Source organism: Pogoniulus pusillus, chromosome 20 (assembly GCF_015220805.1).
Source record: "Pogoniulus pusillus isolate bPogPus1 chromosome 20, bPogPus1.pri, whole genome shotgun sequence".
Taxonomy (NCBI): Eukaryota; Metazoa; Chordata; class Aves; order Piciformes; family Lybiidae; genus Pogoniulus; species Pogoniulus pusillus.
Genome location: NC_087283.1, coordinates 14,807,714 through 14,951,892, shown reverse-complemented (window position 1 = coordinate 14,951,892; position 144,179 = coordinate 14,807,714). Strand labels below are relative to the sequence as shown.

At 38.1% G+C, this 144,179-nt stretch overlaps 2 long non-coding RNA genes across 4 annotated transcripts; both read right to left on the bottom strand.

The window, feature by feature from the left end:
- Positions 1-23,911: 23,911 nt before the first annotated feature.
- Positions 23,912-29,652, bottom strand: LOC135184502 (uncharacterized). Its single transcript, XR_010306059.1, has 2 exons — positions 29,557-29,652; positions 23,912-24,230 (listed from the first exon to the last, which is right to left on the bottom strand). It is a non-coding gene; the product is annotated as an uncharacterized LOC135184502 (long non-coding RNA).
- Positions 29,653-32,916: 3,264 nt separating this feature from the next.
- Positions 32,917-142,545, bottom strand: LOC135184503 (uncharacterized). Of its 3 annotated transcripts, none has more exons than XR_010306062.1 (5): positions 142,279-142,545; positions 84,894-84,959; positions 51,533-51,602; positions 39,587-39,752; positions 32,917-33,192 (listed from the first exon to the last, which is right to left on the bottom strand). It is a non-coding gene; the product is annotated as an uncharacterized LOC135184503 (long non-coding RNA). The 3 variants fall into 3 exon arrangements; XR_010306061.1 differs by lacking the exon at positions 51,533-51,602 and adding an exon at positions 44,086-44,246; XR_010306060.1 differs by lacking the exon at positions 51,533-51,602.
- Positions 142,546-144,179: the final 1,634 nt, after the last annotated feature.

The window sequence follows — 144,179 nt, the reverse complement described above, 5'->3', positions numbered from 1 at the left end:
TTTGCTTGGCTATCCCTCTTCACACACACTACGTTCAAAGTTTTTGTGGTAGTTTGATTACAGCATTTTTATAAGATTGTCTTTACTGAGGCAGAGGTTTCCAGTCATGTTAGCTGGAAATGTTAGAGTAAATATTCCCAGGATGTGTGCTTGCCTGTTTCCAAAATACTTGCCGCCATCATCTTTCTTTATTACTCAGCTGAACTGTTACATTTGATCGTGGGCATGCTAGAGCCTTTTGAACAAAATATTGCTAGATTGCCTTAAGATTGGACAAACATCTAGAATTTCTAATCTTTCCCAGGTTGCTTTACGTATTCATGAGAAAAAATTATTTTTGTTTCTCTTAGTGTCTTTTACATGAGTTATTTGTGCTCTGACCTTAATTGCCTGGGAGATGTAGAAAATACAACTTTTCAAAGTAAATGAATCATTGTTACAGCCTTTTAAGTTTCTCTCAGATATAGCTGTTCCATCTAATTCACCAAAGACACTGCTTTGGCAAGCAAAAAATGTATTTGTTTTCTGTTGCACTTCATTATTTGGCTTCCGGGAAACAGACCATTAAGGAGATGGTTGTTTGTGATGGTGGTAGCAGTTTCTGCAATCTGAATAAAGCATCTTACTGTGATTTTAAGGTATTGGACATAAATTATAGTATGGACAATTTTTCTGTTACATGTTAAACAGCTTTACACCTTTGCTTCACAAAGGGACCGTGACAGTTTAAAGCTCGTATCATAATCATCTATTCTTACTAACGTGACTTGCAATTACTTTTTGGATTTAACGTGATTATTGTGCTCATTCTTCTCTGTAATCTCACTAATTGTTCTCATTGGACTGACAGTTGCAGCTCCTTGTCTTTCTAGATTTGCTACACAAGAGAACTGTACAAATGCTTAGAGTTTGAAAAGCCCTGCTGAAATGTCCTGCTAGGCATGTGCACATTTTACAAAGGTTTCATAACACTTGTTGATTTTCTGTGAACATGGAGCAGTCCTCAGGAAGTGTGTAGAGAAGATGAAGTTAGAATCGTAGAATGGTCTCAGTTGGAAGGGGCCTTCAAGGGTCATTTAGTCCAACCCCCTCTGCAGTAAGCAGGGGCATCCTCAACTAGATCAGGCTGCCTAGAGCCCTGTAGAGCCTCAGGTGGCAGAATAACCTCTCTGCCACACTTCACGCAGACCGGAATGCAATTGATCTTCTGGGCTGCAAGCGTACACTGCCTGCTTGTGTCTACCTTGTTGGCCATCAGCAGCCCCAAGTCCTTTTCTGCAGGGCCGCTATCACCTCATCCCCCAGCCTGTATTGATAGTGAGCATTGTTCTGGCCCAGGTGCAGAAGCCTGCACTTGCTCGTGTTGAACCTCATGAGGTTCACCTGGGCCCACCTCTCCAGCTTGTCCAGGTCCCTCTGCATGACATCCCATCCCTCTAAATAACAGTTAGTTATTTCTTGTCGTTAAAACCACAGATCTACTAAAAAAATAATCTTTTCCCTTCTGTTAAATAATATTATAGTAATAAAATGTTCATAGGTAAGTTCTTTCTGGGTCATTAGTGGTATAACTGTGCATATATGTGCCTGTTTCAGAAAACAGTTCCATCCATAATATTGAATTCTACCTGGCAGTTTTATTTGAACTTAATTTCTTTTTCTTCTAATGCTGTTACCCTGAGAGTTATGAGACAGGCATCAGCTGACAACACCAGGGGAAGGATAGGTATTGGCAGTGGCATAAAAGGAGGAGAGGAAAAAGAATAGCTATTGTAACATTTATCAGTGTTCTATTAATAGTTGTTCAGACTCAACACTGGAATAAAATAGACATTCATACTGCAGTTTCTTTCAAAGGTTGAAGCTATTCGTCTGCATGGTTACAAGACAAAAGTCCCAAACTTCCATACGTTATGGTGTTGTATTGTAATGTTGTAAGAAGAAATACCTTAAAATCCCATAGCCCTCGGTGTAAATAATCCTCCCCATTCCCCTTGGAGAGAATGCAGAAATGGAAAGTCATCCTTCCTAGAGTGCTTTTTAAAATCGTGTCTTTACATGTTAAAGCAAAACCTGTCTGTAGCGAAATACTTCAAGCAGGTAATAGAGGCTTTTAGTTTAGGGCTTGATTGACCACCATTGAATGGTACAGAAAGGCTTTTGGTTTTTTATTGAAGGAGTGTGGTTTCACTGTGTGTAACCAGATAGAAAGCTATTCCACAATAACTCAGTCTTTTTCACTGCAGAAGGGACTTGAGCAACAGGATGGGAAAGGTGTCCTCAGATCACAGTCAAATCTCTGAGTTCAGAAAGCAGTTGGACATACTGCTGAGGAAATGTATGTATTAGCCTTTGTAATTCTGATTGTAGGTGACAGCTCTGCTGTTACTTTTGTTCTCTTTCAGTTCCCTTAGTGAACATACACTCTTTAGGCTGGAATAGAAATCTTTAGTCACAAACCAAATTCACTTGGGATTTTGAGGAGAGGAGAGTTTAGATTCTGGGCTTGATTCAACTGTCTAGCTCGAGTATCTAAGGCACTTGGATGAGGAGCTGTGGGCAGCCTCGTTTGGAGACCATCTGACTTGGCCTCTGCAGAAGTCTCACTCTGTCTTGTTGGTATTGCAGCATTTCTAGGGCAGCTACACTTCTAAATCAGAGACCTCAACAAGGTGCTCTCCGTTAGCACAATGAAATTGCATTTTGCAGCACAGAGTTATGAACTTGTGAACCCCAAGTTGAGGGAAGAGGGATAGGGGAAAAACAAACAAACTCCCCAGATAACACAAAACCAAAAACCCACCACAAAAAAATAGAAAGTCTGGTACTTGTTGACTTGCCATTAGCAGACCTGTGACCCGTTGTGACTTTTTTTATTGTATGCATTACACTTAAAAACTTAGACTAAGTCAGTATTTTCCTTCAAGTTAATGCTGCAGGTTTTGTCAGAGGTCTTACTCCAAAAAACTCATTTCCTCCTTTGGTAGACTGTGATTGCGAAGCAGAAAGAATGAATGTCGTTGAATGATACAAGTTGTCAAAAATGGCATTTCAGTAGGTCAAAAAATACTCCTCAGAATGGGTTATAGTTATCCAACAGCTTCATCAAGAATAAGGGGTGATTCATTTAAAAATTATATGCTTTTCATGTACCCAAATATTTCATTTTTGTGCTAAGGGAAGGTGGTCAGTCTGGTTTATTTCATGTTTAAGAAAATTAACACCCCCCTAACATTTTGAATTGCAAAAATAAGCTATTACTTTAAATTTGGATTGAGAAAATGAGCTAGAATATTTTGCTTAGAAAAGCTGTATTTTCTTACAAATAACTATCAGCTTTTTTATTTTGAGCACGTGGTTTAATTTCAGAATACAAGCTATTTTCATTTGGAATATTTTACTGTTCCAGTTGTAGAACAGAGGCAGTTAACGGGGATACTTGATAAAACCTACTCAGTCAAAATATTAGAACACTGAAGTGGATTCAGGTGACATTAGAAAGCACTTGTCACAGGATGATTGACAGAGGAAAAAAGAAGTAATGCCGTGTCAGTATTGCCAGTTGTAAGCTTTAAGTATTATTATTCTGAGTATTTTGCATCATTTATTCTCTCTAGTCAGTCAGGTAGGTTTAGATTTATGCAAGCTGAGTGAGAACATTTAAAGAAAACACTGCTGTCAGCTTGGAGTGGTTTTCCAAGCTAAAGTTAAGGGTGATAATTGCATTGTGTTTTTAAAGACAAACAGTATTTGGTAACTCTATAATAATTAAACTTGTGTCTTCCTGTTTTTGCTGTTCTCACTAGTCAGCCTTTGAAGGGGAATATTTTGTGTGCACATTTCTGTTGTCTGCCTTGTGTCAGAAAATATATGTAAAATGCTACCAAGTCTGACACCTACTTTGTCTCTGGTGTTTTCCTTGTGTAAATGACTACTCAGCTGCATGGAAATAGGAAAAATGTCTCCCGTTTAAAAAAACCCACCAAACTTCCATCTTTCTGGAGGTTATTCTCAGTTGAAGTCAATGGAAGGGGATATAACTGGGCTTATTTTATGTGAGGTCAGCAGAAAGAAGAAAATCTGAGAGGTTAATTTAGCTCTTTTGGTGAAAGTTTCTGGCAAGTAAAATGCCTAGATGAAATTAAATTAACCCCGCTTCACATATGAGGGATTTTGCCATATACTTCTTTTCATCCAGTTTTATGGACAGCATTGAGGTTTCCACTGTCTTGTAGTCCTAAGAGCAAGCTTTTGTCTTGCAAAGAGCTGAAGGAAAGTGACTTTTTTAATTATGAATAAAGAATGTAAAACTTAACCTTAAAACGGTAAAACAGAAACTCGGAAGAGAATAAGCATTGTTGAATGCACTTTTGTATTGCAATATTTTAGAGAAATCACTCACTAAAGATATTTTAACCAGAAGCATGGGAAGATAATTTCTTCTTTTGACATGCTTTACCTTTGCAAAGTTACTGGGCTGTTGACAGGTACACGAAGACATGTGCTACGCTTACATGCTATTAGTGCAGTAAGCTTTGAAAAATGTCTAATGCATTGGCACATCTGACAATTGAGGGTATTAGTTAGCAGTAAGAGTCGGTAAATAAAGTGATTTTTAGCTACAATGGAGACTTGAGCATTGAGTCAACATTTGCAGGACAGGGCTGAACTAATAATGCCATTTTATGCTATAGAGATGGAAGTTGGTGTTATACAGTGTGTATGGTTCACTCTGAGAGCAATGATAATTGCAATATATTGAAGTTTTGCATTGTAATAAAAATAGAGACCATTAGTGGAAACCATTTATGTCATTAGTATTTAGTGGCTGTGTGTTGCAGCTTTTTTTAGTGCTCATAAAACTGTCTCTGCTTGCAAATACGTGACATCGGTGATATAAATCTAAATGTTTAGAAATCTGAGAGACATAAAATACAGATAGTAAATAGGGGTATAACACTATAGACAAACCTTAATAATTTGGCACACAAATGTTCGTATATTTGCATGTCTGGTGCAGAGAGTAGCATAATGGTGATCGTGTCTATGCTATGCAAGAACTCGTTTAAACAGGGAAAAACAAATAAGGTAAGACTGAAGCAGATCATCCAAAAGCAGCAGAGAATTGTTTCATGTTCCCAAAAGAGAATTCATGATATTGAATGGTACATCCTTTACATACATCTGGTGAGATATTGATTTTTCTCTTTATAGACTTTTTTACATGTTACAACACCTGTTCCACTAACTAGTGTTACTGTTGTTCTTAGGAAGTGATTATGTTAATTAACCAATAAAAAAGGAAATAAGGTTGCTAGGGAACCCTAAGACAGAGATTGGCTGGCATTTGTTTAACAGTAATGGACCCAGCCAGCATAGAGAAGATCATGTAGTGGCTAGACCAGAAAAACAATATCTTGTCGGGAATTTGGAGGCTTGTGAGAGGAGAGTAAAGGAGCTGGCTGGGGAAAGGTGTTTTTGGAGGATGGCATGGGCAGGAGTCCAGGAATTTAGCACAGGAGGATTTTCCTAAATACTAAGCATTATACACAATGTAAGTGTTTGGGCTTCTCAGTGTAAGATTTGCGTTCGAGAAGTTTGGAAGCTTACTTTATTACCATGCAGAAGATCTCTGGAAAAGCTGCTGTCCTCCTTTGATTTAAGGAATGTCATTTGGATTCTGGTGGCAGTTGCTCTAGGGTCTTAAAGAGATTTCCACCAGGGTTGGTTTTGGGTTTTTTTGTCCTTAGGAAGTTCTCACCAGAGTTTGTATTCCTTTAAGAGACTGCCTGTTGTTCTTTATGGTCCCTGGTTTCTGTGTCAGTGACAGATTTGGAGCAAGAGATTCTGAAACTTGTCTTCTGCAAACCCATCTTCCTCATCTTCATCTCTGACCTTTACATCCTGGAAACACCCTGGAGGTTTGTCACAGAGCTCTCAGGGGAGCTGGAAATTAAATTACGCAGCACTAGGGGAGAACACAGAAAATATAAAAACACTTCAGTCATTAGGAGTGAAGTGACAGGAAGCAGTGTTTGAGAACGAATCTTTCCAATTAATTTTCTTTCCAGAGCCTTTTTCTCAACGTTTTTAATTCAAAGTGTGTATGAATACTTTGGCAACATTAGTTGTGTCTTTCAGAAGAAAAGAAAACCTTCAATAAACCTTCCTAGTCTCTTGCCTAAACAGTGAGAGTGCCCTGATACTTTTGAATGCTTGTAGTTGTGTGGGAAAGGTGGAAATGTGAACAATGGTGGGAAGGTAGATTCACAGAAAGCTAATTAAGGTTTAGTTATTACTTAAAGTTATAAACTCTGATGCTTATCAAGAACTGAAGTACTAAGTAGAAGGGAAACAAATTTGTGGTACAGTGAATATAAATAATTTGTTCTGTGACTCTTAGTATTTCTTAAATTCTAGCTATGGAACGTGTTAAACTGGAAGGCTTGTTGCTCCTTTAAAAAGCATATTCTTGTCTGTTTATCCATTCAGCACAGACTAAAATGTAAATCTGTAAAATGCTTTCCATCTTCAAAGCAGCTCTTTATGTTCATCTAAATTCTGAAATCTTTTTGAAACTTTCGTTTTTATTTCTGATTGTGGGATTCAGTGTCACTTCTTAGCACGTTGAATACTGGCTTTGAACATACAGTATATGGCACAAAGCGATAACTTGGCAGCGCGTGTGCCACCCTGCTGAGACACAATTCTAAAAGAAAAGGGATTTTTTTTTCCTGGGGTTTTGGCTTATTCTAGAATTAGGGAAAATATTATTGAGCATTAAAAAAAATATCTTTTAATCCCTCTATACACCTCTAAATTGCTTGTTACCCTATTTAGCCAAGTAACAGCTACCTGAGAGCAGAGGCTGCTTCCTGAACCTATTCTCTACAAGGGATTGTATTAAAGCCACTAAGGGACTGAAACTGTAAGTGGTCTAAAACCTATTGTGTCATAAGACAGATGTCAGAAGACTGGGTTTCTGGAAAAACCTGGTTGAATCTGAGAAAATACCATATTTCCAGGTACTAGGGCTGAGATTGTAGTAACTATAGCTACTGTAAAGCCTGACGTTAAATCTCTGTGGCGTGTGATGTTTTGAGTTGGGCATGGATGTTGAAATGGTGGTACATTTCTTTTTTGTCTGTGTTTTCCTATTCTTGATAATGTGTTTTGCTGTATTTATCTCTTTTTAAAATTCACTTTTGTTCTGTTAGGTGATACTTGGTATCTGACTGCTGTCTCGTACTTCTGATGTTGCAGGTAGGCAGTATAGCATCCCAGGTTTTTATAGGACATTCAGCCTTATTAGGTTACCCAGATTACTACAGGTCACAGCTGAAATGCATTAGTGGAATTTAATAGGAAATCTTGCGCAGTGTAGGCTTTGCTGTTCTTACTACTTGTTATTGCTTTCATAAGAAGCGCAGGAGATTATAAAAAATCTGTTTATAAAATATACAGTGCAGTACAGCTACACACCAGGTTTATGCCAAATTAGGTCTTGAACCTGAGTGGATTCAGGCATCAGCTGCAGTGTAGATTACAGTTCATAGTGTGACCTCACACGTGTAGGTTGGCCTCCTCCTGACTTATTTAATCCATCTGCAAAATTGAGAAAAACAAGTGCTTCCATGAAAAAATCAGGTATGCATCTGAGCCCAACTGTCCTGGGTAAATAAATTACAGAGAAAGCAGTGGCCCAACTGAAGGGATAATAAAGAGGAAATGTAAGTCTCTTTTGTCTCCTGCACACATTTATCATTAACTTAGTGGCATACTGTGTTTTACATTTACTGGATATGTTTAGTCTCCCTGGATTTCCAGCAGAACAGATCTGGGGTCATTCTTTTTCCCTGCAATTCAGTACACAAGAAACACTATCTGGTTAGTCGTCTTGGAGAGAACATAGGCAGCAGGCTTTAGTGACTTGCAAATGAATCAATAAAGCATGGTCCTGTAGGTTTCTGAATTGTCTCTTTCATTAGAAATGTACTTGGGCAGCAAACCATTGATTTTTTTTTTTTTTTTTTTTTTTTTTTGGGTTGTTGTTTGTTTGGTGTTTTTTTTGTGTGCCAAATCAGAGAGGGTTTAGCAGTCTTTCATTTAGGCTGTAAATGTTGGGAGTCATAAAGCTCCATAAAAAAATGTTATGTAGGATTTAAACTAAAACAAGAATCGTAAATAGTTTGAATGTCCTTTTGCAGCATACTCTTGTTAAATCAGAATTCATATGAGATCTGCCTTTAGCAATCCCCACAGTTAACTAAAGCAGTGAAAAGCTGCTAAGCTTCCACAGCTGAGGAGCACAGCTCACGGAGTAGTTGATGTCAGTCAGAGATGCACAGAAGGGGAGGTATTTACTGTTATCTAAGGATATAACTGAGAGTCGTGGCTTTGTATTTCATAATTGCTTGAAACAACTCTTGATAATGGAGCTGTGTGATTAAAGCATGATTGTATTTCAAGCAGCTTATGAGTCATCTGCAGTCATGGTCATTGCACAGGTATGGAACAGCCTGAAGTTTTGGAAAAGCTTTGGTTTTAAATCTGCTTAATTCTTCTTCATCACCATGTGGTTGTGAAGTTCTGAAGAACCTTACTGTTACAGATGTGATTCACCTGAAAATTCTTTTCCTGCATGAAACAGTGTAGAGGCTTAATGTGATGTAATAATATAGTTTGGCAGCATGCTTTTGGGATAGTGTTAACTTGCTTATGGACAATGCAACGTTCATCTTGGAACCTTTGTTTTTAGTATACATGTGTTCCTTCATAATAGCAATGGTTCAGGATACTTTCATGGACAGACTGAGGGCAGACAAGGGAAGTGCTGCATATGCAGATCTTAATTTTTTTAACAGGCTCATCGGGTAGGAATTTGTATTTGGAAGTCCTGAGGGATCTGGGGAAACATGCATGAGCCACCTAGAAAAAAAAACCCTGAATCAAAATCAAGAGCAGCATCAACAGTAATACTTAGAAGCACAGAGCTTTATTAAGAATTGATAAATTGCCAGGCATTACTTTCCACATAGATAATGCTGTAAGATGTTGGCTGTCAGCAAGTTGCTCTATATTCTAAAACAAGCTTAAAACAAATACATTATCGTATGTATCATGGCCTGTTGTATATACTTAGCTTTAACTTGCCCCTATGTACCTGCCTAAGATAACAGTGTTCTCCAGTAATTCTCTTGGGAGGCAGTTCCATTAATTTTCTCGTAATTGCTGTGTAAGAATTGATTCATGTTACCTACATAGAAAGAGTTTATGAATCATTCGTTGCTTGGTGCAAACCTGAATCTTGATCTTGTGCCGATGTTCCTTGCTTGGGGTTGACATCCTTCCTAGATGACTGTGGAATCACGTTGAGTTCTATTTGTCTCTGAAGGGTGTCCTTAAATGCTGTCCATATAAAATTAAAATGTTACAGCTCTGCTTGTGGTGCGGTAATAGATGTTGGTGGTACAGTGTCATCGTGGGTGGTTTCTAGTTTCATTTTCTGTTATGTAGTCACTACTTGTGATACTGCTTTAACGGTCTTGTGGCACAAGCCTCAGGTGGTCAGGAGCTCATTAAGCATGGGTGAATTTTATAGGATCTGGAGGTCTGACAATGAGAAGTCTGAAGAGTTTTCCAAGCTTAATGAGAGGTAGGCATTCCTTTTCTCTGTGTTTTCAGGTGGAAATCTTTACTTTTCATTGATGTTACTATTTTTTGCAGAATGCTTTACTGTGTGGCAGCCAGTTGAAGCTGTGTGCTTCTGTCTAGAGCAGAGCATGCTTTAGTTGGGATGAACATCAGCAGATGTTTCTGAGGAGCTTTCTTTAGCAGGCTTTTAATACTGATGCCCAGAAGAGAAAGCAGCTTTAGCCCTATAGAATCCTCTGAAGCAATTAATAATGTAATAGCCATAATTAAGGGTCTGTCACACAAGAGAATAAGAGAAGTAAGAAACTGATCATTATTCATTGTCGTGTTTGCAGAAGAGGTTATACAGCTCTCACTGGAGACAAACTGATGTGTGTCTCTCTGGGGTATTATTTTTGTTGATTTTCACAGGGTCCATTCAAAGATGACTCAGAAAACGAAGACTATTTTTAAGAAAAGAAACTATTCAAGTCAGCAAGTAGTTTGAATGAGGGCAGTGAAACTAGTCTATAGTGGAAATCTTTTTTAAAGGAGAGGTGAGTGGTATTTTTCTTTCAAAGCTTGAGTGTGGTTAAATGAAAGGAAATGGAGCATCTGATGAGCAGGTTGCCCTAAAGTTAGAACCATCTCTTGAAGCTGTGGACAAGTGCTGTGTAAATCACCATTTCCCTATGAAAGTGCCTTCCAAAAGGAATGTGTTTGGATCTGCTTGAGAGGAACACAGGAGTCATCCTTGATTCTAGACTTGCTGAGTCCTTTATTGTAAAAAAGACACGCCAAGGATGAGAACATACATATGCATGCAATTGCTTATATGTTTCTGAAGTGCTTATACCTTGGGTAAGTCCAGCTCATTCAGGCTGTAGTGTAGTAGCACCGCCATGGGACTATGGCACGGACTGCCAAAATGCTGTGTAACAGAGGGAAGTGCAAGTCGGTGAGTGGGAGTGACAGCCTGACAAGTGCAATTGAGATGTGCTCTTAAGTGCAGTGTAATGCTAGTGTAACCTCTAGATCTTAACATTGTTTAAAATGCTCAACCAAGACCTCCCCGTGGTAGGTAAGGTTTGAATAGCACATTTTGGTGGACTGACTTAAACATCCCAAGCATTAAGGTTTCCTGTGGACTTACGTTGGTACGAGCCCATGTTGCATGCCTGAGGACAGCTCAGCTGGCCTTGTAATTCTTGCTTATGTATTGGAGATAGCTGGACAGTGGACACGAACACTTAAAAAGGACAAATGTGGATGGAAAAGGCAAGGAGAGTCAGTGAACATTAAAAAGTATCATAGAAGGCTATTACTGTCATTTGGGTTCAGTTCAACAGATGGGCATTGAAAGCACTCATATAAATCTTTTTGAAGTGAAGGGCTGAGGCACTTCCACTGCCTTCATCGGGATCATTTTGAAGAGCAGAGGTAAGTGATTCTTAGCAATTGGCATAGAGAAACCTGCTACTGACAACACGGTCATCTTTTACATCTAAGGCTCTTTTTCATGCCCTCGTAACAGTTGCCCTGTTAAGTACATAATAAGAACTTGGTGAAATGAAGACAAGAAGTCCATGTGGGCTTCTCCTGAACCTAGGAAATACACATGGAAGTGGCCCCCAGCTGGTGATGAACTGCGCTATGGTACTAGTAGGATTAGGGCTAGGGTAAAATAATGCTGCTTCTGTCCGGTAGGAACACTTGCGAGAGCTTGTCCTTTGGGGTGATACTTTGTTAAAACAGAATGCCCAACGCAGAACTGTGTCATTTTAACGTTCTTAGGCAGTAGTTGCAGTCAGTTTTAAAAAAAAAAAAAAAGTATTTTAACATTATATATAAAAAAATAAAGCATTTTAGTTTACAAGAATAAGATAAAGTGAAAAAATAAAGATTTACCCAAACTAAAATTCTTTTGCCATTTGATTTCATGGAAACATGGAGACCCTTAGGCATTTACAGTATTTTGAGCTGGCCTGCATATTTACATAGAAGACTTGCTTACTTCCCAGCTCTGCCTTATAAGGGTTGGTATGAATCACAGTTATCCTAGGAATTAGTTGAAGACCATCGTGATTAAATATTTTGATTGCTTATTGGTGTATTCTAAATACTAAGTGATTCTGACAGATACTCTCAGAGAGATTTGGCAGCTGACCTACAGCCTGTGCATTGCATTTGCTTACATATTTAAACTATCAGTATTTCTAGGAAGATGTGGTTTATGAATTCATTATTATTTTATTGATGTTCAATTGATGTCTTATTAAATGTAAATTAGATATTTGGGAATAATAATTTAATAAGATGAGGCAGGTGAGGTTCCCCCAGGATAGTTTATAATAAAGCTTCAAATTGCTAATAATACTGAACTCATAAATAAATTATTAAGGGTGAAACAAATGCAAAAATACTGAGATAGGCTTTGAAAATGTTAAGTGGTGGTGAGCATAATCTGCTGGGAGAACTGTGTGACAATATACATTTGACATTGTTGTGTAAGCTGGAGTCATGTCACTGCTCCCCACTCCTGCCAACCATTTAATATTTAGACGGATGTCTATGCCTTGTATCCCATTATTATGCTACACCATTCTGTTGGTAGACGTTTTACTTTGCCTGGGAACAGCGTTAATTTAATACACTCAGCAGACCTCAGAGGCAATGAAATGACAGGGCACCAGCAGTCCAGAGTGCTGCAGTGTGTCCTGCTGTTGGCAGAACTGTTGGGGAGACCATGTACTCTTCTGGACAGTTGTCTGTGAACTCTCTTGGGAAAAGAGATGGGAGCTGGCTCTTTGACCACACTGTAAGCATCAAGGAGGACACAAGCGGTCACTTAGCTATCTTTCATCTTCTTCATAGAAAACAGATTTCCCATCTACTCCTCTATATTTTTTTAAGAGTTAGCAAGGAGACCATGTCCCTCAGATAAATTAGAAAGGGGAAAAAAAAAAAAAAGAAAACCTGCTGTTACCTAAGAGAAGAAGGGGTGTAGAGGAAGAGAGGCTTCTGTTTAGCATATGCATCTTCTGTTTTGGTGAGGGTTTTTTTGATCCCCAGCATCCAACAAATGTTTAAAGAGATCCAAAAAGCCTGTTGCTTTATTGAAAAACATCAGCACTATCACAACCTTTAAAGACAGAGCTAAAGCCCAAGGGAATACTCAGTATCTGTATTTTGTACTCGCAGCAGTTGGAATTCAACTTCCTCCAATGCAGCTGGTAATTTGAAGACTTAATTTGTGCAGCAGGCTAGTAAATGTATAGAGGCTTAGTGCCTGAAGTTAATTTATTGGTATTTCTGTCAGGGGAAGTAGGGATACACAGAACTGGGAAAATCTGACCCTCTGTCTATAGTCTTACATGCAGGTAGCGGTGACAGAGGCATTCAAATAGAGATTTGGATTTATCCAGTGTGGGATTTTGGCCCAAAGCCTTTTTGAGTAGTTTGATAGATGGTTTTCCTGTAATGTTAAAGCTGAGAGCACTCCTGTTACTCATGTGGTGGTTTTAGATAAAAGCTCAATTAATTTTTTTTTCTGAAAATAGAGAGGTGGCTTAGTCATTGGCTTAGACTTTCACCTAAAACTATATTCCAGGAACCTGATGGTTATTGAATGGCCTGAAGGGCTGCGAACAAGACTTGTGGCTTAATACAAGGTACAGGGAAAAAGGGAAATACGCTGCTGTTATGATGCTAGACCTTGGTTGCTAGGAAGAGAGTATTCAAGTGTTTGCAGATAACACTATGTCTTTAAAGAAACGTTTTCTTAAATAGCTAAACTCTAACCTAGTGAAGGAATTGCAGTAATCACATTTTCTTTAACTACAGAGCTACCATGAATCTCTGTTTTTAAGTGCTGTGTTTTTCAAACAGGAATATACTGGCTAATATATTTTGCTTTTGCAATTACAGATTTTTTTTTCAAATCAGCTTGCAGTTGAAAACCAAAAAATTGATGCCTCTCCATAGCAGGGTAAGGACAGAGAAGTGAGAAGCTGCTTGCGTGAGTTGCAGCATCTACAGCAAAGGGCTGTTCTTTTTGGTTGTTGTGAATGGCTATTTCCTGTGCATTTACCAGGATACCCACAGCTACAGGAAACTGATCCAGCTTGAATCACTCTTCACTTTTTCCCCGATGCTGCAGTCCAGCATGGTCTAATGGAACTGTTGGTAAGTTCCTGTCCTTATAGTCACTGATACCTTTCTGGGGAATCACAGTAAGCAGTTGCTTGGGTCACATGATGCCTGTTTCTCCTCCTCCACGTGCCTGCACAGGCTAGGAGGACATGGAGACTTGAAGAAAGATTTTTGCTTGCATGCTTCCCAGATTTCTTGTGACAAGAAAAAAACCTGAAACCCTTCCCAGGCGCTGTTGCTGCCATGAATGTAGGAACTCTGTGAGAGATGAGTAAATGACTTGTAAGATCTCTGCTGCTTTCTCAGTCAGGAATTACAGGAGTCTTGAAGCTAGTTTTGCACTTGGGGCTCCTCTTCTTAGCCCTTTCCTTGTCCTGCAAGAAAATAAGATGTAAATTACTTAAAACACAATGCCTTATGCAGCTTTTTACACATGAAGGTGTTGGTACAACTGAGAAAACAACTTATTTAGCTAGGCAAGAACTGTAAGATAAGTAGTATCTTACTGCAGTGAGTAGTCATTTATCTAGCTGTAGTAAGTAGTCATTTAAGCATTTTGGGGCCCTACATGACTGGTGTGTGTGTATATAAAGCCAGGCTTAGGGAACATGGCGAACATCTTGCAGCCTCGAGACACCTACAGATTTGTGCTTCTGCTTTTACCCTTGTCTCCCTTTAACTGCTACTGTTACCGCCACACGTCTTTACTCAAAGTTACATGCGTACAGTGAGGTGGGGGAGAGGGTAATGTTGGCAGTAATTGGTAATCAAAATGAAAGAGGAGGTAAAAAGGCCAATAATGCAAGCCTATCATTAAGTGCCAAATGCAATTTGGCAAAGGTGTTCCTTCAAATTTGCTGGAGGCGGCATTTTATCAGATTGATATCACCTCAGTGACTCCAGTCAAGGCTTAGTAGTTTTTTGGTTTACAAATATGAGAAAATGAGGTATGCCCTCATCTTAAATAATGAGACCAAAGAACATAGTGAATTAGTAATCCCTAACGGTTAGAAATCCCTGTAAAACTGGGATTGGCAGCATCCAAGGGCTGGAGCGGATACATTTCACATCTACGGCATGAACAGCCGTGAAGCCAGCCTTGCAGATCAGCCACGGCCAGAAGCGCAAAGCTCGGTGGCAAACAGAGCTCAGCAGTAAATACTATAGCTCAAGGAGTCTATATCCCGGTTGTTGGTAAGGTCAATGGAAAAACTTCTGTGGACTTCATTTGGAGTTTCATGTATCCAGCAGAGGAAGTGCATGAAGTACTTAACCTATCTGTTGCTCATCTTTCCGTGCATACTTTTCCAGATGGGTTAATGTAAATTACCAAGGTAATGTGTTCTCACTGCAAGTTAGCACTATAATATATTTTTACTCAGTGTTAACGGTGGTGCAGCTGTAAGTGAAATACTGTATTTTATTGCAAAATACAAAGAGGGAGTAGAGACGGCAAGTATCATAAAACAGGGATGGTCTTACAATGGGAATTTAATTACATTTTCAGAGGAGGGAGCAATATTCTAGGTATTTTTTGTATCAAAACATCACAGTAGCCTGTTGACAGAAACAAGCATCTCTGTTTCTTAACTGGCTTTCATTAGACCCCGCTGTGCAATAGGAGTATCTGGCAGCACACCTTTTCATCTGTGGAGATGAAGGCCTCACAGACTAAGCAAACCTTAAAAACTTGCCTCAGGTCCGAAGAAATTATCTTTATAACTGGAATTCAGGCAGAGCCAGCCCAGCATCTATTGGAGACCTGACCAGAAGTGCCTCTTTTCAGTATCTCCTGGAAAGAGAGATTCATACAGATGCATGCATACAAACCTGTGCATCTGGCAACCTCACATCTTGCTGAAGGCTGCCCTACAGTAGGAAGGTGCATCAGAGCTGCATACTTTGGCAGGAGAATATGCTAATTTTTGCTGCAACAGCTGTCTATAACCCGTCATTTATTCTCCAGCCTTGAGTTAACCTTCCTTGTGTCTGAGTTTACAATACAGAAATGATTATGTATTGGGTACAAGATAGCTGATAACATAACAAGCCTTTTCTGAAGGTTTAAAGCTGCATTAATGTAATTTCTTAGGTGTCTTTTTCAGCATGGATCCATTGTGCATCGGGCACACACAACACAGAAAGCACGGAACCTAGCACAGCCTGTGAGCAGCAAGACATTTCAGCTGGATGACTGCGTAAGAGGTTTGTGAGACCGACAGTGATTTTTTTTTTTTTTTAATATTCAGAGTTAAACAGAGCAATAAGATGGAATTTAAGCTTTAGTGCAATGGATTGTGGCTCTTCAGTCAATCAAATTATAGTTCAATCAGTTCATTTTAATCACTTCTCTGGAGAAAAGTAAACCCCTTTGTTGAAGAATATGCAGCAGTTTTATTGATGGAAAGTTTGTTTCGTTTTTCCTTACCGTCTGTAACACACTGGACTTTTAATCAGTGGGAACTGAAGTTATAATGAAGTAAAGTCCACTTTCCACAGTTCACAACTAGCTGAAAATAATTGGGTTGAGACTCCCATCCAGACAGTGTAATGCCTCTGGCATTTTCGTGAAAACTACACTTAATTGCTTTGCTGATGTTGTTAAGTGGTCCTGAGGGGGACGAAGTAGTAAAGCTACTCACATATGCAGGGAAACAATACACAAAAAATGTCTTACAAGGCCCTTAAAGGAGGACCAACTAGTGACTAGAAGACAATATATGGCACGTCACTTTTTTTTTTGGTCTTTCTATACCAGAGAGAATGCATAGGAGAGGTTGGTAAAATAAATTGTAGAAATGCTATAAACACTATCTTTTAGTTTAAGAGCTGAAAGCTTAGGCCTAGAAGTACAGCAAAGGCCTGTTCTTATCGAACTTGCGATTAAAGGCAAGCTCACCTCACTGAACACAGGTAAGTGTGTGTGTAGGTGCAGGTTCCAAACAAGGGTGGCGATACACCTGCTCAATAGCGCCTTTTGGGTGTGCACACATTTGCGCTCCTGTGAGCCTTTCGCGTTCACGCTCATTCACGCCTTTTCTGTACGCGCCCACGCCAGTCTTTTGCGCTCATTCAAGACTTTTCGGTATACGCTCATTAGCACCTTTTGCATACGTGGACCTTTGTGCTCCTCCAAACCTTTTCTGTACGTGCGCCTTCACATTCATTCACTTCTTTTGTACATGCACACCGTTGCCATCAATTCATGCCTAGACTCAGTTGCCTCTGGATACGAAGGAAGCTTATATTTACAGCTAGCACAATATACAAGCAGATATTTACAGTATATACAGGAATATACAAGATAAAATGTAATACAGACACACAGCTCCCCTCCCAGAAACCGGAGTCTCCAGGAGGGGCTCTCAACCACCCCTTCACCTTCTCCCTACCCTTCTCATCCTTACCTGAGTCCCAAGGAAGACTGGATCTTCATCCAGGGGGTTAGGAAGCAAAGTGTGTTAGTCCAAAATGGAGGATGAGGTTAGAGAGTTGCAGCTCAGGCAGCAGCCCGAGTGAGAGTGATGCCAATGTGTTATCTGTGTTTTGACTTATGTTTTTATACATCTCAGCAAGCCTACGAGCAAAGTAGACATCACCATTGTTTTCTTTCCACAGCCTGTTTATCTAGTTCTTCTCACCAAAACATTATAGCCTGCTTCAAACTAGCACAGCTTTTACTTACTGTGTTCTTGCTGTTATAGTCTCTGAGCTGAACAATTACCCTGTGACAACTTTCTAGAAAGAAACATAAAATCTAGCTACTGAATGCTAAAGCTGAAGTCTCACATGTTCCCTTAGCCTTACATCTGACCCTGGGGGTGCCCTGAAGAGCCTTTACATTGGTATCTCTAATTTTCATCTGCAGAGCTCTTTCAGCGCATGAAATTATGCTTTTTCCACTGAAACCTGCTTTTTTTGTCTAAATGGTGTTTGAGTACCTTGGCACATAGCCTCATGCTGGCCTGGCCAATCCCCACAATACCAGAGAGTTTCAACACCTATTTCTCCTACAGCCACAGAGCAACCTCCAGTGTCCTGGACCTGCCAGCCATATGTCAAGGAGATCTAGCCGTCAGTTTTGAGGCGAGCGCTGGGAGCAGCCCATTGTGTCTGTCTGACTCCACTTGCCTGCCTCTGGCAGAACAGCTCAGCAGGAGCAGTGATTGTGCTCTGGCTGATCCTGGGGTGCCTTTGTGAGGTGAGCAACATGGTATGAAACGGTTCCAGCAAATGAAGACCATTTTGCAACAACTGCTAGGAGACTCTGCTTGGGTTTTTTTTACTTGTACCCATGCCCAAGGATTAAAGGAACCAGGACAAATCTTTATGGCAGAATTAGAAAAACAGTCTAATGTGGCTGTCTGATACTTGTCACTGTTTTAGAGGGTACTCTTCTCTCTTTGGAGATGGGGTTGCTATCCCAGGAGGAGACATGGTTCCCAGAACCGTAACGCAAGAGCGTGTAGTACCACTGGCCAGCTGAACATTACTTCCCAGCAGATCTGCTTGCTGATTGAAAGTCAACAAGGAGGAGTAAATGATTTGTCACACATTCTCCTAATCTGCCAGACTGTCTGGTCACAACATGTTGCGTACTCTCTCTCCCCCCAGAAATCCAATGTACACCTTCTTTTACATCTGACTGTTCCCTGGATCGACTGTTCACATGGAAAGAAACAGTCTGCATGGTCATCATGAAGGCCAGTGTATGCATTCATTTGTGGAAGCATGTCAGACACCATATGCCAATAATATGCCTTTGATATGTTGGTGTCTCACTTTTTTAACAGCTGAATGGCATGTGTTTAAAGGTAAGCATCTGTCCAGTGTTTGTACTGCTGGTGTGTATTTTTCATAAATAAGAAAGGCCATTGAAATATATTGTTTTCCCTTTTGGTAATTTGTGTCCAGGCAAAAGAAATACGTTACTTGACTAGAAGCCTGTTAAATGGAAAGACCATTGTTTCAGTGTCAGGCAGGTTCTGTAGCACCAGGGTTTACTTAGAAGCAATCTCTCTGAGAGCAGAGTGTTAAACCCCAATGACAGTTAATTGGTTTTATCCAGAAACTCTTCTGATGCAGTTAAAGAGCTTGCAGTGTAATAAATTACTTAATGAAAGAATGAAATATACTGTGTTTGTTAGGCTTTTGATTATGCTTAGGTGAAACTGAAAACCCAGTGTCACCTCAAAGTGAGTCAAAAGCACCAATCAAATATGCCACTGGAGCATCATTCAGGTTGGTACAACCCACCTATAAGGCAGTTTTGTCAAAAGCAGTGAACAGTGTTTTACTGTGAAGCAGCTGAGAGTACCTGGAGAGTCTAGAGATGAATGTCTAAGGCTGAAGTATGAGATGTGAGTAAGAAACATTGCAAAGTGAGCATTTTTTTGTACTCACCAGGGTGCTGGCAGAAGAGTCTCCAGAAGGAAGCAGCTACAGCAACAACTTCGTCCACCAACAGAGTACTGCTTCAGACAGTTTAGCAACGAAAAACAAACATCAGCTTATGGTGGACTTAATGCAGTTTGGTCTTGGGGTACTGTTTGTATGGTTTGGCTCAGACCCTGCAAAATAACCCAGCAGCTATCACACAGCATTTGTATCTTTGTCACAGACTCGCAGCATTTCATAGACACCGCTTAAAACAAAACAAACCATGAAAAGCAGAGTGCTGCTGGAGCCACCAGCTAGTTAGTGACAAATGACTGAGGTAGCCTAAACTGCACCTGCTGCGATGGCAAAGGCGATGCCTGGGCAGCAGGAGGCCAGCAAGGCAGAGGTGCCTCGGAATCAGTGCCATCTTGTGGCACTTCACGATACAAAAGCCCCTAAGCTACAATAACTGCCAATGCCCTCAGAATCAACCACAGTTCCAAAAAAAATTGCTTGGGGTAAATGATATAAACCACGGTAAGGATATGTAAATTTGGCCATAACTTGTGCAGTTGTGTATAGAGCTGCTCACACCACCTGAATGATTAATGAGGCAAATGCCTAGCAATTATGGATCACTGAAGGTGCACAGTGAGTTGCATACAATTATAAATCCTGAGAACAGATGGAAAATTTTGCAGCCTCAAACGCCTGCTCCTTATTAGCTGTGCCGTGCTCTGTGCAAGCAAAGCAGCCAGGCTGCACAGCTGCCTTGCAGAGCTAGAGCTGTGCCACCCTATGGGGGCAGGTGGATGCTCTGGCTGCAGAGGGTCCTCTAGCATGGGAACATGAGCATGTGGTAATCTGGGACAGGCCTGGCATCCCTGCACACCAGGAACCACTGGGCTCGTGCTGGCTGCCTTTGCAAGGGTACTGCACCTGGATTCAGCGTGCTGACGGCAGACACTGGAGAGTCAAGGAAAAAGCTGTGCCTAAACCAAAACAGATACACCTCAGAAGCACCCACCCACAGTGGAAAGCCTGGGTGAGCAGCATGGGCTTGCTTGTCAGACTCTGGCATTGCTTATGCTGTGTCAAACACTCCAGATCTCTGCCGCTCACTCCTGGCAGCAATCATAGCCTGCGCCCACAGATGCTGAATCCATCAAAATCAAAGCACTAACACCTCTCCCCTCCCCAATAGGTGGAAAGCATCTATGGCTTTCATAGTGTCCGTATACCTATAAACCCCATATAAAATAGTAAATACATTATGTGAGGCATATACACTATCAACCTGCAACATAAAACAGATACCATATAAAGTGTTAGTATGATCTGAGTAATACAGGAGTGCATATATAAAAGGCAAATGCATAAAATAGCCATGTAGATAACAAAACAAAAATATGTCTTTCATAGGAATAACTTTCAGCATCAGAGGAGCACATCTGTTGTTCCTAGCAGTGTAACATTGGCTGCATAAACTAGAAAGAAAGAACAGCAACTTGGACAAGACCGAGAAGCTCACTCTGAGGTGTATCCGTTGTCAGACGGCAGGGGAGCTGGGCAGGGAGACTACTATACCAAAGGACACCTAAGGAAAGTAGATGGACCCTCACATGCTTGTACGTAACACAAACACCTTTAATACTTCCTTGTCCCATTACCTGCTTTGAGCTATTCGAGCAACACAGATGTTTCACACAAAGGTTTTCTGAGTGGTTATGTTGTAGTAACAGAGCTAGAGTCCTAGTTCTGCTTCCTAATGTCTCCACTTCTATTAAGCATTCAGAGATGTTATTTTTTTTTTCTTTCCATGACCCTTAAATTCTTGTGATTTATTGGATTACAACAAGATTATTAACACCACAAAACAAAACAAGCAAACAAAAAAACCCCTTCAAACTAACCCTCAAATGTTATTTTTATCAAACCTTCTGAAAACACTTCCGATCTACACACATTCCACTCGAAGACTTGGTGTTGCCCCCGTATCATTTTAGTGCCTAAACAGTGGACCTTTCTCAGAGACTGCTGCCTTGCTGGAAAGCAGTTAGAGCTTCCAAGTGCAGTTGCTGTGGGTTTGCTGTAGGTTTACTGCAGAACATTGAATCACCTCTGTTTTAAAGAGGGTAGAAATGCTATGCTTTCAAGGGAGTCAAAAATGTTAGTACATTTGAGTCAATAGTAAACTTAGAAACTGATTTTTCCATGTTAATGTGATCACAATTTTAAAAAAATTAGCTTTGTCCCAAACTATCACTTTGTTACATGAACGACTATTTGGTTTATTCCAACCCAAACAAGACAATTCTTAAGCTTTGTTTTCCAAACTAGAGAAAACGTGCCTCCAGCTTTAAGGTAAGATGCATTATTAAAGGCAAAGTAATTTTACAAAGAGTTTGAAGCCAATAACCGAATTGCAACCTGATTGCAATTGCTTCTTTTCCTAAGAAGGATGTAAAGAGATAATGTTTCTTTCACCTCTGATTTTCTATACTTACACATATCTTTCTGTGTGCTGAACCTTCCCTGTAAATCTGTAAGTTAGCTATCAATTTCTTCTCTGCCATTCTGAAAATGAAATTTTCTTATTTTGAAAAACAAAACATAACTGTTTGGTTTTTTTCTCTCATTTCCTGCCCCAGTAGCAAGTTTGGAGTTTTGTTGTTGAATGGGCTTGATTTTGTTCTATTTTCACATAAAAAACCTCCCAGTAAGCAAACTCAGAGAGGATGATACCAGCCTGGTTTTCCAGTACTTCTCTGGTGGAAGTATGTTTTAAGCATTATTTTGTTGCTCATAGAGTGCCTGATATAGCTGCAGTATGACTGGGAAAGGACCTTTTTAGTTAGCTGTACCCACAGCTTCTTTCATCCTGTAACTGTCACACCCCACAACAGTCTTGGAAGGAATGGAAGCAGGAATACTGCAGCTGCCAGTGAGGGGTTAAAATCTGAATTCAGTTGGAGATTGGAATGTCAAGACATTCAAGGGCTTTTCATTTTAGAGTTTAGGCTCTAGCTTTTGGAGAGACCTTGGTTCGGTAACATCCCAAATTACACAGCAGTCAAAAATAACATTCTGGCATATATATAATGCACTATCTTCTGTTTTTTCAGCTTACAGAGCCAGCTACGAGAAGGCCTCTTTTGCCTGTAGGATTCATTACTGCATTACAGTGCCTCAGATTAGACTGGGTGATCAAGTCGGCTCTTAAAGAGGTTGCATTTCCACTTTGTAATGATTTTACAATTGGGAAAGTTCATCTGGAAAGATGCCTGGAAAACAATGAAGGCACTAGGGGAATTCTTTTCTTCTTCAAGTATCTATCACTCCACAGTAGCAGAATCAGAAGGATGTGTTAAGCTTGCTACATCCTCGGTCAATCTTTTGTTTGATTATTACATTATCAAGTTGCTTGTGCTGTGAGAGATTAAAACAGGTAAGTGCAAAGCACGGAGTTACTGAGCGCTTTGAATCTAAGTCAGACATCAAACTAGTTTTTGAAGTGTGGAACTACTGAGCTTTCGCTTTGTCACACAAGCAGATGTTGCCGGAGGCAAGGAGTAAAGGAGTGATGCTTTTTTTTTAACATGGTTGCTGTATCTTGAACTACCTGAAGAACCAGACGCAGTGTGTGGCTACTGGTTAGATGCCTTTCAAACCTGTCTTCTGCCTAAGGGCTATCAGATGTGCAGCTGAGGCAAAGGAACACATTTTCCCATTGTGCATTTCCGTAACTTGAGGACATGCTGCTCACTGCAGGAAGTAAGTGGTTGGGCAGCCTTAGACCAGGGGAGAACTTTACTAATTTAGGAATAACAATATTATTCTTCTTTTTTGTGTTACTTTAAGGAGAGTTCTGCCCAGTATGGGAATGAACACCTAATGAACAGAGATGAAATATCTCATGTTTAGAAAGAAAGACTTCATCCTGATGCAGTCATTTCAAAACCATGGTACAGGCTAATTTTGCTTGAAAGATTCAGCCAAAACTTATCACACATATTAACTGTTTGATAACTAGTCTGTCACAACTACATTCTGGCTACCTTCTAGTATCAGTGGGGATTTGTCCACAGGAGAATCCGTAAGTCTGGTGACCTTCCTATCCCATGACCCAGATATCCACTTATTTAGAAGAATCCAAGAAGCATTCACTAACTCACTCCCCACTCTTAACAGATGTGAAACTTCCACAGGCCTGTGCTAACAGGGTGCCAGGGAGTTCAACAAACATAGGTAGGACTGCACCATCTCTCTCAAACACAGTAAGCTGTACATCATTCCTTACATACCACCTTTTTCTGATTATGCGTCTTGTATGCCTCCATTGGTATGTACGCAAATATCTCCAGGGCTATCACATGTAAGTCCTTATAGTAGTGTCCAAAAGAACATGTTGAAAAATTACAGAATGAGAGAATTATGGAATGATAGGGACTGGAAGAGTTTTTGAGCGTGAAGTAATGCAAATATCACAGATAAAAAAAGTAAGGGAAAGGTCCTTTAGGAAAGGACATTTGAGAACAGGTCCTACACAAGAATCCTGCATTAGAGAGAGATGCATTTCAAAGCAGAAACCCTTTTCTGAAGACATGTGCATCATCATATTTTCCACTGCAGAGCTGTCCATAGTCTCTTTTTAAGCACACCTGGCTATGTCTACTTCCAAAGCAACTGTGCTGTCTTATTAAGATCTTTTGTTTACAGATAAATAAATAAATAACAGCCATTGGAATGGTATGTAAAATTCTTTTTCCTCGAGTAGGCTCACGGTCATGCTTTTTCCCATTATATGCAATCATTAGTGACACTGTGGTTTATTATTAACAAAATCTCACAGCCTTGCTAGATAGGGAGAAAAATACAAATCTCAAGAAACATGGTATCTGACTTCCAAACAGCATGCCTGTCTAAAACCAAACCTCATTAGGGAGAAGTCCTCCAGGCGAGCATCCTCTCATTATTAATTGTCATGGTTTACTGACGATTCCTTAGTGTAGTTCACAAATGGCGTTTAAATAAATTCCTCTGCTAAATTCCTGCAGCAGACTTATCTGAAAATTGACCAAGACAAAAATTTCCCATTTCAGAGTCTCATAACCAGCTTCAGGGTCTGACAGTTACACAGAAAAGACAACAAAAATATGACTGACAATGCATCATATAATCATACAATGAACCAGGTTGGAAGAGACCTCCAAGATCATCCAGTCCAACCTATCACCCAGCCCTGTCCAATCAACTAGACCACGGCACTATGTGCCTCAGCCAGTCTTTATTTTTAGCACCTCCAGAGTCGGCGACTCCACCACCTCCCTGGGCAGCCCATTCTCTCTGGGAAGAACTTCCTCCTAACATCCAGCCTATACCTCCCCCGGCACAACTTCAGACTGTGTCCCGTTGTTCTGTTGCTGGTTGCCTGGGAGAAGTGACCAACCCCCACATGGCTACAGCCTCCCTTCAGGTAGTTGTAGACAGCAATGAGGTCACCCCTGAGCCTCTTCTCCAGACTAAACAACTCCAGCTCCCTCAGCCTCTCCTCATAGGGCTCGTGTTCCAGGTCTCACCAGCTTTGGTGCCGTTATCTGGACACGTTTCATATGCCTGAAAAGTAAAGTACCAGTGGCTGTACAATATGATGGTGAAACACTGAGACTGCAAAGTAAAAGCAATTAGCAATCAGCAAACAAGTGTTGGCAATAAAGAATTATTTATGATGAGGAACTTCTCTATAGCAGAAGGATGGTGCTGTGTTTATGATTCACATTTAGGGCATGAAGGCCACATATTTAAGGCTTTTCTTCCCATTGTTCATCCCAGCTTCTAGCAGGTTAGTTGGATCTAGGGTCTTAAGTGTTTTGAAGGATCCTGGAGGATCTGGTTTAAGTCTCCTAGAGCTCAGCTGGAGATTAGGGACGCAAGCTTCTCTCTAGTGCAGGGGGTACTGTGAAAGAGAGTGCTGAAGACTGGGCATGGTTTATCAAATTATTTTCTGTAGCTCTTTCAAGGCAATGAAAGTCTGAAGGATTTTTCTTACAAATCTTACCACATCAAAGGGTTAAATAATGCTTACGTGTGAGGTGAGAAGTGCATGACCGTGATTTCCATTTTTCATTGCATTAAACTGCTGACACGTGTTCTAGAAGTGCAGAACACCTCAGAAATTTCCATCTCTGATTAGAACACGGTTAGGTTCTCAAGGAGAAAATTCTCTGGTGTGATCCCTTTTCTCCTGTAGTTGAAAATTCTTGGGCTGACTCAGCACCTGGGCTGATGAGATGGCCCTCTAAGCACTCGCCTTCAATGCTCTTGAAGAGGCTGAGGGGGCAGCGCAACGGAAAGTTTCTCTCCTCGCCAGAGGACATGCACGCAGGCCAGTGCTTGCCAGAGCAGTGTCTCCTGAATCCCTCACTTGGCTCTGTGCTCTGCATCTATTGCTGTGCATAAAAGATTAGTTCCCTTAAATTTCGTATTTCTCACTTTGCAAGATAAGGTTTCTCTCTTAAGGTAACACTACAGCCAAACAAACGTTAAGCTGATGAAGATAAAGAGTAAAGTAACTGGAGAAGGCTTTTTTTTTACTCAGTGTGGTGAAAGAGGATATTAATACAAACAGATTGCTTTTTTTAGTGTACCTATTATAGAGTCATGCCCACTTTGCTGAGTGCATACCTATGAGACTCTGTGTGTGTGCAATAAAACCCTTAGTTTATTAAGCATTTTTTTCTATTCTGCTATGTCAGTCTAAATTCACTTTGAAGGCAGGAATGATGGAATTGTTCAATATATTGTGTGCAGAAGGTTATGACCTCTGCAAGCAGCCCCTTAAACACCACTGTCATTTTACTTCTGGGGCAGCTGAAATGAATTATAGGGTAGCCTCATAAAATCATCATATTTTACTAAAGCTGGGGCCTCTGAATATGCAGTACTTGAGCATTTTGGTATTTTTCCTCATTTCCAAAATATTTACCATTGGTATACAATGGTAAAAATTTAAATCTGCAGCTGCGTTCTTCTACTGAATATCTTGTTTCTAAACCAGGTCTCAATCTTGCAATGGATTAAATGGGTGAATGGCCTTGCACTTTTTTGAGAAGTGCCACTGATTTCTACATCCATTTGTGTACCTTGCTTTGCAGCAGACATCTTGCCTTTGTATCTTCTAGAGGAAGACACAGGTCATCTACCTGAGCGAGCACTGGACCATAGTATGGAGCACACACCTCTACACAAGGCGTGCTCCTAACCTGAGGGGGTGAAATGCTTTTCGTTCAAAAGAGGGACAGAAAGAATACCCTCCATGAAAAACCAAGATGAACTAGCATGCCAAATACCTTCCTCTGCACATGAAGATTCTCTCTTTGGAGAAGGACCGATCTAGTCAAATTGCAGCACCTAGTGTAAAGCTATCGTCACTCCTTTCTATTTCTACACTGATCAAGTCTAGTCTTTTCATTCTCTATAACAGTGCAACTAAAATGGTATCAACCGCTACAAGGACCATCTTGTCAGCTCTACACAGCAGCAAATCTGGATCCTGTCTGTGCTGTTTGTTACTAGCAAGATAGCTCCAAACAATCAATTAGTTCTCTTCCACAAACAATGAAGCCCTATACAGCCTCAAGAGGGCCCATAAAGTGTTAACTGAAAAACGGCAAGTCAAATTGCTAACATTTATCATTGTTAGCCTTTATTCTGTCAAGTATGTAAACATAAAAACTTTTATAAAGCGGCTGTAAATATCCAGTGCCCATGAACGAACAAGGCTCACTGGACCCCTGCGTTAACGCTCCGCTGTTACTTTGCTTATGGACTGTGAAAACGCTCCCAGCAGGATCCTAGAAACAGGTATAACTTACACGTTTTAAAAAGTGAAGCCTTACTTATTCATACCTTGAGGGTGCAGGGCCTGGAGGAAAATATGTTAACATGGTGAAGAGCCTGAAGTTCCAGGCTTAACCTCTCCAAGCTCAGGGAAGAGTGTGCTGTCACTGAGTTGGGAAAAAGTCAGGCTCACAAAGTGTTCTCTTTGTTCTCTACATGAATCAGTTTGTATCTGCTGATAATCCACTTCTTTCCAGGGGTTTCAGGTTTAGGATTCCCTTTGATGCTAGACTCACTGCTGAGAACAGTAAACCACTCTAACTTTGATGGAGCTACATTTAGTACCTGTGCTCAGCTATTCCATTGTTTTCCCCTAAAACTCTTGTTTATATCGCCATTTCATTTTGGGTAGGTTTGTCCCCGCAGCCTTCCTGATTTCCATAATGAAAGTGATAAAAGTTACAAATCAGATAGCCCAAGAGGCATGCCGCATTTTAATATAAATTATACATACATTCCTCGTTCTCTGTAACATATGTGACTAATATTATATCAGTGACCACCATGAGAATCCTTTCCTTTTTTTCACCTCCCTCCAGCAGCAGTTCTGCCTCCTGTCCATGCTATTACTAGCAAGGTAACAGTGGTCGCAGACTCTGACAGTCCTGAGAGCACAGAAACTGTCTGGCCCTGGGGCTGAGAAGCACCTTGGTCTGAACACATGTTGGTGCCAACACTTCTAATTAGGATTTCAGCTTTTCTGGAGCATATATGTGTTACGTCAGGCAGCTCAGTCTAGCTACAAGCAGCAGGGAGGTATTTGTGCTATGGTTTCCCTAGAGGAACATTCAGAACCTGTGACACTGTCTCACACTGACTGATTAAAATACACGTACTGTGGTGCTGTCAGGAAAGAATAAAGAGGACTAGCAGTGCTATTGGTGCTGAGGGATCTCCAGCAGAGCAGGAACCAGACACCAGTGCAGAGCAACATGGTGCCCCATGACCTTTTCTGAGAATTACTGCCTGACCAACCCTAAGGGGTTTAGGAAGACACCATTTTTTAAAGTACAAGTCTGTACCTCCTTCACAGAGACTCCAAAGACTCTACATCATAGGTGACTGAATCATAAGACTGGGGAGAGGACTCTGATAGGAAAAGATGAGGGACAAAAACATATCTATAATGAGTCTGGTCAGAAAACCATTAAGAGGACTCCTGCTATAGCACACAAGATGAGGATCTAATGGGAAGAGAAACAGGTACCTAGTTATGCTATAGATACAAACTCACCTTCATTTTCTTTGTGGCTTTTGCTTGCCATCTTTAAAGGGGTGCATTCAGGTTTCTCTCTTGAATGCAATTTTCTGGGTGTGTCGAAAGCTCACACTACATGTTAGAGTGAATGGTGAAAGGGATTACTCTGCCAGCAAGTGGCAACTGCCAGGCAGCCTGGGACTTAGGGCTAGAATTTTATTTAATTTAACTCTTGGGCCTTTTGCCTATATAAGGTGCAGGCTTTCCCCATGTACTTTTCATCCCATCTTTGCAACTGATGAAATAATAATTTCTCTTCTTTTTGAGTGTGATACTGAAGTCCTCAGAAAGAATACCAAATGTCTGCCTAGGGTCTGCAGTCTTAGCGAAACTCTTCAACTCAGATCTATATTTTTGCCCTCCTGGAGTCATCTCTCCTCCTTGCAGCCTATGCAGGCAGGAAGGCAAGCAGGAAAAAAAGTCTCATGTGTCTTCAGAAATCTGAGCTCTCTGCAGACCTGTGATTCTCTTACCCATTTGTGTGCCAAATCAGCTGTGTTTCTGTCATCCATATGGTGCCAAAAATGTCCCTGTCCTCTATGAAGCAGGGGCTAGAGGAAAGATTCTGCTCTTCCCCTGGGATCAGGCACATGGGCCTCCAAGAGCCTCTGTTCTCTATCACAACTGGGCTGTTCTCATCTTCACTTTCCTAACAAATTTTAGTGGACAGTTCACATTTCCCCTCCTGCTCTATCTAGCAGAGCTGATTATTGCTAGGGTCAGGTGGTTACAGGAGCTAATTAATATTTACAGGCAGCAGCAGGAAATAAGTACAAACCCCCTCTCCTCAGCTTTAATTACAATATCAGTGCTATCAAATTCCATGTGGATACACCTCCCACATCAGCTCCAAACAATTTCAGATGTGTATACTAACAGAATCCACAACATCTTTAACTCATGATCTTCTGTCATTGCAATATAATTGCTCTAATGCATCTTTACTACACTCTGCCCTCCAAAGCTAACAACCACTGAGTACACCTTGTAATTATAGAACAGAGATGTTAATGTCAGATTTCAGCTTACAATGGCTTACTGTGACTTCCAGCACTTCCCCCCCCCGTCACATTATTCCATATTTGTGGGCAACCTGACTCCTACTTGCTCCTCTTCCTTCTCTATATTTACTTTATGAAACATTTATAATATAGCACAGAGAAGCCCCAGACAGCACTGAAAACCCCATGGGAATGTAGCATAACAGTCAAGAGAGTCACAATTAATTGTCTCACCTTGATTAGCTCTGTGGATGTAGATGAGGAATAGAGGAAGGCAAATCAGGGAAGGGCAACTGTAGTTTGCACCTTTCTGAGCTATGGATGAGGATCTGGGTCTTGCGTAGACATGGTAAGAGATCTGACAGAAAAATGCAGCATTAGTAAATAAGCTAGTGAATAACCCTAGATTAAGTGCTGAGGAAGGTCAGACACAAAAGTTGGTCAGTTAGGGAGAGCAGGGCAACCTTCAAAAGGTGTTTCCAGCAAAGAGAGATGTTTGTCTTTCATAAGAGGTAAGGATGAGCCAGTAGAGCAACAACACTGTTAACCTTGTAAAGCAAGAGGACTTCAGCCTCTCATTCCTGTCACTGTACAAAGTGATAGAAAGATTAAAGAGATAAAATGGGATAAATTTTCAAAACTACATAAAGATTTTCAAATTAAAACTAGCTGCAGTCAGAACTCACATTGCACTGTGCAATGTATTGCAGAGATCTACAGAAACCTCCCATTATATCAATTTCATCAGTTCTTTTCTTAAGCAACAATAATTTTAAACTCTATAATAGCATCTCCATGTGAATCTTTTGGCTTTCCATGTGATAACAGTCATTATGATTAAGACATATGTTATCCAGGCTGGAAAAGGAGTTAAACAAGAAGTGCATCCACATAGTAAATGGTGTTTAACTGTAGCTCTACATGCACACAAAGACCGACAACAAAGAAACTTCTGTATTGATTGAAAGTGGCTAAGAGAGGAGAAGACACCACAGATAATACATGAAGTTTTAGGGGACAAATATTCCTTCCTCCAAAATACAAAGGCCCTTCTTGAATCTGTGAAAAGTAAAGCATGGGGAAAGTGCAGATGTTTCTTGGAGCCATACCTCATCTCTAGGAAGTCTCCTTTTGAAGGGAAATGGAAATTAAGAGTTGCCAGGCTGATTTTTATCTCTCTCTGTCACCTGTTGGATTTACGCTGCATATGTTGCTAATGTTCTCTAATATTCCAGTTAACTCAGTTTGCATATTAACTGTCTTGTGCCCCAGATGCTCATACAAGTATCATAAATACTTTGTAAAAGACATAACCATTACTTCAAAAAAATCTGTGAAGAAAACTTGAGAATTTTTTTTTCAGCAGCAGTTGACTGGGACATGGAGGAAGCATTTCCTAGCCAACCTACTTCCACAACAGTCATTTTGCTGGTCTCTGTCTGGTAATTAGTGAAAGAACAAGAAGGAATGCCCTCAACTTGTGACTGGGTAGGTTTAGACTGGACATCAGGATTTTTTTTTTTTTTTTTTGGAAAGACTGGTCAAGCATTAGAAGGAGCTGCCCAGGGAGCTGGCTGAGTCACCAACCCTGCATGTGTTTAAAAGTCATTTAGATGAGGTGTTTGGGGACATGGTTTAGGGTGAACCTTGTAGAGTAGGGTTATCAGTTGGACTTGGTGATGCTGAGGGTCTTTTCTAAACTGAATGTTTCTGTAAACCAAACAAATCTACCTTTAGGAGTAGGCTCCACAACTGATCCCATCTACAGAGATTAGGACAACACAGTTTCGAGTTAGCTAGAAGCTATCTAACTTGAGTTAGTTGAGTGTTTGAACTTAGGATTTGGCTCCCTAGAGTACATGTGTAAGTATAAAGACAATAGGTACAGGTCACATATGCAGTATTAGAGTTCACACATGGAACTAGACAGATTTTGAAAATGGACCAGGATTGTGGTTTCACAGGGCATCCACTTCATAAGGGAGGCTCCCTTGTTCTGGAAAGTTCAGGATGTTCCAGAACAGCAATGGAAAATATTGTTCTCCTTTAACACCACACTGGCACTGTCAAATGATTCATAGGCTCTGGAGAACACAGGCATTACCAGCTCAGCACATCCGTACACCAATCACCATTTGTCATATGTGAGTACTTCCCACAGTCCTAAAAAGGGATTTGTTTTCTATAGCAAGCCCTGTACTGAACAGCAAAATAAAACCAGCAGTTGATTATTTTGTTGAATATCTGCCTATTTACTTGGGAAAACTTCACTTTAGGATTTTTTTATATACTGCCTAATAAAAGGACCCCCACAGCTTTCGTCTTTGTGAAGAAATGCTGCCAACATCCAGTACAATTTTCTGCATATTGAGTGAGGTACTTGAAAGTCCCAGTTCCCTTTTAATGTGTGAGATGCTCTCCCATTTGTATGCAGCTGGAGAGAGTAGTTTTATCTTCATTTAAAGAAGCCTTATGATGGATTTCTTCCTTTAAACAAATACCATCTCAAACTTTTTCTCTGTCTTTCCCTCAGCATACACCTCTTTCCTCTCTTGTTAGGCACTAGTGTGTTCCTGTCACTGCATAATCTTGACACTCCACGTGTTACAAGATGATGGCAGCTCTGTTTCTTCTTTGATATCTCTGTGCACGACCTGATTTAATAATTCCAGATGAATGGCTTATTGATATAATTTTTACAAAATGCTTGCTGAGGAAATTTCATTGCACTGCCTTAAATAAGGCCTTCACTATCCTTCTCTGGATTTTCTGATTCTAGCACTTGAAAGCTTCTAATTCCAGCCAAGGCTTTCTCCAATCCTCATCCTGAAAACACTATGCAACTTAGGAGCAGTTCTATTACAGCCAGAGGGTTAATGTTGGGTATTCAATACTCAGTACTCTTGGGTAAGTGCCAAGTTAATTCTCATTCTCAGGTACTGCAGAGGAAGATTTGCCATGGTACAAGATTCCCAGACAAACCTTCCTACAAACGACCTGCAAAAGCAGCTGTTGCATGACAAGAGCACCTAGTCCTCACAGAAGGACATAAACAGAACAAGATACCAACCTGCAGCTTTGGCCACCCTGGCTTTTATACATACATATCTCCCCATTTCTACTAAAATTTGATCACAACTAATGGCTGATGAATTATTGCATTTCTCAACTATTTATGAAACGTGGGGTTTAGAGCCGTCATTGTTCTTATTTACCACACCATGTGCAAACTTCCTAATTACATGCATACTAGAAACTGTTGAAGTGGTGGTCACTTCCTTCCATACTGGCACAGGACAGATACCACTTAATGCAGATAGAAGGACATTTCTTAGCACCAGGCAGTTCTGCTTAGTCCTTCCACAGCTATTAACTGATGCAAGAAATTATTGTCACGGGTAGCAGAGAGCATCCTTAACATCCACAGCTATTTTCTAAGTTTCTGTTGGCAGGAAAGATTATAGCTGTGAAGGCACAGGGAGATTTTGTCTAACACAGTAAAAAAGCTTTGGACTCAGCACACAACATGACTGAACATACTGTACGTATGCTTCAACACCTACTGGCACTATAGAAGTCATGGTTAGAACCCAGAATATAGACACATTTAATGTCTGTAGCATAAACAATATACAACGAAGTATTAAGTTCCAAACATTAGCAACCTCCCACTGTGGATATGCCACATCTCACAGGCTGAGAACGACTAATTAACTCAGACTATCTCAGATGGCAACTCACCAAGCGGAGGAGCCTGGAGTAGTGCTGCCAGTTCAGCATGAAGCACTTGGTCCAAAGGTTGAGTGCTGAATGACTTCAGGCAGTGCTTAGAGGTGCTTTCACGTGAATTCAAGATCTTCCCCCACGTATCTGTTTTGAGTGAAAATAAAAAAGAGGATTCCAATGCATTTTTGACAAACTCAGATCGTTAGGTGATGACTATTTTGGCTCATACATGGCTCCAACTGTACAACTCTTGGATGAACCTGGGAAATTTTTCATTCTGAAAGCAGATCTGAGAGCCTCAGGGCTCCTGGGGTTAATTTCTCACTTAACCTCAGAAATATGAGCATCCACACTTTAACCAGCATTCATGGTATTTACAGTGTCCAGTGCTAAGGGTGCAAAAGAATGAGCTACTACTGGGCCAGCTTCCCTAGGGTTTCCAGCCTCCCACCCTCCACAGGCCAGGTTTTGGGGCAGTAGTTAAGGTATCCAAGATCTTTGTTGTGAAGAGAGAAGCATCCATTTGTGTCAGAGACCTCAGAAATTCACGGTTTCCAACTGTGCCAGACACCTAGAAGATCTAAGTTCCAGGTTCATCTCTTAGCTGTGCTGCAGGAAGCCTTCTAGGCACCCTGGAATCAGAGGAAGGTCACAAAGGAAGTCTTTTGCAGGTCAATGAATAACAGAGACAGAAAAGGCAAACAAACCCCAACTCAACCCAGTGCAAATACCCCCCCAAAAAAAACAAAGCCCCCCCATCCCCTAAAAATATCCCAAACAACCAAAAAACCCAAACAAACCCAAAGAAACTAAAAACAAACAACCCCCAGAGCCCCAGAGAATTTCCTGAGAAATATTTTTGGGTTTGGAAAGTCAGCATTTTCTAATGAAGCATTTCTTACTATAAAGTTCCTACCTATTTCCATCTGGGAAGATATTATTCAGATGGAGATGACACATTTTGGATTACATGAGGGAATGCTAAATTTGGTCTTCTTGCCAAATTCCACCTCAGCAGATAATTTCATAGTTCTATAAATTCACCTCACAACATTACCACAGCACAGTTCTTTAGCTCACGTTCTGTTTTGCAGCTTTTGTACTGTTCAATACTTTTTGCATTTCATCCCCTGCTTAGCTGCATTTCCCCAAGTTCAGTGCCACATTAAAATGCATGGCTTCTGTATACACGTGAAAGAGAGCTCTAGAGTCTCTAAAATCATTTGAGTTACTACAAGATCATTGGTTCTACAGGAAGGATTACTTTTAGTACCCAAGATGTTTTTGCACATCAAGGTGTAATCCCACACATACTGTGACTTGCCTGTGTGTCAAATGTTTTTGTGTCATTACGGTGCATGAGTGCAGTAGAATAGCTGTTGTATTTTTCTGCCTCTTCAGGAACATTTATCACTACAATGAGGATTCTGCATTGACTCAAACCAAGACCCAAAACTCTATTGTGCCAGGCACTACAGCAACAGACAGCAAAGAGAAGCCCTTGTTCCTAAAGATCTTTCTGTATAAACAGACAAGATGTTGCCAGAGATTTATCTTTTATTCTTCAGTTTATAACAGCTGCAAACCAATCAGGATAAAGAATAAGAATTGTACTGAACAGGCTGCAGTGACACCACCTGTGGGATGAACCCGTATGCAGTGGGAAACTCCAAGTGAGTTAAAAAAAAACATGGGTGGAATCCTAAAATTCTTACTGACTCTAATGAGAGCTAGGACTTGCCCTTTCTGTTCCCATTTCAGCAGGCACATGTCTCCTTAGCACAGTGCAGCGTTAGACAGTGGTTTTTCCAACTTTGATGGTACCTACCAGTAAAATTGTGGTACTGACATGTTCTATCAGAGTAAGAAACCCAAACAGTGCACTGTGCCAACTGGCTTCTAGGACTCACTCACCACTTGGTCACTGGTATGTGATATTGCATGGCTTCTTCAAGTACAGCAGCAACAGAAGGCACATCAGGCAAAATGTGGGCCCACTGCCGAATGAGGGGAGCACTGGAACAGGCTGCCCAAGGAGGTTGCGGAGTCATTCAAAACTTGATCTACGTCTGTTTGCATTAAGAGAGAGGTTGGACTGGATGACCTCCAGAGGCCCCTTCTGTAATTCTGTGCCATACAGACACAACCGCTGCCGTGCTGCAGCTGTGAGGCTTTCCTGTAGAAGTGCTGCAGTAACAGGTTGCAGGTACTGGGTTCACAAGCTCCCTAGATTCACCAGGCTGCCATGAAAAACACTGACCTACTACTCGCGGTAAGCTGAAGGACTAATTACAGTCTACAGTACTTCACTGACTGCAGTGCAGGGGTTATTTAGATGACAGCAAATTCCCTTAATGTACCCTCTTTCTTGCCACAAATCCATTCTCTAAGGGATGGAGACTAAAAATATTCCTGAGGTAGAGCTCAAACAGATGTAGCCCCTGTTCTGATCTTGGTCATCTTGCTATGTTCTATGTTATTATTTACTTAAATTGCATAGTTCCCCAGGCCTAACAGGAGAATCAGGTAACTTATTTTTTAGCTTTTGTATCTGATGTGATGCACATTAAAGCAGAGATAATCAAGACTTCAGAGATGCAGGTCTGTTTTCTCAACATCCTGACTGTGAATGTAATATAATAGAGGTTTGACTGACGCTCATTTTGCACCCCTGAGTCTATCATAAGATTAACAGTCTTTATTATTTTGCAAAACAAGCAGCAGTGCCTCGCCAAAGGTATAATCACCTCAGTCAAAAAACAAATAAGCTTTTATTTAATGCACTAAAAATATAGTTGAGAAACGTTCAATCTCAAGACAAGTAATAGAACAGACTATGTTGACTGAGCAGATCAGCAGCTGCTGCTGTTCAGGCTTCTTCACCCTAACAGTGCTTGCCTTTTTCTCTCCTCACCAAATTTAGAGATGATGTCAGTGTAGCCAACCCTAGGAGTTCAAAAATCAGAAGATGAACCAAAATAGAATCACAGGATTGGTATCAAAGCCATGGGAAGTTATTGAAATTGAAACCTATGATTTGGGGGGGTCACTCTTTGGATTTTTTAAGTCATAGGAGACAGCCTTCTCCCTTCCAGTTGTCTGCTCAGTTCTCTTGGCTGCCTGATATGCCCTATTTCAGAGAGAGAGGCAACACAGGACAATGGGAAGCACAAAGGATTTGGAATCTATTTAAAGTTTATATAAAGCTCAATTCTCCACCTTATGTTAAGCCATAATCCTGCAAATACATTATATGAGTGCTGAACCTGATTCATACAAGCAGCTTCATGGAGACCAATGGGAAGCCTCTTGTACATGAAGTTCGCCACTTATATAAGTTACTATTGCATGTCAGAAATGTTAGCTTGTGCCACAATATTATGAATTAGCCAAGAATGAAGGTCTATCATTCAGTTTTCTCTGTGATCTTGTGGAACTCTTGAATCATTCTATATACAGCTTACTGCTCTTTAAAAAAAAAAAGGGGGAGGATAAAAATGTGTCTGTATGAGGTACCTGGAAGTCTCCAGACAAAATATAATTCAGATAGCTAATGGATTGGCCTTCAGTTGTCAACCGAATTCTAGCTAACACAGATGGAAAGAATGTTTGTTTTTTTAAATCAGTAAGTATTATTTCATAAGTAGACCTCCTTGTAAAACCAAACCTATAGAACTCATCAGAATCCACCATGGATCAAATTTGACTCAGCATCTGAAACAGAGGAGGCATTTTTCTCAGTATTGAGAAGACCATGCTTCGTGTTTCACAGACTAGATCTCTGTACTTCACCAGAACAAGCAGGACCTTCTTTTCAAAACAGCAGTTCCCAGGAGCTAAAATTTCTCATCTAGGAGTTTACCTATGTCTAAACATTTATCTTTTTTTTTTCTACCCAAAATGTTCAAATATCTCTGAATTCAAATTTACATGTAACTGATCTTAATTAAAATTTATTCTGAATGTGAAAGCCATTTTTGAGGCAGATGAAAGGGATTGCTGGAATAGTAGTCACTTAAAATAATGGAAGACTTTCATCTTTTATTAAACATTTGAAATTACTAAAAGATGCTACCTCAGAGTGGCTTAGTTTAAAGCAGCAAATGATACACATTATTAATTAGATCATTAAAAATCTCATTTAGGTGTAAATAAGTTTAGGACATTAAATTTTAATGTACAGTGTCAAAGTGGAACTTCAGTCTTCATTCTTTCTACAAATGTTAATTTGTGATGCTACAAATAGATTAAAAGTAGAATAAACATCAAAGAACTTACTTCTCCACTCCTATTTTTGAAGAAAAAGAGATGTACTGGTAGTAATAAAAAGTGTTGCTTCTGCTCAGCCCTCCAATTACACATTCTTCCTATCTACAAGACTTTGTTTGAACTTGGATGTACTTCATATTTTGTTATGGGCAATCTATGTGAGTATTTTTAAAGCACAGCAAAAGATAGCTAGCAGTGGTGACCAGAGATACTGTCACTAATTTTCATGGTAATGATAACAGGCTGTTTTGGTGAAATCACATATTGTGAATTAATGGCATAATAGTGCTCAAAAACTATTACTTGCTGCATCTGAAAAGGCAATGATAAAATGTTGTCTCCTGTAAAGGTTTCTAATTATTACCATCATAAAGCTTTATAAAACAGGAAGCATTTAGACTGAAAGTTTCTAGGAAATTTCCAAGATGCTTAGGCTGATTTTAGACTAAAAATGTCAGAAAAAATTCAAAGAAGTCCACCCAATTCCAGGTGCAAGGAACAAGCTATTCCATTTGATAACAGAGGGATAAAAAGGTTTCTAGGGACATGAACCGAGAAAACTCAACGCAAAGAGACTGAAGACAGAATTGAGAGACACTGGAAATGGGCAGCAGAGTGGAGGAGACAAAGACTAAGAGATCAGGAAGAGATGCTACAAGAGAAAGCTATGGATCCTAGACAGCTGAAAAAAATGAGACTAGACTGGAGGCAGAGAAGGGCAGGGGACATAACACTGGGACAGAATTAACACTCAGAAAGACTGTAGAGAACAGGAAAGAGGGACTCAAGTGCAGCAACATGGGTGAGCGCTCATTTTAGTAAAAATCCAGAGACATCAGAATTCCAACACTAGTGTAAAAGCAAGCAGTAATTATCATGACTTTTCCTACAGAATGGACAAAGATTATAAATACCTTATCTGCAGTATAACAATTAATGGAGATTCTTGCTTTTCCATTAAACACCCTTTAACAGCCCCCCAACAAAACAAACAAACAAAAAATCTCAAAACTACTTTCTTTTCCAGGTTCCTAAACTCTAGAGGATGCAGAAACATCAGTTCTATGCAGTACTAACCAGGCTTGAAATGCTGACACAACATAAGGAATTAAAAACCAAACAGTCAAAAGTCACGTGAGAGACTTTAGAAAGGATGACTTTAAGGTGGTAGCAGTGACACAAAGTGAACTGTAATGAGCTTCTCAGTAACAGAAAGGATTATACTAAATCTCATCTGCAGAGACATTCTTTGAGTCTGATACAAGCCTACATTTGCTTCCTGATTCAGTGAAGGGTTGACATATAAACACATAAAAAGAAGGGGATTTAAAATGTAAAGATATTTGATTTTTTTTCCAGCCTTCTTAATTCACTTAAGCATGCCACACTAAGAAAGAAAGGCCCCTATTTTTTCCTTACATTCAAACTGAAGACTTGCTTTGTAGATAACATTCCCACATGAGGCTGACTGACAAGGATCTTTTTACTGAAGAACTGTATGAAATATGATTCTCCCGCACAAAAATAACGTATGTAAATTGTCCATGATTATATGTGAGGCCATATTACAGTTATATGGGAGAAGCTATTGCTCCCACTGCACCCATTCTTTGGAATTGTATGACATATGCACAATCAAGCATGACACAAGAGAATTCATTAAAGATATTTAAATATACCTTAGGGAGCCACTAAGTTTTCTGATGGTTTTACAGAAAGAAAACTAAATGCATCTGCAAAATGCAAGTCTTCTAGAAGGGTTTGGTGCTTTTACTTTTTTCTTGGTAAAGATTCAAAACAATCTACTTGAATAAACTGGTAATAAACCCAGAAATGATTGATTGGTTCTAACATATTCAAACTGTTTCACTTTTAGCTATGCTTCCTTGTTCCTACTGATCTTTTTCTATATCAGCACTGCTTAGAAATTCTTATCCTGTCAGATTGGACAAGAATAGACAATTATTCTCATAAAGAACTTGCATCCTTTGTCAAGACTTCAAATTCAAACCCAACTAATTATATAAAATAGTAGATTTAAGTAACTAACAATCCTTCTAACAAACAAACATTTGCTGTACTAAAGACATCTGGTTTTACTAGGACTATGACCCTTCCATATGAAATGGTATACACACCACCTGAAGGTGTCCATTCCATTTCAGGAAATCCTGTATGCTTTCCAGACTATTGCTGTCTTGAAAATTCTCTGGCTTAGTTTCCATAAATGTGTAGAAAGAATTAATTTCGCACCCCCATTATGACTTACCCAAATATCTGTTGGGATTGTATGACAGGCTGCAGTCAGTAGTCCGATATGGTTACATTTGACGTTACTTGATGCTTTCTTAGGTGGCTGCTTGATGGATTGTACTAGATGTACAGAAGTCCATTGCAGAGCCTGCGCAATGATGTGATCTTGCTTTACAATTTACCTGAAACAGAATTTTACTGAATTACTTCTCAAACCTGAAGCAAGTGTTGATACAACTGATCTGCCTACACCCCAAGTTAAAGTTTCTTCTTATTTAGAACACTTAAATTGGAATTCTTTGTTTCTCTTGGACAGGTGACGATTGATTTCAGTGATCTTCCAATCAGACTATCCTGGTTTATAGTCAAGATTGACATTTCATTAGTATGAGCAAGAGAAGAATCAGACGATTCTTTTCCAAGCTACATGGCTATGGAGCTCCATTCTAATATTTCTCACTTTCTTACCACTTCACTATTGATACTGTGACAGGATTTGTAATACCATTAGGCTGTGATGCCAAGAGCAATTCTTTTAAAAAGTGTGCCGCTGAATATAGCCTCTGGCAAATGATACCTTCAGTTAGAAAGTATTAATGTGACAGAACTCTTCCAGACCGTTTTACAGTTAATGTATCTTGACCAAAATTGACAACAGAGAAAACCCTGCTTGGACTTGTGCAACGTAGCATCGAGACAGACAAATCTGAATTGGAAATGCCTTTTTGTGCAGGAACTGATCTCACTGTCATTTATAGTAATGTAAATCAGAAAGAACCACTGAAATCAGTAGGAATTACAATCCTATAAATCAAGTGTCATACGAACAAAAAAGTAGTAACATGTTATTATTAAGTCATTTAACTCTGCTCCATGGTTTTAGTTTAGCTCTAACATTTATCAGCTTTGCTTGCCCACACTAACTCTTTAAATAGCAGTATTTTCTGCAGTTCGGCAACAACGGGTATTCTGGATTGGGTATTCACAGAGCAAGGTAAGAGAGGATTTGTCATAATGCGTCTATCTACTGTTCTACAGCTCCTCTCTTACTTTGTCTCTATATACCCATAAAATATCTGACTATGAAACGACAGAAGGAAAAACAAAGAAGCGTTCCCTTTTCATCATATTTCTCTGACACATAACATTGGATCATCTGTATTATCACAGCTACAAATAGTTTTAGCAAACATAAATTACCCAGCCCCATTACACAGATAGGTTATCTGTCTTTTTGCCATTGAAAAAAATCCATGGGCTATCTACTTGCAGCACCAAATGCCTTCTTTTACTTGTTTTAAATGCACTAGCCCTTCATTTCATGATGCATTTATTTCACTGAACTGTTGCAACTAAGAAAATATTCCCATGGCTATAGTGAATAGTGTTGTGTTCCTGTTACTTACTACTCTTCCCAAACAAAACCATTCTAGGATGAGAATCCCAGTGGTATGAACTGGTAAATGATCCAAAGGAATGTCAATTTATACCTTCTGAATCTTGTCTTTGAAGTGCTTTATATGCAGATGTTACTGCACATCTTACTATCTTTGTTGCCTTCTCAGGAGTTTTTACAGATCATCACCTTGATCAAAATTTGGAAGAATTCACAGAAAAGAGAAAAAACTGCTCCTGGAAAGGATAACTGAGGTCATAAAAGAAGAGCTAAAATAAATAAGAACTTCAAGATTTCCTGTTAGTATACTGCTCTCACTTGAAACTCAGATTACTTTCTGGGGGTTTGTTGTTGTTTGTGGGGAGAGTGGTTGGGTTTTCTCTGTTGGAGAGTATTCCACAAAGGCACAGTATTATTTTCATTGAGGTTTGATCCCCTGGAAATCGTTTTGTCTGGTGGGAAATGACAATTTCTAAAAGTATGATCGATTTTTTACCATACTGCTGCAAATTGATCAAATTAACATTGATAGCGATGATATCAATAGTGTTTTATGATTATTGCTTTACTAATCACTATGTATTCCACTGCTATGTGCATGTGAGACCATTAATGTGGTATATGTATAAACATTAAGCTTAAATAAAGGCGGCATAACTAATTAATGATCATGCAAAAGACTAGTGTTCTTTCTTACTAATTCACAAGCTGTTCCGTGAGGAACTACAGCCTTCCAAAGCAAAATTCAGTGTGTCTCTTAATTACAAAAAAACTAGGTACTTATAAAACCATAGACTACCTTTTAACCTCCTATTACTGTGCACTGTTTTTAAGCTTTTCACCAAGTTTTTTCGTAGTCAAAAGAAAAAGATTTTAGGATAATCCTTTCTACTACCTTTAGTGGTCACCTTTAAACGAATATTTGACTGATGAGACCTAGCCAGGTTTTACATTTAAAAGACACCTAATGAAAAGGTACATCGGTCTTAAATGGTCCTTAATTGGTTCGTGTGATATGTCTGTTTTGGTACTTAGCACAGGATAGAATTTCGAACAAAAGGCTTATATCTACTAACCCTTAACTCACGCTGAGCATCCCTCTCTCCCTTGTGCATAGTCTCATTGATTTTGCCCAGAGTAATTGTCTTTCCCTGTTCCACAATTCTAAACCTTTTTCTCTGTAGTTTTTATTAAAAAAATCATTTCCCCCCCCCCGCCCAGGTTGTTTAAATCCATGGATTGAGTAAATTAATTCTGATTTTACTTTACTATATGATAACAAGCTACAAAAAATACCTGCATGAATTAAAACTTCACCATCACTGTTTTAACCTTGCATATAGACTTTGAAGTAACACGTTGTGCCCTCTCAAATGCAACTCCCAGTATTTCCTAGAGATGTGAAATCAGCACATAATCTCCAAAACTCCTTTAATTAATGTCACTATCTGTGGATCAAAACTCAAGCCATTTCAAGTTGCACTGCAGTTGTCTTGTGACACAAAATGAAAGCTTTTCTAGATTTTTTTAAAGGCATGTGTGCTCCAGATGTTTCCAGTTCCCACTGCCTAGCTACAGTTGTAGTATTGGATACAAAGATTTTCAGTGAGAGAATTACCTTAGAAATCTCAGTGTATTTTTTTAAAGTATTTAAACAAACATTCAACTGGGGCAAAATTCAAGAGGTTTTTAGACTTAATGGCCCAGGATTTGATATCTCATGTATCAGTAGAACTCCTCTTTCGAATATAACAAAGTTTTGTAAAGATTTTTAATGTTTTCAGTGATTAAGAACAGTATTTCAATGGATAAATAATAATCTCCAGCACAAGAATGCTTTCTAGAGCTTCCATCCCTTCAAGACAGGCAAAGGTAAGCATGACATAGTATACAGAAAATTACTGTCAGGAGCTATTTAAAAAAAAAACTTCATTGAAGATCTTATAGACATCTGATATTGGCTCCTCAATTCAAGAAAGATGTTGAGATACTGGAACGTGTCCAGAGAAAGGCAATAAAACTGATAAGAGGCCTGGAACACAAGCCCTACAATGAGAGGCTGAGGGTCCCGGGGCTGTTTATCCTGGAGGAGGCTCAGGGGTGACCTCACTGATGCCTACAACTACCTCAAGGGAGGCTGTAGCCAGGTGGGGGTGGGTGTCGTCTCTGAGGCAACCACCAACAGAACAAGGGGACAGAGTCTCAAGTTGTGTGAGGTCTAGGCTGGATGTTAGGAGGAAGTTGTTGCCAGAGAGAGTGATTGGCACTGGATGGGCTGCCCAGGGAGGTGGTGGAGTCACCATCCCTGGAAGAGTTCAAGAAAAGCCTGGATGAGGCACTTAGAGCCATGGTCTAGTTGATTGCACAGGGATGGGTGATGGGTTGGACTAGATGATCTCGGAGGTCTCTTCCAACCTGGTTGCTTCTATGATTCTATTGTAAAGTAAGATGTTTTAATCCTGTAATTGCTATAATCACTTTGTTAATCTTAACTAGGTTTATGCTGACTGAATTCTGAAGTTTTCCCAAGCCCCTCTGCACTGAAACTCTTACTGCTTTTCAGGCCCAATTTAGTGTCCTCTGCAATTTGGCCAAAACTGACGAAGTTGACACCAGGAAGAAGGCAGGGATGGAAAGGTATTTTTTTTCAATATTTCATGATCTCACTCTTATTAAACTATGTTTTTTATCATACACATTCAACATGCATATCATGTTAAATATTAACAGCATTTGAAATTGCAAGTGAAAAAATGTAAAAAAACATGAGAAGAAAGGGTTTTCTAAACCTTCTACATGAACAGTGTGGTCTGTCCTGAGTAAAAATCAGTAACAATATTTTCTTTTGCATGTAAATTTATACCTCTTGCTATACATACACAAATTCTCCTATTCATCATATGTCACATTCACATACACAGAAGACATAATTTCTGGATCCCAAATCTGTTCAGAGATATAGGCTCTACCACCCAGATCCATCAAGAGCAAAGCAATTTCAGGCACGTCAAGACACACAGAAAAGGAGCCTGACAAATAATAATGTGGTGGGGGAAGTGTAGATGCCTCCTGGGTTAGGCAGCAGGCATTTTCAACATTGTAATTTTGGAGATAGGTACCTCAGATCCACCTGCTTCCTGAAGCTTGCCAGATTACTGCAGTTATTTTGCACAATTCTGTCACTTCAGCAAGCCAGCATGCAAATCCTTCCCTGTTGCACCTTATGTGGACACACCTGCCCAGTTCAATGTCAAGCAGAATACCGAACAATGGGAGTTTCCTGGAGTTAAAAATAAAAAGGACTACAGCTTGATTTGTCTGATTTTAGAATGCCTTCCAAGATTTCTCTTGTGGTTATCTCAAATGTTAGCACAGTTTTGTTTCTTAAGAAAGTGATTTTATAAAACATAGAGCAGAAAAACAGATCTACACTGCTCCTTTACTCCTTCACTGTTAGCTACCAGTAAGCATTCATGCATATTAAAATATCTATTTTGTATTCTAGTTCCCATCTTTTGCAAAATATATATATATATATGTTTCTCATATGCTGAAAAAATATAAACCTGAGACCTAAGGGTTTACAGAGCAGATGGATCTTTCTCATAGCCAGATAAACAGAATCAAGCAAATCTTATTTAAAACTGAATTACAAGCATTAAGTACATATTAAAGCTGGTTTAGGCTTTTTTTTCCCTGTAAATGGCAGATGCTCTGAATAATAATCCATAAAATCCTCTGAATTCTAGACAACATATTCCATAAAACTTTCACTTAAATATTTAACAGAGCTGAAACACCTGAATGGTGGTAACAGTAAAATGTTACTAGTAGCAAATGATTAGAAATAACTCAAGTCAGATTTGTTATTTTTAAAATCACTTAAGAGCGTAAGATTTCTCCCCTCAAATCTACTTCATGTAAGCTAAACAAATGTAGCTCCCTAATGAATTACTGCAGTTCCTGTTCCACAAACTGAAGTGTATGTAAATTTCTCTGGAAAAAAAAAAAGGGGGCAACATCTGCCCTTTCATGGTCAGGACAATTTAGTATGGTTACATTAAGAAAAAAAGACCCAGCAGCAATGACCTTAGCCTTTTTATCACTAGAATACCTTAAGGAGTTAAAAAAAGAAAACAAACAAAAAAAGAAATAAACAACACAAACAAAATACAGGTTAATGGAAAACTAACCATCTTTTAAAATACTGCCCCAATAGATCTTAGTTTACAGTGGATCTGTTCTGCTTAAGGATGAAGACAAGGCAAGCTACAAACTGCTTCAGTAAAAGTCAATTAACCCCTCATGCTTGCTGCTGCTGCAGCTCCCCCTGCCAGCTGTGTAAAATGCACCTGAACAGGATAACTTCTTAAGCACTTAAATGAACACTGCAAAAATAAATGAACACTGCAAAAATAATATTGACCGAGACAGTAACAATCAGTAATGCATATGCAAAAGCAAATCTTGTGCAGTTTTGTGGCTTTAAAAAACACATTGTATAATATAACAGAACCTGTTTTCCAGTCATCTCCCACCAAACCTGGTGGCCTTCTATGAACAGGTCACAACATTAATAGATGAGGGGCAAGCAACTGATGTCATTTACCTGGACCTGAGCAAAGCCTTTGACACTGTCCCACACCACATCCTGGTCTCCAAGCTGGTGAAACATGGGATTGAGGGGTAGACCACTAGATGGATAAAGAACTGGCTTAATAGCCACATGCAAAGAGTGGCTGTCAACAGATACATGCCCAAGTGGAGGCCAGCAACAAGCAGAGTCCCTCAGTGATCAGTCCTGGGACTAGTCTTGTTGAACATCTTTGTCGGTGCCATGGAAAGAGGCATTGAGTGCACCCTCAGCAAGTTTGATAGCATTAAGCTGTGTGGTGCAGCAGACACACTGGAGGGCAGGGATGCCATCCAGAGGGACCTGGGCAGGCTGGAGAGGTGGGCACAAGCCAACCTCATGAGGTTCAACAAGAAGTGCCAGGTCTTGCATCTGGGTCAAAGCAATCCCAAGCACAAATCCAGGCTGGGCAGTGACTGGCTGGAGATGAGCCCTGAGGAGAGGGACTTGGGGGTGCTGGTGGACAAGAAGCTTAACATGAGCCAGCAGTGTGCACTTGCAGCCTGGAGGGCCAACCAGATCCTGGGCTGCATCAGAAGTGTGGCCAGCAGGGACAGGGAGGTGATTCTCCCTCTCTACTCCGCTTTGGTGAGACCCTACCTAGAGAACTGCATCCAGTTCTGGAGCTCCTACTACAAGAGGGATGTGGACATGATGGAATGTGTCCAGAGAATGGCCATGAGGATGATCAGAGAACTGGAGCACTTCTCCTATGACGACAGACTGGAAGAGTTGAGGCTGTTGAGTCTAGAGAAGAGGCTCCTAGGTGACATTACTGTGGCCTTCGAGTATCTGAAGGGGGCCTACAAAAAAAGCTGGGGAAGGACTTTTTAGGTTCTCAAGGAGCGACAGGACTAAGGGGAATGGAGCAAAGTTGGAGGTGGGGAGATGCAGCCTAGACGTGAGGAGGAAGTGGTTCAGCATGAGTGGTGACAGCCTGGAATGGGTTGCCCTGGAGGTATGTAAGGCAAGCCTGATCTAGGGTCGGGTGTCCCTGCCCAAGGCAGGGATATGGTAGAACTAAGTGATCCTTGTGGTCCCTTCCAACCCTTACTGATTTTATGATTCTATTCTATGAATATCCTCAGTCTGGGAGAACCCTGGAAACAAAGATAAATCAGGGGTTTTTTAGGTTAGAGTATTGTATAGAAATTATGGATCTATTTTCCTGTAGAGCGATACAATTCAGTGAAAAATTCAAATGTCTTCAGTCAGAACTGACTAGAAAATATTTTCCATGCTAGAATTTTAATGTTAAGATATCACTTCTCTATTAAAGTTCTTGAACTGGGATGCACTGCAAGACAGCTAATGGAGACAACAAAGCTAAATGTTTTTGAAATGTTAACTTTAGTTCAAATTTCAGCCAAGTAGTATACAAATGCATTGCTCCACAGCAAACAATTTTAGATGTATAGCACTTCCCACAGTAACTCTGCACCTTACCTTTGTAAAAAAGCATTTTCAAGAAGTCATGGTCCTGCCAAACCTGATTCTGATACAAATTTTGCTTCATAAACTCTGTCAAGAATCAGCCATGATAGTATTATACTCTCTCAGTCACAAATAAATTATCCCCTCTTCTTGATACAATACAGTAGTACTACATAATAAAAAATGGATTAATTAGTCCAGCCAAAACTGCATTACATATACATCTGATCAAGGTTTAAGTGCTGATTAGTGCAATGAGTTGTCTACACTGAGCATCTAACCTGAAATATGTTAAAAATTCAGGACTTCCCCACTTACTGTAGCTTTCAGCACCTTAAATTGGCATTTGATTAAATATTCACCATTTTCAGTCTTAAAAGTACTTCCTAATTTCATCTAGGTGTTGGTAGAATGCCACCTACTGTGTCACTCATTTTCCTATTCATCAGACTCCCAAATTTCCATTTGCATTTTCATCTGTGATAGCTCCATTGTCTTCTCTGGTAATTTCTGGGTTTAGTAACATGATTAAATGATATATTATCTTGTACATGATCTGTAGTCTAAATCTAACCTCTTATAAGTGCCTGGAAGAGTCTGCATGGAAACAACAGATATGGACTAATTAAGTATTTGCTTTAATATTTTGAAAGAGTCATATTCTTCACTGATGTCTGAAACTGACCTGCAGTCATTTATTTGTGATCACACCAGAAACACCACAGCACCTGGAGACAGTTCAACAAAATATACACAGTAGAGCAAACAGATGAGGAGACTGCAATTAAAGAAGGTTAATACTATACCAGATCTTGCCAATGTATTGTTCACTACAGCAACAAATAAAAGACTTGAGTGCCTCTATTCCCTGCTGTCAAAACAGACACGTTTCAAGTCTCAGCACATACAGGAAGTTTGTCAATGAATTAATCTAGTTGGCGTTTTGCTCCTATAGAACCAAAAAAACCCATATTCTTCCCTCAGACATTTCAACTGGACTCCCATTTAGGTCTATGTGGTTTCTGCTTTGATAAATGACACCACATAAACATAAATGAAGAAATTTATTGGCACTTCTACACGTATCTCACAGCTAATGCAATTTTAAAAAGCAAGCTATGTTCTGAAACAAAGAGACAACAATTAGGAGCACTTTCTCTAAAAATTACAGATTTATCCTTGACTCTACAATACAAAGCATCCTTTCCTTGGAGTCTATACCTGGTTCACTCATTAGTCATTGTTAATGGATAATTTTTGTGCCTATCGGTATTCACAGCTGCTATTTTTTTCCTGCTATAGTTACAGTCCTCTGTAGTTTCATGTCATGCTACAGAATTTCCCACCTTTCATAGAATTAGATAGTGGTCTAAGAATTTATTATGCTTGACTTCACTTAGGATTAATTTGACCTGAAGAATTCTAAAGTACTAGTGAAGATTGCAATGGTATTAATAAATCCAGTACAGTAAACCTCTGACACAGAAGATTAGTTTTTGTCTCACTCTAAATGTAGTGGCTAAAATGTTGCTCTTGGTAATACTTGCACAGGCCTCAGTAGGGAATAAGGATGCAATTAAAAGCAGTGCATGCGCCCTACAAGATGTTAACAGTGAAAGCAAAAACATCTATACTTTCCCTGTGACAAACAAGATTCTGGTAGTAACACAAAATAAGAGAAAAACACTTAAAAAATCAATATTTTAATTTTCCTACAGAATTAGAGAAATTAATCTTTTTATTCCATTTTGAGAAGAAATAAGGTAGAATATATATGTGTGTGTATAATTTTATATGGAGAACTGAGAGCTTTAGCTATACAGTTTATTTTGGGTAGAGATTTCTGGTGAAACAAGTGAAGATGGCTTTGCACAGGTTTTTGCAGCTTGTTGACAAATAAAAATATTGATATTTCAACCTGTATGACAGTGCCAAATTGTTACACATCTGTTTGCTTTTGGAAAATACTGTCAGGGATGAGATCAGGAAAGGTATCACTGAAGTAAATTTTAAGTTGTGCCCAAGGGACAAGCAGTGTACCTTCATTTTCCGTCAACTTCTCTGATAAACTTGGGATTCAACACAAGCCAATAAAGAGGACCTTGCAATGTCCTGGCTTACACTACTACCTGACTTACACACAGGACATGGCAGTCCAAACTGCTGCCAAAGCAATTACTATTATACTTCTTCCAGGGGCCATTCTGCACAGCCAGCAAAGGCAACTTGCTGGACTAAAAGGAAGCTACAGACCCACCACAAACAGTGGATGACCAAAAACAATTAACAAAGTGCTATATGTACCTAGCTCCACTTAATAGTTAATAAAACTTATCTGCAAATACATTCTTATGGTGGGTGCACCCAAAAGTTGCTGCTGTCTGCAATTCTAGAAAGTCTTTTCCTTTGCTGTCAGTTCTTTTAAAAATAATACGGTCCTTAATATTGAGGTTTCACTGTTGATGTAGTAATGATTAGAGAGGAACTACAGGAGTGCCAAGGAAGCTTGGTCACATCCCAGCTCTCAATTTTTGAGACAATTTCTGCCTGCATATTGAGCATTATTGTTGTCTTAGATCCTAAAGTAGTAGGACTCTACTGAGATGTTGGAAATGCAAAGACATCTTTCAGAGAAAGTGGATTGTAGGTGCTAAGAAGTGGCTGCTAGCAAGTGAATGAGTGAAAGTAAAATGAAGACCTTTCAGTTTACCGAAAACTGTACTGGCACTACATTTGTCCATGTTACAAGGCCCATTGAAACTTTACTGAAAGCCTAGAAATGGATTAGAACAGAGTTCTGTGTTGATATGGATATCACAGTATCACCAAGGCTGGAAGAAACCTCACAGATCATCAAGTCCAACCCTTTACCACAGAGCTCAAGGCTAGACCATGGCACCAAGTGCCACGTCCAATCCTGCCTTGAACAGCTCCAGGGATGGCGACTGCACCACCTCCCCGGGCGGCCCATTCCAGTGCAGCCCATTTCAGTATCCAATGACTCTCTCAGTGAAGAACTTTCTCCTCACCTCGAGCCTAAATTTCCCCTGGTGTAGCTTGAGGCTGCGTCCTCTTGTTCTGGTGCTGGCCACCTGAGAGAAGAGAGCAACCTCCTCCTGGCTACAACCTCCCCTGAGGTACTTGTATACAGCAATAAGGTCTCCTCTGAGCCTCCTCTTTTCCAAGCTAAACAATCTCAGCTCCCTCAGCCTCTCCTCATAGGGCTTGTGCTCAAGGCCTCTCACCAGCCTCATCACCCTTCTCTGGACATGCTCAAGCATCTCAATGTCCCTTCTAAACTGGGGGGCCCAGTACTGAACACAGTACTCAAGGTGTGGTCTAACCAGTGCAGAATACAGGGGCAGAATGACCTCCCTGCTCCTGCTGACCACACCATTCCTGATGCAGGCCAGGATGCCACTGGCTCTCTTGGCCACCTGTTTGTAGAAATGGTAGGAAATCATCTATATCAGGTTAAATCCAAGGCAGTCAGCTGAATTAAACTATGAATTTCCTCCATGAAAAGCCCAAGCATTTCCTATACAACAGAAAGATTGAGCCAGTTTGTTACAGCAAAAGAAATCAGACAGTATTGACAGGTAAGGCACACACCAGTCCAGAGGTTTCCAAGTGTACAAGAAAAGTGTTATTAGTAGTAGGGGATGCACTTCCCAGATATCTGGAATGCAGATTAATGGTGCTGATTAACTTGCACATGTCAATGGAAAAGAGAAAACTGTTCCCAGCAGCTGAGTAAAGTTAAGAAAATTGATGACAAGGTGGTGGAGGACAAAGTGAACTTGAACCATCCCCAGCACCTAATATAGGCATGTTCTATTGAGAGACCCCTTGTAAGTCCCGCATCCTTCTCCTTAAGATATCCTATAAGCTAATTGTGGAATATGCCACCATTTGTCAGTGGACAGCTATATTTCTAGAGCATAAGAAAATGGTTTTTCTTCCTTTCATCAATTGCTTTCTCCTATTGATTTTGCCTTTATTCAAGGAGAATGTATGCACAGGGTCAAAGCAAATGATTAGTTCTGTAAAATCTCTCAGATTGCTGAATTAAAATCCAATTGGGAGGAGGAGCGAGAAAAACCATGTGTCAGCAAGGAATTCAGATTCCAATTCTACCAACGTTTTCTCTGAAGAATGTTTTATTTACCTCATTTTTTTCCAAAGAAAAATGCTCCCTCAAAATCACAAATTTAGGAATCCTTTAAAAGAGTCAGGGTAGGTCAAAGCATGTTTACTGGGAAAGCCTAGTATGTCTCTTTTTTCAGCTTCTACATAATTTAATTCACATGCAGTCTAAAAAAAAAAAAAAAAAAAAAAGGTTAAGTTAACCTTTCCCAGTAGCTTTAGAAATTTCTAGGAGCCTGACAGAAGTTTGCATAGCTGACATTTTTAGGTTTTCTCTTCCTGAAAGACAAATTATGGCAACCATTTGTTTACAACTGTGCAAGTTTTAGAGCTACAAAACCAAGAGTCCTTACCAGATTCTTTTGCAGCAGTAACATTTTCCAGCATGATGGAGAGTTAGTGGCAAAAATGTCCAATCTGTTACTAAGCAGAACAGAAAACTCTCGAATTAGAGATCTTCCAATATTAAACTAGAACTGATTAATCCTAATACAGAAGAGAAAGACCACTACATAGAATGCATTGATTTTTAGATAAAAGCAGGACATATCTGAGGAGGAATGCAAGAATAAGAAATTGTATTCCTGGTTAGAAAAAGGCAATGTAGTAATTAGCTTGGTTATGGAGTAAAGGTGTTTAATGAAATAACTATTAAATACAAAATCTAATCCTAATGCATGTAAACGCTACTGAAAAGAGTGACGCAGAAAAGATTTTTCAGAACTGTCAAAATGTGTAGTAACAGGGGAAGCAGCCTCATTCTGAGGAGAGACCAGAGAGTCCTGTTAACTGTATCAGGAATACAGTCTTTTACAAACATTTGACCATGTACCCTGGGACAAATGCCATTTTAGTCACTCCTGTACAAAACTGCATATGAAAAGGAAATACAAACAGCATTTTGTGGAACTTATTTGGAGATCAAGTCTGAGAGACCAAAGACAGAGGGTAAGACACCTTTTCCCTCCATATATTCTTGTGAACTATAGGACCCATCCATTGTATAAGTGGAAATTAGATTGTGTTCCTCCATAATGAGAACTCTGTTCAGTGGAAAAACCAATGAATCTTTTTGTAAGGAAGCCCTGTGTCAGCTTGATCTCACGTCTCCCAAGTTCAATAGAAAAGATGAAGATGGTGTACCATGGATCAGCCAGGAACAGATAGTGCAGAAGTATGGTTCTGTGGCATGAAGGAAAGGGATATCTTTTTACTGAATAACAGTTTGGAAGAAAAATCTGCAAGAATCTATAACCTCACTGAGTTCTATTTCTTGCTTGTCCTATTTTTCCTCATCATTTATATGCTCCTTTAAAGCAAGACTTACAGGCTCTGTGTAACACTTATTATGACCTGATGAAGTTGCTTTGTGAAGTGAGAGAAAAGAGAGAATAGCAAAGGTTACTAAAATAGCTACATAGGCTATCATTTATTTTCAAATAACTAATCTTGCACTTCAAGTCATCTTCAAAAAATGTCATTTACCTAAATTATCTAAACCATTCAGCAACATATTTAAGCTGGTACAGCAAAAGCTTTCCTTAAAAAAAAACCAACACATATTGACCTAAGAAGTACCCAGTCTTTATTTTTTATAGCCATTCTCAAGGCAAAATCAAATCTTTAGTAGCTACCTCAATGAAACCCACAGTTTTTACTATTATCCTTCCTTTAAGTCACTGGATACTGCAGCTTCAAAGGCTGAAGAACCATCTAACATCATCATCCTCTAAATCTGTATTCATTAAGAAGTTCTATACCTTGCAAATCTTTGTTTTCACCCATCTGAGATAGATGGAGACACAAATATAATGTGATAAACTATAATTTTATTTTCTAATGGTACATATAATGTAATGGGTAGTCTATAAGAATACATCTAATAAAACCTGTCATAACGAATGACAACATCATACAATATTATCAGTGACCAAAGGCAAGAAGCAGTAAGTTGCCTTTCAGTCACCAGATAAGTCTATTTATCAGCATAGCCATGCTGACTACAAAAGTGCTTTATTCAGACAAGCACTAAGGAATTTTTACTGTTTTTTCACCAAGATCTTATGACTATTATTTTCACACTGCCATTTATTTCACTGTCTAGAGAAAGTCATAAAGACAGTACTGCATTTTGCACACATCCTGTACTTGTTATTTTATACAAACACCTACAAGCATATAGCAGATGAAAGAGGCAATCCAACACAAATACATTTTCAGAAATGTACTTTACAGGCCTAAAAAAGCTGGATAGATAGAGAAGATGGCAGTAGGTTGTCTGTTGTCTACCACCCTCCTGGAAGTTCTGATGCTTCTCAGGAATGTCTGGGATGCCTTTAACAGCCCCATAGGCTGTTCATGTGATGTGCAAAACCTGTAAATTCCAGCCTTGCCTGTCTTTTTAGTTTTCTGCAGCATTGTCTGAAAATATCCATTCTAATGTTAATCCCTTGAAAACTAGCCTAAACTAAATTTACATTTTTTTCCAAAAGTAAATCTTATTCAACTCAGTACTATAGATTTGGTTATTAATATCACAAACCCCAGTACGATCCTGGAACTACTGAGCTCCATACCAAGGGTAAGTTACAGTGACGCAATTTCATTTTCAGAATTCACTTACTCCTGACACTAGCATTTGTATTTACACGTTTTCATTTTGTAGAATCTTTCTGCAAAAGAACATATAACAGTTCTTTGACACGTCAACACCTATATTAAGTTACTTTAATACATGTTTTTTGGTCCTCTCAACATCAAAATTCATGGCCTTAGTGCTAAGGGTGCTTATTCATACCCATATTTAAGTAGAAGAATCACACTTTCTGCATTAACTTAGAACCATGTGAGTAGGCTCATAAAAATGGACGGTATGACCATATCTGGAATTTACACAAGAACCTATTCAATAAATCATATTCTATCCTCACTGTAATATCATCCTCCAGAGCTTTAAAGTCTTTCAAGTGAAATAAAGATGTTGCTATAATGACAGTGAATGTAATGAGATTAAATGTAGTTGGGAGTCAAGGTAAATGGACTTACATCAGAAAGAATGTAGTAACACAGATTCTTATAACGAAGACAAAGGGCATTGCCAGCACATTTTTGCTACATTTCTTTGGCAAAGTAAGGCCACAGCAGGACATGCCATGTAATATGGATTCTGCACTCCTTTCAGTATTTTATGTTTAATAAAACCTGCACACTTTAAGACATAAAGGAATAGCTAAAAAGAAGGGTCTTCAATAAGCATTGTTATCTACAGTAACAACCTGTGACTTCCTTAAAAAACATGTTTACTGAGGAATCAAAAAAACATAATCTAAGGAATTACATTAGAATTGGGAATTGTTTTTTTGTGTGTGTGTGCATAATCAAAATAATCAGTGGAAAATTCAAGGCCTAACCTGAGGTCTGTCCAACAAAAGGCATACGTACAGATCTTCCCTAAACTTGCACATTATTATGCAGACCTTTATTCCAATAGTTAAACCCACCTGACCATCAACTTTACTTTGATTCTGTTACTTTTAACATTTTCAAAGGAATATATTACTAATTTTGCCCTGTTTAACTTGAGATTCTACTTTCAATACATGAAATTAAGAGATGCTCAGGAGTCTTGTTTACCGCAGAGGTCAGCAAGACCACAAAATGTTATCATGTAACCAGCAATCTTTGAAATAATATTACCCCAGACATTATATTAGCTCTAATGCAAACAATGTCTGCCCTAAGGTGCTCACCTACACAGGAAAATAAGCAGCAAAATATGACAATTTGCATAATATTGAGTTCTGATAAGTAAGATTATTTCTAGCTATAGCAAGTCAAACACCAGAGTTCTATTTCTATAAAAGCCATGGTTTAGTAAACATAACTTTCATAAAAATTATTGACTAGATATTTTGCTGCAATTATTTATTTTGGCTGTAATAAATCAATAGTTGCTGAAGATGAGATTTTTCAAAAATAAATAAAAGGATTTACATGAGAATTTCACCTCAAAATCACCTAATTAACTTTAAAAACAATAAATCCTAAAATCTGGAACTTTTTCTTAAAGGACACATTTCTCAAAGCTTCAGATGCAGTACCTTCCTCAAAAATGCATCAGTACTTGTACATGAAAATTAGTTAGCTCTGAAGATTTTCATACATGTAATGATCACTAAAATCACTGGGGACTGAAGGCACATTACTGCATCCCTTAATAAAGTTTGTAATTTACGTGCCTAAATATCCTTGTCAATCTACCTGACCAGAAAGCAAATTTTTGGGTAGACTTCTCTCAGCCAGAATAAAAATGGAAACAGCAATACCAACTTAAGTGAAGCAAACAGTGGGACATGGGCACTGCATGATATGTATTTATTTAGTAGCTGCTTTTTAGATTAGCAATATGCTAATATTTATTATTTTTGCAAAAAGACCTTAATTACTACATAAAATCATTTCATCATTAAAAGATGGTAGTTCAGGCTTAACAGATTATCATCTTGTAATGCTGCTGCAACCACGGAGGAGCATGAAATTAAAACCTTCCCATTCAAGTAATGAACACTGTAATGTCATTAGAAGCAGTTAAAAACTACTTTAAATCCTACCTTAACTTATACTGATTTGAATAGCAAACAGAAGAAACCAACTCAAGCCTCTCCACGTTTCCTTCTGTTTTCACCTTCTGTTTTTCTCCTCTAGCAACACTAGCACAACAACTGCATCCATCTTCTGCAAGACAGCTCAAAATTTCATTATTTTTTGAGATGCTGCAAGACTCTACAGGAATTTGTTCCGCATATCCAGATGTAGTGTCTACAGGTTGTTATGGGCTACACTGGTAACACAAAAAAAGGGCAATTCATGTCAGCACATCATACAGTAAATCCTTCATCTATATCTCAGCAGAGGCTGTAATTCACACAGACTTATTTGGGCTTGTTACAGAAGCCTATTCTGCGTTCCTGGAATAGCCATCATTTAAGATTAACCAACTATTATCCTGTTCACAGATTTTTTTTTTGGTATTAAACAGGACATTCATTAGTGCATCCCTTCTTATCTATGAAATGAGAGCCAAGAAGATAATTTGGCAAGGCTAGTGTAACTAGAGTATTTTGAGATGAAAAGTATACAAGCATTGAAGCTCAAGAATGTGGACAGAACTATGAGAACTTTCTAAGCTGCTAAGTAAGACAACCCAACAATGTTCCGTTCAAATAATGTACCCAAATACATCACAAATATTGTCAACACCATCAGAACTAAGTGACTTTAAACTGTGTAACAGCACAGCAGTGCTGAAGTCCCTGTGAGAAAAGTTTTTTATGTAAAACCAACTGGCAAAGTCTAATTCCTCTGTTACATGCCTCTTCATTAAAACTTGGCTTGCTGCTGTAGGGACCCTCCTCTTGTGAAATGCTGTTGTGATCAAACCAAATCTGAAGAAATAAGATTACAGAAGTGATTACCTACTTCCAGTCCACATTTAAGTGACATTTCAAGTAGAAGAATATTGCAGAAACTGAAGAGGACTTTTGTAGCGGTACTTACATATCAGTTTACGGGAAGAACAAAGATTTTATCCTCTCTAGAGAACCCTTACTGTTCAGAGTGTTTCATAATAACCCTTATACTTTGAAGCTGTGAATTAGTGTAGGTAAATATTAACCAAGAAGCAGCAGTACAATTTCAGAATTCAAGAAGTCATATAGGAAGCTCTGTACTAAAATATTCAGGTAACAAGTGTAAGGAAGGAAAGTGCTGTATTGCTTAAAAGAGAGTACGGTGATGAAATATTTCTTGTTAAGGAGTTGGACTCTCACTTGCTGCAAAAAACCAAACTGTAGGAGCTCTTTAGAGGTAGGTGACACTTAATTTCAGAACAAAGTGCAAGATTTTCTCCACAGCTTGCCTTTCTCTCAGTCTGGCTCTTGTCACTCCTCACAGAAAACTCTTCAGAAATTTAATTAAGCAACATAAATGCTGAGAAAGTCAGAAGAGGGGCAAAGGCTGGACTATTCCTTTATTTTTGGTTGTTTGTCAGATATCATAGCAATAGTGATCAAATAAAAGTGAAGATTAGATCAGACAGAATGAGAAGTTGGAAGTGACTTTGTGTCACTAGTGTTTGCTTCTAAGAAAGTGTCAACAAACAGACCCTGTTATTACTCTGTTCTGACTGAATAAACACTTCAAAATTCTGGTGTTTTGTTATTTTTTAAGCAGGAAACACCAGCATTTTTTTTTTATTCCACAAAAACTAAGAGTCTGGGAGCTACACTTGAGCATTATTGGGAAACCAGCATGTGGAACAACCATCAATAATAGTCATCAATTGTGTTTCACAAAGAGAAGAAGAAAAAAAAACACCCAACATAAAGACAGAAAAGAGAGGAGGCTATTCAGTACATCCCATGTTGCTTGGTGTGAGCTTAGCTCATTTGTATATTTTCTCTCTTTGGAACCCAGTGAGTGTTTGTTCTATCCTCTGTTATCACTATTATCTCGACTTTAGTGGAATATGCAGTTTTTCAAAGCCTTAATATCACACACACCCTTTTATTTTAAACTGATGGTGGCAATTGCCAGAAAATAAGCAAGAAAACTGATAAAGAAATCACATACAAAAGAATGTAATCTCCAGTACAATCCCAGGTTGACTCTAACAGGACATCAGTAAGCAAATATCAAGAAAGAGACAGGAAGTTCAGAAGTCACCTGCTGTGTACAAGATTGGAATAATTTTTTTAAGAATTCAAAAATTTTTATAAATAGATGCTTAATTTTGCTTATATATTTTCTCCTTTCCTTTACCTCAATCTGCATTGTGAACAGGAGAGAAACTGGCAGCACAAACACCTATGGAAAATGATAACTAGTATATTATGGTGTTGTTCCCTCTAGCAGAAAGGCAAGATACAACTACAAAACACCATGTTTAAACTTAAAAAGGCTGCTTTTCAGCACACACAAAACATGAAGTGTTTTGCAGTATAAAATACTCTCAAAAAGTACTTCAGTAAGGATCAAACAAGTCATCACAGTAAGAGAACGAAATGAGAATTCGTAGCTCTCACTTTGAGCATCTCAACTCCTTCATCTCAGGAACAATTCCACTTTGTCTCTCCTACAGACAAGAAAGTCACTGGCATGCGTTTGCCATTGTTTGCAAGAATAATTTTAGACTCATATATAAGTGTATGCCTGATGGGAGCATTCAGGTGTGTGATCAGAAATTTTCACTCCAAAGAAACGGCAAGAATCACACAAACTAAAACCCTATGTGCTTTAAAGAGCTTGTACTGAGCTTAAAGTTTGTTGCAGGAATACTACAAAATTAAATGACAAATCCTGATGGAGCTAGCATAACATCTATATGCAGATATATGTGGGTTAGTCCCTAAACCAACACAGACTCTAGTGGTCCACTAACATTCTGAGAAAACACTACAAGTTTTGTAGTGCCTCTAATGGTGGAGATATCTTATTCTACTCTCAAATGACTGATTTTCAGTTTGGTTAGGTATCTGTAGATATTTTACATATATAAAAACATCAGCATTAAAAAAATGCTGCAGCATATTTCAAATGCTGATGTAATTTATCTGATAGCTACCTGTTCCTTGAGTATTCAACCTGATAGTGCATGCTAGAAAAACCAACTAGCAAAATTACTTGTGGCAACTCAAAGTTTTTGGGTTACTTCCATCCCTCCGATATCAGAGGGTGAGGACTGTTTCTCTTAAAGTAACAATTTTGCCATTCATTTGAAATTATTTCAAAGATGCGTAGCAAAGTTCTTATCTCAATTTTCCACATATTCAGAAATAATTTCTGATTAGCTAAAGAAAGGCATTGGCTCCTTCTAAATATTATTACAAATGAGATGTCCTGAGTACAAAGACAAGAGTTACATCTGTTAAAATTTAGGAAAAATCAGGTCAATAACAGTAAGCTGTAATTAAAATAGATGATATTCATGCTGTCTGTAGGTTCATGTATTTGGCCTTTTGTCTCTCTCTTTCTAGATACTTCTGTTGAATTAGAATGAAATCCTGGAAGCATGGAAATCACACAGTTTTGGGATGCATTTTAGTGGTGGCATATTTTGCTCAACTTTGTTTATTGCATAGCTTTCATAAGTCATTTATATGCTTTCCTCCTGTGTTGTGGGCTCTCTATCTGCCCTGCTCTGAGCAGTACACCTTGGATACGAAAATACAAGTATGCTGGCCTTCAAGTCAGAGTCTGTTAAGCATATCTGAAAATGACAGAATAAAATTCAGCCCCACACTCACTAATCTCTGTGTTACTGTGGAACTACAGAATCAAGTGTCACCAGTTTTCCAGCCAATTGGAGAAATATCACATTATTTGATTTAAAAAAAATTACAATTTCCCTCACTCCTTCCCCCAGGAAGAACAAAATGAAGTGATGTCTACAAACCCATCATCTTGAGCAATCAATTGAGGTTAGCATAACATTGCTAATTATTTAATCTTTTGTATAGAAAATGTATGTTTGAACAATGATTTTTCCATAATTGCATTATATTGAATTTGTTTCCTAGGATAGCTCCCTGCCAGTCTCACATTAATTATTCAAGCAAGGTCAAGTAAAAACAGAAAATGGGACACAGGCTGAATTGCATAGAGGGAATTCTAGTTTTTCATCATCTGCAGTTCTTTAGAGTTCTGCCTTTGTTGTGTGATTTGTAGACACACAATCATTATTGTTCCAGGAGCCATATGGTCCAAAGGGACTGCAGAAGGGAACGCTGAATGTTTAGAAGTGAGATGCTGAGTTCCTGTATTCTGAATTTGTTTCTTAGGGAATAGCCACACATATACATAGAACACACACACACAAAATATTTCCATAGTGAATAAATCTCTTCTAGATTGCATAATTCTGTGTGTTTTGCTACATGAACAACAAACTAGACAAATAATATTTTGAAATCTATGAAAGATTTTCAAATAGAAAGCTTATTCACTATTTGCATTAATATTCCTTATGTAAAGCAGGACAGAAGCAAGCTATTCTATACAGCTAACATACCTGGTCTGTCACTAGTACGTTAATTTCTCATCTGAATCTTTTCTGTAGATTTCCCGAATGAGCTAGGATAAAAGCATGAATATGAGACTAAATTTATCCTTAGTTATGAGTTGAAATAATTACATGGTATCATTTATGAATTACAATAAGTATTAAAACTTTACCTGTTTTTATGTGTGATGTGTAATTGAACATATTTAGCATGTTATGTTATCTGCTTCAAATAGAAATTGCACAGAGCTTTGATCTCTTCAGTACATTTCCAACTGAAAATGTCATTACAATAAATCAAAGTTAATTCCTCTGAGTGACAAAGGAAAACAGAACTAAGCAATAGTAAAAGATTCTTCTTTTTTAGGAGCTGATTCCTATGCGTAGCTCACACTAACACTGTAATCCTTTTGATTCAATATGCACATTTTTCCTTTTTGGCAGTGCCAAGCTGTGCATTCATCATTGCCATGGTTTCACACATGTGTTTGTATACTCATGTAGGTACAGTATTTCAGACTTGCAGCAGATAGTTATACCTGTTATGAAGTCAAAAGCAAGAAAATATGCTATTTCACAGTCTTTGTGATAGCAAATAAACCAATTCAAGAATATTTAAATCTAGTAAGTGTATAACCTCTTAGGTGTATAGAAATGATACTCTGCATGTCACTAATTTCTTATACATCAAACAATGAGCTATAATTAATCATGAGAATAATTGACATGTGTTCCTCTCATGTCTTGAGTTGCCAAAATACTTAGTCTAACTTATTGGTTAGCAACTACTGTTGATTTCTTGACCACGTATTATTCTGGGCCAGAAGACAGAAAACAGAATTCTATTCCTTGACAGTAAAATCCAGTAAATACTGCTTTTATATATTAACATAGGCTGCCAATTATCCTAACTGCTGAATTGCTTGTGGTTTGTTTTTTTTTTTCCCCACCCTAGCTAAATAAACAATATTACCTTGAATACATCTGGAAGGAGATGGATAACCTTCACCTTTCCAGTGCTGGGCATTGGTTTAAGAATATGACTGAAATTCAGCCAAAGTGTTTGTTACTCTAAGAAGCTGTTTCTCAAGAAACAGAAATTTTGTGCAAGGATCCTGCTTTCTGCAGTCCCCATTCTTGTACAGGACATGCCTGTGAAACTGGCACCGTGCATAACTGATTTTGCAGGGAAGTCTGAGAAGTCTCCACCTAATCAGCAGCAGTACAGGTTTGTCAGTGCAGAGTCAATATCGACAGCAGTTGTGCTAGGCTCACTGACTCTACCTACCCTACTTCCAATGAGGTAATAGAACAGAGGGCGGATGTACATGGGCAGAAGGTAAAAGGTGCAACTGCTGAAATACTGTAAGCAGACAACTACTTCAAGTTGTTTCCTTTACTGTATCCTACACATTGTCTTGGTTTATTTGGGTTTTTTAATACAAACAGAAAGGTTTCAAATAATTTTGATTATTTTGTTCTCTCTCCCTGAAAAAGGTGGCCTCAATTCTATGTTCTTGGGTACTATTGTGACCCTTTACATTTGTATGAGATTAGGAGGGGAAGCAATCCATGAAGATAGCAACGGTAAGCACGTTTCATATTCCAGGATTCAGGAGTAGAAACATTATTATGGGTCAGCAGGCATCCAGCAGAAGGCGAAACCATATATAATTATGTCATTTTCTCTACAGAGTAGCCGTCTAAGAATGCCATACACAGGACATCATACACATAGTGAGAGCCTGGAAGAAAAAATAGTGCTGTTCTTTTGTACCTTCATCTCCGGTGAAGGCATCTAGCTTTACAGGGACGTCAAATTTTCTTTTAAAATACAGAACTAAAAAGTAAATAAATGACAATAAAAGCAGAACTCTAATTTTACATGGGAAGTGACAAGACTTCCAGAGTGTGCGAATGATGTCCATGCTTATATTAGGAGCTATTTTCTTGCAGCACCTACTACAGAAGAAAAAAAATTTGTCAGTATTTCTCCTTTGAACTAAGCAAAAGAAATAGTGCTTTTCAAGGAATATCTCAATATCAAGTTTGGTTATATTTTCTGCAAACCTTAGAACATGGTAGTCTTTCTAATTCACCTGAACTTGCAAGAACTGAACTTCACCTTCTCGATAATTATAAAAATTACCTATAGATAGAAAAGAAAACCCCAAATTGTGAACATTTCAATAACTGATAAATTGTCATGCCTGTGCAGCTCTAAGACACAGCAGGCAAACTGGCTGCTAGCACGAAGAGCCACTACAATACATCATAACTCTATAATAATAATAATAATAATAATAATAAAAAATCTTGTTCAATGCACTATATAAAGTGACAAAAAGGTTTCCATTTTGATAAACAGTACAGAAAATATCTGTGTTCTGGGCTGGAGACAGAAAGAAGCTTCATTCATTTTGGTTGCTCTCATCTGCATCAACACCAACCAAAAAAAAAAAAAAAAAAAAATCAGTGAAGTACAGGGAAAAGAGCACGTAAAATGTCCCTCATTTTGTTCTTCATTTCTCTTAGGTTTAGCCTGGGAATAATGAGAGAATTATAATGGCGCAGCTTAAACCCTTAATGATGTTTCTGCCAGAAGCAGAAATACATAGGAGTATATGGCTGCTACAGAGGCAGTTCTTTTTTAAAAGGAAAAACACCCGTTATCTGTATAACAATGGTGCTGAGCTATTCTTGGTCGCAAAGAAAACTGCTCCAGGTGTACATCTCAGTATACACTAACTGATGCTTGGGGTCTAAATAGCTATAAGGCTGACTTCACAAACAACATATCAGAATTTATGGCAAAAGACCAAAACATCTACCCCACCTAACAAGTATGCTTGTGTTCCTAAACGTGAGTAGAGTGCCTGCTCTTTGGCAACAAATATGAAGTGCTGTCAGTGAGCAGACTTCTCCTCCACCTGGCTCAGCACTGACATTTTGGACTAGTCTCACTGAGTTTCTAAACCTCTTGATCTTGGAGCAACCCAAGAGCACAAATGTTTACAAGCATTTTCTCCATTACATTGTCAAGTTTCCCCCTTAAATACTGCTATCAGAAGAAAAAAAGAAAACTCCTTGTAGTTTTGAAAATACACTGTCTTAATGCTTTTAATCCTTGTTATTGTGTCACTGATCAATAGACCTAAATGCCATGCATCCATAAAACGACAATGTTTGATTGCAAAACCTTAACTCACAAAGGTTATCACTCACATCTTACACTCCTGGACATGCCACAGCAGAGGCAATCCTAACCTTACATACATCAGCCTTTATCAGATGAATGGAGATGCTGAAGGAGAGATGTTTTTGCATTCTTTTGTCTATCATGCATGACTGGAGCAACAGTTCAAGGCAAAGAGAAGACATTGAGACAGTCTCCTTAAATATCTTTTCCTCTTAATTATGAAATCTCCTAGTGACTCTACTGTCCTGGTCAGCAGCCTCACTTAACTGCTGATGGATACTCACTGATTCTATTATATAATTATCTGCTTATTATATTCTACAAATCAGTCTCTCTGGTTCCTGATCATTGGAGAAGCAGAAGGAAAAACAAAATAGGGGCAGGAGAACAATTCACACACACACACTTTTCTCAAAGCTTATTTACAGAGAATTTCTAAGAATTATAATTGTGTAAAGTCAAAGAACTGCAAAATATAAGAGTGCTTCCCCACTAATTTGCCTGTTTATTAGATGAAGAGGCTATTTGAGCTCCCAAAGACTAGCCAATTTTCCACAGTTAGCCTGAGCACCTAGAGAGAAATAACAGATATGGATATACAAGTATAAATTAAGAAGATTTTCTACTTCATACTATTTTTCAGTTTATCATTAGAACCAAAATCAAAGAATATTTAATTTTAAAGGCATTTAATATCCTTGCAAGTGGCTCAGATTATCGTGATAAAGCTAACTGCATATAGACGTGTATGGAAAGACACAGTCTAGTTGAATGTACCACCTACTCTGACAAGAGTTCTCCTTTGGGAAGTCATTCAACCTTTTTCTTTCCTCACTGGCAAAAAGAGCAAACCAACTTGACTTAATGTGATTTTTAAGAGACAGAAAAGAAGTGATTTTACTTATCAAAGTCTGACATTTTGATTCATATTCTTCTGAGTAACATTGCCTATCATACATAATTTAAAAGCTCATATACATTCCAGAGAAAGATATAAACTACAGTAGTTGGACAGAGAAAATAAACATGTTAAGTCATATGCTGAAATATTTTTGAAGAATTGGGTGAGACTGCTATCAAAAGTAGCAAATTTTACATGGTTTAAGCAGAAGAATTAGGGCACAACAAATTGAGAGCAGCATATTACAGTTGGTGCAGCTGGCAACATTTTGCTGCTTTCAGAACATGCTTTATGTGATGGAAACACCCTGTCAAGTGTCCCAAGGGTGTTTACAGTTTTGCTTCAAACTGTTGCAATGAACAAATAAGGTCAGATGTCCTTTATCATTTGTGCAGCAGTGAGCATACTGCCAGTGCTGAATTGGCAGTGAACAAGACGTTTCTCCCATTATTCCTTATAGGAAGACTCAAGTTCAGTCAAGTGAGTTTTAAAAAAATTAGAATTCTTTCAAACATGAAACTATCTTTAACACAACTCAAGCAGTTTGCAGGCCATCTATGTCTGCAGTTAAAAGCCTTGATTGTCTTCAGAGAGATTTTGATTCCTATACAAAATGAAGAGCTCCTTAGAATAGCTTGTCCACATACCTACCAGGTGAGCTACAATACATGACAGCTTTTCTTTCATGCTATTTTCCAGGCTTCATTTCTAAATAGCAAAGATCTTTTTGTTGTGAATGGTGGCTATGTGGACAATGCTCAGCAGGTCGGTTTCTATTAAATTTTGCATTTCTATTTTTCTGTGATACCATAGAGTTGAAAAGACACTGCAGAAAGCAGACTGAAGCACCAGGCATCATCTTACACTTGTACTGGTTTAGATATCTATTTTAGAGTACACTCCCTGTACCATTCTAAAATTGGTTTGCTGGTCTGCAGCATGTTTATGATTTGCATGTGTTTATTCAGAGCATCTTCATTTAAACTGTTGACTGATAAGAATGTTGAACCAAAATTTAACAGTGATTATTTTCTTAATTTGCTTGAAATTAATATTTTATGCAAATTATTCAGAAAAAGGAATAATTCTCCAAAATTAAATTACACTCTTTGAAAAAGAATTACAGCCAATTTTCTTTCAAGAATATAGTTATTGTAAAGTTGTCTTCTTTGAAGATACAGGAACTATTTATCTCTGTTGCTTTCTTGCAGAGATGAATTAATTTAGTTGTTTAGAAAAATCTTTTCACATGTATCGGAAGCCTACTCATTTCTTTGTTGTTTTTCCATTTTGATGATACAACATAAGCTATTTTTTCCCTGGATCCTGACACCTAATTGCATTTTCAGAACCAACTCATTTGAAAGAATTGAAATCAATAGCACAATTCTTTTCAATGGGATGAATCTATAAAGCTTTTTTTCAACATAGTAGATTAATCTTTTTGATAGTCTCAATGTCCTTAACTCAGTAAGAGATAATGGTAGTTGCATTTTGTTAATTAGTCCTTGAGCAAATACTTTTGTCAGTTTTTAAGATTTCAAACATAAAAAAGGGATAGGAATTTTCGTTATGCAAGAGTAAAATATCCTTATTCGTAGGCAAAACATTTTAATTACCATATATGCAGTTTTCACCAAAGGTTCTCAAATAGTCAAAGGCAAGTACGCATTATAATTTATTTTTACAGACAAGGCTAAGGAAATTGAAAGACTAAAGTCACAACGATCTCTTGACAAAGATTAACCTGAAGGATATTGAAGAAGTCAGTTGTTGGCATTGCATAAACAGCATCTTTGCAAAAACAACAACAAACAAACCCACAACCAAACAAACCAAAAAGCAACCAAAACAACCAAGCTTTCCTACCGTCTTGAAAGGCCAAGGAGGTCTAAATGTGGAAAGACCCACAAAACCAAGAGGAGGACCAAGTGGTGGAAAAGGTTGCCCAGGGAAGTAGTGTAGTCTGTCCTTGGACATTTTGAAGACTCAGATGAGTAAAACCCTGAGAAATCTCGTCTGACTTCATCAGATCTAACACTGCTTTGAGCAGCAGATTGGACTAGAGATTATCAGGGTTTTCTTCTGATCAGAAATATCTCGTGATTCTATAAAAACTCTTCACTTTTATTATTTGCTCTTACAGCTCAACAATATTTATCAAAGAAGATTCACCTGCAAAGTAAATAAAATGGCATCTGCAAGGTTGTTGTGCTCATATCTACATACAGTACACCTCTACAGTAGGTCATTTTGATCTGTGATGCAGACACACATGAACCCAGGCTGGGGTTTCTTTGTTTGTTTGTTTCCATTACTGTTGCAGTTCCCTTAATACCGGCTTTTGGTTAATAACCTCACAAATCACTATTCTAGAGACAAAGTCTTTCAAAGAATTTCTTAAAAGTTTTAAAACTGAGAAAGCTTGAAACTATTGCCCCAGAAAGAAACTAGACAGACCCTTATAAATAAACTCATTCTGCAGTTAAATTCCAGCTATCTCTGGAAACATGAAATAAGAGCATTCATCTTTTCCAAAATAAGTCATATGGTCTTCTGTAAAAGACAACCTTCTAGACTGAGTCGAGTTTGTCAGTATACTCTCTTGACAAGCTTCACTTAGACTAGGAGCAATTCTGTAGCAATGGAATAACATACACATCGTTTAACTGTTCAGTAAGACCCTCATTCTGCAAACACAGAATCATAATTTTATTTCCTGTAAGAAGCCTTAACCTAAGTCACAGTGCACACAGAGTTAGCCTAGAAACATGTGTATAAAGGACTTCCATCAAAGAAACATGTTAATTTTCATCTCATCACTACTTGCTAGTCACTTAGAAATAACTGAAGTAACTTCTAAGCTTTTATCAAAGAAAATATCAAGGGTCATTTGTAGCAGATTCTCTGTGCTTGGATAGGTTTTTTCCCCTCTCTTTAGAGCTTAAACATTATTTTATAGATTTGTAACAGAGCTGGAAGGGCCCCTAAGAAATCCTTTCACCCATCCTCTGTCCCAAGGCCAAGAGCAAACATAGCAACCTCAACAGGTGTTTGTCTAATCTATTAAAATATTTCCAGTTATGGGGATTCCAAAATTTCTTGAGGAAATCTATCCCCGTGTATCACTATCATTGCCTCCAAAAGGCTTTTTTTCTAGTAGCTAATATGAATTGTCCTTTTTACAGTATAAACCAATACTGCTTGCTCAATTGCCATTGATACAGAAAACAGTGTTTCCTTCCTCTTTTAGATTAAAAACAAACAAACCCACCCACAAATTTAAAGACTTAGTTCACAAGATAAAAACAGATTAATGATGCAGGAAACATCTAGGTGGGCAGAGACAACTGAGTCAGTCAACTTTGAAATGAAAAAATGAAAGAGGTTTGAGATACATCTTCACATATGTAAAGATTCTTTTAGTGACCCATATTTTTTTAACATGACTAAAACTAGACATAGTACTGTAGGTGAGATCACACAGTAAAATCTTTGGGGTTTTGAGTCTTGGTTACGCTTCTGTGGACACAGGTCCTAAAACACTTGCTACCCATGACAATATTTCTGATAACTCTTATCACATTTATAGCCTTGAGATGCAAACTGCTATTTAGCTGGGCTGCATTCTAGGCTTTTACCCAAACAATATTTGCCAAGATAATTTTGAAATCTTTCCCGTGTCTGCTGACCGTAGGCATCCACTCACTGGATTAACCCTCTCCATTTATTAAGGCTAAATAAACATGTTCCAAGGCTGCTCAGAAGACTCTCCCTAACTTCTAGAAACTTCCTTGCTTCAATTGCCCTTTATTTAATAAGCTTGCAATGTCTGATGACTGTGATGTTTTGTTACCTGATTAGTTGCACAGCAACTACCCAGGAAGGCATTAGTTCCTTGATGACATGGCCTTATTTCCTTCTAAGTCAATATCAGTGACTTCAGGAATTTGCTTCTTTAAATATCTTAAGTAACACTCCCGAGGTAAAGATCTGATGCAAAACTTTTTCCTGTTCATTCCCTGAGCATACATAATCCAGGACAGAATAAGATACGCATAGTGAATAATCACACTTAAAGCACTCAATTGTGTAAATCAATACAGTGGTTCCAGAGATGCACGACAAGTGTCAAACAGTGAAAGACAGCTAGGAAGTATTGTTCTGGTTTTGTTCTTTGTTTTCAGAAAGTTTTGTAATTAGTGTTGGGGCACACTGGGCACTGAATTCATTTCATGGTATCATACATAAAAGCAAGCTGAATTCCTCTCAGTGCAAAACCATCCTCAAGCTACCTTGACAACAAGATACCAATAACCCTGTAATTTCAATTGTTCACTCCTTTTTTTATGTGTTCTCTCAGTACAGTCTCATCTTCCCAGCCCAGTGCCATAGGCTAATAATCTGTAACAAAACTCACCCTCAAAAAATGTCAGATATAATGAAAAACACAACTTCACAGATGAGAGAGTTGGCCTCAGCTAAATCCTAAGGGCCCTAGCTCTCAGATTCTGTAGGTTCTTCTGTTTCATCCTCTAACCCTGAATTAGAAGGGTATGTGAAATTGAACTACTCCTGCTTCTTTCTTCTGAATCACTCATTACCCATCAAAGAATAACAGACTTCCAAAGAATGACAATTCTATCGCCAGATGAGAAAATTGTCCCTAGCAGTTGAACCTAAAACCTGACCACCCATCTTAATAATATACTAAGTAATACTGCACAGAACTAGCAGCAGTAGATGAACACATTCAATCTACCAGCCCTGATGTTGGCTGACTTATGTCACACAGTCATTCACAACACTAAGAAGGGTAAGGAATCTATGGATCTAATTCTGTAACATGTTATGGTAGAAGAAATTAATTCCAAGTTGGAAGACTTCAATGCAGTAAAGAAAGATAGCATGAGAATTAGGAATTTCATGGAAAAGAAAGACAGCAAAATTATGAAGACAAATTCAGAAGATAAGTCTATCTTCATTCTAAGCAGCATCCATTGCGGGGTTTTTGATAGGTTTTGTGACAAATTAGACATAAACAAATCTTAAACTGGAAAAAAGGGGCTAAGATAACAGAGCCTTGCATTGCTTGATTATCACTAATAATAAATGGCAGTATTGCTATTCATTCCCTTTCCAGCTTCTCTGCTGATAGCTAGTGAATAATGTACAGGTCAGAAATAATTACACTGATTGTATTTGAGATCTGATGATTTGTCCCATTAAAGAGAAAATGAGGTTAACATGCTATGTCTCAGCAAATTTCAAATAATGATGACTACACCTAACTAAATTTGACCAAACGCAAACAAGTGCCCTGGAAGCAGAGGTCAAAATGCTAATTCTGATTTAAGGACTGCCTCACTTTTAAATGGTGCAGCTTCAGAGAAGGACAGGATTACCAGCAGATCTGCATACAAATATCTTTAACATTTCCAGTTTTCCTTGGATTTAACAGAGAGCTGTAGTACTTTGAAATTTGATCAGTGTCACCACACAAATGTAATAGCTTGAAAATAGTTCTACGTGAAATGTTCAACCAGTATCTCATTGATTTATGCTGTACCAAAACACAGTGTGCCAACTTCACTGAATAATTAATATACCACTGCTATAAATTTCATGGTTTTCTATGTTACATTTTCTATTTCAGCAGGTTGTTAAATGAAAAGTAAAAACTTTATGCAGACTTCAGACCTTACCGAAACACACCTGACCCCACCCAAGAAACCAAACAATTCTTCTAATATGTTGCACAGCTAACTCACTAATGATTGCTGTGGGGTAGTAAACTTTACCTCGTAGCCAAATCGGTGTCTTCTGCTCTGAATGAAAAATTCAGGCATGAATATTTGGGACATTTCAAATTTTCTTAGAACCTGAAATGAAAGAATATTTTCCCTGTATACTTTTTCTGTGTGACATCAGATCAACATTTCTATAAACAGAAATTTATTTTTTAAAAAAAGGCAAATATTCTTAGTCTTTAAATTTAATAGGATATAGCCAAGCCAATGTACGTAAACCTTGGGATGAGCGACTCCAAACTCAAGGTAGTTCCAATTAACTTGAGTGCAATTAAATTAAATGTCTGAATACTTCCATTCCTGCCTTGTGTTAACAGCTTTACATAATACTGTAAAAACATGCTGTCACAGAGTACACAGAGAATAATATTTGCAGTATGTTTTGATTAATAAAATATTTAACTAAGAATCAATCTCTACAAATAAAAAATTACCTTCTCAAATATATTATCTTCTTTTAATGAAGATTTAGTTCTTCCATTGCCACTTACAAAATTTGAGAGGTTTTAACAAAAAAGGTACATAATATTTGCTCCTACTTCGGTGTTTGGAATATATAGATTTGTGATTAAGCATTGAATCCTACCTCTAACATCTTTTAACCACTAACTAATGTAGATAAGTTTTATCTTGATTTGTGTTAAATCCATTATTTTCCAACTGTAATCTTAGAAAAAAAAAACACCACCCCAAAATGCTCTTTTGCTCTTGGCTTTTTTGCTGTCTAGTTCAAACACAAAACATGAGGCTTGCTCACTAAGTATCTCTGTCTTAGCCTCCACTCGTATCTTTCATCATAATGGTGCAGAGTCCTGGGGAGACATTACACATTCACATTTTTAAATAGAAGAAGTAACAAGAAAATCCCACCAAATATAAATTTAGTGCAACAACCTTTTAACGAGCAGAGCAATTATGGTATGGGAACAGTGAAAGAATCAGTCTTCTAGTTCTCAGTATTTACAAGCCTAGGGCTTCAGAATATAGTTGAGATAGCTCTGCACATTATTCTCTACAAAGAAGCAGAAGGAAATTTGAGCTCAGGATAACATGCTTTAAAAACTGGGCAACAAGGTGCATTAAATATATAAAACAAACGATAGAATACTGGACTTTCAAAACTGTGATTTTTTTTTTTACAGTATTTTGCCTCTTCTGCATTAACTTTTTTTAAAAAAAAAACCAATAAAGACAAAAACCACTGTAAAAACAACTGACCCTAAAGATTTGCATTAGGTATTCAAAACTTTAACTAAAGAAAACTGCTTTTATTTTGATTCCAGTTTTTAAAATGGCTGAAGCTTTCTGGTGCTCATATTGTAAGGTATTTCCTAATTTATGGCAGCCTATATATTCACAGCAAAACCACCTATTTTTCTGAGTTTTGTTATTTGCTTTCAGATCTTTGTGTGGCCATTGATTAGTACAATTAATAAACTGAATTTAACTTAAGTTGAGATGCAGTCAAGAACACAGTAACACAGCATAAATGCATATATAGTTACTAATTTTCGGAAAACAAGAAAGGAGAACATATGAAAGGAATAAAATATATTGCAGATGGAAAGCAACTGTAATCATGGAGTAAATTCAACAGGTCACCAAATGTGCAATGTGAGCAAATGGGGAAAATAGATGAAGAACAAATAGGTAGTTTTTAAAATCTACTAAGTGAAAATGAACATGTAGAGCTGTCAGTGCTCTCTTAACATGACACTAACTCTCCAAAGCCAGGTGAATAGATCTAATCATTGATGTAGTCACTTTGCTTTGCAAAACTGGACTTCTCTGTTTAAGTAAGTGTCACAGGGGAAAGGCCACCTGTATTTCATAATGAGATAATCCTGAAGTGTACTCTCAGTGTGAATATGAACCTACACAAGAAAGAGAAAGCTCATAACTGTGCGGAGAGCTATTCTACAGCCATCTACCAGGATATGATTCAAGGATAAGACCTCTTGATATCAGCCAGTAACTTTCCTTCCTTCACCAAATATGAGGTCTGAAATGAGATCTGCCTGTTTGCTATCTTGCACAGTCTTACACAGAGCACCATCATAGACAAACTCAGCTGGAGAACATATGTTCAGTTACATTCCACAGCAAAACTGAAAACACAGGTTCTCAAAAACCTAGAAAAACAAGCATTGCTGGCCAAACATGTTGTGATAAATGTAAAGTCAGCACGTTGATCAGAAATATAGCTTATAACTTCAAAAAACACATCTGGGCAAAGTACCAGACACAAAAGTACTACCATCTAATAAGAATGCAATCTTCTCTATGGCAACATGTACTGTGGTTCAAAATTCATCAGCCTTGAGTTGTTTGGGGGTTTTGTTTGGGGGGGGGCTTTTGTGTTTTGGTTTGTTTCTTTATGGTACCACTGAATGAAATTAACTCCTTCCAAAGAAAGCAAGAAATAAATCATTTTCTTACCCCTCCCATCCACGAACAAAAAATTACCCTTGCCACTTTTTCCTAAACTGAAATACTAGATTTCCTCTTTTCCACTGAAACACACACCTTCACACTTCCAGAAACTGTGTTCTACCGGGTCAGACACTGTTCTGTTTGAAATCAACACAGAACTTGCCAGATGGAGAACAGTGATACAGTGGCGTTCCTCAGGAGTCTGTTCTGGGACCTGTACTATTCAATATTTTTATCAGTCATATAGATGGCAGATGACATCAAGATGAGTAGTGCTGTCTACATGTCAGAGGGATGGGATATCATCCAGCGGGAGCTGGACAAGCTGGAGAGGTGGGCCCAGGTGAACCTTATGGGGTTCAACAAGAGCAAGTGTAGGGTTCTGCACTTGGGCCAGAACAATGCTCACTATCAATGCAGGCTGGGGCATGAGGTTATAGAAAGCAGCCTTGCAGAAAAGGACTTGAGAGAGCTGATGGACAAGAAGTTGGACACAAGCAGGCAGTGTGCGCTCACAGCCTAGAAGTCCATTTGCATCCTGAGCTGCATGAAAAGCATAGACAACAGATCCAGAGAGGTGATTCTGCCACTTTGCTCCGGTGAGCCTCACCTGGAGTATTGTGTCCATGTCTGGAGCCCTCAATACAGGAAGGACATGGACCTGATGGAGTGAGTCCAGAGCAGGGCCATGAAAATGATCAGGGGGTTGGAGCAGGCTGAAGGATCTGGGGTTGTTCAGCCTGGAGAACGCTCCAGGGACACCTAATAGCAACCCCGCAGTACCTGAAAGGGGCCTACAAGAAGACTGGAGAGAGCCTGCTTACGAAGGCCTATAGTGATAGAACGAGGGGCAATGCCTTAGAACTAGAGAGAAGTAGATTTAGATCAGATGTTAGGAGAAAGTTCTTTATCATGAGGGTGGTGGAACACTGGAATAGGTTGCCCAGGGAGGTGGTTGAGGCCCTATTTCTAAAGATATTTGAAGTGAGGCTCGACAGGGCTCTGGGCAACTTGATCCCGTTGAGGATCTCTCTGCTTACTGCAGAGGGAGTTGGAATAGATGACCTTCCAACCCCAACCATTCTATGATTCTATGACTTCATGGGGTCAGCATTTAACTTAGTGGATCTCATAAATGTTTCCTCTGAACACCAAAAGTGCAATTTTTTTTAAATTCAGAAACATTCTTACTTAGAAGTCTGTAAGACTATGTAGAGATAGAGATATATATAGTTACAGTTTTCAAGCAAGTACATTCTTAAATCTTTCTTACAATCTGCATCCCTGGCAATTGTTGGACATCAAACACGACAAATATACAGAGGTAAGTTTTTCTTTGATGAGTACACACTTTAAAACTGAAAAACAAAGGGTCATGACAAAGGGTGTAAAACACAGGATGAACAGGATGATGAATAACCAAGCCCACAGATCTCTCTAAACAGAGATACCTTATTTGTACAAACCAAACTGAAGTGACAACAGGCTTGGGATTTTACCATGAATGCATTTTTAACAGCTAACAAGATGAACATACACATTTTTCATTCACAAACAAAGCTATTTTTTATTAATTTCTACTTCTCCCTTGTCAAACAAACATTCTGACCAGTAATACTGACTACTTGGTGTGATGTATTCTCCACTGTATGCCTTTACAGCACAATGTTTCCTCCACCAAAGTATTTTCTAAGTTCTTTGCTGGTTTTGGAGAAATCAGATTGTTGCTCAGAATTTATCCATGAACATCACCACCATTCTCATTAATGACTCCTTTTCCCCAGAAAGTTTATATTATAGCCACAGTAAACAAGTATTTATTTCCACACAAAACATGCATGTTGTCTACCTTTGTCTACTTATTGGTATTTTCTTGATTTTTTTTTTCTCCTTTAAGTCCTTTCTGCTCTTAGCCACATTGTTTTAATCTCCTTCTTTCTCTTCTACACACATAGTTGCTCTCTCTAGGTCTAGTGAGGAATTGCCCTGCCACGGCACAGAATTCTGATTTCAAAATGTTTTCCAAGCCACCACTCATCTATTTGACACTTCATTCAAGCATTAGTCCTACAGATTTATTAATCATTTCTGATTGTGATAATTAAACTATTCTTTAACCTCTTTTTCCGGTATAGGCCTCATCTTCACCACCCTCTTCAAAAACTCATACTTTTTCCCTACCAGAATCTCTCTGAAAGCAGCAAGGAAGTTGCTCAGGTTCTCACAGTGCTATTAATCATGGTTATATAGTTTGACATCTACTTATTTAAGAGACTTTCATACCTTACCCTTCCTATTCACTTTATTTTTTTAAAAGTCCTTTCCAGAGTCCTTTTTAAATGTTGACATTCAGCACTACAGAAATTGCTCAGGAATCTGTACATTCCTTCAAGCCACCTCTCCTTTGCACTGTGTGTCAGTCTCACCCAATTGGTGGGTCACTTTCCAGCTTTCCTTCACTTGTGCCCTAACCCATTTTAAGTTCTGCTAGTATACTATTCACTTTCAAAAGTGGAGTTGCTGGTTTAATAACCTTAGTTGGCAGTACAATGTCTCCAATCAATAAAATTCTTACTAAGACATGTCTTTTTGCCACCATTTAATTCTGGCCTGCTCTCTTGTTTTCATGTAACCAGTATCAAATTTGGTTATTTTTCTCTTTGACTTCATTTCTGTCCTCAGTAATCATAAACACTTTTTCTAAGAAGATTATTCTTTCTTGATCCAATTCTTCTCTGCTAATGTTCTCAGCTATCCCCATGAGGGTTACCTTAGTAACTTCCCACTTAAAACTATGCTCTTGGCCCTTCTATAGCTTTAACAGCATTCAGAAAAATTACTATTGACATCAGCCATGTTTGTTCAAATAGTAATTCACTGAAATAGCAGAAAAGTCAGGACTCTAATGTCTTCATTCTTAATTGAAAATGTAGATAAATACAGTTACCTAAATCACAGTTTTCTCGAGGATACATTCTGCAGCTGCAGATAAATACTTTTCATGCTGACATCAACAAAGAGTCATTTAATTTCTTACAGCAGATGGATAATCTGTGAATAGGCTCTTTATGAAGAAAGAATAGTGGTTTTGAATTGACATGCTACATCTATAGCATATTTTATTGCTACAATAAACTTGCAACTATTAAACTAATTAAACAATGAGCATGATGAGCCTGAGCAAGTGAATGTGGGTTACTTATTTTATGGTATCTGACTCAGCTACTTCTGATGAACTGACCAGAGAGAATACTCACATTGCTAGGAGAGCACTTTCAGTAGACTCAGAAGGGAAAGCAGAGGCACACTGAACTCTCTTTTCCTTATTCCCAGTGTCACTAACCTAGTTTAAAGTGATGTGACATCATTAAACAAAACAAAAATCCTGCCTGAATGAGAATTTTTCCTTGTTTATTACATCTCAGTAAGACTCAATCTTGCATGCACATTTACCTAGATTTTAACAGAAGATTGAAGATATGGCACAAACTTAATATATTTGGTATTTAACAATGACATGTGAGAGTAGATTTTCTAAGGCTTGAAGACAACAGTAACAAAACTGGCCTCCAGTCCAGACATACATGTACAGTGGGAAATTTGGAACTTTTGTACTTCTTCTCAAGCAAAACAGATTTTTCAGAAAATCTCTACTGTACTGACAACTAGAACGCATTTAATATCTAGTTATGAGTACAGTCATTTCAAAAAACCCTTTTCATCAGCTAGTGAAGTCAAAGCAGCTACCAGATGCAGTGCTTCACTTCTGAAATTAAAGGAAACTACATGAGAGTCAGATGTGGAAAATTAGAGATAAGACAATTCCATGAGCAATGAGTTGGCAGGACTGACCTATTCTTCATAAAGAAGAGTGTTTTAAGTTCCAAATCCACTACATGATGTACTTTTAATGAGTTCTCTAGTGAGACTGTGAAGACTTCTCTTAAAAAGACTACCATGACAGAGCTCACACACTCTTCTAAGCTTTTGCTTGAATGCAAGCGCTTCCATCCCACAAGTAGGAAAAAACAGTATCAATATACCAACATCAAGTATGTACCCTGCTTATTGTAGATTTCTCAACTACACTAGCAAATCTGATAAAATGTTCTGGTTAGTATTTATGTAAAGAAATAAGCTTTGGTGATGTTTTTTCTTTCCCCAAGGAAATGTAAGAATAATACTATTTGTGCTACATGGATTAGAAAGTTTTAAAATAAGTACCTAAGATAATTAGAATAAATAGTACCTGAAGATTTATTATTCAAAAACAAGGGAAGGAAGTTGTTGGATTGGATTATCAAATCATTACCTTAAAAAAAAAAAATTACAAACAATTAAACTATCAAGGGAAAGGATACAAATTATTGCATGGGGATTTAGAGGTATAGCCTTGTAATGCACTGTAAATTAAAGTCATTTATAAAGTACAACTGGAAACTGTATAAAAGAACAACTGCTTAGTCAGCAAGGATGAGTTAAATTATTTGCCACTGCAAGAACTTTTCTGCAGGATAGCTCACTGCTTGCTTATCAAATATTTGCTGTCTTCAAAACAGTAAAAGCATTAATGTTCTGAAGACAACCACTAAGTTCATTGTCACTGGAACACTCTCAGCAACTTCCTCTGCAAGGGTAAAAAAGGACACAGCTCAGTCTCACTGCATGAACACACAAAGTCCTCTTAACGATCCCTTTTTGTTCTCCGTTACAATTACAGTGGTCACATATAGGTAGCAATTATTGGAAGAAAGGTGCTTTAAACAGAGCAGCAATCTAAAAGATGTCTGAGAGACAAATGAGCTAGTGGGTCGCTTGGAGCAGAAAAACATAACTGATCCTCCTTGAAGGATATCACATTAGGATATCTGGTACGTATACAGAAGATCTCCATCCAGTCCGTAACTGCAGAAAAGTTGATCTAAAATTAGGTATAGTTCAGCTTGTGAGTTGTGTGCAATATACATGGTTTGCTTCTTGTTTTCACAAGAAGTCTTACTTGTTATCGAACAGGAAAAAGATGAAAATCCTCCCTCCAGTAAAATTTACATTTACCTGGTAACTGGGTAGCAAATCTTTAGTTTGGTCAGAACAGCGTGATACTGAAAAGTAAGTTCTTTTAGGCCACTGCATGGTCTACAGTGTCTATTGTCTCATTTGGATTGGCTTTGCCTGCTTCATTTACAGTTTGAAGCTGATAGCTCTCTCACTTCTGTAGTGCAGCTGAGCAGCTAAATCGCTGCTTCAAGAGGGTAAGCCAAACTGGGAACTCACTATGAAGACAAGGAAGACAGCCACAGCGGTTTCATGGACAAAATGACAATCCCATCATACAAGAGCAAGGGAAGAAGAACAAATCTAGTGAGGGAAAATGTATTTAGCCAAGAGCCCAAATCACCAGAGGGGTCCAAGTTCAAGGCAGAGAATTCAGTCTGTGGAGAAGAGTCCAGATCAGCCAGGACACAGGCATGGCTGCAGCGCACATCAATCACAAGAACTAAGGCCAACACTATTTCCAAGTGAGGAGGCAGGATCCATGGTAAGACTGCTCAGCAGAATTTAGACAGCTCTCTTCTCAGCCACACACCTCCACCATTACCTAAAGCTGGCTCGCAAACCTAGGCCTTTGAGCCGTCATGTAGACGGGATGTGTTCGATGCCTTGACACAGAAGCTTCGTAGAAATGTGCCAAACAAGGGTTATACTTACAAGCACACTACACAAGCCTTCTCTGACTTTAGTGGAATACCAACATACCAGTGGGTGAAATGCTTATGGAATGGAAAGAGTCTTTCTTGGCCCTCCTATGTAAAACCTGTATTTCACAGTAGATCCCTGCTTACTGCAGGATGGTTTGACTAGGTGACCTCTAGATGTCCCAAGTGCATTCTATGATTTCACAATCTTTGAGGTGAAAGTCACAAAACTTTAAGAAAATTCAAACTTAGTCTCTTTTTTTCTGGCATCACTATTAAAAGAGAGTGTGTATCATAATACAGATTCTGTAATAGTTCCTAAAACATTATGTGAGTGTTGTTTTTTTTCATTAACAGTCCCACTACATATTGCTGTATTGCATAATTACACATACTAGGGGATATCACACAAGTGCCATCATGGCAAGTATAGCTAAAATCCCCAAACCACAATATGTTTTTTAATAGATTACAGAACTTAATATAGAATCAACCAGGTTGGAAGAGACCTCCAAGATCATCCAGTTCAACCTATCACCCAGCCCTATCCAATCAACTAGACCATGGCACTAAGTGCCTCAGCCAGGCTTTTTTTGAGCACCTCCAAGGACAGCAATTCCACTGCCTCCCTGGGAGGCCCATTCCAATGGCAAATCACTCTCTCTGGGAAGAATTCCCTCCTAACAGCTAGCCTGTACCTCCCCCACCCCGACTATAGACTGTGTCCCCTTGTTCTGTTGCTGGTTGCCTGGGAGAAGAGACCAACCCCCATCTGGCTACAACCTCCCTTCAGGTAGTTGTAGATGTCAATGAGGTCACCCCTGAGCCTCCTCTTCTCCAGGCTAAAAAACCCCAGCTCCCACAGCCTTTGCTCATAGAGTTCGTGTTCCAGGCCCCTCACCAGCTTCATCACCCTTCTCTAGACATGTTCCAGTATCTCAACATCTCTCTTGAATTGAGAAGCCCAGAACTAGACACAGTACTCAAGGTGTGGCCTGACCAGTGCTGAGTACAGGGGAAGAAGAACCTCCCTTGTCCAACTGGCCACACTGTTCCTGATCCAGGCCAGAATGCCATTGGATCTTTTGGCCACCTGGGCACACTGCTAGCTTATGTTCAGCTACTATGTACCAGTACCCTCAGGTCCCTTTCTTCCTGGCTGCTCTCCAGCCACTCTGTATGCAGTGTGTAGCGATGCTTGGGGTTGTTATGGCCAAAGTGTAGAACTTTGCACTTGGTCCTGTTAAATCTCATCCCACTGGCCTCTGCCCACCTATGCAGCCTGTCCAGGTCCCTCTGTAGGGTTCTCCCACCCTCCAGCAGATACACACTTGCTCCTACCTTGGTGTCATCTGCAAACTTAATGACAATGGACTCAAACCCCTCATACAGGTCATCAATAAAGATATCGAACAGGATTGTGTTCTTACAACAGAGAGAAAAAGTAGAAGTAAAAGTAAGTAATAAGCTGTACATACGCCACGCTGTGAGCCCTGTCCTCAGATTTTCCCTTGTTATAGTCTCCATGTTTTAAAACAATTCTGAAAAGCTGGGGAATTATTGAGAATATAAACTGTATTATGTATGGATTTTTTTTCCCTGAAAAAACTTATACTAATATAATCACACTTTGGAAGCCTTGAACACATGCTTTTTTAAATGGCACTTCTCTGCATTCCAAGGCTAAGATTGGTGTACTAAATGGGAAGTAATACAATGGTTACCATGGTTAAGATCTGCAGCTTTTTTCTATTGCATGGTGAATACACAAATATTGTGTATAACACAAGTGGACAGGGCAGGAACAAATCAGCAATATGAAAGTAGGTGTTTTCCTTCTCATTTCAAATTCATCCTAAACAGATTTCTCTTTCATGAGTGCTGTTAATTTACCTCCTCATATTTAAAGAGAAAAGTGATGTTTATACTCACCTCTAAAGAGAGAAGTGATAAACACTATGAGCTACCTGTAAACCGAGATTTCAGCCAAAGATGAGAGATTCTCAGTATTTCTCTCACATCCTAGTTCATTACTAGAAAAATGTTTGTTTCAGACACTCACTATGAATTACAGGTGTTTCGTTTGACCTCTATAAATAACACAAAGAAAGGTATTTTGAATTAAATCAAAACAGTTCTGTTTATGGGTACCATAGCATTAAAACACACATCTTCAGCAGAAGATCTAATCCCTGATTTTTTTTCCATTAAGTAAGAACACTTGTCAAGCAAAGTGAAATAATTTTAAAAACTGAATAATTAACTCACAGTTCACAGTATCACAGGTTGGAAGAGACCTCATAGATCATCAAGTCCAACCCTTTACCATTCTGTATTGGTAAAATACTGATAAAGAATTTCTTGTATTGCTTTTTAGTTGTGCGGACATGCAGGTAGTAACATATAGCTGCATGCAGGTTATAAATGCCCAGGAACACAGGTCACTTATTTAGATTATTATATTTGGGTTTAGCTACCTCATTTCAGATACATGGAAGCTGCTTAGAATCATTCAAAGCAAAATATTGAATTTAAGCTTTAAAATAATTTCACCAGCAAATTAAGTGTAATAGAAAGTTTTCAGAGCAGTTTATCCACAAAATATTTCTTTTAAAACCCAACCATTTACAATCCTGTGGGCTATATGGACCCTAACATTTGATAACATGTTCTAAGGAAGATGAATTTGTGACAGACTACATTACCTAGCCTAAGCATAGGGCCTTAAATTGTCAAGCAAAATGGTGGCTGAGCTCATGTGCTTGTCAACTCACCAGGTCTAGGGCTTTTTTATGTTTATATCTTAGAAAACAAATTATCTTTGCTAAATGCTAAACTTGCTTTATGTTAGACAATGTTGCACAATTTTTTAGGTTTTCTTTGGCTACCTGCCTTTGCTATAGATCTGGAAGTGGTTTTGCAATGCCCTGCCTTTGAGCCTGGATTGATTTGTGGAGAAGGATGGCTTGGCAAGTAAAAGGAAGGGAAGATACTTTTTAAACCTGTCATGGGCATTTCTGAATCTTCTGTGGTATTTGAATTGTATGTCCTTTCTGACAAAAAGGCTATTGCCTGCTGTGAAATAGATCAATGGGTGATATTGTGCAGTGATTGCTATTTGTTTAAGAGAAATTTCCCTGACTGACCCACTTCCTGTAATGCATAAAAAATAAATGACAGAAGTAATATTTTTGCTCTTGTTTCACTTCTATTCATCTTATTTGATCAGCGCTGAACAAAACTGACATCTCATCAAACCCAAAAGTGTATTTCTGCACTAGGTTCATCAGAGGGTGGCATTTAAAACACAGACATAGCAGGAACAAATGCATTTGCCAGCTCTGTCCATCGATGTAAACCTGACCTTTATCCTGTAGATTTATTGACACTGTGCTGCTTTGTATCATATTTCATTACTATGTGGAAAGCCTGGAAGGTCTTCCCTGTAAAAAACACTTTTGATTTTGATCTGCACATTTTTGCATCTGCAGTAGGTTAATCTAAAGACTGGGAAATCCTTAAAGTCTCATAATCTTACATAAAGGAAAATAGCTTAATTGCACTTTGTTTTGAATGGTTCCACATCAGTCTGTCTTTCAGTTGCATCAGTTCCTAGGAACTCGTGAGAGGAGTACAACATCACTGACTAGCATTTTCCTACAGTCTCTTTCACCTCCCCTGAAACCAATACATTGGTAATCCTGTTCTGGAAAGAAGACTCTAATACAAATAGTCTTATATTTAGGGTTTACAAGTTCTAAATAGTCAGGCAAATTCCACGTAGAAAACACGATCTAGGCACCAATACTAGATTGTTAAAACAGCAGTGGATTTGGCTTGTGCAGTTTGCTGACACTTTTTTCCTAAAACCACCCAGGAGTCATGCAAAGCCCTTTAAAAGCAGAGTATGCTAAAATTTCTTCAGATTGATATATAACTGCTGTAACTCTAGATAACAGGTCTGTGAATATATTTTTCATTGCTTATGGGGGAATTTTGCTGAGAATAAATAAAAATTAACCAAGCTAATCTCAATTATGGGAAAACATATTTTCCCAATTAATTGTCTAAATAACAGTTTGCATTTCTTTAGTACGTTCTTTTCCTTAATGCTCTGGAAGTTTTCCAACAAGCCAGAATACTGAAGCACCATGCTGGTGAACCTTGTGTGAATCACATCTGTGTCACTGATTTCAGACTTCTAGGCTTGAACATATTGAAACAGTAAATGTCTGGCTGTAAAGCAAATAGGTTATTTTACCTAAAGAAAGAAAAAAATCTATTACTCTTGTGCTGGGTTCTCAAATCCTAATATTTACCCTTGTCTAAATAATGAATAATTGAGCACTTACATAAACCAATGCCAAATTTTCCTCAAAAAACAATGTTTCCTTTCTCAAAATAGAAGTGGAAAGCAAATGAAAATCATTCTTTCATTCCTGTACTAATTGAGGACAAAGGATAAAAGCTCAGTCCTTGAAGTCAAGAGAAAGACAAAGGAAGGATATCAAGAGAGAGAGGGATTTCCACTTTTCAGAAAGTGTCTGAGCCCACACAGACATCTCTGTCTCAGGTATCCCTTTAAAGCCAGTGGAAAGAAATGGGCATTTCTAGAGGACAGTTTATCTGACCTGTCTTAACTTCTTTTGAGATAGGGTAAACCAATGCATCCCATATCCAACTACTCCATTAGCTTCAGATAAAGCATAAGGTCAAGCACACTAATTTTAATAAGGCTCTGAATTTGCTTTTTTTTTTTTTCCTCCCCTCGGAAGTGATTTTGGAGGGGGGCTTAAAGCTTTTTCAAGTGGCAATTAAAAAAAAGGAAAATCAAAACAAAAAATAAAACCCAACTACACACCAAAAAATCCAACAATACAACCACAGAGTCAAAAGCAAGAAAACATGGATGGGTGACACATACAGAAAGTAATTTCTTCATTCACTAAATTCTTCTAAAAATATAAGCATCAATTTCAGTCTACATAAATACTTATGTATTTGTTCTTTATACCATAAACAGTGAAATTCATTTTGCTGCAACTGCTGCTTTTGGAAATTCTAAATAAGTTTTAAAAACAATCTAGTAGATATGACAAAGTCGAACTCTTTAAATTAAAAACGTTTTTATTCCTTTCACAACTGCTGTGGGTCTGTAATCTTCAGCATCACTTTACTCACCAGGAAGGATGTAAAGATAAATACTACTACATTTAAAATATTCTGGATATTCAGTATCTAGAGATCATGTGTTTGGTTTTCAGTTTTCAAAAAGAAACTTTATGGAATGCTGAATCAGATGAACAGCTTATTGCCATAGCTTTTTGTCCTAACATTGGCAAATCAAGTACTTAAAACTAAGACTCTCACAGTACTTCACTAAAATAGAAATACACTACCATATTTCTAGATGATCTCTGTACCTAATTAGACTGTCTGGACTACATATCAGCAACAAAACTTCTGAACAAATGACAGTGTAAAAAGATGAACAAGAAGACCCGACTACTCTAGGTTTACATGAATCCTCTTATTCTTTTACAGACTACCAGTAAAGTGCAGGCAGCCTTGGACAGATGCTGATCTTCACTTCCAGGATAACAGTATCTTCTACAACAGCCATAAAGACATGTATTTCACTGAGCATAAGCCTTATCCAAAGTATTTAAGACTGCTGTATTTGGTTGTCTGCTGTACTGGTTTTCTGCAATAATTCCTTGCTTTGGGATTGAGAGTCAAACATTTGCAGATGCTATTTTATGTCCTAGCTCAATTAACAGGAAAGGCTTGTTAGAAGCAATTTTAATGTGGTCCTGATAAACTGCTTGACTAAGCACACTTTTTGTACTGGCTGCAGATGTTTACCTGACTCATAACTCATGAAGTCTGACAGAGATTACTTTGAGGTCTCTATGCATATACCTAATGTATGCAAACACAAATAATGTACTAAATGCAATCCATACTGAGGGAGTAATTACTAAACTGTTTTAAGCTTCCAGAAACAAAGGTTGTAATATTTGTGTGACTCCCCCAGATTACATTTTTTTGAATACGGCTATGCTTTTTTTCTCAGTAAAGGCAAAGCTTTGGTGGTTGCCTTACCTTTCTTGTGATTACAAGAGTTACCATCATATAATCAGAGAACAGTAATAATGTCAAAAAGGAAACTTGTTATTTTTTACTGGAGACATTATTCTATTTACTCAAGTTTAGGATAGTACTCACATACCACAGATCTCTTCAAGTTCACTGCTTACATCTATTAATGTACAGACCAGCCTATCACACTTTTATGTCCTTCTCTTCTCTCCCTGTTAAACTATTGAGCAGAATTTCACCATGACCATTTATTTCTATCAAGACATTGTTTCCTCCATGGTCACCTCCACTCAAAATATCCTCCTGATGCATTCTCATGTGTAGAACTTTGTCACTTCTACCTGCAGCATCTGGAAACTGTCTGATGGACCTTAGTATGCATTATTCCCTTTAACAATCCATTGCAGCACTTCTGTCTGTTCTCTTTCTGTAGGCGTGTGTGCTTCAGGAGACAGCCTTAAATGTGCTTCAGTCTTTTCTCCTGCTATACCATAGTAACAGTTTTACTCACTTACTTTGACAAAACCGGACTTTCTTTTATGGAAGATCTGCAGTTCCAAGACAAACAGCAATGCTGATAACTACAAGGTAGAACAAAAGGAAAATAAAAATCATGGATGGCAGAAAACAATTATACTCCCAACAAAGATTGTGCGCTGTAAATAATTGCAGCACTTCTTGTCAAAGAACATTTCAGTATCTGCTACTTAGAAATGACCTGGTCCTCTAGTGGCACTAGATCAAGCAGAAATAGGTAAAGAGTTAAGAGTGCATATAACCTCGCTAGAAGGAAAAGTTTTACATTTCAGATCAGTTAAAGTCCCCAGTCTGATCCAACCATTGTAACACAAGTTAATCACAAAGATCAAGTAAGTTAAAAAAAAAAGTACTTTAACTCAAGATTTAAGAAAGGAAAAAATCAAGTATATTTTCATTCCTCCTACATTATGCAGAAAACTGCAATGCAGTTTGTCAAACTTACACCCAGTGATCAAAAAGTGCTGTATACCTTGTATCTTGTACCACTAAGACTTTTTTTTTCTTGTTAACTATTTCTAAACTGAGAGATCAACGACAAGCATATTTAAGTTTCTGAAAGATATATATACGAAAAATGGGAAAAATAAGAAATGTTGGCACAGGGGGTAGGAATAACTGTACAAAACAGCGCAAAAGTGAACTTGGAAAGGAAAAGCTAATAGGGGTTTCTGACTGTGGAATTTTCTAAGGAAGTCTAAACAACTCTTTTCAAAAAAAGATGTTTCCCACATTTCAGCTAGACCTTCTGTGATTTTCACTTTGGGATACATATCCTTGTTTATATTTACAGAAGTTACAGCTTGAGTATAACTATGTATTTAGTATAACTATGTATTTCACCATTATGTAAGTTCAATTTACAGTGATTCCTTCTAAAAATACACATAAAATATGCAAATATATGCATAAATTTTTGTCCCACAATAAAAAACAAAACCTAATTTAGTAAGCAAGGTTCTGCATGACCAAGTACTGAAATAGTCTTACATGCAGCACATTCATACCATAAACCTAAACTGCTGGTACAGAACTGGATAACACGTACAAAGCGAGTATTTCTACATGGTAACGGCTGTGCACAAGTTTAGCAGTAGTATTTAGGCACAGTTGTATTAGCTCTGTGTCTTTCTTAATTGCCTGAAACAGGTCCTCATACCCAAATAGTTCTGGAAGAGATGACAGATTCAGACATAAAGCCAGCACTTAAAATTCAGCAAGACGCTGGTTTGACCTAAAAGCGAACTAAAGGTACATCTAATATTTACTTTGAAAGGCACAAATCCTCTAGGATGAACATGTTTATTGAAATAAAATGCTAACATATGACAAACTAAAATCGTTATGCATGCCTCTGTGTATGAATTGACTAATTCCTAAGCAACTTATACAGAATTACAGACTGAATGTAAAAGACAGAATAAAGATATGTAGGAAGAATAAAATTATGGCAAGATGTGGTGACTTATTTACTCAAGATCTTATAGTAGGTCAGTATCAAAGTATACAGCCCTGTAACTAAAGAATACATGCATTCACTAAAAACTGGTATCTCAGAGAGGAAGAAACCTGGAGGACTGTTTTTGGAATAACAATCTCATCTGCTGTTTGGATTAGGTGCAGTCACACTAAGAAAGATATGGCCCACTCAGGTACAGTTAAGTGTTCAGCACCTCTCCTACAGCAGACAACTGATGGATCAAGAGGAGCTTGTGAAATGCTGTTGCTGTCCTGCCTTGAAGGGGTTACTGACCAAGGGCCAGACTCACTCTGCATTGCACAAGAAAACCATGCTGACCCAGGATTCCGCTCAGCAAAAAATATTCATAATTGCTATCCAGCACAGCAGAGAGTCCAGTATATTAGCAAAGGTGATGAGAAAGAAAAATCTTACACAGAAATCATTAGAGGCTTTTAAAGTACACAGATTCAGATATTAGAGTTTTTTAAACTACTTAATTATTTCAGGAAAAAAGATGTGATTTTTCCATTAGAAGTGTGAAATGTAGTAATTACAACGTTACAGCAGGTACCCGTGGCCCTTCAAGAATAAAAAGCTGTATAAGCACCATTTAATGAGTGTTTTGGGGTTGGTATAGAACATGTTTTTCTTCATCTAAAGCACATAATTTAAATAAAACAGTATAAGAAAAGCTCATGGAAAAGAACATGGTGTGTTCTTAACCATAACAGAGGGTTACATGTTGCCAAACATTAACAAGGAAAAGTAGCTTTTTAGTTCACAGTGCTAGAGATTAATAAAGAAGCAAAAGTCACAAAAAATTCTTATTGAGCAATTTCAGTCAAGCAGTTTAACCAAAATGGTGCAGGAGAGCAAGCAGTAAGAAAACAAAAATTTCAGAGCTGGATTACTTCAATAGCTTTTAGACAAGACAACTTCCTGCAATCTTACATATTTTATTGATAATATAACACAGAAAGGTGGTGCTGCACTTAAAGAAGCTAACGTGAAAATCCTAGATACCTAGACAAGAGTCCATTTACTTTATTTACTTTTATTTTAGATACAATAAAAGTAAATAAAGTAAATGAATTGTCACAACCCAGTCTTTGAAGTCCCGTGACAAATACACAATTCAGTGAACACAATTCACTAAAACCTAATTAAAATTAAAAAAAAAAATCAACAGTGTGATTTAGCCCAACCAAAACCTTCTTGTTATACACTGAACATCTGAAAACTCAGGTCTTTATGAACAGAGCGTAAGTGAAATTGCATACTACATTATAGAGTGTCTCTGTCCAGCCATTAGCATGAGCTGCCTGACTTTACTCAAAGAGGATATTACAATATCTCTAATAATAGTGCACCTGTAAACACTCACTCTCAAAGAAGCAATGAAAAAGGTAACAGTACTACTAACACTAGTCTATAAACCAAATTTAAAAGAAAAATCAACTACACATACACTAAATGCACAGTCTCAGGAGTTTGCAAAATACTTGACAGCCTTTTGCAAAGGCTGGTATGTCCTCTGGACAGTTGGCCTTGTTTCAATTGAATGTGAATGTTCCACCTCCCAACTGAGCAGGTAAGACCTACTAGTTAACTTCTATGCTTTTCTTGAACTTTTTAGTAAAGTACATGTAGAAATAAAAATGGCCAAAGACACTAACATAGGACTCATGTGATATGGGTTTAGTTTCAAAATGTAGTTTGAGCATCTCAGTGTGACAGAACAAAAGTTTATTTTAATGATGCTTTAAGGTGGTGCTTCTACATGGTACAGTACACAGCACAGACTGTGCAGAATACAAGGTCTATCCCATGAGCACTCAAGCAGTACTAGTCTTGTGTGGTGCTTCATCTGTATTTGTAAGTGCTCAAGAGACATGGCTTAGCAACTCAGCCGTACTGTTGCTGTTCTTAAATGCCACCTTAACATGGTCTTCCCTAGTTGGAATATCTCTGCAGTCTTTAGGCTGTAGGCCTCAAATCTCCACAACTAATGAAGACAATAAAAATAGTAATAAGTATTTACATTGCAAGGATTTTTTGAGAAGAAATAAACACAATTATTAAATGCTTGTTTAATACACACAGAGGCCACATAACCACCAAACAAAACAAAATTATGACTGAAATAAAGGAGGCAAATCACACCATTGTCTTCAATGTTATCTTCTCAGAGCCACATCAATAATTTTCCTCTGCTTCATTTTGTCCTCTAATAGTTGGGTTTTGTTTGTTTGTTTTTAAGGATCCCAAAGTTGTCCTCAGATGAACAAAGCTATTCATCTCACACATTGCATCCTATTATATTTGATCTGTGTGAGTGAAAGAAAAAGACCAGAAGAAGGTGGCAGCACACCAGATGTTAAGTGGTGTATGAAGAGTTCTTGCATATATGGCCCACTCACAGTTACTCCAGAGGAGCCTGTTCCAGCTACCATTTATGTACATTTCTATAGCATTTAGCTAACCTAAGCGACAACACACGAAAATCCAAATGAGGCACAACAGACTGTCACAAATGCAACAAAATCTTTACATAAGCTTTTGCTAACTTACATCATAAACATGCTTCATTATCCAGTTAGAGCCAAGAGCTTAAATAATCTCTAATAAGGAGCAATGAGGACCTAAAAATGATGTACAGTGACAAAGTCTTTAAAATGTAACTAAATATTTTCATACTATCTATAATTGCAATGAAAGCAGCATATAAACTAATAAGCTATACCATTTGGAAAAAGGGACTTAACAAGGACAGAGATAACAAAAACACTATTAAAAGAGAACTCAGTAATACTGCTAATACTTCACAGAAGAAGGTCAAGTCCTTCAATAATTCCAGATAAGTACTTAGCAACATTTTTCATAGAAGCATATTGGCTACAACAATACAAAAACTGTGTTAAGCTATGAGTCAGAAGATATTTTTCAGAGGCACTCTATGACTGCTCAAAGAAGGTGTTTTGTGTTGGGTAACAAAATCTGAAATATTTTGCACATACAAAAGAGAATTAAGAAATATGTCTCCTGATAACATTGCTCCATAGACACTATGATTTCTGTTTGACTTAAATATTGAGCCGAAGAACTGAGGCTATTCATGGGGTAAACATTCAAGTTCATATATGCCAGTACAGTTTAATTTGAGCTTTTCAGATTTTTTTAATTTCAGGTGCTATCATTAACTTTTTGCTAACTTGGGTGCCACCTAACCTGTAAGTATGACATGGGCTTGCACTCTTCTTTCCAACCTCAAGACAAAAACTTGTATCTTCTAATCAAACGCTGAACTTCAAGAGCATTTTAAAAAGCAAGATGAGAGCTTCTGCTTAATTCTTGGAAACCCTTATTCAATATGCATCAAAGTACTTTAAATTTTCCTTTACATCACAGAAAAGCACCAAACTGTAAACAGGTCTAGAGACAGCAGCAATACTCATGACAGCCTTCCCTCCATCGGACTCTCAGATGCAAAATAGGGGGTCAGCTAAGCTCGACAGCAAATGAGAAAACCATTATCTTCTCAGGTTGTCTTCAGGCACACATGAACATGGCTTTCTTCTCAGTCGTGTTTATGTAGGGCCTAAGAGCTACCAATGTTCCATTTCTAAACATAACACTTATTCAGAAAAACATTAGACTTGAAGACTTGTCCTGCAAAATTAATCTGAGAAAACAATGGATTCAAGACAAATAACTGAAACCCATCAAGCAGAATTCAAAGGAAAAGCTGTATTTAATAAGCTATTTATCTTTCTGAAATATAGAAATATAGTTGCATACACTATATATTTATTATACACGGATATAAAGCTCAAATCTGAGACACAAGCAAAGATATAAGTGCTTGAAAATTTAAAAAAAAAACAAACAACAAAAAACAGTGGTTTCTCTGAGCATATCCTCTGATAAAATTATATACTCTTCACTCTATCTGGAAGGCTCTGCAAGGTCTTTTGAAGAGTTTTGAAATATCAAGGTTACATTGCAGATGCTGCAAAATTCTGTTTAAACAGGAAGATAATTTATTATTCTTTAACAAAACATTAATAAAAAGCCTACTTGGAGACTATCTGATGTTCTTTAATGAGTTATTAGAGAATAGAAGTTAATAGTGTAAATAGGATTTCAGCCTGAAGCATATCCTTAACGGATGATTCAAATGATGAGCCACAAAACATAGCAGAAAAAAATTGCTCATGTTGCCGAAGGAACCTTGGTAAGAATATGCTTCTCCTAAGAAGTCTTTTATAAGATGACACTGGCCACAAGGGACATCAGTAGTAAACACTTTTTGACTCAGACAATGTATTCGGATGTGCCTGCACCACTGAAACAGGCAATAGCAGCTACTCTGTGTTGCTTCAGTGCACTGATTAAGTTATTAAGAATACCCAGCAGCCAGAAATTGTCCAGAAGCTGCTAGAGTACATAAGAGCCAGTATGTAAGGCTATAATCTTCCATGGTACACAGACACTGAAAATGAGCAAGTACAAGCTGAAAACTAGGAAATTCAAAGGAAAACATTGGATTCCAACTTCCAACACAAAAGATGGGAGGTTTTGTCCAAATGTAAATAATTTGCAAGTTTAGAATCTGCAAGCATTTTCCATCTACTACCAATCACTCAACTTTTCATTCTTCTTCTCCTCCTTCCTCTTTTTTTCCCTCCATGTTCTCGGATTCACTAGTCCTCCAACTAGACTCCATCCCATTGATCACATCTACCTCAGTTTATCGAGAGGGATGCTGTGGGAGACTGTCAAATGCTTTACTGAAATCAAGATAAACCACATCTGCTGCTCTACCATCATCTAGTCACCCGGTTATGTCCCCATATAAGGCTATCAGTTTGGTCAAACATGACTTCCCTGTGGGAATGCAAAAAGGAGAGATGCAAGACAGGAAAATAACGGGCTGTGCAGAACTGTGAACAGCCTTGGTTCCCAGGAGTTAGAGAGGCTCCTCTATAGGAAAGGAGTAGAGGAAGATATAAAGGGCCAGCTAACATAACAGCTCAGGTGGCCCTGGGGGAAAAAACAAGGCATGGAGAGGAGGAGTCTGTTAGAAAAACAAGATGTCATGGATTACATTAATGCTCTGTGTTATAGTATAAAAAAAAGTAGCCACAATAAAGACAGATTCTGCTGCAGCCCCAGTGGAGTCTGGCCACACCTCTCTACACTTCCCCTTTGTAAAAACATGCTGACTGCTCCTAATGACCCTCTTGTCCTTGATATGCCTAAGGACAGCACCAAGGGTAAGTAGCTCCATTACCTTTCCAGGAATGGAGGTGAGGCTGACCATCTATAGTTGCCTGGGTCCTTCTTCTCACCCTTTTTGAATATTGGAGTGGTGTTTGCCCTCCAGTACCCAGGCAACTCTCCTGCCCACCATGACTTAGTGAAGATGGTGGAGAACGGTCTGGCGACTACCTGTGCCAGCTCCCTCAGCACATGTAGGTGCATGCTGTTAGGACCCCTGGACTTACAGATGTCCAAATTACTCTATTATTTAACCCAGTCATCAATCAGAGAAGACTCCTTAGCCATGCTTTCCTCTGCTGCCTCAGGTGTCAAGGGCTCCTGAGGACAGTCTCCATCAGTATAGTAGGTGACCAGGAAGGCATTTAGTAAATCCACCTTCTTTGTTCTCTCTGTCACCCAAGCACCCACCTCATTCAGCACTGGGCCTACATTGCCTCTAGCATTAGTTTTTCCTGCAATGTATTTCAAGGAGCCCTTTCTGTTATCCTTGACTTCCCTTGCAAGGTTGAGTTCCAACAAAGCCTTAGCCTTCCTAGTTGCCTCCCTAGATCCTCTGACAACATTCTTATACTCCCCACCTTCCATGATATACTTAACCATGAAAGTCTCCTGCCTCCCTTTCTTGATTTCCTACTTGGTGGGAAACTTCGTTTTTGAGCTTGGAAGAAGAGGTGTTTAAAGATTAACCAACTATCAAGGGCCCCTTTGCCTTCTAGTACCCTGTCCCATGAGATTTCCCACAACAATTGCTTAAAAAGGTCAAAGTTGGCCTTTATAAAATCCAGAGTTGTAGTCCAGATTGACATCCTGTTCCTACCAGACAAGATCTTGACCTCTATTATCTTGTGATCACTACAGCCAAGGCTGCCTTCAACTTTCACTGCTTGAACCAGACCTTCCTTGTCAGTGGGGAGAAGACTCAGCAGTGCTTCTCTCCTAGTTGGCTCATCCATCATTTGCTTCAAGAAGCTGTCATTGATATGTGGCTGGCTGGCTTAGTGGCCCTTCCAGCAAGTATCTGGATAAAATCCTCCAGGAGGACCCGGGCCTGTGATTGTGAGGCTGCTGTTGGCTGCCTGTAGAAGGCCTCATCAACTTCCTCATCCTAATCAGATGGCCTATAATAAACACCCGTAACTGTATCACCCTTGCTAGTCTGTCCTTTAATTCACACCTACAAGCTCTCACCTCACCCTTCATCCACCCCGGACAGAACTCAAGACATTCTAGTTGCTCCCCCACATATCAGCTTCTGTTATGAACATATTTTAATTTGCCATCATTTGGAGGATGACAACCATCTCACTGGGAAAAAAATTAATGACTATTAATTGCATTTGTCCCCTTCTCACACAGAAAATATTTTTGTAATTATATATAAATTAAAATAAATACTACACTCACTGAACTTCCATTAATTTCATTAGCTCAGCATTAAGGCAAGATCCTACTTCTGACCCTGCTGGCTCTATGTAGTCTCACCTTAAACTCCACTCTGAGTTAATCATGCAATTTATTTAAAAACTCTAAAGGCTGAAATAAGATGCAATAGGGGCTATAGTTCAGCCAAGCACCCAAGAACTGACAGATTTAACTACCTAAAATAATTTGGACCCAAAACCTTAATGCTTTCGGTGGATCCTCAGTAGATTGATAGTCATTTTCTTTCTAGTAAAGCAGTTACCAATTATTCTTCTGCTGCTCTGGAAATACTCCAGAAACTATTACACAGTCTTCTACTTTCTGCTAGGTAGCCAGTTTGTCTCTTGCATGAATCTATTTATTGCAGAAAAGTTTACCTGCAACTGAAGAGCTGATGGATTCCTAAATATATATATTTAGCTAAAGAAATAATTCTAATTGTAATGATTATTTAACAATCATATGATAATGCATTAGCTAGTCCTCAAAAATTAAAACATGAGGAAGATTGCTCTGGAAATAGGATACAGAAAGAAGCCTTTTGTTTGTTTGTTTTCATGTTGTTGATGAGAAGAGAAAACAACAACCCGCAGCTAATCATTTTTCTGCCAGCAGGAAATAAAATAGACTCCCCTGAAGTAAGTAAGGTTTCAAGATAACAGACCATGACATAAGCTTCCTCAGGTTCATACATTTGCACTATTATGCCTTTTAAAATAAACACTACTGTTAAAATGCTTAGCTACTACACATATAAAGAACAGCTTCACTGCAAATACAAACACTGGTTTTATATAGATAAGTGGGTGACTATATGTACACTAGAATCCCAAAATTTCCTGATATCATAAATGAGCCTCCAAAAACTTGTCTATGTGTAAGACATAGTTCTGTACTCTCATTAAGAAAAAAAAAATATAAACACACACATATAGTCAAATACTGGACAGTTACTTGTATTCCTAGTGAATAGTTTTCTACTTTTGAAAGGAAACAAAACAATGAGTATGTTCACAGTATCATAGATTTAAACTTGACCTTAATACTCTCTCCTTGAAATGTAGAGATAATATCATATGCCCTTGCCACAATTTTTTTTCCACACTTGTGAAACTTCTTGTTTTCACACTTTAAAAAAACACCAACTCTCCAGACCCTGGAGCCAGCACTGTACTAGTCACAGTTGATTCCTACTGTCAGTGATCACTAGAAAAATGAACACTGAAACATACGTCTCTGAATGAACTGGGACACAGGTCCTGACATTCAAGTTCTCATAGAGGTCTTTGAGAAATGTGACCTCGCCTACGGGGGTGTTCAAATACTGTCCAATTCAGCCAGCTTCTATTTCTCTGTGATACTTGAACTGAAAAGAATCTCCAGGACATTTTTTCCATGGTTTGACTCTCTGTTCCTAAGCATTTACCTCATCTTCTAAAATAGAGGGCCCATCTATAACATCTTATTTATAACCCTTGCTCAAATTTTTCTGTTTTGTAATAAGCATTCAGTTCTCCAAATGTTTAATGAGTCAGGTGTCAGGAATACTCTAAGGAGAGTGAGAATATGCTCCTTATGTGGTTAAAAAAAAAATTAATCACTGAACCAGCAGCACTGATTCTACATGTGGAGACTACCACCAGATCAGCTAAGTATTTGGAATAATGGGGGAAAAAAAAAATAACAGCACTCGCTTCCAACACCTGCACCTCAAATAAAAGGTGTCTTCCCTTCTTTGAAACTCCTGGGATTCTTCACTGTCCTTGCCTTAATTGTGGTGCAGCAGTTGAGGAGAAGTGCAGTATCTGGGAGTTCACAGCTGGGAATTCTGTCTGCTTCCAATACATGATTTGGCTTTTTAAAGTAGAAGAAGAGAAGTGAGAACTCAAACCACAAGGTCTGAACAGTAATTGTGTGAAAGTCTCTAAAGAATATCAAGACCCTACTAAAACACCATCATGCAAGTTGGTGAATGGTAAAACACCAAAAGTTTCATCTCACACAAAAACAGTTTCCTACAATTAATATGTAACCAAAATTCTAAGTGCACTGAAACAAATTTCAGAATACAAAGATATACACTAGTTTCTAATTGTCACCTGAAAGGTTTTAAAATTAATTAATCATTGGTATTTCCGTGGAAAATGGATTGCGGCTATCAACTTTGGGGTGGGGAAAACATAATTTAAGCACACAATGGCTTCAAAGGTAGGCTAAACAGGTTACAATAAATCATTGTGATTATTTGCACCACAGGGAAAAGCAAAACTACAAAGTGCTTTTAATTTCTGTCTAAAACGCCATGACTGCTAAGGCAAAAAAAAACCAAAAACAAACAGACTCTATTTTACATACACATAAAAACAAAACAAAACAAAACAGAGCTAGGTATCAGAGAACTATTATTTAAATTTAAATTTTATAAGAGATCTTCAATTCTTGAAGAAGTTGGAGGGCAACACTTCCTTGTGGCTCTGTATGTTCAGTTTGTAAAAGAGCATAGAAGCTGTCCCTGACATTTAATCAAGGGAATGTGAAAATGAGCAATAGTTAATCATATTTGTACTTCAAAAATTTTACTTCTCTTTTGTTTCTCTAAGACAAGCAAACATATTCCTACAGCTTGAACAAAGGTTGGCCCTTATTTTGCCAAGTTTTGCTAACAAAGCTCTACTGAGCTTAATAAAACCCACGTGCAGCTGGAGAGGCTCCCCCTAGCAAAGCGCAGAATGTGATGATCAAGATTCCTGCAGTAGCCTACATCCAGAAAAGGTTCCATAGCTTTGAATCAAGTTGAGCACTATTTGTCTGACAGGGAATTCATACCATCTATTTTACCTATGACTCATGGCATATTAAGTTAACAGTTTTAATTTACTCTACAGTCAATGATGATAAGAGAAATTTAATACAATAATTCAGAGCAGGTAAACTTGATCTCTAAAATTGGATGACTGCTTCTAATCCTATTTCTAGAAGCTAGAACTATCTTATATATGAAACTCAAAACACCTACAGCAAAGAAAGTTGGACAGTTCAGAACGGAATCCCAGGAAATATTTTAACAAGATCAGGAGATGCTCAGAGCTAACCAACGGGAAATGTCAAGGAAAGGGAAGAGATACCTGTAATCCCAATCTATCTGTCTGGACAAATACAGAGTCCACACACCATTCTTGAAGGCAAACAAGGTTGTTGACACCAATCACCTTGCCATACACACTGCTTCTAGTCCAGCTTCTTTTCCCCAGGATAGGATTGCAAACAACTGTCATAGGATCATTTCTAAGGTAATTATAGATGCTGAAGTTCTTAATTATTGGATGACAGAACTGAGAACTACAAACCAAACAAGCCAGAAAACAAAAGAGTAAAACAAACCAGGAGAGAAAATGGATTTGCTATACATATTTAATGAATCAGTGAAAATACCCTGCACAAAGGCTTAGAGAGTTAAACTGGAAAATGTGTGTATGATAAATGGATATAATACTGTCTATGTAATGGGTTTCCTATTTAAATTTTGTGAGGATTTAATCAGTTAGGCACAGCTGTGCAGGATGCACCATAAACTACATTGAAAAATAAGTAGACATGTACATTTATCTGCTACAAATTAAGCTCACTTAGAGGTGGTCTTAATGGACCATGTAGCGATCATTACAAGCATAAATTTTAAACTGTCTGTTTCCAGTGAATTTGCTTTGAAAAAAAATTAATGCTCATTCTTAGTGGAGCACAGTAATAAATGGAAGTACCCTTAATCTGTTAAGCACTAATAACCTAGCAATTATTCATTATGAACCCCATGCTGTATAATGTATGTCTGTTACAATTTTATTAGTGATTCTTTACTTAACCTGCAAAGGTATATTTTTTATTCCAACATACGCCGATGTTTTAAGCAATGGACCATTACATTTACAGAATGCCCTGTCCCCTTGGTTTATTGTAAAACTTCTGTACTGTAAAGGATAGGATTCTTAAGGACAGTAGTCATTTACGACTTTAAGATTTTCTACTTATACAAAAGGCAGGAGAACCCACCTTAAAGATCAGAAAGCTATTGCTTTATTATAATGCAACACATAACTTATAAATTATTTAACATGGGAAATGAATAACATTGTAATCAACGTGAATCGGTGATCCATCTGCAACTGACTAGAAGGTCACAGAAGTTTTAACTTCTACAGAAACTATGAGTTGAAGTCACTGGTTTGACATTTTGGCACACTTATCTTGCACAATCACTATTTTTCATAGGTAAAAAAGAGAGAGGATCTCCATTCATTGAAGGACCCTTCTTCACTCAGATACGGCAGTATAGTCCAGAAAATAAATTTTCAACCACGAAGGAGGAAATCCATGCTTTTCAGTAAATTATGCTGGATTGCCTCTTTTCTGCCCTCTACCAGTCAGTGAGGACGTCATTTGCTCTACAAAAGCTGATGAATCCATTAAGCTTCTTGAATAAATCACCACGGAACTTGAAAATAAAAAAAAATGCACTGAAACTAGCAATAGGGCAGGTTACTGCTGTAGAGAACTGACCTATGTTCAGCCCAATTCACTGAAATTTTGGCATTCGGCACTAAAAATTATGTCATCATCAGTTTTTATGAGGGGCCAACAAAGCTATATAATAAAGTTGTCTAATGCTTGTTTGCTGATCCTTTAACAATTTAACTGTTCTAAGTGGAGTTTTCCAATATGCTTTGCTTTGTCTTTAATGCATTTGCCAAATATTCTATCCATCTTTAATCCACATTGATGAGGACAGACTTTGACATTTCCTGCTATCATCCTCTCAGAAGCAAGAAGCTGCTAGCTCTCCTGCACACACAACATTCCCTCAGCTGACACTCCTGGCAATAGAAGCATTCCAACTGAAACAAGAGGTGGGGAACCAGAGATGCAAATGTGTGAGGCATACTCTTGCAAAGGGAAGACGGGGTGTGTTTGTGTGTGAAGTGTTATCATTTCAGTATGCTTCAGTCAAAATAAAAAATAACAAGAGAAGAGAGAGACAACTACGTATGGAAAGAAGACTAAAAAACCTCTTTGATTACATGAGGGGCTAGTATAAATGTTAGATGGAATGAATACTTTTTTCAGTTCAGTGGTTGACTCAGAGACACTGTCACATCAAATTCTCTCTACTGCTCTGAAGGATCCTAGTGCTGAAATGTCAGCTGGTCATATCACCTAAAGGAAAGAAGAAATTGCCCTAGCATTTATGCATAGCAATTCCATTGCTCAGTCCTCTATAGCGCTGTTCTCTAAGAATAGCTGTTTCAAAAGGAAGCTCTTCTTCATGATGAGCCAGAGGCAATTGAATTTTACCCCAAAAGTGGCTATAGGCTTTGTGGAAACATTTAGGAATATTAAATATTCATGTATTTGATTTATTAAATTTGAAGACAGTAAAGGCATACCCCAGAACAGCATCAAAGTAAATATTTTTAACATTTACTACTAAAAGTATGACTATTCCAATAAACTAAAACACCAAAGACAGTATATTCTTGGAAAACTCCCTTGTCTTCCTGCAGTTAGTAGTGTTTACAGATTCTTTTTCATCCCCAAATGGCAACGTGCAGGAGTCTAGCCCTCTAAAGCAAAGGGTGTGCAGTGCAACAAACTATACTTGGTCCAAAGTTTTAACAAATTCAGTTTCCTGTGCTCTGCTACTTTTTGATCCACAATTAATTCCATAAAAGCAGTCTGGTTTATTTTCAGACCTAAACTCTGTCACTGATGTAAGCAAACACTTAAAAAAAAAATAAAATCCAGTAAACTATGCTTCTTTAAATAGCACACCACATAATTCCTTGTATCTAAATGGGAAGCACAAGACTGGACACCTGAGGTGTCAGAGCTAAAAATGGAATAGAGAATTCTTAGACCCTTTCTGTAGTAAAATACTAGAACAACCTTTTAACATGAAGGAAATATGACGTTTTAGAGTTGTTGCATGCAAATTAAAAAACTAACCTTTTATGTTGTCTGAAAACAAACTATGTTAACCTAGCATTGATTGAATGGAGCACAGCTGGAGGTGGGGAGATTCAGACCAGATGTGAGTTCTTCAGCATGAGAGTGGTGAGAGCCTGGAGTGGGTTGCCCAGGAAGGTGGTTAAGGCCCCATTCCTGGAGATGTTTAAAGCCAGGCTGGGTGAAGCTCTGGCCAGCCTGATCTATAGTAGGGTGTCCCTGCCCGTAGCAGGGGGGGTTGGAACAAGATGATTCCTGTGTCACTTCCAACACCGGCCAATTCTATGATTCATTACATTTAGCAAAATAATTATAATGGAATACTTTTTTTTTTTTTCTTCCTCAGTTAAGTGTAGTAAATTAGACTGCAGACAGTAGTTGTCTTAAAATCAAAAATTATATTCGGCAGTATTGGGTGCTTGGTGTGAACCTTGTTCTAAACTAACTCTTTGCTTTTAGCAGGCAGATTGCCAAGAAGAGAGCTACAGTCTTCCACAAATAAAAGCCCTTTTACTAGATATAAAAGTCTCCTGTAGAGTGTTGTCTCTGGCTTTACTGTGGTAGGGGAATAGGAAGAACAATTACGGCAACAGATAAAACTGAAAATTATTCCATTTCAATTTTGTACAATTCCATTCAAATCCACCCCTTAACTAGGTAAAGGTGTTAGGACTATACTCTGTGAACAAACACGTGCATTCTTGGGACACCACTGAAGACAGAGCATTTACTTTGAAATAAAAAGAAATCAATTAAGACTAGAGTTCTGTGGTACAGCAAATGTAGCCTCCCTTCACCAAGGCACTGATGTTCATCTGCCAAACTCTTACTGAACTACTGCACCCAGATAACGACTCTGCATGACTATAAAAACAGACCTGGCTGGTGTCTTCTCTATTTTTCTTTCTTTTATCCGGTACCTTTTTTTTTCTAAACTGTATCTAAAGATTTTTCTCATGCAACTTCCAAACCAAAGTTAACAAACGCTTGCAAAAGCATAAATTCACCTCTGAAAGTATGACTACTTCCTAACCAGGACAGTACACACACCAAAAGTTGCCCCTATGAAACAAACTCAGTACTCCAGAACAAAAAAATGGAATGGAGAAAGCAGCAGTTCTACACCATCATAGTTCTCAAGAAACTTATCAAGTACAGATATAAGTGTTATCATATAACAACAGTTTTCTGTTTGCTTTTAAAAGGCATCTAAACTAACATAGCTGGTTGCATTGCTATCCTTTGACACTCCGAAGTTTAAATAGTAAACACGTTTTTAGTTCACAAGACAAATTTTCACACCACTTTGATCATGGCTTTTAAAGCAATATAGATTGCATAGGCTAGTGACTTAACTGTCAAAGAAAACTGTTGGCAATGGCAATCAGTGAGGAATGAGCATAGGCAGGGAGAAAGGATTAGTAGATTTAATTCAGTCAAAGCGGGCTTAGAGAAAAGCATGATTTGGAGGGTTCAAATTCCATGCTCTGGACATAAACTGACTGTGAGAAACTGAGATCTCTCAGAGGATTTTGCCACCTAATTCCAAGGAACACTATACACTAAAAGAATTCCCAAGGACTGCAATTCTTACTAACACGTTTATACCTATTGTCTATATCTGCATATATGTTAAACTTCCAAAGTGAATGATAACTGACAACTTCTGCACAGTTCACAGACAAGTGACACTATTTGGGAAGACCAAGGCAAAATGAAAACCAAGAGAGAAAATTACAAAATAAAAGTACTACATTGTCCTTATTGGGTGCCCTTCAAAAGGCAAACTATAAATCCAGTATCCACACAGTCAGGTGTTTGGACATCTGAGAAGTGAGCCGTTTGAATTAATGAATAAGCAGAAAGAATAAGCTGGGTTTCAAAATCCTAATGTATCATTTCCAGAAATGAAAACCAGGAAGGCTGAGAAATCCTTTAAAAGGCATTTGTGCAGACTTGTTCCTTACAGAGATTCAGGCCTCTACACAGACCACAGAATGTTAGAGGTCGGAAGGGAGCTCCAAAGATGATGCATCTAGTCCAGCCCACCAAGACCAGAACCAACAACGGTCAGTGTCTTTCAAAAGGAAGTTGTTCCCAATTGTTGTGACTTTGATCTGACCTTTGTATTGCACATTCTTTTGATTCTTGGGCAAAACCAGCTGAGGCTTGGTACATTTTTGGAGGGGACAATCCTGTTTACAGTCAATGTTCCTCTGCCTAATATACTCCAAACTGTTCACCTCTCAAACTGTAACATATTGTTTGTCTAAGCATTCATTGATTCATGAAAACAGGATTCTTTCTTTGGAGAGTATAAACATGAATACAGTGAGATGTAATTACTAGTAAATCAAGTCAGCAAATTCTATCATGAATAATGCAAGACAGTACACAGTTGCACTGGAATTGTTTTCTAAACCACCTCTAGTTGAGGCTCTTTCATCTACTTCTTGGTATCCCTAACCGCAGTTCACAATACTTTAAAGTCTGTCAAAGCTAAAGGCATTTTTGGTTTTATATTCTACAGAAGGCCATTAGGACTACCACATCTGTTCATGGTTATATAGTAAATTAAAGGGAAAAAAATTTCTTTTCTTTCAAGAGTTTTAAATGCTTTCTAACTTTGTTACAGAATTTCTCATTACTTATTCTTAACATTTCTTCTAGTTTTACTAATAATTTGAGATGAGCTGTATGAAAAGTTTTTGTAGAATTAGTAAAGGATCAGCACCTCCAGCTCCTGGCAAGCTGCTTGTAGCACAAGTCAACAGACAGTATGCCAACAGAGTACTAAACAAAACTGCTCCTGTATTTTCAGACATTTTTCCTGCCACATAGTTATTCAGGTCATTTAGTGCTTGTCCTATGGTATACAGATCTATGACTAGAGAGGGTGTTCTAACTCAATCCACCAGTGAAACAGTGTTCAAGAAAAGACTAGATGAGGCACTTACTGACAGTCTAGTTGACTGGATACGACTGGGTGATAGGTTGGACTGGATGATCTTGGAGATTTCTTCCAACCTAGTTGATTCTATGAAAAACCCAGCAAAGGTGTACAAAGTTGGGAAGTATGAAGTGTGAGTAAAAACAAACTCGACTTTTTTCTTTTTTTTTCTTTTTTTTTCTTTTTTTTTTTTAAATTGGGTTATCTTGGATAACATTGTCACAAAATAAATGCTTGCAAATTTAGGTAACAGTTACCAGAGGTTCATTTTTAAAAAGAGGTAACACAACTCATACTCATGAAACTTACACTGTGACAAGCAACAACACTTAATATGAATAGTCAACTGGAGAATTCAAAGATTATATTAGTATTCCACCAGGATTAATTACAGTTTGATATCAAAGGTTTTGAGAGGCTCTGGCCTTTCACAATAAAAGAAGTTCATGTTCTATTACTAAAGACTGAGTACTTGTACAGAATGCTGTTCTAAGACCAAAGGAAAAGCAGCAAGTTCATGTCTGACTGCATATTTAAATGTTGTGGCTGCTGCTAGCATCAATGTTTTAAAACAAATTGGTTTTCTCTGCAGTAAAGCAGCCAATGACCTCAGTTAAACTAAATCTGATACACAAATGCCTTAGTTTGTTTACAAAATGATCTGATCACCCCAGATGTAAAGCCATGGACAAAAGTAGGTGTTTCTGACTATTTTCTCACTTGGAGAAAATACTTGCAGGTTGCCAGAAACAGAAAACCTTTTGCCATGCTGAATCAAAAAAAAACCAAAAAAAACCAGGCCTGTACTATTTGCCCTCAGGATGGAAGTCCAGAGGGAAAGAAGGAATCTAGTGACTGTTCTTAAGGCCATCCATTTCTCTCCTTGTGCACTGAAGTAGATACAGGCTATGAGCAATCAGACTCCACAGATTTAAAAAAAAAAACCAACCAAAACAACCAGTAAAAATACTCAAATACTTTCTAACTAAGAAAAGGATGTAATAGTTACAGTCAGTATATGACTACAGGTTTAGCACACTTAAGAAAATACACAAACCAAGTTTAACAACTTTTTGTATCTCATATTACTGAACTGGTATTATTGATGTGCTATCAGTAAATCGGAAATCCTGCTCCCAAGCACTGATGGAATTCAGTGTTCAGGATTCTGTTGCTTGAGGGTATAAAATTCTTCACTTCAAGGTGGACAGAATATTCATTGTAATTTAGTTCTTTTTGAACCGAAACTAATTGATTAATGGGTAAAAGCAATTTAGAACTGGAGGAAAGTCATTGCATAGTAGTTCTGTGTGAGTTTTCATGAATGCTAATTATGACTTTATGAATATAAATCTTCATAAAGAGTTACATTTTATAACAAGCTGAGGAAATGCATTCCAAATTACATTTCAGAGAGTTTTTACAATGTTTCTCAAGTACACATTTAATTCCCCATTTTGAAGAATGCCACTTAGCTTTTGGGAAGATAATACAATTAGAGCTCATGCTAGCATGCCTTACTAGCAAATGTAAAGATCTAGCATTTTAACTAGAAAGGAATTCCTATGTCCACTAACACCACGCTAATCAAGGTAAGATTCTTAGCTCACAAAACAGACGTGACGCAACATGCAATATTTAATGTTGGCTTTATTCCCCCAGGTTTATTTTGTATATTTTTGGCAAAATTAGCCCATTTCAAGTGAAAGCATGTTACAACGAACTCGTAAAAACACTTCTGAACGACCAGATTTGCAGTATAAACTCACCAGAAGTCTGTGACCAGCCTCCTAACATGCATAGGCCTCACAAAGTTATACCATACTTGAAAAAACTCCGTAATTCAAAAAAGGATTTGAACTCCTTGTTGCAGATAATGTTGTTCCAGTTACATTTTAATCAAAGTACCATGACAGAGAAGTTGGCAGTCAAAAGAACATAATTTTAAAATGCACATTTACGGAAGATTTTTTCATTTTATAAGCAAAGAAGTGTGAAGTTATGTTACACATTTTATCACATACTGAACAGTTAGAGCAGCAGCTAAGAGACTCAAGTGGCCCCTTGGACTGAAGATTATTTGCAGTGAGTTGAAAATCTGGCCATTCCAGTATAATTAAACATATTCTACTCAATAAGCTACAAAGTACATCTCAACAGCATCACCACATGTGTTATCTCTTAGACTCCTCCTGTTATCTGCTGTACTAACAAATGAGAGAATGTCTACATCACAAACAGAACAAATAATTCAAATGAAGATAGTGAAACTCAGTCGGCCTGTTAATATTTTTCCCCTGGTGATGTACTATCTGCATCATTGCTCACATCTCTAAGGAGATCTTTGTATGTATTTGGCAACAGGTTAATGTCAATAGCTATTTGGAAGTAGCCAAGGTAATATCCTACCGCTATTGCCTGAAGTCTGGCAGGACTTCAAATGACAACAGCAAGAGACCTTTCCCCAGCATTTTGAGCCTAAAATAAAAAGATAAACACCACATCGGAAGCCTAAGTCATACAAATATTAAAATCCCTCTCGTGTTTGTCACTCTTCTCAAACACATGGTAATATCACTAAACAAATATCAAGAAGCCAATGGAGAATTGTCTTCAAAATCTCAGGGTATACCATGACAGAGCTAAGCATTCCAGTTTCAGTTCATTTCTTGGAACGACACAAATACACTTTCTAATTACAATTATGCATTTTCTGTATTTTAGAGATAAATATATACTGTTCCTTTATTCAGTTTCAATTAAATTAACTTCATTATCTGATTTTCTACTTTACCTGCTAAAAAAATTAGAGCAATAACCTGGTCATGCATAGAAGCACATAACCAGAAACTATTCAGTTATGTGGTACAGAAGTTATTTTAATTTTCTCCCAGTGACAGCTATGTACTAACTCACGTGCAATACTTCAGTCAGTAATATCAAAACAAGATGATGGTTTCTTTTTTTCATTGAATTGTATTTATTTACATTACTATTGATTCAGATACAGACTGATCCAAATTTGGGTAAGTGCAAAGACTCTCTGAAAGACAGACAAAAAAGCTGTTCACAGTGCACCTGGGTTTGAGTTGCAAGCAAAAACTCTATTGAGGTAAGAAAAGGTAGCAACAACAAAAAAGGATTTGTTTTAAATATGTAGTACAACAATAAATTTGAAAATTTTACCTTGACTTTTTTTTGAGGTAATTTTTTTTTTAAACTACAGTGACGCACGCAGCCTACAGGTACAGGATTTTTATGGCCTACTGAATGGAGACAAAAGCATAAGCAGACACTTCAGGTTTAGAATGTGCTCGAGTTTCCCATACATCTGGAGAAAACGTCCTTGAAAATTTAGTCTTTATTATATCATGAAATCATTGCTTAGCCTTAAGCACTTATGAACTGAAAAATAGTTAATTCCTTTGTAACTACTGGCATAGTGCATTGCAGATGTCAAATACTACGAGTTAGGATTCTTTTTTCCCCCCACAAACTTAGCTGATACTCCACTGAACAAATACAGCATTTCAGGATCCTATTGTAGAACAAAATGCGAGTGCAAAATTGCCCTCTTTAAAAACATAGCATGTAGTTCAATATGGGTGGCAGAAGAGTTGAGTAAGAGATGTATGTCAGATTGCATAAGAAAATCCTAGATAATTCTTGTAGTCTAACATTTCACATTTACATGTTTAACTGTACGTAGTTATGTAGTTGTTAATATGAGATTGAGGAGAGGTAAGAAAAAACAGAGGAGTTCCAAATCTATTGAAAAGCTACCCAAAATTCATCTATTTGTAGAGAATCTTTGTTTTCATACCCGCAGTGACTTAAGGAGACATTGCAAATTACTTTTTTTCCCCCAATTTTCCAAGTTATGTCATCTGGTAACATCTTATTTGTATTAGTTTAAAATGAAAGTCATGCATCTTTGATCTGGCTGCAAAGTGCAGACATGCAAAGCTAGCTTTTTTATTTAAAAATATGGTTTTCTACAAGGGGGAGAAGAAAGATGTGTGTTAAAAACATAATTATTAATATACGCATGTGTAAGTAAAAGAATAGATGAGAAAAACCAACCAACGCAAAAAAAACCCCAATAAAAACAACAAAGTGTTTGAGAGATCTACGTGCTCCTTATTTTAAAATAAGAAGATAAAGGACTTCTCTCTTGTTGCCAATTCTCTCCAGTATGTTCCAAGTTTCTTCTCTCTACATACATGAGTTATGCTCTTGATGTTTCACTGCTGTCAACAGACATTTAAAACATAAAATGATCCATCATCCAACTTCATGATCACTTTTTGTCCCTCTTCAAACATAAAAATGTTTTTTTGTTAGGGACTGAAATAGAAATCAAGTCTTGTGTGAAAGACCACTACATTTATACAAGGCATAGTACATAAGCTACCCCTTCCCCCCTAAACAGATTTCTATGTGATTTCACCCGCATTTTGGGTACTGAAACATACATTCTTCCGAATTTACTAAGGAGCTTCCGCCTCTGAAGTACTGTATGAAAAAAATAACAACTTAATTCACTAAAATCTCCCAAGACATTATTTCAATTAAAAATAGCTTATATAGAAAAACTATATGCTGCTTGCTCTCTGTAGTAGGTACAGTCATACAGGATACAGAAAAGTCTCTTTTGCACATGTGAAAAAAACAGATCTAATGCGAGGCTGAGGGCAAGCCAGGATGACCAGCAGTGGTCCATTACTCCAGCAGGGCATGGCCACGTGGCATGAGGCCTTCTCAGGCCCCATGGTTCCTGCCATGTACACGTTGCCATATGGCTCTAAGGGAGCATCCACAGCTCTTTTTTGCAGCATAAGCAGAGACACCACAGAGCATGCTGTTTCCATAAGCACTAAGCCAGTTTGTTCCAGAAGATATTTTTGTGAAGTAGTGTGATGTAATTAGGAACCCCTTAGTCTATAGCTAGTGAAAGAAGAATCCTGTTGCTGTTATTTATATTCTGTCAAAGGTGTGCAATCATTTTATTTGGCTGCAACATATATTTCAGACTGGATCAGACCAGGCTATTACTGCAAAGTAAAATTTAAAAAGTAGAAGCATGGAGCAGATGAGCTGATGATGTACATTTTGCTCTAGTACCTGAATCACAAAATAGAAAATAAACTCTGATCATCAGAAATACTTTTTTTGCCCTGAAGTATTTTCCTTTTCCTATGCCTACTCTATAATTTTCAATTGAAAATGTAATTTTGAATTTTAAAATAAAAACATTGAAACACTGCAAGAAGCTTCCTGTATTTCTGAATTTTATTTTCTCTCTCATCAGAGCTGAAAAGGTTTGTGTCATGGAAGGCAAAAACGTGTCCTGACTTGTCCAGATGTGTTTTCTGCTCTTCCTCCTTCTGGTGTTAGGGGCAGCAAGGGCAGGAAAGGAAAACAAAGGCACAGTGCCTCCATGTCTCTTCTCTCTTGTGAACAAGGTACCTGTACATATTTACACACTTGTTTGCGTTCTGTTCTAAAAGGTGAAAGTAAGTCCTGACTTTACCTAATATAGCAAAGTTTGGCAATCTGCCATTCTGATTGGCTTATCTGTGGCCAAGGAGCCATTAGTCTGAGGCTCCATTGATAAAAGAGATGAGCAAGCAAACACAACATGCTCTCTCTGTGCTTCTGCCTCATTGTTCTCTGTCCCTGTACCTGCCATGCTCCACCTGCCACATAACAAGCCCTGATACTTTGGTTTGTACATCTGGAAACTGCCTTGTCTCAATTTACCAGACAAGGAGACATTAAGTACCTCACAACATGGTGAGAAGCATCACAGACATTGTGTCTGTCTGCACATCTGCAAGACATCCTGCCTGCACCTCCGCAAACCTCCACGCCAAGTCTGGAGTCCAAGGATCAGCCTCTCTCCCAGCACCCTGTTAAGAGCCTGGGAAGATCTAAAAGCCTAACAGCCATGAAGGCACCAACAGAACTCCCTTCAAGTGTTTGAGTACTGTCTGAAAACTGTAGTTAGGCCTGGGAGCCCAGAGATAATATTTTGTGATTAAACACTTAAAGCCCCTCTCTAACTGAATCCAAGTGCCTTCTGCAGAAAGGAGCTTTTCCGAGTCCCTCTACTTGGCAAGCTGTATAATCGATCTCAAGAGTCTCTCCCCAGTTCTAATAGTTTAATGTTTGTTACATTATTGCTAGTTATTTCTTAAGTGTTCTAGATTCCACATTTTCCCGGTGTATAATATTTTTCATGACCGTGCAAATAACATGAGTGAAAATAAGTAATGTGGCAAGATTAAATATATTAACATAAAAGTAATCAACTATGTTAATTTTGAAAATAAAATCTCACACCAACCACTACAGTTCATCAAGCTTAGCCTGTAGCGACATGCTGGCAATTCCACCTCACTGAAACAGCATTCACGGAAAAAAATATTATTAACTAAAATGCATTTGTATGCTTATACATGGTATATCTCAAAACCAGTATTGTCAGATTAACTAAAACAGGAATAAGTGTTGTTTGAAGTGCTGCTTTTGGAAACAGGGTGGGTATTGGTGTCTTCCACACAGTGTTCCTTTGAAACAACAATTCAGACAGGATATGTTTACATTCCTAACAATGAGCTGAATATAGCACCTCTTTCTCTCCATCATTCACACCAGCACTCAAGGTCTACTAAACCTGATAGCAAGCAATCTAAATTAATCACAACTCTAACACTTAAGCACAAAATTATGTAACTGTTACTTGAAGCAGATCTGAATGCAGCCCTAACTCATACATAGAAACCAAAATAATACAGCGGAAATGGATTGGTCAAAATCTCTAAATAGGAAGCCAAAAAGTTAACAGCAGAGAAAGGTATCAGTAGCAAGAGGAAGTAGCAGGCTAGAAGGCAAATTTCCAAGACACACCACAGAGAAACATGTTTGCACAGCACTCAGGGACTCAGCCTACTGCTGGGTCCTGCTTAACAGGTTACACCCACCTGCATCATGCAAGTGAGGTATGAGAAGCAGCAAAATGATACTTCCTTGGAGTGATCTGTGGTGATTGAAAAACAAGCTTCAAGCTCTCAGTTGAAATGAAATCTGACCTGGAATAGGTGATGGTAACCACCAAAAATATTTTGAGCTTTATTTCTGAGCACCTTATGACTGAATTTATGAAGGTGTGAGCTTTGAGCAGCCTTTTAAAAATGTTTGGGGAAGATAAGAAACTGCATAGCGACTTTATGCTAAAAGTGTACATCTAGCACATTCTATGGCATTTAAGGCTTATTGAGTTCTGAATTTGTGTCATCTGCCCTTGGCTTAAAATAATTTTGTGTAAGCTTTTTGTCTCTAACTTCCTCTTTAACACAAGTTGTTCCTGTCAATCTCTTGGCTTTCTTCATTCTCTTCATTGCATTCGTTCCTCAGAAACAGCACAGGCTCAGGCTACAGCACCAAGCCTCCACAATTTGGCTTACTTACAGGAAAGTAAACAGAACCAAATAGTTTACGTAAACCTTCTATGGACAAGTAATAATTAAAACAACCACAGGACTCCCTTTTTTTACATCATTTTTATTCAACTAAATTACATTTCAGACAATGGATTCAGCCCAGTTCTGCAAAACATTCAAAACTCTGATTATAGCAGTCATGTTTTCCATATAAAAAGCTTAGGAACTTCCCCCACATTCATTTTTTTCTATACAACAGACCACCAAAGACACTAAAGTAACACAATCGGTTCTATCTCAACTTGCTGCGACGCAAAATGTTTCTTGTCATAAATCATGAGACTTACCACAACAGCAGTTTTACATCCCAAAGGACATCTCCATTTAATTTAAAGCAACTGTTTGAAATGAATAAAATATGAGCAAAACACAGACTTTTTTAGTGGAATCAAGAAATAGCATAGATTCATAGCACAGTTTAGGTTGGAAGGGACATTAAATATATTCCCCTACCATGGGCAGGGACCCTCCTCACTAGACCAGGTCACTCAAGGCCTCATCCAACCTGGCCTTGAACACCTCCAGGGAGAGGGCATTCATGACCCACCTGGGCAACATGTTCCAGTGTCTCACCACACTCACTGCAAAGAATTTCTTCGTAATATTTAGTCTAAATCTACCCTCCTCAAGCTTACAGCCATTCCCCCTCCTATCACTACAAGCCCCTGTCCAAAGTTCCTTCCCAACTTGCTTGTAGGCCCCCTTCAGGAACTGGCTTCTGTAAGATCTCCCTGGAACCTTCTGTTCTCCAGGCTGAATAGTTGCAACTCTCTCAACCTGTCCCCCCAAAAGAGGTGCTCCAACCCTCTGATCATCTTGGTGGTCCTTTTCTGGACCCACTCCAGCAGTCCCATGTCACTTTTATGCTGGGGGCACTACAACTGGATGCACTGCTACCAGTGGGGTCTCACAAGAGCAAAGGGGCAGAATAGTATCTCTCATCCTGCTGGTCACACTTCTTTTGATACAGCCCAGGACATGGTTGTCTTCTGGAGTACAAGTGCACATTGCTAGCTCATGTTCACTTCTCCATTAAGTGATGCTCCACGCTTTTCTCTTTGAGACTGCCATCAGACCACTCCTTGCACAGCCTACATTTGTGCTTGTGGTTTCCCCAGCCCAGGTGTAGGACCTTGCACTTGGACTTGTTGAACTTCACGAAATGGGCTTGGGCCCACCTCTCACAAGCCTGTCCAAGTCCTTAACGATGGCACTCCTCCCTTCCCTCCAGCTTGTTACCAGAACCACACAGCTTGGTTTCACCCACAAACTTCCTAAAGGTACATCAATACCACTAACAAAGATGTTAACCAGCACTGGTCCCAGAATCAAGCCCTGACAGACACTATTGTCACTGGTCTCCATTTGAACATCAAGCCATTGATCACAACTCTGAGTGCAGCCCTTCTAGCACGATTTGCTTAGTGAAGTCATGTCGGTTAACTCCAATTGTCCCCTCATAATTTTCTGCATGCCTTAGCAAAGCCTTCAGAAAAACATGTCACATAATTGTGCCAGGCACAGAGGTGACACTGATTAGACAATGGCTTCTGTGGTCTTCCTTTTTTCCCTTTTTTGAGGATGGGAGTTGTGTATCCACTTTTCCAGTCAACAGGGATTTCACCAGATTGTTCATCATATTTGAAGTCATGGCAAACAGTTTGGCAACTTCATCTGTCAGTTCCCTCAAGACCTGTGGGTGGATCTTGTCAAGCCCCATAGACTTGAGCATCTTCCTTTTACCACTTCCCACCTGTTTTCTTGAGCATAGGCAGCACAGCTAGAGCCCCTGACAGTACACACCAAGACAAATTAGCCACTGAGCACTCCAGGCTTCTCCATACTCCTTGTGACCAGGTCTCCATTCTCCTTTTAGAGAGGCCCCACATCTTCTCTAGTTGTCCTTTTGTCACTGATGTACCTGAAGAAATTCTTCTTGCTCCCTTTTATGTCCCTAGTCAAGTTTAGTTGTCTGCATTTTTGCTTTACAAACCTGATCCCCGGTTGCTTGGACAGTTTCTTTGCAGTCCTTCCGAATGGCCCATTCTTGTTGATATTGCTTATAGAATCTCCTTTTTTCTCCCCAAGGAAATACAGGAGCACCTTGTTCACCCACAACAGCCTTCTATCACTCTTGACTGCTTTCTTTCTTGAAATTCACTGTTCCTTCACTTGGAGGAGATTGTCTTTGAATACTGACCTGCTGTCTTGAGCCACTCCTTTTACAGGTTGGCAGTGCAGATTTTATGACAAATTTCTTCCCTGCTATAAAGACTCTATGATTGAAAAGGTACAATGTTTCACAAAACGAAGCAGCTTTTTCCATGATAATAACTGTAACATTTTTCCTCAATGCTTATATGCCTCTAGTTTTTTTTTTGTAGTAATATAACACCTGCAATGGATTAAATCCATACTGTAACTGTAGCAGAGAGTGTAAGAAATGTCATCTCTCATTAGCCTGCATATAAATCTGCCTTTTTTGGTAAGCAGGATAAAAGAAAGACCACTGAACCGCTAGAAAGTCAAAGCATATGTTCTTCATGTAAAAAGGGCATTCAGCAATACAAGTCTTTTCCACATCATTCTCTTTAGGACTGAACGTCTTTTAAGAAAGAAAAGGAAATATACAGAAATGCATTACCATCAAGTTGTAGTAGCTTTTATTAATTGCTTGCTGACACAGCTGAACAGTCATAAAATATCATAAAGAGTAAATGAGTTGATAATGTAAAGCACTAATTAGGATTTTGTGCATGCTTATGTTATTTACATATTTTAATGCTTTGATATTAACATGTCAACTTTAATAGTACGCAAATGAATTCCCTTGTGAGAGATTTATCCTACTCAGCATTAGACACATTCATTCACAGCAACTGTAAATTTCTTTTCTTTGTCTATTTAGAGAGACTTTTCAGAATGTTACTCAAAGTGTTTTCCCTGCAATCTCCTCTCCATATTCATTAAAGAAGTTTATAGCTCTAATGGACAGAACAGCAGTACCCACCAGCTCCACATATCACTGTGCTGTAAAAACACATATACAAGAGGTATCTCTCTGTGCCTGGAGGTTTTACAACCATATACATAAGAGATTACTCAACCTGCTAGCATTTCTGCCTGTTTTCAGATAATGCAAATGCTTGCTAAGAATCTGATATAACATGCTTAAGCTGAGAAGTGTTAACGACAGACATCATTATACTGATGCCTCAGAAGAGCCATGGCACATCCCAAAGGCATTTCAAGTGATTCAGGAATAAATAAGTCACACTAAACCCTAAATACATCTTTCTTTTTTTCCCCTCATTTTATTGCATTTCTAATCAATCTTACCTTTTATACAACTATATATATGGAAACTTTTCATTCTTCAAAAGAGCATCATTTAACTAAAAACAAACAGTTGAAAAACAAAGGTATGGTGTGGTTAAAAAGTACAGCCGATCATCAGCTATTGCTTTATGGTGCACCACAATTTAGTTCTGGGTGTACTGCAGGATCCTGCATAGTACAGCTATGTTGCCTGGCAACAAACAGGAAGTATCTCAGAAAGCATCAAAGGTGTGAATGAATAAACAAAAGTGACAGGGACATGTGAAAATGCCCTGTAAAATCAGTGCTAGAACATCTAACCAGAATTGCACATTTCAAGGGAATGTTAGATCAGTTTCTGATCACCATTTAAGTAGGATTAAGGTATGTACATGTAAACTGGATCCAGCTAAACAGCACAATACAAAATCTGGAGAAAAAAAATAACAAATGTATTCTCAATTTGGAACAGAGTACATATACAGATTGAATAGCCAAAACTAACTTAAAGAGATAAGGAAAATTTGACTGAAATGTCTGACTCTGTTCCAGGGGTTCATCAGGCATCCATTTTGATGCTACAGTCCTGGAAACCATGCACCCATAGACTGTATTTGAAAGACCACTGCTCTTTTGTCACAGTTTATTGAGAAGCTACTATGCTAAGACACTGAACTATTTTTTCACTTGGTGCCTAATTGGTTATAATAAAAGCATCTTGACAGTAAAAACAACAGTTTAACATATGGAAGTCCATGATGCACAACTGCACTTCACAATGAAAGGTTAATATTGTTTGAAAATATTTTAGCCATTTTACTGCATCACAGTATGCTCCTATTAAAGCAACCCAAGTTTAAGACAAATCTACAATTGCTTGAGAACAGTTACATTAGAGAAAGGTCTAGAGATAAAAACAGTGTTGGTATCTTTGAAGAGAGTCCTCAAAATAAACACAATTGACAGTGAAAGACTGTATGTCTTTTTGATGTACTAAATACACACAGCAAGACCTTCAGAGAAACCACATAATCTAGCAGAGACAATCTACTTTACAACAACTAAGGGTCTTACTCTATTCCACAAAACGGTTCTCAAATATCCAACTAAATCTAAGTCTAACTTTTTCTTCTCTATAGGGTAAGGGAAAACTCTAAGACCATGTAATCAAGCAGAGATTGATTAGTCAGGATTACACTGACGTAATGCTGGGGCAGAAAGTTGCATGAGGTCAACTTCCTGAACAGATGGTCTAGCAATATTGGTTTTAACTAGCACATGGTTGAGTAAATAATGTTTAAGTTTTGTTTGAGAGCCCGGGGAGCGAACCAGATAGAGTTGAGTGAAATACCTGTACCTCCTGCCCACATCATCTGCTACTCCTAGGGTTTTCATTTCCTGCACTGTTTGTGCTTTATCACATGGCTCACTGGTCAGGCAGTCTGTGCACTTGGTTCAAAAAGCCTTTATTGGAAGATTGAGAGAGAGGTGCACTTAGTTTCAATTTGTATTTTTTCATATATGTAGTGCGCTCCTTAAAAGCAAAAAAAAAATTCAAAAAAAAAAAATCAGACACAGAAGTGCAAGACAGAATTGCCTTTTTCCAGTCAGTATAACAAATTTCTTATGAAGTAACAAATGACCACAACAGGATAGAGCTACCTGATCAGCTCTATGAATGATCTCGCTGATGTTAATTTTTGTGATCATCCAACATTTATTATGCACTTACATTCTCAAAGACATCCCTGATTCTTTTATTGTATTATACTGCATATTCCTTTATTATATCTTCATCTCTAATAAAACTAGTTGGTAATAAAGTTGATTCTTTGCATGAGAGCATCTTTTTTCATAAGCAGAATCAACATATTGACTTGTTCAATAACACCACGCTAATATATGTTCTGCCATACCTCCCTTTCATGATAAAGATTCTGGGAATGCCTTGGTTATGATATTTAAATTATCATACAGTAATAAAAAAAAGTATAAAAATTAAAATAAAGCACAAAATTCAAAACCAGGGTAAAAATTTAAAGCCAAGTAAATAAACAGATGCAATAGAGATAATCTTGACTATAAATGATTTTCTACTTTGCTGCATTTCATAGTACTATCTTAAAATTACCCCCCTGGATACTACCGATTCATGACTACAAATTGTTATTCTTTGTAAGCACCAAAATAAAGTACAGAAGCATATTCAAAATGCTATTGAAAAAAAACAGATTATAAAACATAATTGCACAGACAGCGAACTCTTATTAAAACCTTGCTGCTCCATTTAGCTTCACTCCAAAAACTGATTTCTGCTGGCAGAGCTTCCACATCTCTGTATTTATTATGTACATTAAACATACAGATGTGGAAGTTGTGTGTGTAGTTAGGTATATTTATCATATTTCACTTATCACTGTTCTCTTACTGATGTGTATAACAAGGACTAAAAAAAGAAACCATAAAAGAAAAATTAATAAAACTGGCATTCTGATTAGTCTCATTAAAGCTAACCTTTGAGCTCAAAGGAGAGCTTAAATGGCCTTTTGTAAAGCAGCCAAAGGTAGAAAAAGAGAGAAGAGGAAGTGAGACAGGTTCTGCTGCATACATTATTATCAAGATAAGATTTATCTGAAACATTCACTTAAAAATTTCAAGTTCAAGATGCTATGATCTGAGCTGACTGAAAATTATCACAGAAACAAATCAGCATCCTCTGATGTTTTACTTCCCCCCCCCCCCCACCCCATCACCAACAAAAGGATGAACCCTTGTGGTAATGGTGTCAGTGGAAGAGTTGCAACCAAAGCCTCCGCTGTACTAAACCTTCTTATAAATATACTCAGTTACTGAACTATCTAATTTGCAATGATCTAGTTCCAGAAGCTATAAGGTCATTACCAATATTATTGCAGACAAGTGTTTTTCTCATGTTTTAACTACTGTAGTGTCATTCCCATTTGACTTCACTGACACTACTCATGGCAGAACTGCTTATGACATAATTATGGAAATGTATAGCTTATTATTGCATAATAGCCTTACAAATATCATGCATGCATCACTATGCAAAATCAAATAGTAGAGCGAATGTTGTTCATGTCAATATGTCCATACCAGAATAGCTAACCAAAAGAAATATAGTTCAATTAGCAGCATGGTGGCCAATCTCAAATAAAAGGAGATGCTCAAGGGAGGAAGGAATAACTGAAAAGTTGCCATGAAGATCTGATGTAACTTCAGGAAAAAGTCAGGATTTCTATTCAGTTGATCCCAAGACTCTACAACTCCAACAATGACAGGTGATATATATCAAATACTAAATGTTCTAAAGCTACATATCATGTAATTTAATCTGCCTGGAACTTAAGAACCTGATCTAAGCTAGTTCTATGGTAACATCAAAAGTCAGAAAGGGAGAAGACAGCCAGTCAAGCATGCCACTTTAGACATTGGTGTCAAGTTGGTATTAGTTATCTTTTCAAAGGGCTTATTTCTTTGATGACTACAGGGAGAACTTATAGCCTGGATAAATAATCAATCAAGAGTCTAAGATTTGTTAAGGCCTAACACCTTTAACACCATTAAGACTAAATGTCACATACACGTATGAAAGAATGAATACATTCTACCTTGACTCAACCAAGTATCTGCTTGCTCACATAGTGCAAATCTCTTCACTACTCAGTAGAAATATATGGAATCTACATGAGAGTGCCACATCCTCCAACACACCATATCAAGTCAAGAAACCCAACAGATTCCTAGCTGAACAAAAAACCTGGAAGAAAACCAAACTTTTCAGAACTGGAAAAAAATAGTTTGCATGGGTTTGTTTTTGCCACATGATATGAATAATAAATAGTACATAAAAGCCTGAAGAAAATTACATTAAATAGGAACTATTCACTTTTAATCAACAAGGAAATCAATAAATATAATGTGAAACCAGGATAATATTTTACCTTAGAGAGGGAAAAAAGGTATTATTTACAAGCTAGAACTTGTAGACACCATCAGCCGTGAAGAAATCACACAACAGTCTTTGGTATCTACAAAGAGTTGCGTAACACTTTCTAATTGAAAACAGAATGAATTTTTCTTTTAAATGATAGGAAATAGTTGCAACTTCTATAACATGCGAGTTATTTTCAAGTCCTTCCCAAATATTTTTAGAAAATGTGCAAACTGCAGAGAAACTGCTTGTTTTGACTCTTCAATACTGTGTATGATGTGAAACATATTTACAACATTTACTTAACTGTAGAATGTGAAACAGAATAGTCATCAGTTGGTACCATCTCTACTCCCTGTCTCGCTTCTGTTGAAGGAAAATAACTAACGTTGGACTTCCACTATAAATACATTCTTTTGAGTAACTACTTTATATTCTGAAATAATGTTTCCATCAGCAAACAGCTGTCGGATGAATTCAAATAATGTACTAGTAAATTTATTTACTTTAATTATCTTAGTCAAAGATTTTTTTCTTAACAGAAAGTAAAGACAAGTTTACAGCTTCCCCAGCCCTCCTGGTAGTTGGAAATGGTGAGGGAAAGGAAGATTTTTTTAAGAGTCAGAAGCTTGCAGTCAAGAAATCTATTTGCAACAGGACTGAAATTTTAGGACCTAGTTAGCTTACTTGTCATTCATCCAGGCCAGTTTCTGATACAACAATATTAAGGAATTCTTCATTAAATATAATCAGATAATTCATTACTAAACAAAATACATTTACATATATACAGCAAATGTCAACAGACTTGGAAGGACTATTGGCTGTAAATCATTAGAATACATAACTACAATTTGCAACACAACCAGAAAACTCTGATTCAGTGAAAGCTTCTAGGAATTACATACAAACAGGCACTAAGCATTTTCTTTTATTATTATTGTTTTAAATGCACTGGAAACTACTTGCACTAGAACCTTGGTGATACTGTGATACTGTGAATAAAACAGGCATGAGACAGCAGAGCTTGGGGATCACTTTTTAACTTTCCCTTGGAATTCACTGTCTCAGTGGCACAAGCCTCTAAGAAAGATGAAGATTGGGTTCAATTTCTACCCAGTGTATAATGCTACAGCATATCACTGGAAACCCCTGTTCTCCTCCATCAACATTTTAACTCTTGAATGTTGATCCCAGAAATCATGAGAGGAATCGAGCTCTTAGAAAACATGTTATCTTCTATTCCTGCATAAAGAGAGACACATAATTGTGAAAGTTCACTTCATAAGTTCTGGAGAAGCCTCTTTGCTACTCAAGAAAACGCGATTAAAAGTTTGATTATATCTAGTACTAAGACGTATATTTTGCAGGTCTCAAGAAGTCAGTACTTATTACTTCTTTCACTAGAGAGATATTGCCCTCTGCTTCTGGAAAGGAGGTATTGTACTTGTCTTAGTGCCACAGTAAAAAGCCTCAAGGATGCTTTGCATTGTGGCTTTTAAGTAGGACACGGCACTGGTAATAGTATTACAGAAGAGAAATCAGGCACCTCTGAAATGGCTAAGGCAACTGTTGTCACTTATGCAGAAGCAAATAAATTTCTGGCATCCCAGCATAAAGGCAATTGCTACAGTTTTGGCTGGATGCATTAATTTTTCTCACTGAAATAAATAACACAGAGATCTCTGGGGTTCTTTAACGTTCCTGTGTATATCACTGTGATTAACATAACAAGAGCCAAAATCTTTATGCAGACAAACAAGCATTCTCTAAATCAACCCAGCCAAAAGCAAAATTAGTATTTTCACATTGTCTTGTCCACTATTGCATAACTTCAATGTCGACAGCTGTTCAGGAAGCCATGCTCTGACATGCAAGATTCAGCAAACATTTGGTGCGCAGACACCATTTCTTCGCTGCTCAAACTTATGACTGTGTGTTCAGGTGGCACTCTGCCTAGGCATTAGTTGGTCAGACTCTTCAGACTACTTCATTTATGTGAGGCAGTAAGTATGAGTGTGGATGGTTAGACTGTTCACTTCTAAGGAAACATCCTCTGTCACACTACATCCTGCTTTTGGAATTGGGTTCTCACATTCAATGCTTTGACTTTGCACTTAGTGCAAAGTCACTAAGTCTAAACTAGTGCCCAAGTGATGGAGGAGGGAAAAAAAAGGCAGAGGGAAAGAATATACAGAGATGGCTATAGCCATCCTGTTCTGAAAAATTGTTTATAGATTTTTCTTATGGTGATGCTCAGAACAGCTCACCAATACCACACATCTCTCAATAACATCCTTTCCTCTTTAGAAAATTTAAAAACTACAATATATTGTTTAGACTTTTCTCTTTATCCATTGACAGGACATACTGCAGAATGTCCATAACACACCAGTTTCAATGCCGGTGTTATCATCCAAATGTCACTCTCTCCTAATAACAGAGGCTGAGATATATGATGTATTTCACTAGAATTTTAACTGTAATCTTTCTTTTCAAAATCTACTACAGTTTCACAGCAGAGTAATGATTATTATAATTGGTATTTATGAAAGATGTTTAAACACAGATGCAAATATTTTCTTTCAGCATCAAGTAAAACTCTTGCAGTTCAATAGCTATTTGGTTAAAAGGCAGTTAGTTACACTAGTGCACAGTTTGACTCATTCCATTTTCTACTTTATCTTCTGGCTCAACTGATATCAATTTAAATCAATTACTTTCCTGGGTGTCCTGATATAATTGGAGAAAACAACCCCAAAGATCTAAACAATCTGAATCTACCAGTAATTTGAAAAATTCTACTGAGGACCCAAACCTCAAGAAACTTCACCCTTGGCCAGGTGGCACAACTAAAACATTAAACACACTCTTATTCTAGAAACCACAGTTTTTCTTGTCCAAGAATGCCCTAATGCTGAAAAACTGCTCCAGAGTATGTTTCCTGCAACACTTGATTCTGTTAACACTAACAAAACCAGAAAACACCAATGCCGCAAGCTAGTAAGATCTTAATCAGTATGTTTCCAATCTCTTCTGCAAAGCTATTTAAATTATTCAAACACTAGCATTTCACTGCTGAAGCCAGTGGTATTGGCAAGAAATTCTGGCAGACAATTTGCTTTAAATATCATCTACAAGGTGGCAAGGTTATTTGGTGTTTATTTCTTGATATTCCTGTTTCCATGTCTTTCCTGTAATTAGACATTACACTATGTACCTTCAGATCACATATTTAGCCCAGTTCTTTGTCTAAAACTTCTTAGCAGTAATTTTCTTCCAGCATAACTATTTTAATGGGATCCATTACTCAGACAAATGCCTCTCACACATGAGGTAACCCTCTCTTCTTACAAGGAACTTAATGTTAAATGAAGTTAACTGTTGAAAAACATTGATGTTTCCCTCTGTTTCTTATCTCACGTTCAAGATATTTAGGTGTAACCTGGAAGGGATTTGACATGAACTTCTTTCTACCTAGGTTTTCTTCTACTGCTACTTGAAAAATTAGGGTGGTGGAAGTATATACAGTAGTAAAACTTTTTAAAGTAACAAATACAGAAATTGCAACCTGGGGTCTCCTTTTTCTTAATGGTGTTATTTTTTCTTTAGTGTAGTGACCTATACATTGCAGTTTCAACTAAATCTATATACAGTTGTTTACAGTGTAATTGTGCAGTATCAGCTCTACAGCTTAATACTGACCTCTTTCCACTGCAGTCAGGACACAAAGGTGAAGACTATCTTTAATACTTTTCTTATTAATAATTATTCAAGATTCCCAGATGCCTGTCTACTCAGAAAAAGAATAAGTTTTGCACAAAGGAAGAACTGAAAGGTATTTTTCCTGTGGTTTAAGCTTCACTCCAGAAATTTTCTAGGCTGACTGTAAGACTGACTAGCAAAAAGAGAAGGATGCACTTGCAAAGTTATCAGAAATTATGTGAAACTCTGCGTTTCACAGGAGTAACTGCTTTGATAGAAAAATCTCCTTGAAAAAACATAGCATTAATTTTTAAATTTACCCAATTAATGTTGTGACAGCTAAACTTTGTCCTATTAAGATTTCCACCTCACTAACAGCAGCTCTACTGCCAGCTGCCATGCAACACCCATGATAATCTTGTTGGGCTCTATAAGCACTGAAATGTTTTCACAACACACATCCTAGCAGTCTCAATTCAGCAACACTGCAGAGAGACAGCAAACTCGCCACTTTATGAAGTCACGTAAGAGCAAGTAGAGTTTATTTGCACAGACTCCACACTCTATCAAAGCACTTTGCCATATGACAACCACAGCTTGACAGCATTTTCTCTCAAAAAAGTTTATCATCACAACTCTGCTGGATGAACATTACAGTTTCATTACAACTCTGACCTGAAAAATTCTGCCTGAGAGAAGCTGACATAGGGCGGAGTTCTTCCAGGAGTTTGGAGCAGTGTTAATAGTAAAAAATATTACCAAACACTCATTTATGGAAAATTTGTTGTCATTTGTCCTAATATGTTTCTATTCATTTCCATCTGTGTAAAACTGATATAACTGTCTTCTTCCTCCTTTCTGTCTCTAATTATGGCCAAACCTGTTGCTGACTTGAGGTGAAGAACTCCATATGTAAAAGTTTGTAAACAGATAAAAAGAAAGCAAGGTTAAAAGTTGAGTGTCTGTAATTAAGAATCATGATGTCAAGAGAAGATACAGTTACTGCATTCACCAGCAAAAACCCAGTAACACTGATATTTGTTAGTCCATCAGGAAGCCTCACAGATGATATAATGGAAATTTCAGAGCTGCAAACTTTGCTTTATTTGGGGAGGAAATTGAGAGACTACAGTACATCTTTCCTCTTAGACTAAAGCTGGTTGTTATCCTACCCAACTCACAGAACTGTAACCAGGAGTATTATCCTGCACCAGAGTGAACTTGGAACCTTCTGAAAAGAGACACTTATATTTGAAGAAGTATAGGAGGCACTCTTCCCCTACATAGAATAGATCAGTACTTACATGGCCCTTCCTGATATGGTAGGCCTTATCTAGATAAATTAACATATTTTCAACACTTCAAGTCAATGTCCAAACCATCCATATGCTCTTTCCCCCTCAGACCCTGAAACACCAATAAAATGTTGCAAAATACCAATTTGCTTGTAACTCATTGTGTTTCCTTTTAATATCCATTTTTCACTTCTTAGTTGCACAGCCGTTTCCTTTACAGTGTTGTATGGGGATGGTTTAAACACCTTCTTCCCACATCTCATGCTACTAAAAAAAGACTTGCATCTTAAATGTTAATTATGCATTTGCAGGCAATCTAAATGACTCAGGGGACTGAAATCTGACTCAAGCTTTTCATCGGCGGGTCATCAGTTCAAACCTCATTCAGGTCAGCAGTGGCTGGAAGCTTCTACAATTCAACAGCTGTTTAGATGATCTATATGAAAGAATATTATATTATACTCAGTTTAAGATGGAAAAGAGACCAATCTTAAAAGTCACAGGAAGAAGTGACATTAATTGGGAGCCATGCTACTAGGTCCTGAGAGGATAACAGGTCTGAACTATGAACACATAACTGAAGTGTTATGTATCTTTGAAAACAAACAAACAAAACAAACCCCAACCAAACAAACTCTTTCACAAGCACAGAAAACCTTGAAAGATGGAATAGAAGAGCAAAGGTTTTTTTTTCCATTTTCATGGCCTCTACTGTTCCTATGCTTCAACTGAGGAAAAGGCAGTCTTGCAGGATGGTCTTCAGTTTCAAAACTGAAGGTCAGCACAGTAACAGCCCATGCATTAACTATGTTATGCTTGATATGCCTTTTTGTATATAGTGCATAAAACTCAGAGTCCCCAAATTCAATACACTGAAGTTCTCTATCAAGTCATATCAACAGTTCCATTTTCCCTCTTCATAGGCTTTCTGAAAGTTAGATTATTGATTTGTACATTCATATTAACTGTTCCAGTATAACATAGAGAGGCATCAGAACACAAACATATTAAAAGCCTTTTCTTGGTCTTATGTTAAAATTTCAATGCTTATGTAAGAAAAGACATTGCAATCTAAACATTTTTTTTTTTACTAGTCCTAATAAAAGCAAGCTGCATTCTTTTGTATTTGAAATTGTGCCCTTGAGCAGTGTGAAAAGCCAAAATATGAGTCTTATGGATTTCCTCCACTCCCTGGAGGTAGGGAAGATTTCAATTCATCCACAAATGGAAGAGCTCATAACCCCACAAATTGTAGAGGCAGCCAAGGATACTAGACCACTAGTGAAGCAAAAAGTGTTTTCTTGATCAATTCTCAGCTTGAATGTGCATAGATAAAAACACATGCTAGAAAGCATCCACAATGAATTCCTGCAGTTCTGACAAAGCTTCTGTAGCTTCATACAAATAGGCAGTCACCTAATCTTTGAGCATGAGAACTACCTTTACTTATAGAAAACAGTCTGTCTGCAAGTATAGCATTCTGATAAAACAACCATGATTTTCAAAGAACTTTTTTTATCTCCCAACTCAGAGGACACTAGGTCTTGGTCTTCAGACACCCTCTCTGGGGAGTAAATTACCTTCTAGAAAGCACAGAAAATACAGTAAATGGAATCATTTAATCCTTTGCCAACATACATAAATTACTAATGATATTGTCAGTCAGTCATTGGACTTCTAGTTGTTCAATCTTCTTCATTTTGAAAAGTTGTTAATATTGGCTTACATACTTTTAAATACACAGATCTCCTTTTCCTATGCTTTGAAGCCAGAGGAACAACTGGAGAGATATGAACAATCAACAGTCTCTAACTTACAGAAAATGAGTGTGCCCAAACTGAAAAACACCACACCAAACAAAAACAAACAAATCCATTCTCTTCTTTGACTGGTCTCTGGTTACAAAGCCCTCTGACCAGGGAAATTTACAAAATGTAGTTCCAGTAGACGTAAAGCCAAGTGGAATTGGCTGAATCGAAGTTAAAGCTAACCTCAGATGACTCTATAACAGTAGGCTGAACATCTAACTGAAAGCAGGGTGCCAGTGCAACACCATCTTCCCCTGAACAACACGAAATCTTACTCAAGAAGTTAGTCAGTCACACACACACACAGAGTTCACAGAAGATGGATTTTGTACCCAGGTGCATCACAACTGTCTTCAGAGCATACCAAGGCTATCACAACTCTGCCTGCATGAAATGTTAAGTGGTTAATCCTTTGTTACATTGCAGATTCAAAAAAAGTGTGGTTTATATTTCTGTAAGAAGTTGAAAATATTTCCTTTAGATTCACAGTTCTAATATAGCCATTGAGATATCATGAAAAATACCACAGTAACATCAGGATTATATAAAGGTTTGCCAAATTTGTGATTAACTTCAGGGTGAGAAGCTTTGTCACTGTTGTTGTTTTAAAACCTAACAACCATCAGCTAGCAAAGAAATTACATGCCTTAGAGCTTCAATAGAGCAAACCTGTTCAAGGCTTGATGTTTTTAAACTTTGCAAGGCTCCAACAACTGAAAAAAAAGCAAACACTAAAAATTGTCTACTGCTGTTAAATATGAATGCATCAGGGTTGGTTATTCACAGCATTTACATCCTAACAATTATAAAAAATTTTCTCATGTTATGAGATGTGGAACCTTTATAGAATCTAGCTGCTTCATGAAAGCTAAACTTGATATAGAAAAGCTGAATGTGAAAGCCTGCTTTACACTTTGAGTCACTGTATGAACTCAACGCAGAAACTAAAAGAAAAACAGTGTTGAAAATAGTTTAAAAAGACATTTTAAACAGAATAAGGCATGTTTCTTAAATGAGCTTTTATAATCAGTAGCACTGACACTCTTCAGTCCTTGACAGAGAATTGGGCCCAGATCCCCTTCCTGAACTTATAAATAATTTGGCTTCATAGACTACTTTGCATCCCTCTAAAAAACCTTCTCTCTAAAATCAATACTCTTGCCTATAACTTAAATGTCTTTCCGTACATCCGTCAAAACTGTTTGTTCTTCACAAATCTGTAACACCTTTATATGAAATGTATCCTAGTAATTTTTGACAAATTGTCAGAAATAAAGCTTGTTCCCAATGTTTGATCCTTCCTAGTGAATTCTTTTATGCTGACATTATACCTATACAAAATAATTAACAACAAAAAATACTACCTCACCATTAGCAAAATTTGACACTAAGAAAATGTATGAACACTACCAAACATGAAACAGAACCTGTAATACTAATACTGCAGTGGTAACTTCACAGTCTCTTTTTCCCCAATAAAATTGAGCTGGACACAACTATTCTGGTTTGAGCTAGAACAAAACTAAATCTGTTCAGTGATTTTACTTTTCAGTTCAGTTTCTTCTAAGCAACTGCACTGTCTGAAACTAACAGAAGGTTTAACAGACAATGCCAGCTTCTAGCAGTGATGTTTGATGTTTCAAATTAGTACCAAAGATTGGTGTGCAAACCAAGGTTACTGCCAAAACTTATGTACTGCATTGGGAGTACAGAGTAAAAGGCCACACTTGTGGGGAGCACTGCACAGTCCAGGTGACCCTAAACCGACCAAGGAGGTACTTAATTTCACAGGAGTTCTACCTTTGATCCTGACCCAAGAGTTCCAAAGTGCAGCTTCTCAATTCAGTTCCCATCTGTCACTGAGGCGAGTCTGGAACTTCTGCCACAGCAGCAGTGGTGACAATGACTAAGGGCCATCAGGGATGTTGTTTAATTGTTACTGTTTTCCATTAAAGTTGCTTAATTTCCTTTTCCAGCTCATAAGTATACCTCCCTTATACCCTTTCTCTTCCGTTTTGGTTAATACAGAGTATCTGTCACTCATTTAGTAGCTGGCCCAGTCCTAAACCTTGGTAACAGTGAAGGAAAAAATCTCACTCATCTACACCTGAATCTAATGCACAGAGATTGGTCAAAGTATCTCAAAAACATCCAGGTTGGAAAACACCCTCAGGATCACCAAGTCCAACCTATAACCCTGCTCTGCAAGATTGACTTTAGTCCACATCCTCAAGCACCACATCCAAATGACCCTCAAACACATCCAAGGTTAGTGACCCAACCACCTCCCTGAGCAGCTAATTCCAGTGCTGGACCACTCTCTCCATGAAAAACTTTTTAACTCATTAACATTTTACCAGGATGTGTAAACTACTGACAAGAAAAGAATGCAGAGCCAGTGACAGTTCAGAAGCAATGCACACAAACTGACACACAGCTAATTTCACTTAAGACCTATTTTTGTTGTGAGAATTGACAAAACCTGGAACAAATTATCCAGATTGGTTGTGGAATCTCCATTACTGCAACTATTCAAAACTCAACCACACAAACTGTTGTAGGCAAATACCAGTTTTGAGTGCGGGAAGAGAGTGGGTGTGTGTTACATACCCTTCAAGATGAATTGCAAATTTATTCTAGGTCAAACAAATTCTAGAGGGTTGATCCTACAGCCCAGGATACCAAGCTCACCACTTAGCTTAACCCAATGTATGTGAAACAAGTTAGCTAGAAAAAGTCAGCCCAAACCAAACTAGTCCTGAAACTTCAGGTGCATTGAGGAATATTTTTGGCACAGTTTATCCATAGGTAGAAGATGCTGTACAAATATAGAGTACTATGTTATACAGATACTCTGACACAGTGGAAAAAGAAACGTAATTCAGTGTTAAAAATAATTGGAGGGTAACTGTTTTTCCACTCTGTTAATAAAGAACACTCAAAAAAAAAACCAAAAAACCCACCAACCAAAAAAACCAACCACAACAACCCACCCTGCTGCAATGCATTCTGTAAAATTACTTAACCACCGACAGACAGAGGACACAGTTAAAGTTCCCAAGAAAAAAAAAATTAACTAATTCCAGACTGATTGTTTCCATGTTTCCTCAAGATAGAATCATCATATTACAATAACTGCCAATTCCTCCATTTTAGTGAGGTGCTTGGATTTAATTCTGAAGCAACACATACTTATTGTCACAAGAACCACTGACGAAGTTTATGAACTTCAAACATTGCCATGACAGAGTGAAACAATTATTTTTCACATTCCGGAATCATTATTGTTCATGAATAACACTGGCATTACATTAGCAATAGCAGGAGATCATCATCACCACTGAATTACTAGGTAGCTGTCTTCAATATTTGGCTCTTTCGTTGCTATGTTTAGATAGAGGTCAATACAGGATGCTAGATCAAATCTTCCTCTAACAACAGTGATTATCTAGAGTAGCAACACTGCTTCATTAGCATCATGTTGAATTTGTACTGGTGGTAAAGAAACCGAGTGTGAATCTAACATGGTATCCCATCCTAGCACTCAAGGGTAAGGAAGTACTTCAATTCTAGCTAATCTCAGCACCTTCTGACTCTGGACTATAATAAAGTCAAGCAGGGACAAGATCAGATATTAGTATTAGAGAGCTGTCAGTATATCAACTTAACTGTGGCCATGTCAAAAAATCGTTAGCAGCTTCTATGTTTACACAAAGTATTTCCATAACTTTCATGGTGAGAAGCAGTGAGAACTAAATACATGTGGGAAATGCTTCTCATAGACTCGGTATTTTTGAAGTTTTGCTCAATAACTTACATTCTGCTTTGAAAAGGGTCTGAAATACCTAGTCTGTCTCTTCAGTATGCCTAGTTATTCATCCAACTCATCTAAATGTGCCAGTATAAAGGCAACATGAGTGAATTAAAATCACAATGCTCAAACTGGATGCCACAGATATTGAAGAATTTGTCAGAAACTTCTCTAACCCAGCTCTTTTTTTCCAGCACTGGTATTTATACTTGAAGGATGGGGAAGGATAACTGTTTATGTAACAAATCCAGATTTCTTTATTTATTTATTTATTTCCAACCTTACTTGAAGCAAGAAAATTTGCATTCCAGGCTGTTGCATGTTTGTTTTTAATATTATATATATAATAAAATTACTGGGAAGTATTTGTGTAACTAAATGGAATTACTCAATCTTCTCCCTGAAGTCTACAGAAAAATATAACTCTCAAGTCAATAATCTACAAAAAAACTCCAACATTAAAATATCTTAACTTGGTCTTGTAACTATTTGGGATGTCTGTTTGGTGCTGGAGATTACAAAGCAAACTTCTTTCTAATCCTCTCTCTCGCTAAACTGCACATCATTCTTGCCTTCTTTCCCATCTCTTTTCTCCAGATGGACCTAAAATCTGGAAGAAAACAGAACACAGTGCTAATAGAACTGACTGATAAACTTTGATCATCCATGTAAATGGAGCATCAAGAACAAAGATATGGCTACTTCTCAAGACAAAGCAGTTTTCATGAGTGAAATCCAAGCAGGTGGTAACTAAGCAACAGCTCACCTGTACAGGGACCTTGATCACTTGACAAAGCAGAACAGAGCAACACAAGGGAACAAGGACTGGAGATAAGGAAGAAAAGAGAGGTCTTTTGTTGGCCTATCAGAAAGAGATATGGAAACGAGAACAAGAGATGGCTGCAAAAAGTAGCCTGATGATCTGTAAGAGCAGATGAAGAAAGGACCTCATGAACATTTTAGCAGCCACATTTTATACTTCAGACAGCTTCTTTTACTTCAATACCTCTTGCTTTGACCAGTATTGACAGAAATACTTGGAGCCTAGAGAAAAAACAATGCATCTCACCTCTAGGCTGGAAAAATGACAGTGTTCTGTCTTTAGTCCATGCAGTACCCATGTGGAAAAATACCTTAGCCAACGAGTGAAGAAATAAAGGTGATACATGGAACTTGAAAGGAGTTGCAGGGAACAAACAGCATGAAACCTGGGTGGATAGACTCTACATCAGGCTTTAGCAACTGTTTCAGGATGTAATGACTAGGGCAACATAGAAGCCAACAAGTATATAACTGACTCATGGATGAGATTAGGAAATTTGACGCAGAAATTAATAAATAGAGGCTGAGAGGCATATGGTAACAATATTATCTACAGCAGTCACTATCACAAACACTAGGAGTCGAGGCAATAAAGGGAAAAAAACCCCAGCACAACAGAAAACAAATCCAACGACCACACATAAAAAACCCAAACCAAACCAGCCAAAACTGAAACAACCACAAGACAAATATACCAAACCCCCAACATTTTTGAAGACTCTATGACTCCATTTTAAATTTTGATTTTAACTCTTGAGGCTGGCAATACCATAAACATTTCTCATCACATTACTACTTTTATATCTGCATATTGTAGAACTGTTCTGATGTTGCCTCCCATATAAATTGAAACTGCATTTGCCTTCAAAGGGAATGGAAAATTCAGCAGGATGACAATGTTAGGACTTGGACTTTTGAGTACTGATTTTGTGTGAGGACAATCTATACTGATCTCAGAGACAGGGATTGAAAGAGTTATACAATTGTGAGGTCTTTTTGTGAGGAACCTTGCTATCCTTTCCATCACATAAGGTTGCTACGCTCCTGAGGGAAAACAGTGAAGAACATTTAATTAAAAAAAGAACACCCACAATACATTATAAGCCATTTTTGCAATTTCACTTATTCTATCTAAAAAAGCAAGATACTGAAATATTATTAACATCCCTTAAAATATTTATTAAGAAATATTTAAATTAGCTGTATTAGTTCTATTAGAGTGATTCCATTTCCCTAGTATACTCAAGGTAAGGACTAATATTAAAATAATATCAAGAGCATTGATGATGCAACTGAGTTGAGGTTCTGATGAAGCTTATTTTGCCTCAATAATTGGTAATGAAGGAAAAGTCTGTAGGCTAATAATTAAAAGCAGAGTCCACTGATCATTCTGCAGATCTTCAACTGCTGCTTTTCTCTGCAAGTTAAGAACTGCTGCAAATGACAATGACACAGCATAAAATGTCGTATGGTGGGGGTACAATTAAAAACTCTGCTTGTTTGAAGACTGACAGCTCACCAACAGGGCCGCCAGTTTTAGGTAGCTTTCTGTAAGCTCATTGACAGTTTTCCCTGTGAAACTCTCTTCATCAGGTAAAATCCTTCTGAACCTTTGTCAGACAGCTCTTCAAAGCAAACAGGATGGGGAGTCCTACCATGAGGCAGCTATAAGGCTCATTAATAAAAGGCTTCCACACTCTGTTAGCCTTGTTCTGTATTTAATGATGGTTGCCATAAAGTGTAAAGAAAAGTTATTCCTAATGATCAGAGAGAGCCACTGCTACACTGAGCCATGATTAATGAGCTGAACTTGTTCATGAAGTCACTTTGTGTGTCTGGCTGGTGGACCTTTGAATTTGAAGAATTTTATTACATGTAAATATAATAGAGAAATTATTTGGTTAGCACACAGTGTATTTATGGTTTGAGAAAGGGGAGGTTTGGAATGGGTTATTTCCAGAGGAAAAGACAACCCTGACACAAACAATGAAATTCTACTTTTTCTCCCTTCTTTGGTTCAAAAACAATTGACAGCCAAATTCTCTGCCATGAGCTTGCCCAAAACCATGAGCACTTGGTCATAGAGAATCTGATCTTATCTGGACTGTTTAAAACAATCAAGATTTTCTGTTTAGGTATCTAAACTTGATTTATTAGGTCATTTCAGAGGACACATTGCTTTGGGAGACCCAGTCTATGCTGCAGTGACCCAAGCAGGCTGACACTGTACCTGGCAAATGACTCACACAGTAAGAACTGGAATCGCTTGCCCTTTGTCCAGAGAGTCAGGATTTGCCTGGTGAAACTGGGACATCTGGGACCTGTAAGCCTCATAAGTTTATACAAAGCCATAAAAGCATGAACCACTAAGCTTCTACTTGGACACTTTCATATATGCTACACTAGATCTGCTTTTGTGTGATTGAATAGAGAGGAAGTAGGGCTCAAGAGTCTTCGTTAGTGCTCCAGAAATCTTCCTGCCTGCCAGTTCTTTCTTACAGCACTGCTTCTCAGCATGTGGGGTGCACCTAGAGGTTAAGAAAGCATAACAAGGTACAACACATCTTCCACAGTGAGTTCCATGCCCTGTTAAGGCTCAAAAACATTCCTGACTGAAGTACCAGCTTGGGAACAGAACACCCCTCCTTTCACAGCAGAATAGCAGGTCCACCCACTAGTGCTGAGAAGACCTATAGTATATTTACTGTACAGTTTGAATATAAAGAAAAGAACAAAGCTAATAACATTGCAGTATGTGAAGGACACACTGAGATGGAATTCATTAACTACTTGGTACAAACTTTGGCGATCAAAATGACAAACGATCTAAGGCAAAGGACACTTCATGTAGCACTGCAAGAATTCATCTGTTCTCTTATACACTGCTGCTTCCAATGTGAGGTAAAACCAGAAATTCTACCTGCTCTGGAATCTGCAAGAAGGAGAGGACAAAACCTAAAAATATGATTAACCTAGTTTAGAAGTACAATACTGCCCTAATACTGTACATGGAGGGGAAATAAGTGCCTTAGTGTTTTTTGATTCTGGTATACTTTCAACTCATAAATAAAAATCTTAAATCTGGCGAGTACTCAGCTGAGAATCATTCCTCTCCCCTTACCACCTTCCAGCTTTGCTTCTAGATTGTGGGAGAGTTTGATTTGGACAAAACTGTTTGAGCATGAAAGGAACACTATTTGGGAAGTTTTCCGTCTCGACAAACGAGGAGAGTAGTTGACTAACCAGAATGGAAAGAAATTTTATGTGTGTTTTTTAGATTTTTATCTAGTATAAAGTTATAACAGTAGTAGCTCATACTGTCTTTCATATCCATCCTGGCTGTGTATAAATGGACAGACATGGGGAAATCCTATTTCTTCCCCTTTTGCTGCAAAAAATGAAAAATCCTTGCAATAAAACTCCCTTTAAAGTTTTCTACCTATTTTAGTTCAACTTTGCATTATAGAGCTTCCTTTGAACTACTGATCACACTGCCACAGTATGATGAAAACTGTTTAGGTCAATATTACCACTAAAATAAGCTCTTTGTCTTCTTTTTCTGTGGCATCAACCTGTACTTTCTTCTATTCTTCATGCTGAAGTATTCAAAAGTCTAGGTGGTGAACAAGATCAGCAAACCTACCTATATCTATACTAATGCTGTCTTATTTTGCCAGGCTAATTTTAAACTAGTTTGCCCCTCTTTGTTTTCCTTTCCTGCTAGCGTAAACACTTGGAGGACACAAAGGAGTTGCTGGGGTCAGGATAGATTAGGAGCACTTAAGCAACAAAAATGGCTTTGAAGTCACTTAAAGCAATGTGTCTTGACACAGTTGTGGCCACATCAGCTATTCCATCAGTAACCTAAGAAACTATTCTATTGTGAGTTTTATCAAGGGTGCCATTCTCACCTAGAAAACTTCCTTTTTTGATAAATGACAGAAATGAGTATCAAGGCAACTTTTAAAATAATAATTACTAGGAAGTATTTTCAACACCTAATGAACAGCTGCACACATGCTTTAGATCACATACAATGCCAGAGCGCCTGGACCGCTCCACAACAGGAGAGCCTTTCTGTAGTTGCCAGGCTGCCTGGACAATGTTACAGTACGGTGAGGCAACACCAAGTGCAAGGTGTAAATTTTGAGAATTGACTCGTGGGACACTTGTGGGATTTTTTTTTTCTTTTCTATGGTATAGAATAGTGTAGTTTAAATTGTCTAATGAGTGCAGCAGGAAAGCTAAGTGGGATTTGATATTTTGCTTAATGAGGTAGGCAGAAAATTGCTAATGGATTTAATCTGCATAATTTTTTTCTAGCATATGTATTCCCATGCACCCACACACATTCACTCTAGAACTCAATTGCTAATGATGGACTTCATTTGTTCTCACATCAGAATTAACTATACATTACAATTCATTAAACATTCTTAATTATCGCACTCATAACTTAGACCTTGTCTGTATTGAGCTGGGACACACACACACCACGACAACAGAAGGCAGTTCCTAGTTGCACTATACAAAAAGCAGTTCCTGTGACCAACAGCATAAATGCAGGCCCTTAAAGATGAGGTTTGTAACAATAGCATAAGCCCCACTGCGCAACTAATGTGTATATTTGCAAGGGAAGATTAATTTTGTATAGGTTTAAAACACCTTAAAGGATAAGGCCTTATCCTCCAGGAATACATGCAGCTATAATCAGAGCAGAGCATAGACAAACTCTCTGCAAATTCGGAAAAAAAACATGGAAGCGATTCATTACTTTCCAAGAATGGTTGATTCTATTGACAACTGACTGAATTTTCCACGGAAGATAAAATAAGAAGCAAAAAATTCTTTCCTCATCAAAAGAAATGTATGCAGTGCATGAGCTGGCATTATAGGAATTTCAATTTTGGGGTGAAAGGAAGAAAGGAACATATCAGGAGGGCAGTGTAACGCAAGCCTGTGCTTGGAATGGTGTGGAGACGGACATTTTTCTCTCCATTCTATCAAGGCTCTTACTAGTGGCAATTAAGAATGCGTTTGTTCCTTAACCACAGCAAACTCTCCTGCATCATGCAATTTTCCAATCATCCCAGTCCATAAGCATCTCTTACATAATGTCTCCTTCACACTATTTACTAAACACAATTTATCTCAACTATTGCACTACATTAAACACAACTGTAACACCTTACTGTAGCGTTACTTCACCTTGATTGTGTTGCAAAAAGATTTCCCATTAATTAAAATAACAGCAAGGTTTAAAATGGTCTTAATCTACAGCTAAAGGAGAACCAAAACTGTTTAGGTAGGGATACATTTAGAGAAGTTACTTTAGGGATGAATGTGGCTCATTTTGGATTAGTTAAATCCTAATCCTAGAATTCATCCTGTTGGAAGAGACCTTAAAGATCATCCAGTCCAGCTTTCGACTCAACACTGAAGGGTCAACACTAAAACATATCCTGAAGTGCCACGTCCATGCACATTTAATCACCTCCAGGGATGCTGATTCCATCAATGCCCTGGGCAGCCCATTCTGAAGTTCCATAACCCTCTCAATGTGTCTCTAACTCCTGTTTATCTTTGGTGAAAGCCTTTTTTTTTTTCGTTTCGATGGAACTCACCATCACATCCACTACACAATTTACAAAGCATCTCTGTATTGTTTGTTGAACTTTATAACTTTGAGAAGTGGAAAGGAAGAAAAGCAGAGAGAGAAAATTGAAACAGGCATCCCTCAGTGAGCTGGTGGAGGCTACAGGGAAGTTTGCCATGCTACTTGCCTTGCTCCTGCTTCTGATCAGCATAAAAGACACAAATACAAAAAAGAGATAGATAGAAAACCAGACTAAAATGCAGCTGCTCTTGAAATCGATTAATACAGCTAAAGATTTTAGAATAAAAGATCTTTGGAATCATTGAATGCAATCATACAATACAAAGATTTATATTAATTAGCCACATACCCTCCTCAAATGTCTTTTGGAGTCCAGTGTTACCTGCATTGTTTTACTACTTCTTCCCTTGAAATTTATTAATTCCAAATTTTTAATAGAATACCTGTATGAGGTACACATAAATAAAAATAGTGAATGATACTGTATTATGGGAATGGTAATAGCCTGTCTAGGCTTTTTAGGGAATAAGCCTCAGGTACAAATCCTGTGAAATTAAAATGCATTCTACAGCTTGCTTTTCAAGAAAAGTATCCCAGAAATGCATTATGATGACAAATATCTACATTAAATATAATATTGTATCACAGGATTTGTACCTCAGGTACATTTACCTTCTACAGTCTAGCATGTCTGCAAATGTTATTTCGGACAGTAACTAAGCCAAAATAGATGTATTTAAACGGTGGTATTCTGTGTTAAGAAGCAGTCACAATTAATTTGACAATAAGCATTTCTTTCCTGGGCTACCTATTATCTATTCAGGAGACTAAATAACAAGGCCATCTGGCCACTCACAAAAAAGGCTACAGTCAACACCTCTGTTGTCCTCAGCCTTTGCAGGCAAGAGCATGGAGGCTTGATTTTCCAGGTATGTCAGGCTTGCAGGGCTGAATAGTTACAGTCTTTCTACAATACATAGGCAGTTAACAGTTCATTCCTGTCTTTAACCATCACATTTCAGGACCTGAGTTACTTGAATGCCCTTCATCAATGAAGTCATTCAATAATAAAAGGAGAACATGAATTTCAACTGAAATATGTATTCAGAGTGACTCTGTGGACGCCATTATTTTCACGGCATAGAGCACCTTCGAAAGCTGGAGTAACATGAATGTGAGTTTCTTAGTTTTACAGAACTGTGTATACTTTGAATACAGAGTAGCACTTCCATTTCAGACAAAATTCACCTTTTCATTTGCATTGTGGCAAGGTTTAGACAGCTCTAGGGAGATGAGGTAGGAGTACATCCCCTTACCCTGTAGAATGGGCTCAAGCACAACACATTTTGCAGTGTAGGTGCACAGGTATGCTATGCCTCATACTGTTACCATCACAATTGCATTTTTGCATCACATTTGGCAATGGAGAGGTAGCCTTGCTTCCAGCAAGCTTCACCCTGTCTTTGCCAGTGAGAGAAGCCCTCTACACTCACTCTCTAGTTTACGTAACCCCCCTATGTTAAGGAATCACTTATATGGGCTATTTTGAAACCAACTATACACCAGTTTTGACTCAGTTTGAAAAAGCAATTCTTTCAGTGTTATTTACGGCACTTCAGTTGTTTGAAAGAGTAGAAATTGCTCACCAGCCTTCTCAAACTCCTAGAAATATCTGCAAATAATTTTTTTTCTAGTGTGCAGTATTAGTAGTTTTTTTTCCATAAAACAAGCAGGTGGTAGTGCAGATAAATACATTCTAATTACAACCTATGTTAAAGGCTGCCAGTTCCTACTGAAAACAAGAATTAGATTACTACAAAAACTTAAAACCTCAAGTCCAAGTAATTAACTTCATCTGGTTAGAAAAGTGGCCAAGGCATAACTGATTTCTGGCAGAAGGGACAGCATGAAGAATGTTTTAAAGACTATTTCCTGTTAATTTTAGGTATTAAACACCATTTTAAGAGAGTTTGGAGTTTGTGCATCAAATGTTTTAACTTAGACTATATTCTCACTCACAGGAATGCAACTTCTTACAAATCTTTGCAAGCCGTTGCCATAAGTTACACAAAAAAAACACCCCACAAAAATTCGGAAAGAAGCTAATTATGTCACAACTATCCACAACAGATTATATCCACATTAGGCAAGTTATTTCTAAATAGGTTAAGTGATTCTGTATATCCAGTAGAATCTCTATTGAACTTATAACCAAGGTGATTTTCCAGTTCCTATGCTGACATAATTACATTGTCATAACATTATTCGTATCCATTACATTCAGAAAGGATACATAGGTATTCCTATCACACTTCTCTTAAATAATCATACTTACACTTCACAATGTTTAAGACCAAATACCTGACCCAGATATTGACATAACACCTGGGCATGGTTGGGGACACAACAGGCCAAGTACAGCAAACTTATTGGAAATGTTTATTAAATTTCTACATTGGTCTATCATTTATGTCACAGTGGGTTATGTCATTCAGATTTCATTGTATCACATCATGCCTGTCAAATTATAATGGTGCTTGACTGGCAAAACACAATCTAGTATAAAATTTGATTCTATCTTACCTGTTTGGAGTTTTGCAAAGCACAGCAGATTATATGTCCTTTAAAGTACTGTAACTTTCATTACAGACTTGTTGTCAACAAACTGTTCAGCTCAAAAAGAACATTCACAAATGAATGCCACATGTCATGTAAGTGTGCAATAAATTGAGAGAAGCCAAAATTACAACGTCCAGGTAACTGATGAGCTGGCAAACTATATTTACATGAGTGATTGAGTATCAAACAATGATTGAAATAAGACACAGATGTCAGCTTTATCACTCTAGCATTGAAGCATACAGGGCAGATAGAACAGGTTCCCTAAAACATACTGCATGACCACTGAAGCCATAGTATCACACAGCTACATGTACAAATTTGAAGCAGTGCAGTTAAAATATAAGTTACTAACACAAATTAAGGTAAAGAAAATTCTCCCTGCTGAAGTTTATTTGGACTACACATTCAACATTGACTTTGAAGTCCACAGGATAATTGGCGCACAGGCTAGAACAGGACGTAAGTCTGCCTTCCTTCAGTCTTACTCCCTGCCAGTGGTGTCCTCTCACAGTTAAAATGATATCTTTCAGAACAGCTTCTACCTGGCTGTAAATTTGGGGAGCACCCAAGGAAAAGATTTTCTACTTCAAAATTAACAAAAATAAGTATTAAAATCTAGAAATAAAATAGTAAGAGTTAAGATATTCTTGGCAACCTCTACTCTTTTCTCAGATCACCAAAAGTTCAAGTACTGAGGAATGTCCTTAAAAAAAAGTATGCTGCCTGCCTCAGTATCTTCCAACAGAGAAAGGATAACAGAGCAAGGACAGAGCCAGCTGAGTCACAAACCACCTCCCTGCACTATAAAACAGAGTCCCCATGTCAAATGATTCAGGATACTTCCATTTCTTGTAATAGTAGTAATTGCTTTGAAGTCACAAAACTCCTAACATCTGCCACAGAACAAAAATCATACCTCTGACAGTTATATTACAAGTCATAAGAAAGTGACAGAAAGAGGAAAAATAGGTGAGACACAAGCAAAACAAAATGACAAAATTATTTAGCCACGGAAAAGTGAAGTGATTAACTGGTGTGGAGCTACTGTGATCATGGAATGATCTTGTTTAAAAACAAGGCTTTTGACCAAGAGGTAGCAGAAAAGACATATAAGAGAAGATTGGTACGTCCAGGTTTAGGTTTGCCAGGAATACAAAAAATACAGAACTACAAGTGTCAATAACGCTCTCAAATAGTCATTTTCTCAAGCATGGAGCAAAAAACGGATGAAGGAAACATCCTGGATACAAGGACTGAATGAAAAGCTTTACATTCCTGTTATGAATGCTTTCTGAAAAGAGAAACAAGCAGTCTGTTCAAGTTTCGCACACAGATATGTACACACATTTCAGATGTCACTATGTAGCTCCCATCAATCTCAGAGAAGTTAATCACTGAAATCTAATAAAAATGGCCAACATGCTCCAAATAACACCCATAACATGGTGCGAAGTGTTGCTGTCTACTACAATCAGTAAATAAGTGTCTTTTAAGTTAAAACCACCTTAAAAATGCTGTAAGAGAAAGAATTTTCCTTGCAAGTAAACATCCATTAGGCAACATGCTGTTAAAAAAAAAAAAAAAACACACAAAAACCAACAGATGAACTCTTGTTCTTCCATACGTCCAAAATGTTTAAAACTAAAGTGAGGTCATCTACTCACATCGTAAGTTTGTTCAAGCAATACAGCATTTTCTTTTTTTATACAAGATGACTTATCTCTGTTTTTCTTCATTTGTAGTTGTTATGCCATTACATAAAGCAAAGCATACGCTTCCAAAATTATCTAACCGACAGCGCAACATAAACTTCTTTCATTTAGAAATGGCTTTTCCATGACACTGCAACATCTCCATTATCAAACAGGAAAATATGTAATATATTAACTCATGAGCTGAACTATTTTTTAAATTGAGAAAAAGAAATGAAATCATGACATCTACTTTGGCACCCAAAATATTTCTTGACCTTTTCTAGTAGACTGTCCTTGTCACACCATAATGAAGAAAGCAAAAAACATCCCTTTTCATGTCTTTAAGTACCTTACTGTTAAGAATATTTTCTCACTGTGTCACTAAATGGTATTTTATATTATAGGTAAAAAAAAACCCAAAGAAATACACTTCAAGAATAGAATATTGCTCAAAAGGAGTAAATGCAACTGATTCAGATAAAGAAAAAAAATCAAGTATCTGGAGTGAATTACAGGCCATCTTATTTCAAATTAAGTCACCTCCTACCTATACAAGTACCTTGTTAAACACTGATGCATACCCCTTTCTTTGTCTTTAAATTGACATGTATTTCATTTACTTGTATTAAATAAATGTAATCAAAATATTGCATCTACCTCTGTACTACAAATTGCTTTTTATTTGTCACTAATGCTCATTTTTCATTCTGCTTTGAAATATCTAGCCACACTCAGTTTTCTTTTCTCTCAGGCTTTGATATATTGGAATCATTTCCCCGGGCAGCAATCAGCATTGATAAAAGAGTTTGAAACTCAGTTCACAGATAGCATATTTGCATGTAAGAGAGCTAGTACTTATTTCCACTCTTCATTGAAACAAACAGGGGAATACACCTGCAGACAGAACTGAACTTAGACAGCAAGACAGACAAACGCTGGATTTAAAAAATGGTGCATTCAGAGGTTTGTTTTACTTCTGGACATAAGGTTCTATATGCACAAGTAATGGCAAATGTACTTCAGTAACAGAAGCACACACTGACTGCTGAACAAGCTTTGTGTCTCAGTAGGCCAGGAGGCTGAAAACTAAATAACTACAACTAAGGAAAACTACTAACTAAAATAACCAATTAAATTAGATTCGGACACAAGAAGCAAAGGCAAACATTTCAACCCCACCTTTCCTCCCAGCTCCCCTAGGCCCCAGTTCTTCACCAGAACTCCTCTGCACCCGCCCTGAGAATCAGAATGGGGATGGGGCCATAGGGAGCACACAGAGGCCCCTCAGAATCACAGAAAATTCAGGTTGGACAAGACCATCAGGATCACCAAGTCCAACCAATAACCCTATAAAGCAGGCTTTTAAACATATCCCGGGTGGTGACTCACCCACCTCCCCGGGCAGTCCAGGCCAATGCCTGACCACTAGTTCTGTGAAAAAAAAACCAAAAACAAATTCCTTGTATCTAGTCTAAACCTACCCAGTTGCACCTTGAGGCCACTGCCTCTTGTCCTATCACTATCTACCCGTGAGAAAAGACCAGCACCATGCTCTCCATGTCCTTTCAAGTAGCCATAGACAGCTCCCTTCAGATCCTTCTCCCCAGCTCCAGTGTGGGCCCTCCCCAGGGGCTGGGGTTCCCGTCAGCAAACACAGACCTGCTGCTGCTTCTGATGAGGTTTCTTCTGCCTTTCCACACTTGTGCTTCTCTGCTCTTCCTGCATTTGTCCAGCATGTTCTGCCCTCTCATATCATTCCAAAACGCACCACCACCCTCACTGACGCGCTGCTAAAGCCTGTGGTGAGTCCCTCGCAGAACCGGCCAGAACCAGCCAGATCCGGCACGAGGCAGCCGCACGAGGCAGCCCTGACCGCCCCTTCAGCGGCCCCTGCAGCCAGCACCGGGGCACGGACAGTCAGGACTCCTTCCTGCAGTGCAAGCTTGGCTCTTTCTGTAGCAGGCAATCCTCAACCAAGACTCCCAAGACATGCCCCAGAATGACTACACCCTTTAAAAGCAAACAAATAAACAAAACAACCCCAGAAGACCCCACCAAGGAGGCAAACCTCAGTTGCATTTATCTTTTCCTCAGTAACGTTACTTTCAGAAAGAATGACTGTAACCTGCTGCCCCTGTAGTTCCTATTCCAGCACCACTTCACATGCACTTCAAACCAATTTGTCTTATCCACTTCCTTTCAAACTAACAGATGAAAACAGCAATCCCTTAAATCACACAGTGCTGCTAAGGTTTTGGGATGTGCATGATGGAAAGCAGACCAGTGGTCAGATTTTTTTAACATTTTAAATGGATCAAATAAGCACCTAGGACACAACCTACAACAGTGACAAAGTCTGCTTGACCCTTGCTGTGATTCCCCACAGACACACAGTTCAGGTACTCTGGAGAACATATTGCAAATACATAGAAAGTCTTCCCAAGGTAAAATAAATGCCCTTCACGCATGAGCAGCAGGCTAGACAGGCTGCCAGGCTCTAGACCACTCTTGCCATTTTCAGTTCTTGTTTGGGAAATGATGCAGTCAGTATACTGACACTATCAGAGACCTGCTTTGGGGGTGCAGGGAGACATTGAGAGTAGAAAATAGCAGCTTACACAAGAGGGATCTGAGCCACAGAGATGACTTTGGATTCATGCTGAACCTGTCATTCTTTATTTCTGTTGCTTTGTCCCTGCCACTTCCATTTGGGTATAGTTGTATTTGGATTAATGACTGGAGACAAATGCTACGGGTATTGACAAGTAGTAACAACTGTTCTTTAATTAGAGTCTTGTGCTATAAACATGTCTATAGTGACATGGCAATTCAAAGGTACAGATTTCTGCTGACTTTTTAGACCTGTGAATAGCAGCAAGAGTCCTGTCAAATAATCCATCCAGCTTTCCCACGTTCTTGCTGACAGCCAACTTGATAAAATCATTCCAGTCACTTCACCAGGCAGATGCAATAAGTCAGCATTGCAAGGGGATCTACATCTGTGCTCTGCATCATTTTAGTTATTTTTTAATTATTAAAAACAAGGGGAAATAAGTGCAAATTACATACAACCAAACTTTCTTAAAGTTACCAACATAATCATAAACTAAGTTTTGATGCACCTCAATACCAGGTTAATTCTGTATATGTGCCTCACAGCAGAGACATTTCACAAGCTGGCCAGTTTGGGAGATGAGGTCAACATTCCTAAGATTCAGGTAAATGCCAGTGGAACCTTTCAGAGGCACGTCAGGCTGGAATACACACCAATAGCAATCACACTTATAAACCTCACTCAATTACAGGCTTTTCAGCTCAGAATGAAAAACATGCCTGCCCTAAAGAAATGCATTTAGGGTTTTTCATTTCTGAGTGGTGAAAGAATGATGTCAGCCATCCATTATTGATCTCCTCAGGAAAAAAAGCATCAAATAAAGCAGCTCCGAAGATTCTACTACAACAGAGTTATGCTGACTTGCCACATTCATTTAAAATTAAGATAGAACAAGTTCGTCTTTTAGGAAAACAAAAACGTGCATCCAAAAGATGGCTTTAATTCAATAACAATGCCTAATACTTTTTAATAGTAAGTAACATCTTTAGGCCAACAGTCATCAAAAGATAAATGCCTCACATGAAATACTGCCCAGCTAATACAAAAACCTTTTCCCCTCAACAACTAAAAAACATAGGCTGTATCTATTACATGCAGGAAGCTAGCACATTCCATACTATTAAATTATTTGTGGATTTTCATCACCTTTCAAATACTGCCTAAATCAGACCTGGAAAAACTTTAATGCTAAGAAAATTTTTTTTCTGAACTTTTGGTACTCCCATAGAGGTCCCATTCCTCTCCCTACCAATCATTTCTACAAATCACTATCATTTTCAAACTACACTGCAAAAGCATTTAGGACATTTCTGAAATGGTGCAGGCACACACCCCTTCTGCAGCCTCCTGAGACACAGACACTGTACTTCACAAGCCAAGCACATACAGCATGAGACACTAAAACATTTCTTCCAAAACATTAATACAACTTTCCTGCTGATTTGTAGAAAAAAACATATAAATAGCATTACATCACACTTACCTGGAATCCTCTTCTGCCTGTTCTTACAGCTTTTACTCAATTGTTCCTCCCATTAAATAAAAGGTACTTTTTGCCCCAAAAGGCATTACATAGAAGAAAACAAATTAATGCCTGACTACTAATTACTAACGTCTCCTAAGTCTCTGAAGAAGTTTTGTAGAACAGTTAGAAATCTTCTGGATGGACATGCTAAATTGGTACAAAACTGCTACACTTAATAACTACCTTCAAAAAATGCCAACTCTGAACTGCTGGTAGATCGTTTTGAAGGTCTTCACTCAAATGCATCTCACCTGTGACAATACTGGAAACTTCTGTTGGGGGGGAGTGTTCGTCAGGCATTTACTTAACAAGCTGCAGGTGTTCTCTACCTCTGAAAAACTGTGGAGTTCAGAACACCTGGCTTTCTTTCTAATTTTTCTTTGAAGAGGTAAACTTGACTGCCACATATGGGATAGTTTGGGTTACACATAACCAGTGTAGCAATGGTATCTTTTTCTAGACAATTGACTACCAGTGTCCTTGTAAAATCTAGTAAGTAGGAGTAAGGTCAATGCAGCACATTCTTCCAATAGAGATTTTTGAAATATGTCAGCAAAGCAGAATAGAAAATTAAATTACTACTTATGCACAAGTAGCAAAATTCGTACACTGGCAACCTTTTAAATGAATTCTAAAAGGCTGTCCTTTCCAGTATATACTCCACTTTTTCCATGGCAGTTTTTCTACAAAAAAATGTACACTGTGTTAGTCTCAGAGTTAGGTAAACAGGATTTTTGTTTTTTTAAACTTTTACCTGGACATTGAAAGAAAAATAAAAGGAAAACATTCTCTACTGAGACAATATAACCTAGATTACTAGCTGTTAAATAAGTAATTTTGAATAGAATATTTTTCAGAAGCAAGAAGGGGACAATATCTAGCAAGAAAGTAATTTCAGAATAAATACTAACCATGAGAAAATACTGCTATATTTTTTTTTTAACACAAGTATACCTGCCTGAGGAAAGGCAGGCTGTCTTAAAAGTTGTTGATGGGTGGGAACCTCATTTCTGAAAACCTTCCTGTCTTGGATCAGATTAGATACCACCTGGTTAGTAAAGAGGCCAATTTTAAAGAATCACCCTCTGGCAGAAGAGGATCACTAAGCGTTCCTATTATACACTAAGTGAGGACCTTGTGACCTGATAGTCTAGAACCTGGACATTTAGGGTGTGGTCCAAAGTCTGTTTGACTCAATCAATTTAAAGGTCTTCAAAGACATTAAACGCAGTGCCCTTTTGGCATTTTAAATAACCTTGTAAACAAAAATATTAAGTAAATCTTTGAAAAACAAAACTTATCTACTCAATTTTGACACCAGTAAGTCCAGCAATTAAATACAGCAAAATGATGCATGTCCTAGCAACACAATCACATGCTTCTAGCACTATCATCTGCTTTCTACCATATGCCTGCATGAAAAATAAATAAAAGAGCATAATAAAGATTGTGGTTTACAATTTCATCCATAAAAAAAGAGTTTACACACAATAAAGTTTAGTATTTTATATTTAAGCCTTTCTATAGTCTTGATTTAATGATCGAGAGAAGCTGATCCAGCCAAGTACCTGTAATTTGCCATTGAAATGAAGGAATCAAACAAGCATGCAAGGCATAGTTTATACACAAGGAGAAAACAAAAATATGTTGCCATTTAAGCTGTGTCTGACACTAGAACTAGTGCAACAGAGCCATTCTTGCATCTGTGGGAATTTACTGCTAAAGAGTTTCTTTGGCGCGAGCAGGTCTTTCTGGAATAAGGATGTTAAAAAGTCCAAAAATTCCCCAAGTCTGAATAATTCCTCCCTGGAAATCTAAGCACTGATTAAGCAGCAACAGGACTAAAGGATAAAAGTAGT